The 122069-nt window shown below is 42.1% G+C and overlaps 3 protein-coding genes and 1 long non-coding RNA gene across 5 annotated transcripts; 1 reads left to right on the forward strand and 3 right to left on the reverse strand.

Annotated features, from left to right (window-relative positions):
- Nucleotides 1-4136: 4136 nt before the first annotated feature.
- LOC120936663 (P2Y purinoceptor 13-like) lies at nucleotides 4137-21395 on the reverse strand. The gene is made up of 3 exons (XM_040349177.1): nucleotides 21033-21395; nucleotides 16515-16750; nucleotides 4137-5169 (listed from the first exon to the last, which is right to left on the reverse strand). The coding sequence occupies exon 3, from the start codon at nucleotides 5165-5167 to the stop codon at nucleotides 4175-4177; it is 993 nt and encodes a 330-aa protein (XP_040205111.1). The 5' UTR covers nucleotides 5168-5169; nucleotides 16515-16750; nucleotides 21033-21395; the 3' UTR covers nucleotides 4137-4174.
- A 21020-nt stretch (nucleotides 21396-42415) lies between these two features.
- LOC120936666 lies at nucleotides 42416-43511 on the reverse strand. Its single transcript, XR_005748628.1, has 2 exons — nucleotides 43292-43511; nucleotides 42416-43240 (listed from the first exon to the last, which is right to left on the reverse strand). It is a non-coding gene; the product is annotated as an uncharacterized LOC120936666 (long non-coding RNA).
- Nucleotides 43512-47492: 3981 nt separating this feature from the next.
- P2RY12 (purinergic receptor P2Y12) lies at nucleotides 47493-85400 on the reverse strand. Of its 2 annotated transcripts, XM_040349172.1 has the most exons (3): nucleotides 85019-85400; nucleotides 50339-50611; nucleotides 47493-48657 (listed from the first exon to the last, which is right to left on the reverse strand). In XM_040349172.1, exons 2-3 carry the CDS (start codon nucleotides 50349-50351, stop codon nucleotides 47615-47617), a joined length of 1056 nt encoding a protein of 351 aa, XP_040205106.1. In that variant the 5' UTR covers nucleotides 50352-50611; nucleotides 85019-85400; the 3' UTR covers nucleotides 47493-47614. The 2 variants fall into 2 exon arrangements, with proteins under 2 accessions (XP_040205106.1, XP_040205107.1); XM_040349173.1 differs by lacking the exon at nucleotides 85019-85400 and having other exon boundaries at nucleotides 50339-50689.
- On the forward strand, nucleotides 66246-121200 carry LOC120936659 (mediator of RNA polymerase II transcription subunit 12-like protein). Its single transcript, XM_040349171.1, has 8 exons — nucleotides 66246-66405; nucleotides 78304-78422; nucleotides 85096-85239; nucleotides 97386-97549; nucleotides 109027-109158; nucleotides 114130-114357; nucleotides 117268-117409; nucleotides 121009-121200. Exons 1-8 carry the CDS (start codon nucleotides 66291-66293, stop codon nucleotides 121147-121149), a joined length of 1185 nt encoding a protein of 394 aa, XP_040205105.1. The 5' UTR covers nucleotides 66246-66290; the 3' UTR covers nucleotides 121150-121200.
- Nucleotides 121201-122069: the final 869 nt, after the last annotated feature.

Genomic DNA, 122069 nt, shown 5'->3' on the forward strand with positions numbered 1-122069 from the left:
TGGAAAAGTGACTGTACTGCTATAAAATGTATGTAAATTAAACTTTCTATATGCATGTGATCCAAACATTATCTGATGATAAAACTATTGTGAGATACAATACTGAACAGGTACAAATACACAGCATAGTGAATTGGCCCTTTATAGACAGTGGGCTAGATTCACATAGATTAGCGGATCTTTAGATCCGCGTAATCTATGTGATTTACGATCCGCCGGTGCAATTTAGCGAGGCTAGTGCAGTATTCACAAAGCACTTACCTCGAAAATTGCACCGTCGGATCGTAACTCCCCCGGCGGAATTCAAATTCCGCGGCTAGGGGGAGTGTACAATTTAAATCAGGCGCGTTCCCGCGCCGATTTAACTGCGCATGCGCCGCCGGCGAAATTTCCCAGTGCGCATGCTCCAAATGACGTCGCTAGGACGTCATTGTATTCGGCGGCAACGTCAATTGCGGCCATCCGTATTCCAGACCGACTTACGCAAACGACGTAAAAATTTGAAACTCGGCGCGGGAACGACGGCCATACTTAACATTAGCTACCCCTGATATAGCAGGGGTAACTATCCGCCGGAAAAAGCCGAACGCAAACGACATAAAAAAAAAGCGACGAGCGGGCATTCGTTTCTGAATCGGCTGTTCTCCTCATTTGCATATCCGACGCGTAAAAGACCGAGGCGACACCTAGCTGCCGGCGGGAGATTGCAGCCTAAGATCCGACGGTGTAAGTCACTTACACCAGTCGGATCTAAGGGAGATCTATGCGGAACTGATTCTTATGAATCAGTCGCAGAGATCCGCCGTCGTATCTCTTTGTGAATCTGGCCCAGTGATTCCTATTTTATCTTATCTAGTGGATGGTTCCACCTAAAAATGCCTCTTTTAAACTGATATGTAATAATGTAAAGCTGTGTTTAGCTGACACGTCCCCATTTATTAGATGTGGTATGCTTTTGATACTGATGTAAACTGTAGCAATAGGGCCAGATTCATATAGATTTACGACGGCGTATCAGTAGATACGCCGTCGTAAGTCCGAATCCGCGCCGTCGCAACTTTAAGCGTATGCTCAAACTGAGATACGCTTAAATGTTGCTAAGATACGGCCGGCGTAAGTCTCCTACGCCGTCGTATCTTAACTGCCTATTTACACTGGCCGCTAGGGGCGTGTACGCTGATTTACTCCTAGAATATGTAAATCAGCAAGATACGCCTATTCACGAACGTACGCTTGCCCGTCGCAGTAAAGATACTCCGTTTACGTAAGGCGTTTTCAGGCGTAAAGATAAACCACCAAAACCATGGTGCAGCCAATGTTAAGTATGGACGTCGAAACCGCATTAAATTTTTCACGTTTTACGTCGTTTGCGTAAGTCGTCCGTGAATGGGGCTGGGCGTAGGTTACGTTCACGTCGAAAGCATGGACTATTTGGAGCATGCGCACTGGGATACGTTTACGGACGGCGCATGCGCCGTTCGTTAGAAACGTCATTTACATGGGGTCACACTTAATTTACATAAAACACGCCCACAGCTTCAACATTTGAATTAGGCGGGCTAACGCCGGCCCTAATACGCTACGCCGCCGTAACTTCGGCCGCAAAATCTTTCTGAATACCATACTCGCCTCTCAAAGTTACGGTGGCGTAGCGTATAGGACATACGATACGCCCGCATAAAGGTATCTGAATCTAGCCCATAGTGCTGTATAAATTAAATACATTAGTTTCTATACTTAGTTATTTTCTGTAAAGGAAAGGGTCATATAAGCAGTCTCTATTTAGTACAGTAATGTTTCTGTTAACATGATATGTATGTACAGGAATGGCTTTGTTAAAAAAAGTTCATAGTCTTTTGTGCTCCCCATTTTGTATATTGTGTAATTGTTCCTTTATGTTGTAGTGCACTGTACACACAATCAGGGGGGGACTGACCATTCAGGCACTTGGGCACTGCCCGAGGGCCCCATGCCACTAGGGGGCCCCATCAGAGTTGCCAGCCTCAGTAAGACCAGAAACAGTATGTAAAAATCTGTTTTTTTTTAAATCCCAAGATTATAGCTTCCCCACCTCTCCAGTACCTTTTCAATGTGTGTATGTGTATTCTGTGTGTATGTATACTGTGTGTGTATATTGTGTGTGTATACTGTGTATGTATACTGTATATGTGTGTTTGTATATACTGTGTGGCCCCATAATCTATTGCCTGGGGGCCCCATAATCTCCTATTGCCCGGGGGCCCCATAATGTTCAATTGCCTGGGGGCCCCATAATCTCCCATTGCCGGGGGCCCCATAATCTCCTATTGCCCGGGGGACACATGAGTTGTCAGTCCGCCCCTGCACACAATCTAGACACTGATACATAAAAGAATGCCTGAAATACAATTGTAAGGCTGATATCACACACTATTGGGTTAGGGCAGAATCACTGGGGTACAGCAAGCACTTCCCTAATCGATATCGCTCACAATACTGACATCTGCTGTTCCTATCTGACAGATCAGAGTTCTGAGTTGCTGAACAGCAGTCTCTGTGTTGTCTCAGTAAGCCCATCCCCTACACAGTTAGAACACACCCAGGGAACACAGTTAACCCCTGCCAGTGACATTTATACATTGATCAGTGAATTATTTTAATGTCACTGGTCCTCAATAAAGTGTCACTTGGGGTCAGATGTGTCTGCCGCAGTTTCGCAGTCCTGCTAAAAATCGCAGATCGCCTTCATTACCAGTAAAAACAATAAAAAACAATAAAAGGCCATAAACCTATCCCAAAGTTTGTAGACGCTATACCTTTCGCGCAAACCAATCTATATACGCTTATTGCAATTTTGTTTACCAATAATAAGTAGAAGAATAATTATTGACCTAAACTGATGAATACATTTGTTTTTTATACATATATTTTTGGGATATGTATTCTAGCGGAAAGTAAAAAATAATAGTTTTTTTCTAAATTGTCAGTCTTTTTTTGTTTATGTCGAAAAAAATAATTTATTGCAGAGGCGATTAAATACCACCAAAAGAAAGCTCTATTTGTGGGAATAAAAGGTCATACATTTTGTTTGGGTACAGTGTGGAATGATCGCGCAGTTGTCAGTTAAAGCGACACGTGCGGTATTGCAAAAAATGGCCTGGTCATTAAGGGGGTAAATCCTTCTGGGGCTGAAGTGGTTAAACAGGAGAACCTACAGTAAAAAATAATTATTTTAGAACATCCTTGTGTGTGGAAGTCTCATGATTTTGGCGTTTCATTATCTGAGTACATTAGCTTTGCTTCTCAAATCTTGCTAGCAGATGTTCTGGAATGAAGTAAATCTTTTTTTTCTATTTATTGGGAAGTTGAGTAGATTTGATTATGAGTAAGATAAGTACAAAATTATGTATTTATGATTGTAAAACAAGAAAACAGATTTAACTATTACACTTAGAAACCACAACTATTTTATATACCTAAACTTCCAGGATGTGCGGAAAGCATCCTCTATTCATGGTCAGTAATGTAGTCTTGGGCAGCTTTTCATCTTCCATGGTGCTGGCAGGCCACAGAAAACTGCCTTTTTCTTCAGAGACAGAAGAAGCCCAATTAGTAGGGGGTTCCATATTGTGAAGAAAAGCCCACCGATGCACAGTACATCACAGTCTTCTGCCTGTGAGGATGGAAGAGCCACTCACCTTAAGCCTCGTACACAGGACCGAGGAACTCGGCGAAACACATTGTTTTCCTCATCAAGTTCCTTGTTAGGCTGTCGAGGAACTCGACAAGGCAAGTTTCTCCATTCCCGTCGAGGAAAAAGAAGACATGCTCTCTTTTTGGCTCGACGGGATCCTCGACAGTTTCCTCGTCGAAAAATGTACACACGACCGGTTTCCTCGGCAAAAAAAAAAATCTCAGCAAGTTTCTTGCTGGTTTTTGCCGAGAAACTCGGTCGTGTGTACGAGGCCTGAGCCATGGATCTTGAGCAAGATTGCCTACTGTTCTGAGGTCTATGGTGGGTGTATAGGGTTCAGAAGGATGTGGGAAGACGGTTGGACTAAAATGTAATAGAAATAAGAAGAAAACAACCTGAAATATTCATTACACTAGTCTTGTTCCAGCTGTTTCATAACTGGCGATGCTGTAATATACAACCACATTCTTATCTCTAAGCCAAATGTAATCTTGTTTTGGCCTACATCGTTGACTCGTTGAAGGGCGTTTCCTGGCTTGAGTTTCCTGGACTGCTAAATCCAGGTATGAGTTTTCTAAATGGCTTACAGAGAACTACATAGATGAAAGGGTCCATGAATACATTGGTGGCAGCAAGCCACAAAGTACTTTCTTTAGATAGGAATAAATTTCTGTCGATGTTACAATCTGTTATGATTCCACCCTGGCTAAATGTATAGGGTACCCTCGTAAAATGGTAGGGCGCAAAGCACAGGAAAAATACAATTACTACAACAAAAACTTTGGCTTTGGTGTTCTTTCTCGAAGCTTTGTCTTTACTGTGAGATTTTACATAAGATTCATAAACCTTTTTGCTTATTATTGTATAAAAAACTGTCATGGAAATTAAAACGGACCAAAAAATCAATTGGCTGATGTAAGTGACAGCTTTGTGCCATCCTATGCCCAGTGGAGTTTTGAGGTTAGAACAGCGGTTAACATTTTCAGGTGTTGCTTTTGTGCTGTTTAACAACATGTTAGGCATTGATAGTCCAAATATGCCGATCCACACAGACAAAGATATCCATTTAGCTATACGAAGCCGATCCATGCATCCTCTTTTGTATGGTTGTACAATCTTAAGAAAGCGATCCAATCCTATGAGTCCAAGAAGTATTATATTGACGTACATAGCCGAGTAAAATACCACTGCAGAACAACGGCAGACAAAGACTTTCACCTGCCATGGTGCAAGTTCTGAATCTGTAACTATCTTAAAAGGCAGTGCCAGGGTCATAATTATATCAGCTGCCACAGTATTTTTAAGATATACAATAAAAACACTGTTGGTAGGGACTTTGCAAAAAATACAAACGGATAGGCTGTTCATGATAACTCCAAGACAGAATGTAACTGTGTATAGAATGGGGAAGACAACTCGTTCCATTCTAATGCCCCCTGTACAGTTTTTGGACGATGATGAACTATCAGAAAAGTTGAAAATGTCAGAGTCCATGGCTGTAAGAGAATAAATTATCATATATTAGAATCACACAATATACATTAGTTTTCAGTGCATTGACTCGCAAGAAAAGTACATTAAGTCATTAAAAAAAAAAAATACATAAACCACTTTAGCCCCGGGCCTGTTTTTCAGAGTCGGTGTTTACGAGACTAAAACATATTTTTTTGCTAGAAAATTACTTAAAACCCCCAAACATTATATATTTTTTTTCTAACACCCTAGACAATAAAATGGCAGTCATTGCAATACTTTTTGTCACACCGTATTTGCGCAGTGGTCTTACAAGCGCACTTTTTTTGGAAAAAATTCACTTTTTTAAATTAAAAAATAAGACAACAATAAACTTGGCCCAATTTTTTTATATATTGTGAAAGATAATGTTACGCCGAGTAAAATGATACCCAACATGTCACGCTTAAAAATTGCGCCCGCTCGTGGCATGGCGTCAAACTTTTACCCTTAAAAATCTTGATAGGCGACATTTAAAAAATTTGTTTTGACGTCACTTCCGCCCAGCAGAGCTATGGGGACGGGCGAAGGAGATTTTTCCTTCAGTCTGGTCCCCGCTCAGCTGCCGAATGGTCCCGATCCCCTCCGCCGCTACCGACGGCTACGGTAAGCGGCGGGAGGGGGGGGGGCCTCTCCCGCCACCGATAACGGCGATCTCGCGTCGAATCCGCCGCGGAGACCGCCGTTATCGTGTACCGGACCGCCCACTGAAGAGATGAATATCTCGATTGTGGCAGCAGCTGCTGCCGTTACCGAGATATTCATCTTTAAAGTGATGACGTATAACGGCGGTGGGCGGTCGGCAAGTAGTTAAGAACAGCTGGGCAAAAGGCCATGTGCCAAAAAATACTATGGGCCAGATCCACAACCAGCGGGCTCAACGTAACTTTTGTGATTTAAGTTACACCGCCGCAAATTGCCCAAGTTAGTGCCCGATCCACAAAGCACTTACCTGGAAATTTTGCGGCGGTGCATCCTAAATCAGTCCGGCGCAAGGCGGGCCAATTCAAATGGGGCGAGTCCCATTTAAATTAGGCGCGCTCCCGCGCCGGACGTACTGCGCATGCTTCCGACGCTATTTTCCCGACGTGCTTTGCATTACGTTACGTTGCCCCGAGTTTTGTGAATCGCGACGGGTAAAAAAGAGATGCGGCGGGAAAAAAAAAAATTTGACAGCGACGCGGGAAAGACGGGTATACTTTTACATGGTGTACTAACTTTACACTTTGTAAAAGTAGCCCTATCTTTGCGACGGCAAACTAACACTAACGGCAACTTAACGAAGGGAAAAAGCTTTGTGGATCTCCGTAAGTGCTAATTTGCATACCCGACACTGGATTACGACGAGAAATGCCCCCAGCGGCGGCCACGGTACTGCATCCTACTGTAAGATCCGACAGTGTAAGTCCATTACACCTGTCGGATCTTAGGACTAGCTATGCGTAACTGATTCTATGAATCAGCCGCATAGTTAGAAACAGGGAATACGACGGCGTATCAGCAGATACGCCGTCGTATCCCTTTTGTGGATCTGGCCCTTTGTTCTTTCTAGTGGGGCTTAAAATTATAATTACACAATCCAATGTACATACAAATGAGTTGCCACCCTCCAGGAACTAACAATGCAAAGGTTTACAAAAGTTGCAAAAGTTCCTCGATGAAAGATAGATACATACATACATTATATTACCAAAAGTATTGGGACACCTGCCTTTACACACACATGAACTTTAATAGCGTCTTAGTCCATAGGGTTCAATATTGAGTTGGCCCACCCTTTGCAGCTAAACAGCTTTGACTCTTCTGGGAAGGCTGTCCACAATGTTTAGGAGTGTGTCTATGGGAATGTTTGATTGTTCTTCCAGAAGCGCATTTGTGAGGTCAGGTACTGATGTTGATAAGAAGGCCTGGCTCTCGGCTATGAGGTTAGGACTTTGTGCAGGCCAGTCAAGTTCCTCCAACCCAAACTTGCTCATCCATGTCTTTATGGACCTTGCTTTGGGCACTGGTTCGCAGTCATGGTAGAACAGGAAGGGGCCATCCCAAACTGTTCCCACAAAGTTGGGAGCAGGTAATTGTCCAAGATGTCTTGTTACGCTGATGCTTTCAGAGTTCCATTCGCTGGCCAAGCCCAACCCCTGAAAAACAACCCAACATCATAATCCGCCCTCCACCAAAAGATTTGGACCAGTGTACAAAGCAAGGTCCATAAAGACACTGATGAGCAAATTTGAGGTGGAGGAACTTGACTGGCCTGCACAGAGTCATGCCCTCAACCCAATAGAACACATTTGGGCATTTGATGAATCAGAGCAGAGACAGTGAGCCAGACCTTCTGGTCCACATCAGTACCTGACTTCACAAATGTGCTTCTGGAAGAATGGTCAAAAATTCCCATAGACACATTCCTAAACCTTGTGGACAGCCTTCCCAGAAGAGTTGGAGCTGTTATAGCTGCAAAGGGGGGCCAACTCAATATTGAACCCTACAGACTAAGACTGGGATACCATTAAAGTTCATGTGCGTGTAAAGGCAGGTGTCCCAATACTTTTGGTAATATAGTAAAGATAGATAGACACAGATGGGGGTAACTGTTTTGATATCCTAAACTTGTAGCTCACATTGAATAACTGCAGTCTGACAAAAATAAAATAAACGTCTTCACTTATAATCCAAAGGGGTGTAAAAGGGGAAATAGAGAAGCACTCTGCATGCTGCAGTGTTGTTTAGGCAGGGAATGAGGATGGTACATTCTGCCCAACATCACCTGGATATTAAAAACCTGGAACATACCTTTAACTCATTACTTCCAAAAGCACAAGACTCAACGTGGCAAATAAACAACTCTCTCTTATCACACCCTTCACTCTCTCAAGACCTAGAAAATGCCCTAAAAGAATACTTAAAAAATAATAAATCCTCAGATATATCCCCACTAACACAATGGGAAGCGCATAAGCCTGTCCTTAGAGGGTATTGCTTACGTCAAGCATCACATCAAAAGAAAGAAAAGAAAAAACTGCAACAAAAACTTGAAACTGAATTTAACAATTGTCATAATAAATTCCAATCTAGCCCTACACCGCAGAATAAAACACAACTCGAGAAAGCTAGCTTAAATCTAGACCTATTTTTATCCGAATCTGTAGATAAAACTCTTCGTAAATCCAAACAAAAATACTACTTCCAAGCCAATAAACCTGGCACTCTCCTTGCACATGCACTTAAAAAACTAAACAACCCATCCAAACCAATCCGACTGAAAATCTCCCATGATAAATATACAAGTAATCCAGTCAATATCCTTCATACCTTCCACAAACATCTCACCTCCTTGTATAAAAAAGAAGGCTCTTTCGACCAATCCTCAGCAGAAACTTTTTTTTCTCAAATAAAACTCCCTACTCTATCCCAAAGTCATTATGAAAGCCTTGAAAGCCCCATCACTCCCATTGAAATTGAACAAGCAATCAAATGCCTCAAACCTAATAAGCGTCCGGGACCAGATGGGTTTTCAGCCCTTTACTATAAAAAATTCTCACATATATTAACTCCCATGATGTTAGAAGCATTCAACTCCATCATTAATAACCAATCATTCAGATCTGAAACTCTAACAGCAATTATATCTATGATTCCTAAGCCACAATCTGATGACTCTTCCTGTGCTAATTTTAGACCTATATCGCTCTTAAATATAGATATAAAATTATTAGCAAAAGTGATTGCAACCCGATTCAATAGCATAATAGGTACCTTAATAAGTAACGACCAGGTTGGTTTTATCCCAATGCGCCAAGCAACTGATAATGTTCGTAGGGCCTTGTTGCTGATCCAAGCAGCCACTGTCACTAGACATCAAAAAAGCCTTTGACACGGTAACGTGGCCCTACGTACATTTCACTTTACAAAGATGGGGCTTTGGCCCACATTTCCTTAGTTGGGTCACATCTTTATATAATAACCCAAAGGCATACATCAAGTATGCAGGGTATAAATCAGCTATGTTCAATATTAACAGAGGCACTCGCCAGGGGTGCCCCCTCTCCCCACTGTTATTTGCCTTACTCATCGAACCCCTAGCTCAAGCTATTAGAAAAAATCCATTAATTAAAGGTATAGAACTGGCTGGCCACCATCATAAACTCTGCTTATTTGCTGATGATATTTTAATTTTCATGTCCTCCCCCCATATTACAGCTCCCAACGTTATAAACAAACTTGACCATTTTGCCCATATATCTGGATTAAAAATAAACATGCAAAAATCTATAGCTTTAAACGTTTCTTTGCCCCCAGATATACTTCAACAAGCGAAGATATCCCTCCCTTTTACATGGTCCGCGACACATCTCTCATATCTAGGTATTGTACTTACCCCTGATCTAAAAGATATTTTCTCCGCCAACTACCCCCCACTGTTACGGAAAATTTCAAATTATTTAAAGCAATGGTCCACTCTCCCCTTATCTTGGTTAGGTAAAATAAATGTTATAAAAATGACTATATTACCCAAAATGTTATATCTCTTTAGAGTTTTACCCATTCCTATTCCAGCCTACTTCCTCAGAAACCTACAACGAAAAACACAATCATTTATATGGAGCACTTTAAAATCTCGAATCTCTCCACACACCCTATACCTCCCTAAACTTAAAGGAGGTTTAGGTTTTCCAAACTTTGCCACTTATTTTCATGCTGCGCAAATAGCAAACATTCCCAAATACCATGTAAGCCACGAAATTCCACTATGGGTAGTAATTGAAACCATTGATAGCGACCCAATCTCTATACCAAATCTCATATGGTCCACCTCCTCTAACCACAAAATAATCGACAATAAGATTACAAAACATACAATCACTATTTGGGAAAGATTTAAAATGACCCAGGGTTTACAATCCCCACATGTACCCCTCATATCTTTTATGAGAAACTCAAAGTTTTACCCAGCCCTCACATTTCCTAGAACCTTCACAAGATGGATTTCAGCGGGTCTAACACAATGTTGTGACTTTTTAAAACCTGCCTCATTTAAAACATTTCCAGAAATACGTGAAAGTCATAAACTTCCGGCATCAGAAATTTTTCGCTATTTACAAATTAAAAATTTCTTTGCACCATATTTACAAGGTATAAATAAATTGAGTGACATGACGCAGTTTGAACGAATATGTAAACGAAATCCTCATTCAAGAGGACTCATTTCAATACTATATAGCCAACTAAGTACTAAGCTTACCGCAAAATTACCTTCATATGCTGAAAAATGGATGAACGACCTTGGTTTCAATATAGATATATCTACCTGGAATAAAGTATGGTCAAATACTAAAACGTCCTCCCAATATATACTTGCTATGGAAACAAATTATAAAGTTCTCATGTACTGGTATTTGGTTCCTGTTAGAATAGCAAAATTTGCTCCCCATTATTCCCCGCTTTGTTTTCGCGGCTGTGGTGATCCGGGAACACATTTACATATTTTCTGGGAGTGCCCTGTTACAAAAAATTACTGGAAAGAAATATTCCTCATGATTTCAGCAGTTTTCAAGAAATCCATTACTCCTGATCCGACTACCGCACTCCTAAATTTAAAACCGGATTGTATGTCCTATGCTCAATTTAAACTGTTCCTACAAATCACTACAGCCGCAAAGCAAACCATCTCCAAAGCTTGGAAAACAGCTACGCTTCTAGTTTCTGAAACCAGAAATAGAGTACATCAAGCCATGCTCCACTCAAAATCAGAAGCCATAACCAATGATTCCATAGACATATATGAAACAATATGGAACCCATGGGTGACCTATACTATCTCATCTAACCCAGATGATTCTCTATTGAGACCTTGGTAGGATATTGTAAGCCAATAACATTCTGGATACAGTCCCTCTATATTATTACTATCTCTATTATGTAACGATCCCGGAGCCTTTCCTCTATCCTGTACTGCCTTTCCTATCCTATTGTTTTCATCACTTTCCACTTTTTATACTCCACATTCTGTCCTTTTTCTTTCTTTTATCTCTCACTTCTTCAAATATATAGCTCAAGCTATCTCATTATATAAAATGGTAAATGTGAATATGTAAATACGATATCTAATTTTGCTCCTATTGTTTTAATATTTAACATGAATAAGATCCTTCTCCCCCCTATTTCGGTCAGTTTTTGAACCGATTCATTGCTAAAATTACAATTGCTCCATAGCTATAGTTCATATCATAATTATATCCGGTTCCATTTATATCACAATATTCTATAATATTTTATATGAGTTCAAATGCAATAGACTAACATGATTGGTTTGACTATAACCTGCTTTAATGATTCCTTTAATATTCCTCATAGGATCTACAAATATTTATTGGATTTGTCTATGTTTCAAATACTCTCTTATTACATGATACCATTTTTATTTTTCTGTAATCTTTTATTGTCAATTGTATCTACTGTTTTCTCTTTACTTTAAACCCAATAAACTAATTTGACAAAAAAAAAAAAAAAAAACCTGGAACATGGTTAAGGCATCATGAAGGAAGGCCTCCGACTTTTCACTTGCCCTAGAACAGAGCAGTTTCCAGGTCTAATGCCTTGTAAATACGATCAAAATTTCCATCGAGATAAGCTCTGACAGATTTTTCAGATGGAATTTTGTTTAAGCTGTCTTGCATGCACACTGTCACACCAAATTCCGACCATCAAGAATGCGGTGACGTACAACACTACGACGAGCTAAGAAAATTGAAGTTCAATGCTTCCGAGCATGCGTCAACTTGATTCTGAGCATGCATGTTTTTTTCTCCGTCGGAGTTCGATACAGATGAACGGAATTTCCGATAGAATGTTCTCTTTCTAAGTCCGTCGGAATTTCCGAAGGAAAAACTGTGATGGGGCACACACGGTCGGAATATCCCATGAAAAAATTCCGTCTGACTTTTTTCATCAGAAATTCTGATCGTGTGTACGAGGCATAAGTAACAGTGGAAGAAGTTTTCAGACTCTGCCTGATCCCTATAAACTGTAAATGGACCCTTAAGTCCCAGAGGACCCTTTGTGCAGCTGTACTCTCTGCACAATGCTATATCCTCCTCTGACGTGAGACAAAAATGGTGGGTGAGTTATTGCTTAGTCTAATGCCAATATATTTGCTAAAGAAGTTTTTTTACTGTGGGCTTTCATATACATAATAAATGACATAATGTACTATCACTTCTACTTCGGAATTCTGACATGCAGCAATTCAAAATGAGTTAATTGTATGTTTCACACTATAAACACATTCATGACTCAGAAGTCACTTTGTCTTGGATTGGGTGATCTTGATTCGAACAGGGTTCCTACTGTACTGCAGTGTTTGTGCTCTGTGGAAAAATATCCGTGTTTTAGTTAGAGTAGAACATCAGACAAAACCTTTTTAGCCGGATTCACAAAGACTTACTCCGACGTATCTAATGATACGCCGCATAAGTCCATGGATGCGCGTGTGATTCTGCAAAGAAGATACGCCTGAATTTCGGCTCCATCTGACCGACATAAGTCTCCTACGCCGTCGTATCTTGGGCGCATATTTACGATAGCCGCTAGGGGCGATTCCATTTATTTACGCGTCGAATATGTAAATGACCTAGATACGCAGATTCACGAACGTACTTGCGCCCGTCGCAGTAAGCTACGCCATTTGCATAAGGCGTACGTCCGGCGTAAAGTTATTCCACACAATAGCAGGTCTAAGTCATGTTAGGGTATGGACGTCGGAACAGCCGTCGTATTTTACGTAGTTTATGTAAGTCGTACGTGAATGGGGCTGGGCGTAGGTTACGTTCACGTCGTACACATTGAGCCGTCGTATCTTAGGGAGTATATGCGACGTGATTCTGAGAATGCGCACAGATGCGTCGTTCGTTCGGCCCTTCATTTACATGCGGTCACGGTTAATTTAAATGTATCACGCCCACTACCTTCCTACTTTGAATTAGGCGGGCTTACGCCGGCCAATTTACTGGGCTAGATTCAGATAGAAGTGCGGCGGCGTAACGTATCGTAGATACGTTACACCGCCGCAAGTTTTCATCGCAAGTGCCTGATTCACAAAGCACTTGCGATGAAAACTATGCCGGCGGCCTCCGGTGTAAGCCTGCGTAATTCAAAGGGGCGTGTGCCATTTAAATTAGGCGCGCTCCCGCGCCGGACCTACTGCGCATGCTCCCTTTTAAATTACCCGCCGTGCTTTGCGCGACGTGACATCATTTTTTCGAACGGCGATGTGCGTAGCGTATTTTCGTATTCCCGCACGTCTTACGCAAAAGACGTGAATTTTTAAATTTCGACGCGGGAACGACGGCCATACTTTATACAGCACATACGTGTGCTGTGTAAAGTTAAGGCACCCAAAACGACGACTAACTTTGCGACGGTAAACTAGACTAGCGGCGACGTAGCGAACGCGAAAATCCGTTGTGGATCGCCGTAACTTCTAATTTGCATACCCGACGCTGGTTTACGATGCGAACTCCCCCCAGCGGCGGCCTCGGTACTGCATCCTAAGATCCGACAGTGTAAAACAATTACACCTGTCGGATCTTAGGGATATCTATGCGTAACTGATTCTATGAATCAGTCGCATAGATACTCTGAGAGATACGACGGAGTATCTGAGATACGACGGAGTATCTGAGATACGACGGAGTATCTGAGATACGACGGAGTATCTGAGATACTCCGTCGTATCTCCACTGTGAATCTGGCCCACTGTTCTTGCCTCTCTATGTTACGTCGGCGTAGCACAAATGAGATGTGCTACGCCAATCTAATATACGCCGCTCTACCTGAATCTGGCTATTTGTTTTTATCTTTCAAATATAGGGGAGAGAACTAGTACCTCTGCATGTTTTTTAATGCTATCTGTAAGCCCAGTGGTACAATTTGCCAAACCTTCTGGTCTCTCTGCTATATATCACTGGGAAGGAATTATGGCAATTCTCTTTAGTTGGGCTCAAGATAGACAAAAATATTCTAACTTGTAGAATTGGCAAGAGTTAGGACCTATTTTTTTATCTTTGCCTTCCAATTAAGCTTGCCATACATGGATTTATTGTTTTCACATATTATTGATCGTTAATGACAGAAATGGTAAAAAATATTGTCGATCAATGATCAATGCAAATGCGCTGTCAGTTTTTTCAAACTACTTACAATCGATTTCCCTACTAATGTTTAGAAAATAATTTGATTACACAACAAAATTCCGACATGACGGATCTTTCTTTTAGCATAAAACTTTGCAATTCAAGAATCAAAATGCGACCACTAAGGCCTCGTACACACAATAGGTTAAACAGAGGACAACGGTCTGATGGACTGTTTTCATCGGTCAAAACCGATCGTGTGTGGGCCCCATAGGTTATTTAACCATCATTTAAAAAAAAGCCAACTTGCTTTAAATTTAACCGATGGATTCCTAACCGATAAGTCAAAACCGATCGTTAGTAGGCACGACCATCGGTTAAAATCGGATCGGATGGACTGATCGTGTGTACGAGGCTTAACAGTGACACCCGATTCTTGTATAGGATTCACCAAGCAGCAAGTGGGGAATAACTTTCTAACAGGGACACAGAAAGTGCTAAATATCTGGCAATCATTTCTAAACCTCCTCAGTTCTATCTAACTAAAAAAAATATTTGGGTTGATGTCCCATGATTAAGAATCTGAAAAGTAAACTTGTTTTAATGTGATTTGCCACTTTGAAGTCTTGTGTTTACCACTTTCCTTGCTTGTCCATCTTACCTGTGAAGTTGAAAACAACGGTAGTATGGTATGAGAAAAAAGTGCACTTTGTACAGTCAGGGGGTTAAAATATATCTGTATTTAATTAAAAACTTAAAGCTATTTTAGCAGCTTTACAGGACAAATAAAAAAGTAATAGAAGAGCTGAAATACATATTTTACTTTATTCGAGAAATACTATTTTATATATTGACGGACTGATCGGGTCAGCCTATAAGTTTTTTAGATGGACCCAATTGGACCATCCATTGCCCTCTATGGAGCAGCGGATGTCAACGGACATGTGTGAGTTGACACCCGCCAACATCCTATCTGCTAAAAACAGACAGATGGGGATCCATTCCCCATCTATCTCGCGGATCAGATCAGATGACAGTGGGATGTAAACGGACAGGCGATCCATTTCCATCCAACAGCCTATAGAGGACAGAGGGCTGTGTCTGCTCTACATCAGTGGACCCCACATCCAATCACTGGAAACATTTTGCCACCTTAACCTCCGCAACATTTCCAGAATTTGCCCCTTCTTGACTAACGACACCACAAAACAACTTATTCACTTCTTGGTTATTTACTGCCTTGACTACTGCAACTTCTATTATGAATGCTACTGTTAGCTTAATACACCTTACTAACCGATCCTTGACTGCTGCCCCTCTGTGCCAATCTCTTTACTTGCTTCCACTAGCCCAACGTGTAAAATTATAAATGCTATCCACAATGTACAAATCCGTCCACAACATCTCCCTGAGTTACATCACCAACCTCATCTGCAGATATCGCCCAAATCATCTGCTCTGCTCCTCCCAAGACCTCCAGCTCTCTAGCTCCCTTGTTACCTCCTCCCATACTTGCCTCCAGGACTTCTCCGAAGCCTCTGGAACTCCATACCAATGTATGCTGGTCAGCGCCTACCCTGTTCACCATAAGGCGATCCTCGAAAACTCACTTATACAGGGAAGCCTACCACACCTCCATCTAAGAACAGTACCCATCAGATCATCCCCCACAGCTATTACCTTTTGTACTACCCCCCCCCCCCCCTTCAGATTGTAAGCTCCATGAGCAGGGCCCTATTATTCCTTCTGTATTGAACTGTTTTGTAATTGAACTGTCCCCCTTTGTATTATAAAGTGTTGCGTAAACTGTTGGCGCTATATAAATCCTAAATAATAGTAATAATAATGTCCTAATGATTTATGTAAATCAGTCTATTTGCCTTTAGTAAATTAAACCCAATGTCTTTTTTTCTTCAGATTTACTTTACCAATTACTTTGAAATGCATATCACTATTTCTATAAAAAAATATTTTAATAGTTAGGGATCTGTCATTTTGTAACAACCAGAATTCCTCTTTTTACATATTAGAGCTCTGGGGCATATCCCTGACATGTTGCCCTATTGTTTCTTTTACTGCTTTGGGTATTGTCAGCTTTGCTTCAGGCTACAGGAAAACCAGAAAGAAAAGTACAACAGTAATAAAAAGACGAAGAGAAACAGAAGGGAGGACAATACATAGTCAAAGAATTTTCTTACCAGCCGTTTTTCCTTTATAGTGTTCCCAAATTCGCTTTCTCCTTTTTCCTGTTCTGTTTATGATTCCTGTCAGTAAAGTAGATCAGCTTCTTCCATTCTATTTGATGAACTGGGTATATTCCATCTCTTGGTATAGTTGAATATGATGCCGTCTTGGTGGTTTTATCTGCACACCAAACTGGCTATTACAGCAATGACTGTGTTGTTAGAATAATTTCCTGTATTGAATCCTCGTACTGTGCAACCAAAAAATGGTAAGAAGTGTGGTAAGACTCGACTACTGTACATTTACATTGCAGACCGGAATCTTAAAACCGGATTATTGTTCAGGGTCATGTGGGGTAATTAGCACAATGGGGAGTGATGGAATCTATCATTTTAGCACTTATTACACACTAAGCTACAAAGTAACATAATATAAGAAATGTTCTTATCTCCTGTGGTGAGCCATACCATTAATGATAGTCTGTCACTAATGGAAACATCAATTTTTTTAAAAAAAGCTTGGTGTTTGAAGCTTTCCTTTTCTGAGATCACTTAGGTACACTAATAGGACCACAATAGAAATGCTTTTTGGGATGTTTTATTTTTCATTTACTTGAATGCAAAAGTGTAGTGTTATTTGGAAAGCCTAGCTGCATGTTATGGAATCAGATATTCCATGCGCACATTATTGTGCTGAAACAATGTAAAACATGATTATGTTACTATATCTGCCCTTTTTATCTTTACCACCGAAAGCAAATGTACAAACTTCATGCCATTAAAGTGATTATAAAGCATCGTCCTTCAGACCGTTGTCTTCTGGCTACCCTATCGTGTGTACAAGGCCTTACAGTGAACCTGTACTGGGGAAAAGAAAGGGGCTGCAATTTTTTACCTCCTTCTAATATCCCATCATATTAAAAAGTGATTGGTCAAATGTATTTATTTTTGTGGATTGTCGTGTTCGTGTAATCCAAACACCAGACACCATTGGGGAAAAAAAATTTGGAGCGTGAATAGAAATTCACCTTTAGCTGCCAATTTCTAGTGAAGGGGTAGTTAGACAATTGATTCCAATTCGCAACTGGTTACAAAAATAAATACGAAATTCTGACTGTTTGTGTGACCACCACACCAACTGTTCTGTGCATTAGACCCTATAATTAGAAGAAAAGCAAACAGAACAAATATACGTTTGATAACGGGAACATTACCAAGTTTACACAAAACTAATATTCTATTCTATGGATGGACGCCAGTGGGATGGCCATTTACTGCTATCTAATTGGGGCTTCATCTGGGAGATTTTCTCATCACAGCAATGGAGTTTCTCTATGGATGGAGCCTTTTTCTTAAAGTTTAGTGTAAAATAAGACTCAGGTGATGAGGATAAAATAAGACTCAGGTGGTGAGGATAAAATAAGACTCAGGTGATGAGGATAAAATAAGACTCAGGTGATGAGGATATAATAAGACCCAGGTGATGAGGATAAAAGAAGACTCAGGTCATGAGAATAAAATAAGACTCAGGTGATGAAGATAAAATATGACTCAGGTGATGAGGATAAAATAAGACTCAGGCGATGAGGATAAAATAAGACTCAGGTGATGAGAATAAAATAAGACTCAGGTGATGAGGATAAAATAAGACTCAGGTGATGGGGATAAAATAAGACTCAAGTGATGAGGATAAAAGAAGACTCAAATGATGAGAATAAAAGAAGACTCAGGTGATGAGGATAAAATAAGACTCAGGTGATGAGGATAAAAGAAGACTCAGACGATGAGGATAAAATAAGACTCAAATCATGAGAATAAAATAAGACTCAGATGATGAGGATAAAAGAAGACCCAGGTGATGAGGATAAAAGAAGATTAAGGTGATGAGGATAAAATAAGACTCAAATGATGAGAATAAAATAAGACTCAGGCGATGAGGATACAATAAGACTCAGGTGATGAGGATAAAAGAAGACTCAGGTAATGAGAATAAAATTAAGACTCAAATGATGAGAATAAAATAAGACTCAAATGATGAGAATAAAATAAGACTCAGGTGATGAGAATAAAATAAGACTCAGGTGATGAGAATAAAATAAGACTCAGGTGATGGGGATAATAGAAGACTCAGGTGATGAGGATAAAAGAAGACTCAGGTGATGAGGATAAAATAAGACTCAGGTAATGAGGATAAAATAAGACTCAGGTGATGAGGATAAAAGAAGACTCAGGTGATGAGAATAAAATTAAAAGACTCAAATGATGAGAATAAAAGAAGACTCAGGTGATGAGGATAAAATAACACTCAAATGATGAGAATAAAATAAGACTCAGGCGATGAGGATAAAATAAGACTCAGGTGATGAGAATAAAATAAGACTCAGACAATGAGGATAAAATAAGACTCAGACAATGAGGATAAAATAAGACTCAGACAATGAGCATAATGCCGCGTACACACCATCACTTTTTGTGATAGAAAAAAACGACGTTTTATGTGATGTAAAAAAACTACGTATTTGAAACTTCATTTTAAAAAACGACGTAGCATACACACCATCGTTTTTTCAAATGCTCTAGCAAAGCGCCGTTACGTTCAGCACGTACAGCGGCACTCTGTTCCATTCAAGCTCGCTTCATAACTTGCTTCTGAGCATGCGCGGGTTTAAAAACGTTGTTTTAAACATCGTTTTGCCCACACACTATCATTTTAAATGACACAAAAAACGACGTTTTGAAAAACGACACAAAAAATTGAAGCATGTTTGAATTTTTTTTTTTGTTTTTCAGAAGACATAAAACAACATTTTCCCCACACAAGGTTATTTTAAATTACGTTTTTAAAAATTTTGTTTTTTTTTCATCACAAAAAGTGATGGTGTGTACGCGGCATAAGACTCAGATGATGAGAATAAAATAAGACTCGGGTGATGAGGATATAATGCCCCCGACCCCTTATCCTCTACTGGGGCAATTCGATGAATTGATCCCCCTGACCCTCATTTAACCACTTCCTGACTGCCGCATGTATATGTACGTCCACAGAATGGCACGTACAGGCAAATACATGTACGTCCTTGCCTTCTAGCGGGTGGGGGGTCCGCTACATGCGGCGGTCGGATTCCCGCATGGAGCGATCCGGGACGACGGCGCGGCTATTCGTTTATAGCCGCTCCGTCGCGATCGCTCCCCGTAGCTGAAGAACGGGGAGAGCCGTATGTAAACACGGCTTCCCCATGCTTCACTATGGTGCTGCATCAATCGAGTGATCCCTTATATAGGGAGACTCGATCAATGACGTCAGTCCTACAGCCACACCCCCCTACAGTTGTAAACACACACTAAGTGTACACTAACTCCTACAGCGCCCCCTGTGGTTAAAGCGGTGGTTCACCCTCCTTAACAACAGTGCAGCATTACATTCGGCATAGTAGCGCGAGCTACAGTATGCCGGTCTTACATTTTTTATCTCCGTACTCACTGTGCTATTGTACATTCAGGATTCCGACTCCCGCGGGGAATGGGCGTGCCTATGGAGAGGGAGGATGATTGACGGCCGGCTCTGGCACGTCATGCTCCCCGAAGACAGCCGGAGTAGGTCTCGGCTCTTCACGGCGCCTGCGCACAGGCTATGCGCAGGCGCCGTGAAGAGCCAAGCCTATTTCAGCTATTTCCGGAGAAGCGTGACGTGCCAGGGCCGGCCGTCAATCACCTTCTCTCTCCATAGGAACGCCCATTCCCCGGAATCTTCAATGTACAATAGCACAGTGAGTACGGGGATAAAAAATGTAAGACCGGCATACTGTAGCTCGCGCTACGATGCCGAATTTTATGCTAGAATAAAAAAAAAAAAAAAAAATTTTTAATAGGGTGAACCCCCGCTTTAACTCTCAAACTGCAACTGTCATTTTCACAATAAACAATGCAATTTAAATGCATTTTTTGCTGTGAAAATGACAATGGTCCCAAAAATGTGTCAAAATTGTCCGAAGTGTCCGCCATAATGTCGCAGTCACGAAAAAAATCTCTGATCGCCGCCATTAGTAGTAAAAAAAAAAAAAATTATAAAAATGCAATAAAACTTTCCCCTATTTTGTAAACGCTATAAATTTTGCGCAAACCAATCGATAAACGCCTGTTGCGATTTTTTTTACCAAAAATAGGTAGAAGAATACGTATCGGCCTAAACTGAGGAAAAAAAACATTTTATATATGTTTTTGGGGGATATTTATTATAGCAAAAAGTAAAAAATATTGTTTTGTTTTCAAAATTGTCGCTCTATTTTTGTTTATAGCGCAAAAAAAAAAAAAACGCAGAGGTGATCAAATACCACCAAAAGAAAGCTCTATTTGTGGGGAAAAAAGGACGCCAATTTTGTTTGGGAGCCACGTCGCACGACCGCGCAATTGTCTGTTAAAGCGACGCAGTGCCGAATCGCAAAACCTGGCCTGGGCATTTAGCTGCCTAAAGGTCCGGGGCTTAATCTGAACATATAGTACAATGCATATATTCGGCATAAAGAATCTACATACCTCTTCACCGTTATCCTCACATATGCTGGTGCCAGACAACACTGGTTTGTTCTCTTTGTTTTCATATTACTTCACTGGTAAACTTCTCCATTCTCAGCTTCCTTTTTCTCATGTACAGTATAACCCTCATCATAGTTAATGTGTTTGGTAAGTAATTTGTATAGTTACTATAATGACTTTTTTCATATCACACAATATTTCCAATGTGATAAAAGATCATTGTTGAAATTTTCCAGTGTATGTGTGTCGATATTAATAATGTTATAAAGTGTTTTTGCATAAAATCAGCAACCAATATACAGAACTGGTGTCATGGAGAGGGATTATAAGGCATTGGTGTTGATTTACTAAAGGCAAATAGACTGTACTGTACTCATTGCAAGTGCAGATGCCCTCATTTTCTCTTAGTGAATGTGGTGAAGCTCTGCTGATTTCCATCATCCAATCATGTGCAAGCAGTAATGCTGTTTTAGTTTCCTTGCACCTGATTGGGTATTCTTTACAAAGTGAAGCTTCACTTAGCTCTGGGGGAAATCAGCGCATCTATTTGCACAGTCTATTTGCCTTTAATAAATCAGCCAAATTATTTATGTCCTACCCCTGCTTCATTTATTTCAAAAAGCATTTTCTATCAAATTTTCTCAATTACGTTGGCATCATTCACATTGCAATATGATGTACACTCTCCTCTCTATATACCAACAATTATTTGGTACTAGGACTCCTTGTTGCCTTCCTCTAGGGAGAGGTGTCTGAGCTTGGATGCAGCTGACTGCGTTTAGGCTCAGAAATTCATCCATAAGGCCCCTTTCACACTGGAGCGGGGGCGGCGTCGGCAGAAAAGCGCCGCTATATATAGCAGCGCTTTACCGTCAATTTCGCAGCACTATTTGGCCGCTAGCGGAGGCGGTTTTACGGTGGTATAGCCGCGGTGCCCCATTTAGGCCAATATTGACATATTGGCCTAAATTGATGAGGAAATTAGATTTTAGATTTTTTTTTATTGGGTATGTTTTATAGCAGAAAATGAAAAATATATATATTTTTCAAAATGTACGTATTTTTTTTTATGGCGCAAAAAAATAAAAACCGCAGTAGGGCATGTACATTTTTTAACCACTTAAGACCCGGACCAATATGCAGGTAAAGGATGCAAACATACGAAGGAAACTTGGACAGCCGCACTCCAAAAATGTTCTTTTAATTAAAATCGATCACAAAATAAACATGCCACAGCAAAAAAATTTGAACAAAAGCTAAGGTTTCGCACTGTAGCTTCAGTGCTTAGTCATAGCTAGTACAGCTATGACTAAGCACTGAAGCTACAGTTAGCTTTTGTTCCAATTTTTTTGCTGTGGCATGTTTATTTTGTGATCGATTTTAATTAAAAGAACATTTTTGGAGTGCAGCTGTCCAAGTTTCCTTCGTATTTTTGCATCACTATTGCATTGCCGGCACCCATGGTTTGGTTCCAGTGAGGAGGTTCTTTGAAGACTACTGATAGGTTATTTTCTCATGCAGGTAAAGGACCTGACCCCTTTTTGCGATTCGGCACTGCGTCGCTTTAACTGACAATTGCGCGATCGTGCGACGTGGCTCCCAAACAAAATTGGTGTCCTTTTTTTCCCCACAAATAGAGCTTTCTTTTGGTGGTATTTGATCACCTCTGCGTTTTTTATTTTTATACACACCGCTCTTTCACCGCTCCAAAGATGCTGATAGCAAGAATTTTATTACCGCCCTCGGGGCTTTCACACTAGAGAGACAGCGGCGGCTGGTTCAGGTCAGTTTGCAGGCGCTATTTTGAGCGTTAGCGCCTGCAAACCGTCCCAGTGTGAAAGGGGGTCTAACCGCGGCTTTACTCTCTGTATCTCTGTATTTGGCTACATGCGAACAGCAGTGGCCGCTGTCAGCCCGCCATTAGTTTAACCACTTGCCGACCACCCACCGCAGTTATACTGTGGCAAGGTGTTTCGGCTGCGCGAATCTCCATACCCATATAGCGGTTTGTGCACTAGCTTCCGTGGGGGGCACGAACTGGTTGGACAGTGGCGGAGCCAGTTAGCGGGTCCGGCGTGGATCTGCCAAAGTAAACAAGGCAGATCTCCTTCCTAAGAGCCAGTTCACACTGGGGCGACTCGTTAGGCGGCTCAGCCGCCTGACGAGTCGCGTCCCATTCAATGCAATGGAACCATTCTAATAGAAGCGACGCAAGTCGCTCCGACTTAGAAAAAGGTTCCTGCACGACTTCGGGGGCGGCTCGGGGCAGCCTGCATTGACTTCTATACAGAAGTCGTTTTGCTGGTCGTCTCTGAAGTCGTCCTCAGGACGACTTGCAGAGTCGCCCCCGAAGTCGTGTCGCGGGAGTGTGAACCGGCTCTTACTGGGGATCACACAGATATCTGTCTTTCTGTTATGCAGAAAGACAGATCTCTGTGTTATCCCAGGCAGCCCATCCCCCATACAGTTAGTAAACACACCCAGGGAACACAGTTAACCCCTTGATCGCCCCTGATGTTAACTCCTTCCCTGCCAGTGTCATTAGTACAATGTCAGTGCCTATTTTTAGCATTGATTACTATAATGTCACTGGTTCCCAAAAAAGTGTAAAAAATGTCAGTTAGGTGTCTGATCTGTCCGCCGCAATGTCGCAATCCCGCTAAAAATCGCTGATCGCTACCATTACTAGCAAAAAATAAATAATAAAAAATACCATAAAAACTATCCCCTATTCACTATTGTGTAGGTGCTATACCTTTTGCACCAACCAATCAAAGCGTATTGAGGTTTTTCTAACCCAAAATTTGTAGCAGAATACATATTGGCTTAAATTGATGAGGAAATTTGATTTTAGATTTTTTTTTTTATTGGGTATGTTTTTTAGCAGAAAATTCAAAATATATATTTTTTTCAAAATGTACTTTTTTTTTTTTTTTATAGCGCAAAAAATAAAAAATGCAGAGGTGATTAAATATCACCAAAAGAAAGCTCTATTTGTGGGGAAAAAAAAGGTCATCAATTTTGTTTGGGTACAGTGCCACATGACCACGCAATTGTCAGCTAAAGTAACGCAGTATCACAAGAAATGGCCTGGTCTTTAAAGGGGTAAAACCTTCCGGGGCTGAACTGGTTAAATAGGTTGAGCGGCCGGTGCTAATCACGTGCCCCAGTCATTCCAGCTGCAAGTATATGCTGATTCTTGCCGCTGCAATCCGTTGGCTGCAAGTAACCGTCCATGTGAATGTGGCCCATTTTTCCTCAGAATACTCCTTTCCCTTGCCCAAAACTATACCACAATGGGGGATTTACTAAAACTGGAGCACACAGAATCGGGTGCAGCTCTTCATGGAAACCAATCAGCTTCCAGGTTTTAATGTTAAAGCTAAATTTAAAAAAAGGTTGAAGTTAGAAGCTAATTGGTTACTATGCAGAGCTGCACCAGATGATGTGTGTAAATCCCCCCAGTGTACCTTAAAGTAGTTGTAAAGCTTAAACATGTTTGAGGCTGCATTCGCACCTAGGCGTATATACGCCTGAAGCGCGACGCCGCAGCCGCCCCTCATACGCTGGAGGGATGATTTTACATGGTCGGCTATGGAGATGGTTCACATCTCCACGCCGATCGCCAGACGCCTGCCGCCTGCCGCCTGAAAAAAGGTCCCGGACCTTTTTTTCAGGCGTCTTTCGGCGTTCGGCATAGGAGATGTGAACCATCTCCATAGAGGGGGTGAGGCTGCATTCACATTCGCTGCGTTTTGTCACCACGAATCGCGGTACAAAATGCCGCTATTTGCCACCGCAATTTGCGGGACAAAACGCTGCGATTCAGTACGCCTAGGTGTGAATGCAGCCCCCTAATGCATTCCCTGCATAAAAGAGGCTGTAAAGGAAGAAGGTTTTTTGTATCCTAATGTATTCTGTGCATTAAGATACAAAGCTTTCTGTGTACAGCAGCCACCCCAGCACCCCTAATACTTACCTGAGGTTGTGGATCCGGTTATTTTCCAGGATTGTAGACTCCCCTCCTCATTGGCTGAGACAGCAGTGTAGCGCCATTGGCCAGTCAGTGAGCCAATGAGGAGAGAGAGGGGGCAGGGCTAAGCCTTGGCTCAGTGCAACTGCGCTTTGCAAAGTGCACAGTTCATTTGCCTTTAGTAAATCATCCCCATAGTGGAGCCTGTCTGCAACCAGACTAAAAATGCCATGCTTTCTCATGATGGTGTCTGTGATTTAGTGCAATGCCAGGACTAGCCAGATAGTTCAGAACAGTTGGTCTAGAAGGGGGGAAAGTTGTAAAATCACACAGAGCATTTTTATCTTTGAATGTATATGGAATAAATAAAGATTTCTTTGGTTTTCTACAGTTCTTTTTCATTTACTATTCCATGTTTTATATTAATGAAAAAAATTGATTTCTCATGGTTTTTTGTGGGAAAGGAAATTGACATTATAATTTGAAAAACATGAAATTGCTATGACACATCACATAAACTATCATTAGAAAGGAGAGTCCTTGTAAAGTTTGTTTTATTTTTCATCACAAAATAGTTTTCTTTTTACAATCATTATTACATCTGCTGTCAACGGAGCGCCCTCTGCTGGAAGCAAAGCATAAGGACTAAACTTTACAGTCAGTGATTTTGAGTCCTTGAAGCATCAGCTTACTGATGCAAGCTGCAAAGAGCAGGCAAACTTCACTTCTCTGAGACCCTGTTTAGCTTTACAATAGTTATTTTGTGTCATGTAAACATCTGCAGTTTATTACTTCATTAATAAGTGATAAATGGAAACCTTTCCAGAAAGAAAAATAAAAGACGAAGGAGAATCTTGTCTCCTAGTACTGTTGGATTTCAGTGCGGCTTTTGACACGGTAGACCACAAACTATTGCTGACTCGGCTAGCTGAAGTAGCCAATGTCGCGGAATGTGACTTACCCTGGTTCTCCTCCTTTTTGGAAAACCGATCACAAGTAGTGAAACTGGGACCGTTCACTTCTGAAAAACGCACGGTGTCATGCAGAGTCCCTCAAGGATCCCCTCTGTCCCGGTGCTGGTTAATATCTATCTTCGCCCTCTTTTTTAAATCATCAGCAGCCAAAAGCTGCTCTACCACTCCACCACACAATTGTACTTTCGCATCTGCAACAAAAAGGATCATTCTCTTGGACTAGAGAAATCCCTCTCTTTGATAGAGAACTGGATGACAAAGAGTTATCTTAAACTCAACGGGTCGAAAACAGAACTTCTCCTGTTTCACGCCAATCGAAAGAATCACCCGGCAACACCCTGGATACCTCCGCCCATTCTGGGCAAAATCATCACCCCTAGCACCAAAGTCAAAAGTCTTTTTTGTCACCAACATGACAATGGATGCACAAATAGGGTCAGTAGTCAGCGGATCCCACCATCTGCTGCGCCTACTACGCAGACTTATTCCATTTATTCCCAAAGAGGACATAGCAGTCGTGGTGGGAACAATTGTTAACTCCAGACTTGATTATGCAAATGCCCTCTACCTTGGACTCCCAAAGTACCAAATCACTTGCCTGCAGGTCGTTCAGAATACGGCCGCGCGACTGGTGACTGGGAAAAAACCATGGGAATCAATCTCACCTTCGCTGAGAAGCCTTCACTGGCTACCAGTGAAAGACAGAATCACTTTCAAAGCACTCTGTCTGACGCATAAATGTATCTTGGGTAAGGCACCCAAATATCTATGCGAAAAACTAAAGGCTTACAACCCCAATCGCGTTCTGCGATCCTCCAACCAAAAGCTACTCCAAATCCCCAAAACCAGATACAAGTCCAAAGGAGAAAGGAGATTTGCTGTCCAAGGCCCTCGACTGTGGAACACTTTACCAACCTCCATTCGGTTGGAGGAGAACCACTTGGCCTTTAGGAGAAAGATCAAAACCCATCTCTTTTGAGGTCAAAGGAGAAATGGTCAACAAGCGCCCAGAGGCGATTCAGTTCGCATGTGCAGGGCTATATAAGTTTTTCACTCACTCACTCACTCAAAAGTTTCCATTGTTGTATCTAATTCTGCAAATGCTAGTTGTCCTGTTGTCCCTCTGGTTTCAATACTTTGAGTCACCAACCCAGAACATGTATACAGATCAGAACTTTTGACTTTGCTGTGACTTTTCTGGTCTGCATACTTCAGGTAGGTGACTCAAAAGGTATTGAATGGAAGGCAACCAGAATTTATACGTTTTGACGTAAGACAAATATATTAGTTACAACCAGGGCTTTTTTAAGCGGAAACACAGGGCAACGCAGTTCAGGAAACTTCAGCACTGCATGTATGTAATGACAAGGGGTTCTGGGGTGTGCTGCAGGGTCTGTTGATGCTGGCTGCTGGTGGATCTATTGTAGTTGGATCTGTTGTTGCTGGGGAGGGCTGTTGTTGCTAGTAGGGGATCTATCATTGCTGGGGGTCTGTCTCATGTTGCTGGGGGGTCAGTCGTTGCTGGGAGGGATCTTTTGTTGAGAGAGGGGTATATTGTTTCTGGCTGCTGGAGGGTCTATTGATGCTGGCTGTGGGGAGACCTGTTGTTGCTGCAGAGGGTCTATTGTTGCTGGGGGGGGGTATTTTGTTCCTGGCTGCAGGGGAACTATTTTACTGCTTTTCTTGTTATCATTAACAAGTTCCATACAAGTTACTTAGTACCACAAATGGTACATGCTTATTTATTCTCTAAAAGTGGTGGTTAGGGAGTGGAACCAAGGAACGGTGGGTAGAGGTGGAGACAAGGCTGACTTGGAAAAGAGAAGTTCCTGCACCTATTTTCTGCGAAAAAATAGCCCTGGTTACAACTGCCGGTTTTCTTTTTTTAAATGCAAGCTGCTTGGACATTAGAGCGACCTAATGACTTTAGTACTTTGAGTCACCTACCTACCTATCAAGGGTTCTGATCGAACTTAATATAAAAAGATATATTGCGCTAAACTACAAACGGTGAAATAAATAAAACAAAAAAAAATGGAATAAACTACAAAATGTGGGGCAGCCAACACAACAATGGAAAATTGTGAAAAGAATATGAAGGAAAAGTGCACCGCCAAAGAAACCGGTCTGCCCTGCTGAGCAATACCTTGTAGTGTGTTCGTAGTGAATCTAGATATCACACTTATTCCACAATGTATACAACATATATAATATAAGTATAAGTGAATTAAAACAACAGTGAATCACATAGGATGAACCTGAATGTCACTTCAAGGTCCAACTTGATCGAACTTAAGCCTCATACGCACGATCAGACTTTCTGCAGACAAAGCATAGGACTTTTGTCCAACAAACACAAAACTATGTGGTTTTTCAGCTCTGTAGTGTCACCTTTTGGGCAACTTCTGCTAATGTTGTGTTAGGGTAATGCATTGCTTTTGAGCATGCGTGTTTGTATTTTGGTGTTGTGTCCGACGGACTTGTATATACATATATCGTATAATCGGACAACACATAATTGTTGGCGGACAATTATAAAGCATGCTATCCCACATTTGTATGTGGAAAAACTGACAACAATTGTCCGATGGAGCATACAAACGGTCAGATTTTCCGACAACAGCCTGTCATCACACGATTCCCGTTGGATAATCTGATCGTGTGTACGAGGCTTTTGAAGGAAATAATTTTGTACTTATGTACTGTGGCAGTTATGCACCCTGCCCCGGTGTGAAAGGAGTTAAAGGGGTTGTAAAGGAAATTTCTTTCCCCCTAAATAGCTTCCTTTACCTCAGTGCAGTCCTCCTTCACTTACCTCATCCTTCCATTTTGCTTTTAAATGTTCTTATTTCTTCTGAGAAATCCTCACTTCCTGTTCTTCTGTCTGTAACTACACACAGTAATGCAAGGCTTTCTCCCTGGTGTGGAGTGTCGTGCTCGCCCCCTCCCTTGGTCTACAGGAGAGTTAGGATGCTCTCTACGTTGCAGATAGAGAAAGAAGCTGTGTTAGTGGGCGTCCTGACTCCCCTCGCAGTGGCGGCCCGTCCATAGTGGGCGCAGGGGCGCCGCCCCCCCAAAGCTACTCATCAACAAAAAAAAAAAATGAAAAAAAAAAATTACATTTTTTTTTTTTATAACATGTCCCTTTAAGTGTGTGTGTGTGTGGGGGGGGGGGGGGCGGAGCGCCGGCCACCGAGGTGCTGTGGGAAGCATGATGTCATCGAAATCGTGAGATTGGGCAAGCAAATCTATCGGCTGGCTTTTATACTGCCCACGGAGCGCAAAGCTCCGCGCTCTCACAACCACTCTGTGCTGGATGTGTCCTGTTGGTGGTTAGTGATTGGCTGGTCCATAGGACTTAGGGCGGTGCTTTTATCGGACCAGCCAATCACTTCCGGTTTTCTCAGTGACTCATCCTCACTAGTGTGAACATGAGAGGATTTTTCGGCCGGTGATCGGGACATCTCACTGAGCTGCTAGCAGGTAATTAGGCAGAGAACTCTTGTGTTGTGCTCTCAGAACGTGCAGCAGCAGTGTCCTGTGTGTAGTGGATCTGGGATGTAGAAAGAGGGGGAGTGCAGTGAAGGGCTGAGAAGCTTTTAGCACATTTCCTGGGGACAGTAATCTGGATGGGGCTGTTAGTGTTATTACACATCTCCAGTATGTGTAACACGAGGGCCCCCAGCTCTGCAACCTCCTAGAGTCATGCAGCTCATGCTGTGTGTATAGGTCTGTATTCTCTCATCTCTCTTCTATATCTCTCTCTTTCTATTCTAAATCTATCTATCTATCTATCTATCTATCTATCTATCTATCTATCTATCTATCTATCTCTTTCTCTATTATATCTCTATCTATCTATCTATCTATCTATCTATCTATCTATCTATCTATCTATCTATCTATCTATCTATCTATCGATTCTATATCTATAGCTATCTATCTATCTATCTATCTATCTATCTATCTATCTATCTATCTATCTATCTATCTATCTATCTATCTCTCTATATATCTATCTATTATATCTCTATCTATCTATTATCTTAATCTTTCTATTCTATATCTATCTATCTATCTATCTATCTATCTATCTATATATCTATCTATCTATCTATCTATCTATCTATCTATCTATCTATCTATCTATCTATCTATTCTATCTATCTATCTATCTATCTATCTATCTATCTATCTATCTATCTATCTATCTATCTATCTATCTATCTATCTATCTATCTATCTATCTATCTATCTATCTATCTATCTCTCTATCTATCTATCTATCTATCTATCTATCTATCTATCTATCTATCTATCTATCTATCTATCTATCTATCTATCTATCTATCTATCTATCTCTCTATATATCTATCTATCTATCTATCTATCTATCTATCTATCTATCTATCTATCTATCTATCTATCTATCTATCTATCTATCTATCTATCTATCTATCTATCTATCTATCTTTCTATTTATATCTATCTATCTATAGCTATCTATCTATCTATCTATCTATCTATCTATCTATCTATCTATCTATCTATCTATCTATTCTATATCTATAGCTAGCTATCTATTCTATATCATCTATTCTATCTATTCTATATCTATCTATCTATCTATCTATCTATCTATCTATCTATCTATCTATCTATCTATCTATCTATCTATCTATCTATCTATCTATCGATTCTATATCTATAGCTATCTATCTATCTCTCTATCTATCTATCTATCTATCTATCTATCTATCTATCTATCTATCTATCTATCTATCTATCTATCTATCTATCTATCTATCTATCTATCTATTTCTATCTATCTATCTATCTATCTGTCTATATATCTATCTATTCTATATCTATCTATCTATCTATCTATCTATCTATCTATTCTATATCTATCTATCTATCTATCTATCTATCTATCTCAGGGGTCAAGTCCTGGGGGAAAAAGTGTGGGAACTCCCAACCAAGAACCACTCCCCCATCAAAAAAAAAAAATGATACGCTCATATGCATAATTACTAAACTGCATGTTTTTTTTTTCGATACACTGTACCTTAGTATTTCTTTGTTACTTACAGAAAGCAAGTTCTTTCTAAATCCCGCGATTACTCGCGGCAGACCTCCGCAATGTCTCCTGGGAACAATGACAAAAGCTCCCAGGAGACATTGCGGCATCGAGGAAGTGACGGAATACCCATATACAGGAAGCGGCCAGTAACATAAAGGATTACTAAGGTTCGCCTGCCCCTGACAGTGACTCGAGCTGGGCATCGCCGCTTAGTGAAGGATTGGCTCGGGCGGCTCGGCTGCTCTAGTACTGCAAAGGGAACTGCGTTCCTGCTGTGAAAAAAGTGCAGGAACTCCGTTCCCACGCGTTCCCACAGGACTTCAGCCCTGATCTATCTATCTATCTATCTATCTATCTATCTATCTATCTATATCTATAGCTAGCTATCTATTCTATATCATCTATTCTATCTATCTATCTATCTATCTATCTATCTATCTATCTATCTATCTATCTATCTATTGATTATATATCTATATCTATAGCTATCTATATATCTATCTATTATATCTCTATCTATCTATTATCTTAATCTATCTATTCTATATCTATCTATCTATCTATCTATCTATCTATCTATCTATCTATCTATCGATCTATCTATCTATCTATTATATCTCTATCTATCTATTATCTATCTATTCTATATCTATATCTATATATCTATCTATTCTATCTATTTATTATATATCTATCTATTTTATATCTATCTATTTCTATCCATCTATTTTTATCTATCTATTTTTATCTATCTATTCTATATCTATAGCTAGCTATCTATTCTATATCATCTATTCTATCTATCTATCTATCTATCTATCTATCTATCTATCTATCTATCTATCTATCTATCTATCTATCTATCTATCTATCTATCCATCTATCTATCTATCTATCTATTCTATATCTCTGTCCGTCTGTCTGTAAGCCCAATCACGGGTGAGTGACATTGGGGGGGGGGGGGTGGTTGTGATTTTGTTTGTGATTTTGTTTGCGCCCCCCTAAAAAAATGGAGCACCAGCCGCCACTGCTCCCCTGTAGTCCAAGGGAGGGGGCAAGCACAACACTCCACACCAGGGAGGAAGCCTTGCATTACTGTGTGGAGTTACAATTTAATGGCATCCCAGTCTTAGTCCGTAGGGTTCAATACAGAGTTGGCCCACCCTTTGCAGCTTTAACACCTTCAACTCTCTAGGAAGGCTGTCCACAAGGTTTAGGAGTGGGTCTTTGGGAATGTTTGACCAATCTTCCAGAAGCGCATTTGTGAGGTCAGGCACTGATGTGGACGATTAGGCCTGGCTCTCAGTCTCCTCTCTATTTCATCACAAAGACGTTCTATTGGGTTGAGGTCAGGACTTATCCATGTCTTTATGGACCTTGTTTGTGCTCTGGTGTGCAGTCATGTTGGAACAGGATGGGGTGATCCCCAAACTGTTCCCACAAAGTTGGGAGCATGAAATTGTCCAAAATGTCTTGGAATGCTGATGCCTTATGAGTTTCCTTCACTGGAACTAAGGGGCCAAGCTCAACCCCTGAAAAACAACCCAACACCATAATTCTCCTTCCACCAAATGATTTGGACCAGTGCACAAAGCAAGGTCCGTAAAGACATGGATGAGCGAGTTTGGGATGGAGGAACAGGCCCGACCTCAACCCGATAGAACACCTTTGGCCTTGTACACACGACCAAGAAACTTGATGGGCGAAACACATCGTTTTGCTCGTCGAGTTCCTTGTGAAGCCGTCGAGAAACTCGACAAACCAATTTTCTCCATTCCCGTCAAGGAAATAGAGAACATGCTTTCTTTTTGGCTCGTCGAGTTTCTCGACAGTTTCCTCGACAAAAATGTACACACGACCGGTTTCCTCAGCAAAAAAATATCTCCCAGCAAGTTTCTTGCTGGTTTTTGCCGAGAAACTCGGTCGTGTGTACGAGGCCTTTGAGTTGAATTAGAGAAGAGACTGCAAACCTTCTTCACTTCTCGAAGAATGGTCAAACATTCCCATAGTCATACTCCTAAACCTTCCCAGAAGTGTTGAAGCTGTTATAGCTGCAAAGACTAGGCCAACTCAATATTGAACCCTACTGACTAAGACTGGGGTGCCATTAAAGTTCCTTTTTCACATAAAGGCCAGTGCCAGAGGCGTAGCTTGAAACTTGTGGGGCCAGATGCAAAAGTTGACCTGGGACCCCCCCCCCCTTCAACTACCACCCACAACTTTTACCGTATGTGCAGATACACCCATCGCACGCCAAGATACTCAAAGTGGCTTAAGAGTTTTGAGTTCCCAGAGTTCCTTCCTACATCAGAGGACAGGGATCACGCTAAAGAATCAGAGGACAGGGATCACCGCTGGAGAATCAGAGGACAGGGATCACCGCTGGAGAATCAGAGGACAGGGATCACCGCTGGAGAATCAGAGGACAGGGATCACTGCTGGAGAATCAGAGGACAAGGAATGTGATTTCAGCCCTACGGAGGAGGAGCATTATAGAGTGCTGTAATGGGAAAGGAGCTCAGCATCTAGGGCAGAGGGGGTGTTCAGGGGGGGCACAACTTAAATCTTGCGGGGCAAAGCCATGTCATAAAATCTGGGGACGCTATCAAAGCAACCTGGGCTTCCATAACACCTCAGCAGTGCCACATCCTGATCGCCTCCATGCAAAAGGTCCCCCAACCAAGTATTGAGTGCATATTATACTGTACATTAACATACTTTTCAGTATTAAAAATCCTTTTTTTTTTATTGGTCTTATGTAATGTTCGAATTTTCAGATATACTGAATTTGGGGTTTTCACTAGCTGTAAGCCATTATCATCTAAATTAAAATAAATGCTTGAAGTATATCACTCTGTGTGTAATGAATCTACATAATATGAGTTTCACTTTTTGAATTGAATAACTGAAATAAATAAACTTTTTCGTGATATTCTAATTTTTTGAGATGCACCTGTGTATATATATATACATAGTGATAGCTCCTTTGGCAAATAGGCTGTTTACTTTACAAAGGAATTGTCCGTTTGCAAAGGATTTTTCCCCTTATGCCCTGTACACACGATCGGTTCATCTGATGAAAATGAACCAATGGATTTTTTCATCAGATATCCGATGAAGCTGACTTTCATCAGTCTTGCCTAAACACCATCGGTTAAAAATCCGATCGTGTCCAACGCGGTAATGTAAAACAAAACGGCGTGCAGAGAAAAATTAAGTTCAATGCTTCCGAGCATGCGTCGACTTGATTCTGAGCATCCGTGGATTTTTGACCGATGGATTTCCCCACAGACGATCGTTTTTTTCTATCGTTTTTTTAACCATCCGAAAATGTTAAAACAGGTTCGAACCGATCGTGTGTACAGGGCATTCAATGAAGCTCTGCAGAAACAAAAGAGATCAAGCTCTGCATAAATGTATCATCCAATCAGGTGCAAGCAAAAATCAATCTTTTTTTTTTCCTTGCACGTGATTATGAATTGTTTGTAAAATGAATTTTCACCATATTCCCTAAGCCAAGGGAACTTTTCCTTGCATAGCAAACATCCTGTTTGCCTATGAAGCTCAAAACACATGTAATACAAGATATTTGCATTTACTAATTAACGCACATAAAGGCCCAGATTCACATAGACAGGCGTAAATATAAGCGGGCGTAGCGTATCGTAGTTACGCTACGCTGCCGCAACTTAGAGAGGCAAGTGCTGTATTCACAAAGCACTTGCGTCTAAAGTTATGGCGGCGTAGCGTAAATGTGCCGGCGTAAGCGCACCTAAATCAAATGAGGAACAGGGGGGCGTGTTTTATGTAAACTAAGCATGACCCCACGTAAATGACGCTTTTTTCGAACAGCGCATGCGTGCGCATGCTCAGTATCACGTCGAATTTTCAAATTAAATTACGCCCGCTCAATGCCTAGACGACATTATTATTATTATTATTATTATTATTATACAGGATTTATATAGCGCCAACAGTTTGCGCAGCGCTTTACATCAGGGAAGACAGTACAGTCACAATGCAATTCAATACAGGAGGGATCAGAGGGCCCTGCTCGTTAGAGCTTACAATCATGAACGTAACTTACGCAAAGCCCCATTCGCGAAAATTTTACGCAAACGATGGAAAATTTGACGCTGTCCCGACATCCAGACTTAACATTGCGTACGCCTCACTATAGCAGGGGTAACTTTACACCGGTCCGACGCCTTACGCAAACGACGCATATAGATACGCCGGGCGCATGTAGGTTCATGAATCGGCGTATCTACCTAATTTGCATATTATGCACGTAAATCTACGGAAGTGCCACCTAGCGGCCAGCGTAAATATGCAACTAAGATACGACGGCGTAAGAGACTTACGTCAGTCGTATCTAAGCAAAGATCCGGTGTATCTTGCCTTCTGGATACAGAAAAAAGATAAGCCGGCGCATCCTAGAAGTTACGCGGCGTATCAATAGATACGCCAACGTAACTTCTTTGTGGATCTGGCCCAAAAAATATACACTGTCCCATATGTTCAAGGCCTAACTTTTGGACAGTTATTATTTCCGCCCACAGTAGGACAGTACAAAGAGCAATGATAAAGATTTACAGCTCATGTGAGAATTGCTCATTAAATGTGGTCAGGGTTTTCATTTGACAAATCCAAAGCAATTAGAACAAGGCACTTTACTGATGAAAAACGTCTGATGGTTCTATGTGTGGTGGTAAGACTGAGGTGAAAGGACATAATGGACTTGGCTTGTTCCTCTTCTGGCACCCAAGTCTTGGCTCTAAAATAAAAGCTGTTGCTGCAATCATTTTTCCAACAATAAAGGATAATTATAGAACAATGAAGTCATGTGTGCTGTCGAGAGGAAGTTGGCAAATTGTTTTTAAAAATCTGTTCATCATCACAGTAAACTAGATAAAGAAATACTGTTGTTTAATAAATAAAACAGATAGCAATTACTTATGAGAATGTGTATATTTGAACTTGCTTGAGCTAAGCACTGAGCACGGATATGTAGTACAAGTACCCGTGTTAGCAGGGCCAGATTTGTTTTTCCCTTCCCATAAGCCTACGTGTTGCCCTTTTCCCATGTCCCATTCAAGTAAACTGGCCAGCCTGAGAACACTTAGACCCCTTTCACACTGAGGGCGTATTGCAGGCGTTATAGCGTTAAAAATAGCACCCGCAATCCGCCCTCAAACAGCTGCTCCATTGTCTCCAGTGTGAAAGCCTGGAGCGTTGCGCTAGCAGGATGGTAAAAAAAGTCCTGCTAGCCATCTTTGGAGCGGTGAAGGATTGGTGTGTTTACCAGTCCTCCACCGCTGCTGCCCATTGAAATCAATTGGACAGCGTGGCTATAACAGCAGCGCATTGCGGACAGTTTTAACCCTTTCTCTGCCACTAGCGGGGGTTAAAAGCGCCCTGCTGGCGGCCAAAATACACCACAAATCCGCCCATAGCGGCAGCGTAAAAATATCGGCATTTTAACGCCAAAGCTATGGGCGGTTCAGTGTGAAAGGGGTCTTATAGCTGATAACTAAAAGTGGAGGAAAACTGATATCCTGGTTAGTTTGTTTCTAAGACCCTGAGTGGGTGAACTATCCTTAGTTTATACTGTAGTACACTGTTCCACCAATATCTGACAAGTAAGATGGCAGTCTGGATCCTTTTATTCAACCTGGGAATGTGTTACACCCCTGGTAGCTCTTGTGGCTTTAGGCTACAGCCTATGTTGGCTATATACTGTAGAAATCCAGCACTGGCTGTTGGTGGTGCTTGGACTAGTCCGGGAGTTTATTTAAGGCTAGTGTTCAGGGAATTGTGTATTAGACTATCCTTCTCTATTGGTCATATGGACTACTACTGAGTAGATCTAAATTTAAATATGACGTGCTATTACATGCTGAATAGAAAGTATACTGACATCTTTTAGGCTAGGTTCACATCTGTGCAGGTGGTTCCCGCTACAGGTCTGCACCTGTTGCCCCAGTCGCAACCACCCTCACAGGCAAAAGTGACTACGGCAGGTGTCCCGGGAGCCGTACATCCAGTGGCGTCTCCAGCTTTCATATTTAGGGGGGGCACATGGGGGGACAGGGACAAAAGTAGGGGGGCCAACTATAAAATGCAATTATATATATATATATATATATATATATATATATATATCCTGGGGCCCTTTACTACGATCCCACTATGGGCCCTTTCACATGTTCTGCAGTGAGCTCCCTTCCTACTATACTGGGGCCCCCCAGGGTGGCAGAAAACAAGAGATATGTCACCAGCACACCGAGAAAATATAAGGGTCCAAAGCAGTGGGAGAACTATCAGGGTTGAAAAGGTTGTCTTGCCACCGGGCCCTGGTTTTCTGCCACTCTAGGGTTCCCCAGCTGTCCTGTCCCTGCTATTTACAGAGCTGGTCTGGCGTCTGTCTCCTTGGCAGCGGCGGCAGTCTATTAGGACCTAGTGCTGGTGACATTATGGGTGCATGCAGGGGAAGGCTGGCACTATTGGTTATAGAGAGCCGAGCCCCCAGCTGGTCACCTAGCAGCAGTAATGCTGTATAACCTTCTCTGTTGACATGCTGATCGGCATGTGATCCAGGTGATGCTCCCAGTCAGATCTAATAAACACAGTATTTATTAGCATCAAGAGTACAACCACATAAATATAATCAACCGTATGTTCAGCAGCCATGTGGGCTCTATGCCTGTAAAGTGTGGGCTTTGATCAATAAAATCACTGATATTTATGACTAGGATTTGACTAAGAGCATCACCTGGATTGCATCATGATCAGCATGTCAGAGAAGGCTCCACTGCTGCTAAGCAACCTGCAGGGAGCTCAACTGTCTACAACCAATAGAGATGGGCTCGGGTGTGTTTGAAATCCCACATGCCCATACCGCCAGGAAGCCGACACTCCACAGTGCTAATCAATGTATGGGCTGCCTAAGAGCTAAGACCAGCCATAGACAGTTTAAATCTCAGCTGGTTCAGCAGAAACTGGCTGAGATTTGAACCATTAATGAGCAGATTCTCTTATAATTATCACTAGTGGTTGCTGTATAGCCACTGGTGATAATCACTGTTTGTCGGGAGAATATAATTGCTGGGCAGGAGGGATATTCCCCTGTCACCACTGTCTGTTGATGGGGGAATCATGCAAGTTTCTTTCCTGCAATCTGTGGATGCAGGAAAGAAATTTGCAACGTATATTATCTGCCTAACTGAAAGTGAAAGTAAATTGTGAATGTTTTGAAAGAACAGAAGAGGGGGAGGGAGACAGATCGGGGGGGGGCAGAAGGGATGGAGATAATGTAGTTCAGTGATTACAGTGTACTGCAGTCTGCAGTGCACACACTTAAACACGGTCCAGGCTAGAATATCTGGTTGTGTGAGCGCTCGCATTATGCAGTGTCGGCGAGCAGGCGAGCACAGGGAGGGGGAGGAATTCCCTGCAGAGCTTACTGGGGACGCTCTCCCTCTCGGGGAGCAAAATACAAAAATTGGAAAAAAAAAAAAAAAATTTGGGGGGGGGCACATGGTGGGGCACAGCATGATGTTGGGGGGTCAGGGCCCCCTCTGCCCCCCCCCGTCCTAGGGACGCCTCTGCGTACATCAAGTCAAGACCTGCTGTATGATAGTGAATAGCAGTCTCATCCTGGACCCCGCCAGGCCATGCTCCCAATGTGTTTTACTCTGGCCACAGGTGCTAACTCATGGGGATGGAGTCTCCAGGTGGAAGGAGGCTGTTAAATGCATCATTGGCCACCACTCAGTGAAAGAATAAATATCAGGTGTGTGAAGTGGTTGTGAAGGAGATTTCTCATCAATATGGTTTTTAAGAGTTAGTAGAGGGGGTGGGGTAGGATATTTGCATTTTAGCCTTATAATCACACTCCTGCAAGTGTTTCTTTACACACAGCCTGCAAGAGACTTGCCTTTTCAGACTTCTTTGTGACCAGATCTTCTATGGTTGCTTTGTGTATGCACTTCCTTAAACACACAGCCTCTATGACCAGCCCTTCACAACCACTTCACACACTTGATATGCATTCTTTCACTGAGTGGTGGATGATGATGCATTTACCTACCCATTTCCACCTGGAGACTCCATCCCCATAAGTAAGTCTCGGTGGGTGGAGAAAAATGAGCTGGAGGCAAATCCTGGTGGGGTTCCAGGCTGAGACGACCTTTCACTATCATAAAGCAGGTTTTGACTTGATGTGCGGCTCCCGGGACACCAAATTACTCTTTGCCATTGCCTGGAGCATAGATGAGCTCCCTAACTGGCCAGTACTTACAGCGGTGGGCACAGGACTTCATACATCCTGAGCAGCTCACACACACACGGTATCTCACAAAAGTGAGTACACCCCTCACATTTTTGTAAATATTTTATTATAACTTTTCATGTGACAACACTGAAGAAATTACAATTTGCTACAATGTAAAGTAGTGAGTGTACAGCTTGTATAACAGTACAAATCTGCTGTCCCCTCAAAATAACTCAACACACAGCCATTTATGTCTTAACCGCTGGAAACAAAAGTGAGTACACCCCTAAGTGAAAATGTCCAAATTGTGCCCAAAGTTTCAATATTTTGTGTGGCCACCATTATTTTCCAGCACTGCCTTAACCCTCTTGGGCATGGAGTTCACCAGAGCTTCACAGGTTGCCACTGGAGTCCTTTTACACTTCTCTATGTAGACATCACAGAGCTGGTGGAGGTTAGAGACCTTGCGTTCCTCCACTTTCCATTTGAGGATGTCCCACAGATGCTCAATAGGGTTTAGGTCTGGAGACATGCTTGGCCAGTCCATCACCGTTACCCTCAGCTTCTTTAGCAAGGCAGTGGTCGTCTTGGAGGTGTGTTTGGGGTCGTTTTCATGTTGGATTACTGCTCTGCGGCCCAGTCTCTGAAGGGAGGGGATCATGCTCTGCTTCAGTATGTCACAGTACATATTGGCATTCATGGTTCCCTCAATGAACTGTAGCTCCCCATTGCCGACAGCACTCAGCCACAGACCATGACACGCCCACCACCATGCTTGACTGTCGGCAAAACATACTTGTCTTTGTACTCCTCACCTGGTTACCACCACACATGCTTGACACCATCTGAACCAAATAAGTTTATCTTGGTCTCATCAAACCACAGGATATGGTTCCAGTAATCCATGTCCTTAGTCTGCTTGTCTTCATCAAACTGTTTCTGGGCTTTCTTGCGCATCATCTTTAGAACAGGCTTCCTTCTGGGACATGATTTGCGTATGGTCTGAGCACTGACAAGCTGATCCCCCACCCCTTCAATCTCTGCAGAAATGCTTGCAGCACTCATACATCTGTTTCCCAAAGACCACCTCTGTATATGACGCTGAGCGCATGCACTTAATTTCTTTGGTCGACCATGGCGAGACCTGTTCTGAGTGGAACATGTCCTGGTAAACCGCTGTATGGCCTTGGCCACCGTACTGCAGCTCAGTTTAAGGGTCTTGGCAATCTCCTTATAGCCTAGGCCATCTTTATGTAGAGCAACAATTATTTTTTTCAGAGCCTCAGAGAGTTCTTTGCCATGAGGTGCCATGTTGAACTTCCGGTGACCAGTATGAGAGAGTGAGAGCGAAAAAACCAAATTTAACACACCAGCTCCCCATTCACACCTGAGACCTTGTAACACTAACGAGAAACATGACACTAAGAAGGGAAAATGGCTAACTGGGCCCAATTTGGACATTTTCACTTAGGGGTGTACTCACTTTTGATGCCAGCGGTTTAGACATTAATGACTGTGTGTTGAGTTATTTTGAGGGGACAGCAAATTTACACTGTTATACTGTACTTTACACTCACTACTTTACATTATAGCAAAGTGTCATGTATTCAGTGTTGTCACACGAAAATATATAATAAAATATTTTAAAAAATGTGAGGGGTGTACTTGTGAGATACTGTATCCTTGGTTTGCACCCACATAGAAAACCGTGCTGGATGTGTGCAGGTGCCATTAAGCATAATGGTACACCACATGCATTGGAAATTGCACCCGCACTTGAATCTGCACTGTACTTGCAGTTCCCTTGCGGGCTGCGATTTCTAGAATGCTGCAGGGACCTATTCCTTGCATTTCCTGAGGCATGGCAGCCCATTCAAATGAATTTAAACAATTGAAATAATGTTTTCTTACAAAAAAAATTAGAGCGTTGGTCATGTATATGCCTGTTTCACAGCAGCCATATTTGGTACCTGTCTTATTCAGGGTAAATTCACACTAGCTGCTGCATTACAACTCAATGGCTGGTGTGTGGTGGGATCACACAGTGACATTTTATTAAGTTATATTGGCCACCACATAACGGAACGCGGTGCATTTCCTTACTGCTGTGTGTTGAAAAAAAATATGACCTTCCATACTGTGCTTCTATTTAGTGTACACCACTGTAACATGGTGGTGTGAACTGGCCAGATAGCAAGCAGACAAGACATTTTGCCTTGTCTTGCAGTGGGACTGTACTGAAATAGCCGCCTAATGCAGTCATACCTCACCTGGTTTAAATCTACCTTCAATGACAGTTACTGATTGTGATAGTTTTCTTCAGAGGTCAAGATAGAGATAGCTTCCTTTCATTGCTTGCATCATATTTTAATGCTCATTTTTTAGATTGTGAAAAATGCTCTGGAGCCCACACATGATTGTTTTTAATGACATAAAAAAAAAAACGTAATTTTTTAGAACCCGAAAAACGGTCGTTTGTACACGGCATAAGTGTTTTTTCAGTAATATTTATGGATTTAGTTCCTTTTTATGATTTACTGCTGTTCAGGGGCTCTGGGCTTCAGAAAAATGGCAGCCTCCAGGAAAAAGGAACAGGAGCAACGCTGGAGGCAATTTACAGCACACACTCATGTTGGTAGCATGATTATTATTGTGGAATTTGTGATTCTTGCTAAAGATTTTTTTTTTTTTTATCAGTTGTTATGGGTAAAGTTCTGCTTTAAGTCATACTTTTGTTTTATCTCTAGAGCATCCCTTACTGCCTTCGGGTAACTAAACTATGCATTACCCAATATTCCAACAACTGAACCATCCCATAATATCACGTTATGTTGACTGTCTTTGCTTTTTAAAGTCCCTGTACTGAAATTTGACCTTCCCAAGCTATCATGAAAACTTGTTTCTCATGTCACCAGATGTATGTATGTTGAGGAGCCCAGGCAGATGGTCCTGGATGCACACAGAAACCTGTATGTTGTAAGCAGGCTTTGGAATTACAGGGTAAATAGTGATGATGATCATCATGTAATTCTGGCAAGCAGATCTTCCAAAAACAAAACATAGACACAGATAAGCGGCTATTCTTGTGGCTTGTTTATTGCTGAACATTGTGTTTTTGAAGTTTTTCCAACATTTGTGAGTGTAAATATTTATACTGTTTTCAGTAACACATACTGCTATGTACACATAATATAACATTCCACTGTCAGCCATTGCACACAGTTTTTCTTCTGAGTTTATTTATATACATATAATAATAGGGGCAGCTGGCTTTTTATTTTTATAGGGGCAGTGGTGTATAAGACCAGGAGAGATTCAAGCTGCTGCTTTGGCATCAATGGTACATACGCCCAGTTTTAAGTAGCACAGATGTATAAATCCAAAGCATAGTGTCTATTTAGCAAATATAAAGCCCATCCCTTGGGTATTAGTGTTAGACAGGGGCACTGAAGAAGAATAAGAATACAGCTATAGAGCACTTTAGTGTCTTTGGGTCGAGGGGTACTGTATGTAGGTTCACTGTGAATATCTGATCATTACCATCATCACTAACTGGTAATAGTGACATATCATAGGGTATGCATTCATTGGCGATCATCCAGGGTTTTTTGCAAGTGGACTTCTGCAGTATATAGTTTTGGCAACTCTTTCTTTCTGGGAGGAATCAAAGCTCTAGATAGTTTGGCACCTCCCTCTTCCGAGAGGAATCAAAGCTCTAGATATTTTGGCACCTCTCTCTTCCAGGAGGAATCAAAGCCCTGGATAGTTTGGCACCTCCCTCTTCCGAGAGGAATCAAAGCTCTAGATATTTTGGCACCTCCCTCTTCCAAGAGGAATCAAAGCTCTAGATATTTTGGCACCTCCCTCTTCCGAGAGGAATCAAAGCTCTAGATATTTTGGCACCTCTCTCTTCCTCTCTTCCGGGAGGAATCAAAGCTCTAGATATTTTGGCACCTCTCTCTTCCTCTCTTCCGGGAGGAATCAAAGCTCTAGATATTTTGGCACCTCTCTCTTCCTCTCTTCCGGGAGGAATCAAAGCTCTAGATATTTTGGCACCTCTCTCTTCCTCTCTTCCGGGAGGAATCAAAGCTCTAGATAGACCACCAAAAAGATGGCGCAGCCAATGTTAAGTATGGACGTCGGGACAGCCGTCTAATTTCACGTCGTTTACATCGTTTGCGTAAGCCAATTCAGAATGGGGCTGGGCGTAGGTTACGTTCACGTCGAAAGCAAGGAGTATTTGCGACGTGATACTGAGCATGCGTGCGCATGCGCCGTACGATCGGCGCTTCATTTACATGTATGGTAATGAATTGTGAATTCATTACCATACAACACGCCCCCTACCTGCCTATTTTGAATTAGGCGGGGTTACGTCGGGCCATTTGCGCTACGCCGACATAACTTAGGAGGCAAGTGCTTTGTGATAACAGTACTTGCCTCACTATCTTACGTCGGCGTAGTGCAAATGGGATGCGCTACGCCGACCTAAAGAAGCGCCGCCGTACGTGAATCTTGCTAAATATTTTTTACATTTGTATTTAATAAATATCAATTTTTTTTTTAATTTTTTTTTTTTCCTCAGTTTAGACCGATACGTATTCTTCTACATATTCTAGATCACCGGGAACAAAGGACTTCATATGACGTCCACCCGGATGGAGGGAGGGTTCCTGCCGGCATCATTTTCTCAATGGCCCGGTAGGGAAGAGGTTAAACCCAAAATGTAATATATTGCAGCTTACCAATCATAAGATGCAGTGGTTGTATTATTTTTCTTTTCTTTTGGTTTTTTCCCCTCTGTTTTCACCTAGTGATCTGGCCAGTAACAGCCCACTGTATTTTTGAGACACAACTCTGGAGGAATGATCAGAGGAGGAATAGCAGGCAGCAGCATTGTCAGTATTTGGGAGAGGGGGGTGATAAATATATTAGCATACTTAGAACCACTAACAAAGTGAAGCCAAACTTCAGCTCACACTTTAAAGGCAGTTACAGCAAATAGTTTTTTTTTTTTCCTGGCTGGACCAATATTTGCAGAAATAAATAAAAGCTGGTGATTTTAATCACCCCTGCCAGTGTTAAGTCATTTGACTCAGCCATGTAAACTGATACATTCTGCTGGGGAGCTTGTGCTTTGAAAAACTACAGACTTGCTGGCTGCATTACCAGATGAAAATAGAAGTAAAAATGGATTAAAAACGAATACAGCCATCATAACTAATAATTTGTAAGCTGAAATATAATAAATGTTTGCTTTTGGGTTTAATACTACTTTATTTAAATCCTCATTACCAAAACAATTTGGAAGCCTTTATTGCTATTATTGCTCGTAGTCGGTTCTGGATATGTAAAAATATATCACAAAACATATGCATGCATTTCCAAAGCAGCTGCAAAGCATGTAGCAACTTATTGAAGCTCGACATTGTCCCCATATCAATAAAGCGGAACCTTGATTTACGAGTAATGCGGTTAACAAGCGTTTTGAAAGACAAGCAACTTTATTTTTTTAATCCTGACTCGGTTTGCGAGTGTTGTCCCACAAAACGAACAGGAATCAAGCCTCTGCAGTGTGCAGTACCGCATTTGGCCAGAGGTGCGGCGGCTCCGGTGACCCTCTGAATGGTTCGGAGCCGTTTGGAGCTGTTCGGAAATACTTAGAATCACTCGGAAACACTCAGAAATACTCTGTTCCCAAGTGTTTCCGAACCTTTCCTAGTTCAGCCGAGCTGTCTCCGAGTATTTCTGAGTCTCTCCGGCACACCCCACCTCTGGCCACATGCGGTATTGCATGCAATAGAAGTCAATGCGGAACGAATTTATTTTTGTTTCCATTGACTTCTATAGGGAAACTCGCTTTGATATGCAAGTGCTTTGGATTACAAGAATTCTCCTGGAACGGATTATGCTTGTAATCCAAGGTTTCGCTGTATTTCCAACCAGCATATTCTGTTGTTAACCGCTTAAGGACCTCCCACGACATATATACGTCGGCAGAATGGCACGGACAGGCATTATCACGTACCTGTACGTGACCCTTTAAATGCCTGCTGCCTTCCCTGTGAGTCAGACCGCGGGTCCTGTGGACTTAATCGCTGCGGGGATCCCCGTGATAGTCTCACAGAGGTATAGAGCAGGGAGATGCTTGTGAGAATGACACTGATCTTGGCTCTGTGTACTCGGAGCGGAGATCAGTGTCATGTGACACAGAGCCCATCCCCCCTACAGTTAGAAACACGATGCAGGGAACACTTAACCCCCTACAGCGCCACCTAGTGGTTAACCCCTTCACTGCCAGTGTAATTTTTACAGTAACCAGTGCATTTTTATAGCACTGGTCGCTGTGAAAATGGCAATGGTCCCAAAAATGTGTCAAAAGTGTCCAATGTGTCCGCCATAATGTCGCAGTCACGAAAAACTCACTGATCGCCGCCATTGCTAGTAAAAAAAATGTTTTTTTGTTTTTTTTTATAAAAATGCCATAAAACTATCCCCTATTTTGTAAACGCTATAACTTTAGCGCAAACCAATCAATAAACGCTTATTGCGATTTTTTTACCAAAAATAGGTAGAAGAATATGTATCGGCCTAAACTGAGGAAAAAAAATTCTTTATATCTTTTTTGGGGATATTTTTTATAGCAAAAAGTAAAAAATATTGATTTTTTTTCAAAATTGTCGCTCTATTTTTGTTTATAGCGCAAAAAAATAAAAACGCAGAGGTGATCACATACCACCAAAAGAAAGCTCTATTTGTGGGGAAAAAATTTTGTTTGGGAGCCACGTCGCACGACCGCGCAATTGTCAGTTAAAGCAGCGACGCAGTGCCGAATCGCAAAAAGTGGCCAGGTCTTTGACCACCCAAATGGTCCGGGGCTGAAGTGGTTAAGGGGTTCTTGAAGTTAGCATGAAACTATTTCCAGAGTGGTGCTTTTAGTGGGTTATGCCGGTGTAGTGACTGTTTTTTACTGATAGGCTCACTTTAAAGCAAACCTGTTGAACCATGTGAGGCACAAGCATACACATCTGTCTAACACATTTAAAGGAGTTGTAAAGGATTTTTTTTTTTGCTGAAATGACTGTTTACAGGGTATAGAGACATAATAGTTAACTGATTCCTTTTAAAAATGATTAAAAATAGATAAAAATCAATCATATAATGTACCTACAGTTTCTAGTTTCGTTTTTGCATGTTGTTTCCTGCTTCTGTGATGTACAGAGCCAATACAGGGCAGTGATGGTTTGGAAAACGAAACTGATTGGTGCTGTGGAGTATTAGACACACATAGGTAGATTCACAAAGAGTTAGGCCGGCTTATCAGTAGATAAGCCGACCTAACTCTGAATCTACGCCGGCGTTTGTTTAAGTGTATTCTCAAACAGAGATACACTCAAACAAAGCTAAGATAGGCCGGCTTGCGCCGTTCTATCTTAGCTTGCAATGTTTCTGTTGTCCGCTAGATGGCGCTTCCATTGCGGCCGGCGTAGATTATGTAAATGAGGGGATACGCCGATTCACGAACGTACGCCAGGCCTACACCGTCGCATTACGTCGTTTCCGTAAGGGATAGGCCGCCTAAAGTTATTACACCTATGAGGTGGAATAACAATGTTAAGTGTGGCCGCCGTTCCCACCGCGAGGTTCGAATTTTTTACGTCGTTTGCACAAGTCGTCCGCGAATCGGGATTTATGTCGTTTACGTACACGTCGAAATCAATAGGCCCGTACGGCCTACTTAGCCGCAATGCGCACTGGGAAATGTAGTCGCCCGGCGCATGCGCAGTGTCAAAAAACGTAAAAAAACGTGAGGTCAAGCCTCATTTCCATACAACACGCCCCCCTCCAAGTCATTTGAATTAGGGGCCCTTACGCCCACTAGTTTTAGGCTACACCGCCGTAGATTAGCAGGTAAGTGGTTTGTGAATCACTACTAGCCTAACTAATTTACGGCGGTGTAGCCTAAAATGGCTAGGCCGTCCTAAATTTAGGCCAAAGTACGTGAATCTACCTAACAGTTATCACACCTCCCTGAAGTTAATGACCACAGAGAGAAAGCTCCCAGTACTGTGGTTATCAGGAAACAGACAACCAGGAAGTGTGGAGATCACAGCAGAATTACAGCAACTTGAGAGCAAAAATGAACAATGAGGACATGAAAACAGCACTGCATTAAGGTAAATGAAGCTATTAAGATAAAATAAAAAAATCCTTTACAAACCCTTTAATTCAAATAAAGCTCTAGGTCCTATATTCAGCAGCAAACCTCAAATTCTGCTAAATTCTAGTTTCTGCTTTGTTTATATCATATCGCTGTGATGCTTTAACACTTGTACCTAAAGAAAGACAGGCCTGCCTTTTCTTGAAAATAGTATTAAGTGAATTTCGGAATGACCTGCAGAGAAAGAAGTAGATGAAAGGGTCCAGACATGCATTTAGAGATGAAAGGAATAATGTGCTCTCTTTAACGTAGAAGAGAGTATTCTGTGCCGAACACATGAACACATCCCGTGTCTGACTTATCGTGTATGGGATCCGAGCAAAGTGGTACGGGACAAAACATACGAAGAATACACCAATAATAATAAAAACTTTTACATTCACCCTTTTTCTGGATTTCAATGGTGCCCTTCGTGTTTTTTTAAAGGACTGGACAAGTTTTCTGGTTATAAGAAGGTAACACACCACTATGACAGCAAAAGTAACCCAGAAAATAATCTGACATATGAAGCTCACAGTTTCATGCCAAATGCGGCCAAAATCAGACTTGAGGTTTATACAGTTCCTCACGTTCTTTTGTGTCTTTACCTTGTTGGTTAAAATCATATTCGGTAATGAAAGGGAAAACATTATTATCCATATTGCAGCCGACAAGATCTTGGCAGAGCGTGGGTTTGTCGTACAAGAGTTATCGAAGGGTCTTGACGTTTTTTTGTATCGATCTATAGTTATTAGACCAAGGAAAATGATGCTGATGTACATTGTAAAGTAGAACACCACTGAGGTATAGCGACAAGCAAACCCCTTTAAAGGCCAGAGCCCAAATCCAGCATCACCGAGAATCTTGAATGGGAATGTCATAATCATCAGAGAGTCAGAAATCACAGAGTTCTTTAGAAAAATGATGAAGTTTGATTTGCTTGGTAACTGAAAAAACACAACAATTGCCAAACCATTCATTATTGTCCCAGCAACGAATAGAAATGAATAAAGAACAGGAAAAAGGACTTGGTTGATACGGTTGTCTCTGGAACAATTCAAATTCTTAGCTAAATTTGTAACGTTGTGTCGTGTAAAGTCTATTATGAGTTCTCCGAATCCTACAATAGAAAGAAAACCGTTATTTAGTTAAACAGCCCATACGTGACAAACATAGTGTAATCCCGTAATATTCAGTCCTGTTGGAGCACAAAACTATTCCTTATTATAGAATGGTAGAAAAGGATCAACTCATGTAGGGCGGCATGTGGTTGCCATCATCTTTTAATTAATGAACAATTGAAAAAAAACTCAAAAGGATTGGGATTGTGGAGGCAACAAAATAGAAAATCCAAAAAATTACAAAAAATATACAAATTTATTACAAAATATTATATTTTGTAATAAATTTATATAATAAATTTGTATATTTTTTGTAATTTTTTGGATTTTCTATTATAGAATGATTGCTATATTTGCTTTTTATGTTTTATTTTTCATGTTTAATTGAGATTTGTAAAAAAGCTTGTCAGATATGAAAGAATTGGACAGAATTTGCAGCAAAAGAAGAACTTTATAGCAAAGGTTGCCAGTATTGGAACATATGGGTATTATCATGGACCAGTCTTCAAAGTCTAGGTTAGGGTGCGGCATACATACTGTACATACTCTAAATTGGTTCCTTTAAGCTAGTGCATTGTTGGTTCACTTACCTTTTCCTTCCATTTCCCTTCTAAATGTTTTTTTTTCTTTGTTTGAATTTCTCACTTCCTGTTTCTCCTCAGTAAGCTTTCCACCATCATCCGAGCGGTGGAAAGTCATTTAGAACAATAGCAGCACTGGGCTCATACACATTAGTATTTGTGTTGCATCTAATTTGAAGTATTCACATTACAAAATAAAATTAGGTTACTTTCTGTGGTGCTGGACCATTTATTATTTTATCGTATACATGTTATTGTGTGTATTTTTGTAATATGTAACTACACATGAATATTCCATTCCCAGGTAAATAAATTAATTTGTTCGATAAGTCATCTATATGGGACCTAAATTTTGTTTTTGGAAACTGGGGACTTATATGATTAAAAAGCAATGTAAAAAACCTGCAACAGATAATCAGCACTTATCTTTCTTTGCACAGATTACTCACCACTTAGCGCTACATTTTTATTTGTTTGGCACGGATTTGTACATTGTTGGACTTGTGGTTATTAAATAGACTCCTTTGTAATTTACAGTCACTGAAATGCTGTTGGTGTGATTCATGCAGCATATATTTGGTTCATATATAATGCTCTGAATACCAGTAATAATAGTTTTAATGGGTCTGTTTACATTTTGTTTTAAAACTTTGTCGTTCTGTAAAAACCTGCAACTTTAGCTATACAAAATTAAATTCCTATTTACATCATTGGTAAATTATATATATATATATATATATATATATATATATATATATATATATATATATATATATATATATATATATATATATATATATATATATATATATATATATATATATATATAAAATATATAAAATATAATATAAAATATAAAATATATATAAAATATATAATTATGGACAGAACCCTTCTGCTATAATATGAAAAAAAAAAAAAAAGAGATAACAGAATTTTATTATAAACTGACTAAATACAGTAATTCTAAGTATAGCATATATTGTTAGTATGATAAAGAAGGTTGATGTGTTGTAACAAATAGGTACCTAACTTACAAGTAGTAAGTACTGTTTCAGCAGCATCCAAAGCTAAAGTTTGTAAGTAAGTAATATATTACCTGAATATTCCATGATTCAGTTACTTGCCACTTATGTTTGTAGAGTAGCAGATATATTGGTCAGAAAGCTGGCATCATCCCATGCATTTGCATTGCGAGATCAACAAGATAAAGTTTTTTTTAATTTTCCCGTGAAGAGATCCACATCTTGGAGCTACGGCAATGGAACTATTAACTTGTACTATTCAGAATATTAGAACGATTAATTATACCGGATGCATTTTTCAGTTTCTCTTCTTTAACAGAACATTAATACTTCTGCTTTTTCTTAGCCTGAAAAAAGAGAACACGGGTTCCGTTAATATTCTAACTATGCACAAACATATGTGTAGCACTAACCTGTGGTAACAACCTGTGGTACTTATACTGCACTGCAGGTCTGATGACACCAACAGTACTTTTATGTTGGCATGCTGTTCTAAATGAATGGCACTAAAGCACACCACAGCACAAAACACATGGTTTAATGTGCATTACCTGAACATATACAGTAGGGTTGTAAGTGATTTAAGAGAAAAAAACAGCACTTAAGGAATAAAGGCTTTACCTTGTATTTAAAAAAAATATTTGTGACCTTATGTTATATTGTGCATTTACGGTATATATGAAAAGAAAAAAGGTATTTGCGGGATTGTGGTCACCGCTTGTTGAAATGAAAATAAGTAAGTAAATAATAATGTGGTGTAACCAGACTGAGCCTTACATATTCTGAGAAGCAAAACTTATTTTTTTTAGAACTTTCCATGACGGGTTCTGTTAATATGCTAACTATGCACAAACATATGTGTAGCACTAACCCCCGTACGAGTTGCAAATGTCAGGGTTCACCACTGCTGCACAGCCAGTCACACAGCATTTTGTTCTTGCACCCAGACACAGAAAACAATCTTTTGCTTGGTTTTGTTGTTTTATTAGGAGATAATTACAGGCATACCCCACTTTTAAGTGCACAATGGGGTTTGTTTACTAAAGCCGGAAAGTGAAAAATCAGGCTCACTTCTGCATAGAAACCAATGAGCTTCTAACCCCAGCTTGTTCAATTAAGCCTGGTAATAAACCTGGAAGTTCATTGGTTTCTGTGCAGAAGTAAGCCGGATTTTGCACTTTCCAGCTTTAGTAAATAAACCCCATTGTGCACTTAAAATAGGGGTATGCCTGTACTTGGATGGGGTAGAGATTATGGGATGCCCAGCTTGACAATAATAACAGAACCAGGGAAAACACCCTCCCTATTTACAGCTTCCACTCCTTCGTCCTGCACAAATCTTGATCCTTTGCACATCTCTGCTGGGCTCACTCCTTTAGGAGCTAACAGTCTTTTTTGTTAGCTTAGCAATAGCCCCTTACATGCTAAGAACTCTCAGTCCCTTGGAAAAGTAGTACATGTGGAGTGAACTGTTTCTTGAAACACTTTCAGTGCCCTTGTAGACACTGATCCGGATCCCAGCTCGACTTGCAGAAATGTTCGCCCCTCTGCCTGCCACTTCACCAGCCCACCTGGTTGCTTCTTTTTCCCAGTCCTTCTGAGTGACACACTGGAGATTCTCCCAGGGCAAAGCTGATAATTTAAGCACACCGCTGTCTTTAAGAGAGAACCTGCTGTATGTGGCAGTACTCACTGTGTCTCTCCTTGCTCCTGCTGCCTCTCTGTACAGCCTCCTCCAACTTGTCCTGTGGTAGGATCCTTACAGGCCAGCCACCTGCGCCCCAGCCCAAGGTAGAGCCCCCCCCACTAGGTTTCCCCTTAAGGGCCACCGACCTACTCCCTAAGCACTGCTTCTTTATCTTCCACCCAACTCCCTGCTGGCATGGTTCATGTCTATTTAAGGGTTCCTTAGTTCCATGCAAGGCCCACTTCCTGGGGATTGGCTAAGGCTCCCTAAATATGTAAGACAACCCTCTTAGCCTCCCACTAATTTCTAGGATATTCGCCAACATTCTAGAACCAGGGGGAGGCACCAGCGAGTTACCTGGATAAGTCACTCAGCCCTAACCTCTAATAACCCTGACTCAGATTCCATGGCTCAGGCTTAGCCCTGGGCCAGACTATAGTTTACCTGCACTAGCGCTAGTAGCACAGGGGGCTGTGCTTTGTGTATTCAGACTACATAAAGACATAAGTTTACGTCAAAATATCAAGAAAATGGTGTGTTCGTCTTTGTAAAGTATATCTGTCTTTATCAATAATATTAAAAAACAAGGCTTCAAGTTTTATATAAGTATAGCAACCTACCTACTGCGCATGCTCCGTTTCGTAACTCCCGTCGTGCTTTGCGCGAAGTGATGTCATTTTTTCGAACGGCGACGCGCGTAGCGTAATTCCGTATTCCCGGACGGCTTACGCAAACGACGTTAATTTTTAAATTTCGACGCGGGAACGACGGCCATACTTTATACAGCAATACGATTGCTGTGTAAAGTTAGGGCAGGTCAAATAACGACTAAAATTGCGACGGGAAACTTGACTACGGACGACGTAGCGAACGCGAAAATCCGTTGTGGATCCGCCGTAACTGCTAATTTGCATACCCGACGCTGGAATACGACGCAAACTCCACCCAGCGGCGGCCGCGGTACTGCATCCTAAGATCCGACAGTGTAAAACAATTACACCTGTCCGGTCTTAGGGCTATCTATGCGTAACTGATTCTATGAATCAGTCGCATAGTTAGAAACAGAGATACGACGGCGTATCAGGAGATACGCCGTCGTATCTCTTTTGTGAATCTGGCCCCTAGTTCTCCCAGAAACAGAAGGTGAGGAAAAATCTTGCAGCGGTAGAACTTTTCAATATGTCTCTTGTGACAGGAAGAAAAATGCACTTGCTGGGGACAAAAACAAGAAGTCCTCATGCATGCTCGGCATAAAAATTCTGCGTATACAGTTTATTCCTCAGCCTGTATAAGCAACTCTGTTAGCCTATTTGTCCATGCACATTTGGGCTTTTTTTTTTAGGTATATTTGCAGAGGAGCATTTTCAGGCTGAAAAAAAAAATCAAAAACATCACAAGTGCGTTTTTGAGAGGAGTTTTCGGGCAGTTAAGATGCTTGATGCGCCTAAACACAGCATTTAGGAGAGTCCTGCATTTTCAAGTGTACATTGACTATAGTGAAAAATTAGCTGAGGGGAATGTTTTGGAAAAAAAATGCTTATAAAAAACAAATGTCCATAAACGTGCATAAACCCTTCTACAATACGAGCCACTGAGCATTTTTTAAAGCTGCTTTTCCTGCTAGAGGTTCTGGCATTTTTTTCAGCCACTTAGTGTGCACGGAGCCTTAAAGGTTTGTTTTAAAAAAATAAAAAAATAACAAACATGTTATACTTACTTCCTCTGTGCAAGGGTTTTGCACAGAGTGGCCCCAACCCTCCTCTTCTGGGGTCCCCCAGCGGCGGTTCTGGCTCCTCCTCTTTTGAGTGCTCTGACGGAGAGCTGCATTCCATGGGGGCACTCGTGCCCCCATAGAATGGCAAAGCCCAAGTGGTGAAAAAAGGCCTCTTAATTAACATTTACATAATTGAGTCACACTTATTTCCTAACCAAAGCGCATCAAGACCAAGACGCAATGGCTTAGTCTCAACATACAGCAACATACCACATTGGCGCTCTGCTGATCAATTTCTGTGTGCCTTATGGAATCTACATTGTCCCCAATACCAACTTGGGAGGAGGCCAGTTTAAGTTTATATAAAGCCATTTTTTTTAGAGAGAGTAGGGAAGGGTTAGAACATCTGCAATGTTTTTATTGCTGTCGATGTCCCTGTGAGGGAAATGTATTTTCTATTTATCCCAGAGACCACGGTCACTGATACTGAAATCCAACATTTTGGGAGGGGAAGTATTCTAATGGAACTTGCTCTAGTGACAACTGTATTTCTATAACTTTGAGATACATCCTCTTATTTTCTGTTTTGCTTTAAGAAAGAAAGTAAAGAAAAGCTCAGTAATGGGGAACAGACCTTAAAGAAAAAAAATACAGGGGTTTTAATTATTGCGTGCTCTATCCAAGATTATGAAAGAAGTTGTGGCTTTAGATATACAGTACTTTAACTTACTGCTTTGTTTTTTTGTGGATTGTTGAGAGAAACCAGCACAGCCAGAGGAAACAAATCTAGACACTTGTAGGACTATTTATTAAAAAAAGAAAATGAAACTTCCCCACCAAAGTGGTGAACATGACCATAGTGACAACCACAGTTTTTGTTTCTTTTTCCAAAAAATAAAAGATGAAACCTGATTAATACATATGTGCAAGAACAAAAGAACATGGGGACTTAGTGCAAAAATGGGCCCTGGGGGGATTCAAACGTATTATTCAGAGCTGCAAGGCAAGATTACTAACCACTTGGTCACTTTGCTGCTGATTCACTTTCTAGATAACCAGCCAGATTTTGCCATTTCTAGCCTGCGCTCTGGTTATAAATATTTAGAATAGAGGCAGGATTAAAATTCTTAGAACCAAAGTTTAAAACTCAGATTAATGAGATTATTAGTGTGAATCTAGCCTAAAAAATAACTTTTCTCTTCCTCCGTTGCAGGGTGAGGAGCCACCTAAGCCAGTGATGGCGAACCTTGGCACCCCAGATGTTTTATAACTACATTTCCCATGATGCTCTAGTACACCACAGAATGCATGAGCATCATGGGAAATGTAGTTCCAAAACATCTGGGGTGCCAAGGGTTGCCATCACTGACCTAAGCCCAGTGGTGTATTTAGGTTTTGTGCTGCCCTAGGCCTGACTAAATTCATGCACCCCCTAATTTAAATACGACCCACCCTTCCTGTCAAAACCACACCCCTTCTTATTTAAGACCCGCCCTATCATCTGTAAACCACACCCCTTCCAGACCCCCGCCCCCTCCATTTCAGCCTAGCAGCAAAAATACTCCCTTTCAGCACAAATCATCACCCTTATATAACCCTTTCCAGTGAAAATCCCCATTCTCAGCACAAACCCTTGCCTTAACCTTCCCTTTCCCAGCACAGATCCTTCCCCATCTCCCCCTCACAGCATAAATCCCCCCTCCCATCACAAATCCTCCCCCATCTCCCCCTCCCAGCATAAATTACATCTCTCGGCACAAATCCTCCCCATCTCCATTTCCCAGCACAAATCCTCCCCCATCTCCCCATTCCAGCATAAATCCTCACGTTCAGAAAAAAATCCCCCCTCATCTCAAACCTGTGCCTCCTTCTCTCCCCTCCCAGTACACCCCCCCAGCTCTTTCAGCCGTTCTGTAAGAGCAGCCTGCTCTTCTGGGACTTGTAGTGCCCTCTGGGTGGCTGAGATATGGCAGCCTCCTATGCTGGGACTTGTAGTGCACTCTGGGGGGGGGCTGAGATATGGCAGCCTCCTATACTGGGACTTGTAGCGCCCTAGACTATAGGGGATAGAAGAAATGCAGCCCAATCTGCTGGGACTTGTAGTGCTCTCAGTGGCGGAATGAGGATTCCTCAGTCCCCCCCCAGTTTAAGACACTACAAGTCCCAGCATAGGAGGCTGCCTATGTTTATATGTCAGTCCCCCCCAGAGTGCACTGCAGGTCCCAGCATAGAAGGCTGCCATATCTCAGCCCCCACAGTGCACTACAAGTCCCAGCAAAACAGGGCTGTCATATTTCAGCCCCGACAGTGCACAACAAGTCCCAGCAAAAACAGGGCACTACAAGTCCCAGCAACAAAAAAAAAAGATAGAAAGGTATATTCCAATATTTCCTATTTTTTTTTTACATTTCTTCAGTTGCTTCCTGGTTTCTTGTCTGGGCAAATTGATGTCATACATTCCAGGAACCTTTGTGGGCATTTTTTTCTTTAATCTAGAGGAAAGGAGGATAGACGTTCTAAGCTAAGTACACCCTCCTATCTGCATGCCTAAACTAATTTTGATGCGCTCTGTACTTCTCCCTCCCGCCCCTTCTCCCGCCCTCTTGTTAGGGTGGACCTTGGGGCACTGGGTGGCGTCCACAGCGCATCGGCGCCTCGCCCACGTGATCCGTGTCTGACGTCAGTGATGACATCATGACGCCGATCACGGTGATTTCGATCTAGCCGTTCACAGCCAATGGGGGATTACCTGTTTCGGGGGCGGACCTTACCCGCCCCGTCACAAGGCCCTCCGAGCCTGTGTCTGGCTAGCGTGACGTCGGTGTGCGCCATCGAGCGGCCGCCCGCTGGGATCAGGGGGTATCTATAGACTGCGTTCTCACAGCCTTTCCACTATCCATGGGATGATGCCACACCACCGAGGGACTCCCAGCAATGGGTTACTCTATACCCAGGTAAAAACTTTTTTGCTATTTTTGGCTGTTCACCAGCAGACCACAGTCTGGTTTATGTATCTCACCCTATCTTTATATATATTTATATACAGATACCCTGGCATTGTTCTCTCGCTGACTACCTGCTCGGCTATATACCCCATTTGGTGGCCACATGTCCACTTGAGATTCTCCAGCCCTGCGTTCCGGCTGCTTTTGGCGCAGTCACCCCAGCTTCCGGGACTGACACCCCCTCCGTGGCTACGGCTCAGTATAATGCTCTCTCCATTGATCTACACCATTTTTTAGATATGTAAGCTTAGGACCATTACTTATGCTCCTTAGTTTATGCTTTAAGTTATTGTAGACTAAAACACTGTTTAACCCCCCAGACTTGGAAGCATCAGCCCCTGATGAGTGCACTTAGCACGAAACGCGTCGGACTATTCAAGGATGCCATTTTACTCCCTATCTGAGTCACCAGCCACTATTATCTACAACTTCTACCTCATGTCTTTTAATCGCATTTTGTCATTGAAGGAAATCTGTGTATCTATTCCTCACACATTTTATACTGTATTGAATTTCATTATTGATGGCATTGCATGTCCCTGTGTCCATGGTTCATATGTAAACCCATATGTCATGAAGTGTCCTGGTTGACATCATTATGTATCTTTATTGTCCTTTACTGTTATATCTACTGTACATGCTCAGCTCCTGTTACTCTGAGAGTATATCACACATTGTTATACATGTCAATAAACATGTTTTCCTTTTTGTACTCCAACCCTGTCTGGAACCTCATTTAAAGTCCCAACCTCCTTGTTCTATACATGCCTAAACTAAGGGCACATGAATTCAAAGGAATAAATGATACAGGAATCATCTGCCCTTATTCAAGATGGCATGACTCGAAATGCTAGGGGGTGGTTTTTTAACATGATTTTTCAACAAAATAAAGCATTGGCACATGGATGGATGGGTGATTTTGCTTTGCATGTTAAAAATGTATTAAATAGCATCTTTGGTTTATGGTGCTCATATAATGTTAAAGTATAACTAAAAGTAAAACGTTTTTGTTTGGATGTGGATTAGAACACCTATAATGTTTTTATTGCTGTCTATGCTGCCTCCCCTTGTTAGGGAGATTCACCTTCTCTATTTATCCTGTTTACCCTTATCATTAAAAGTAAAAGTAAATCCCAAATTCCCAAATTGTGGGTTGTCCCCAGAGAAGTAATAGAGGGAAAATCATCCAATGGGGGTAAAACGTCTGGTTGCCGTGGGGTGCCACAGGGGATCCACTTAATTTGAAGGGATTTCTTCTCACTTCCTGTTTTGGCTATGGGACATGAAGTGAAGGTACCCCCCCAATGGGACACAGGTGACAAAAGTTAAATAGGGATTATAACCCTCCCAGGGCCGATCCTAGGGTCACAAACGCCTGGGTTTAAAAATATTGCTGGCGCCCCCACATGGGCGTGGTCATCTTAACTCCTCCCCTTTACACATGTTTCTATGGCTATGACTCAAACACAGAGATAGATGCTCCCCTAAGAACTCTTCATCAGTGTCCCCCATCAGAGTCCCCCCCAGCAGGTGTCCCCCATCAGATCCCCCACAGCAGGTGTCCCAGGTGTCCCCATCAGACACCCATCAGGTGTCCCCATCAGACCCCCCCCCACAGCAGGTGTCCCCCATCAGAGCCCCCCCCCCCACAGCAGATGTCCCCATCAGAGCCCCCCACATCAGGTTTCCCCATAGATCAGTATCTGTCCAATAGATCCCTGTAGCTCAGGCATGCTGGGAGCAGACGCACATTACAGGGGGCGGGGCATACATGGCATCTTTTGTTACTAGGAGGGTGGCACAAAGAGAGCATTTCTGGGAGTGCACGGGATGATTGGTAGCAGCTCCAACCAACCCAGAAGCCTCTCATCACACCGAAGAGCTGACACATTCAGAGGGGGTGGGGCAGACAAGAGACTGCTCCACACGCACCGGACAGAATTTAAAAGTGCTGTGGTACCCACCCCGGATTCTGGGGACAGCTGGAAGTATGCGCTCTTGTCCGTTGCCAGCGGAGAGAGCAAGGGGGTTGGGGAACCACAGCACCCAGTACATGCGCTCCGCCTCTGGACACAGACAAGGAGGAGGGAGGGGAGCACTTTGGAGCTTTGGCGCCCCCACCTCTGCGGCGCCTGAGAGTTTGCCATAATACATAATTTTCACCGATTTCACAGACTACATTGTCTTACTATGTACTGAGCTGCTCGAGTAAATAGCATCTGTTATGAGCTGATGTTTACTCTGCATGTTTACACTAAAACAGTTATTAATCTAAGCAAATATCCTTTTATATAATAATCAGTTATTATATAAATATTGCTGCATTTGGAAGTCCTGGACTATTAATAGGCAAGTCCATTAGCTAATTGTTTTCTCTTTTAATGTACTGTATCAGTAAAAACACCTAAGAGAATTATTGTAATAGGAAAGGTGTTTAGAAGTTAAATCTGTGTTGTGTGCTTAACATAATATATGCAATGTAGAAAGATAGGGTAGATGGTTATGACTGTAATACAATTGCAACCGTTTAAATTACATTCTAAAGATATAACAACAACAAAACAAATGTGAACATCTAGGTCAAAGAAATGTTAGATTGGCTGGTTGATATTACTTTGGTCGGTTTCCTGCCAAGCTACATACAATATGTAGGGTTTACACAGTGCTGTGTCATCATTGAGTTTCAAATTGTTGCTGGATGACATGATTTAAAGCCTGGAAATCGTAAACATTTACGCATTTTTTTTTTTTTTTTGTAAATACAATTTTCTTGTTTTCTTTTATTATTATTTTTTATTTCAATTGTGGAGATCTACCCCTGCCTTGATTGTATAATATTTTAAAGATCACATAAGATTACATCTGCATTCAATTTCTAGATGAGGAAATAGTATAATTTTTATTGATTTTCTATATATATTGCAATATGCATCTATTGGTGCTGGCTGTCATTAGCACAAAGATGAACAAGCCAGTCATACAGATCATGGGCTGCTAGAACTAAAGGCTGTGGGAAGTAAGCTATTTATTTACTTTAAAACAGCAGCTTGACGAAAGCAATAATACCTCCATCAATTAAAATTTTTATTTAACCACTTGCCCTCCTGAAGATTTACCCCCCTTCATTACCAGGCCATTTTTGCAATAAGGCCCCTTTCACACGGGGCGGATCAGTAACGATCCGCCCTGTGGAACCTCCACTTGCTCAGTGGGGATCGCTCCGTTGATCCCCGCTGAGCCGGCGGATGACAGGGCGGTCCCCGCACACTGTGCAGGGACCGCCCTGTCTTTTCTTCCTTGCTCTCCCCTATGGAGGGATCGGGTGAACACGGACCGTCTGTCCGTGTTCCCCCGATCCGATCCGCCAGACGGATGGAAAAGTAGGTTTTTCCTCCATCACACTTTGGCAGGTCGGAGCGGGTCGGATGTCAGCGGGCATGTCACCGCTGACATCCGCGGCTCCATAAAGGAGCACAGAGCGCCCGTTCAGGTCTGCCAAAAAAACTGGCAGGCGGAACCTGAACGGGCTGCCCGTCTGAAAGAGCCCTAAGACATTGCGTTACTTTAACGGACAATTGCGCGGTGGTGCGATGCTGTACCCAAACAATATGTATGTCCCTTTCTCCCAAAATAGAGCTTTCCTTTGGTGCTATTTGATCACCGCTGTGTTTTTTTTATTTTTTTGCGCTATAAACCAAAAAATAAAAAACGTCAATTATGAAAAAAAATAGATATTTTTTTAATTTGTGCTATAAAACATATATATAAAATCTAATTTCTTCATCAATTTAGGCCAATATGTATTCTGCTACGTTTTTGGTAAAAAAAATGACAATAAGCGCATATTGATTGGTTTGCGCAAAATAGTTATGGCGTCTACAAACTATGGGATATTATTTTTTTTTTTACTAGTAATGGCAGCGATAAGCGACTAATGGGCGTACACACGATTTGAATATCGTTCGACAGATCGTATGACTTTTTTCACTTAATAGCCGCAAGTAGAAAATGACAAGGTTACTAAACTCACGAAAATATTCGTACGACAGAAAAAAAAGTGATGTCATGTGTTGTAATGTATTTGTATTGTATTTTTGGACGACAACTATACTGACTAAACAAAAATCGTACGATCTGGTATTGTACAAGGAAAATTTTCATGCTTGACCGATAATAATAATAATATCGGATGAACTGTCGTGATCGGCTCTCGAAAGTAGTGTACACACGATCCTAAAAATTGTACGATTCTTCCTCGGACGACAGTTTTCGTCCGATATTTGGATCGTGTGTACAGGCCATTATAGGGCGACTGTGATGTTGCGGCGGACAGTCGGGATACTAACTGACACTTTGTGGGAACCAGAGAAGCCTCGTACACACGGCCGAGGAACTCGACGTGCCAAACACATCGAGTTCCTCGGCCAGTTCAGCCCTGAAGCCGCCGAGGAGCTCGGCGGGGCGAGAGCTCCCATTGAACAACGAGGAAATAGAGAACATGTTCTCTATTTCCTCGCCGAGCTCCTCGTCGGCTTCCTCGGCCGAAAGTGTACACACGACCAGTTTCCTCGGCAGAATTCAGCCAGAAACTCGGTCGGAAGCTGAATTCTGCCGAGGAAACTGGTCGTGTGTACGAGGCCTGACACTAATACAGTGCTAAAAATATGCACTGTCAGTGTACTAATGACACTGGCTGAAAAGGGGTTAAACATCGGGGGCAATCAAAGGGTTAAATGTGTGCCTAGCCAATGTTTGTGCACTGTGTGGGAGGTGCTTTTACTAAGGGAAGGCACTGATCCATTATCCTGCTTTGCAGGAACACAAGATCAGTGCCTTCCCTACTGACAGAACAGTTATCTGCCTTGTGTACATAGGCAGATCACCACTCTGGCTCTCTGCCTAATGATCGCCGAGTGACTGGCGGACATTGAGTCTGCGGTACCTGCGGATCAGCTTCTGCTGTGGGCAAGCACAGGGGGTCTCCCGCGGCATGCAGGTGCGCCCCAGACCCGGAAGTGTCAGATCATGTACCAGGTACGTGATCCACCGCAGAGCAGCCACCCTGCAGTATGTCTATGGAGGGCGGCCCGCAAGTGGTTAATCAAATTAATGTCAATTAATGTCAGAAATTGAATATATCTATAGTATTACTAATTCTAGTTAGCAAAGCACATGTTCGCTCATCTTGTGGAATAAGGCAAAGCTGTGTTCACTTTGAATATAAATGAGTGTTTATTGTGAACATAGCTTCTCCAGATTCCCTAAGCCAAATGTAAATTCACTTTATAATGATAAAACATTTTTTATCGTTTTAATAAATGAATCCTAAAGAGTTACAAACATTACTGCTCTACACACTAGTGACAATCTGTTGTACATTATCCTCTAAGAGTAAATATTCAGTCTTGATTAATGTGTTATTACATTAAAGAAATAACACAAGTAGGCTAATTGTCTAAACCAGTATTTCAGGACTTAATGACTGTCTCCATTTGGCAAGCTTTTTCATGACGTCATTTCATTTCAATTCAGTGTAACTCATTGTAGAGAGTAATGATACAGTGTAATATCATAGAAGTCATTTATAAACATTATATTGGCTATTTCCATTGTATATCCTGTGCTGATTATCTTGAAATTGGTGAATTCTTGTAAACTACTACTATTGCGGTACCCGCACTGGAGGCAATTATTATGGTATCTCCAAGCGCCACAAAAATGTAATATAATGCAGTTTGCCAATCCTTCAATGTGATGGCTGCGTAAGTTTTTCTTTTAAGTCTTATTTTAATTTATTTTCACCTGGTGATCTGCCCAGTTATACACTTGCTGTCTTAAGCTGACCATATATGGGTCGAAGTTAGGCAGGTGCAGCAGGGACCAACTGAATTTTAACCCATGTGTTGACAGTGTGGTTGTACAGAAGTCGATCAACTACTGTGCAATCACCTTGTCAGATTTTCTCCACCCAATCGGTGCTGCAAGCTATAGCCTACAACCTTGATCAGTATATTTTGATGTCAGGAAAGTCTCATCGCTGTCAGGATACAATAGCTCAGCAGGGAGGACTCCCCCATTCACACTGAGTGTGTAGGGGAATCAAGTTAGTTTTGTTTGTTCAACCTGCTGATTGAACAAACAGACTAAGCCTAATACAAATGGGTAAGGGTACTATGTAAAAGATATCCATTCACATGGGGGGAGGCCTTGTTAAACGGGGCTTCCAGATTCTGATAATGCCCCCGCCCACAGACCCCAACAACCATAGCCCAGGTTTGTCGGGAAGAGGCCCTTGTCCCCATCAAATTATTTTTGCTGTGCGCTAATGAGGCACTGTATAAACAGGGAAGAAGGGGAAAGGAAAATTTGCGCTCAGTGAAAAAAATGGATGAGAAATTAGTTGAAACAATAAAATAGTAAATAAAAATGATCCCTTAGGGTCTTCCTGCTGCTAAACACTACAACCTTGATAACAAGTGCAAAATAGAATATGTAAAAACAGTGTAGCGCTGGATAATGGATTAAACCTTAAATACAATCAATACAAATCAATATAAAATGTTCTAAAGACGATTGCACGTGAACAATTAGTCCATGAATCAATTCATCTGATAGATCCACAGGTGAAAATCCAAAGTAAGAGAGCTTCAGTGAGTTCAAAGTAAAGTTGTGAACATTCAATGTGCAAAAAATGATTCCACTAAGTGCAGCCAGCCCGTCACCTGGAGATAAATTAAAGGCTTACCAGAAAGCCAGTGACCGCCCTTCGCAGGGGGGTCAAACCAGGCTAAGAGATGGATGAATCCTGCGGAATCGTTCCTCGGTCTTTCACACACCGATCAGCTCCGATCCACAGCTAGCAGGTCCTTCCAAGGGTGTCCTTCCAGGGTTGTCACAGGTGTGTGGTTGAATGTGAGAAGCACACACTCAGAGGTGGGATGGAAATTAAGCCGCAATGGAAATAAAAAAGAAAAAGAAAAAAAATCCCAGTGCAGGCGTTTTGAAAAGAGGAGAGGTTTATTTATCAAATAAAGTTAAAATACAAACACTCTCTGTCAGTGAGAGGTAAAATGATCCTTGCAAGGAAAAAAAGCAACAGCTCTGTTTGGCGTCAGTCAGCCTGGGGATTTTGCGCATGTGTGGTGCGTGTCGCCCGACAATCGTTTCGTCACACTGACGTCATCAGGACCTAATATACAATCCAAGACACCAATGGAGCGAGTCCATTGGTCATGGGTGCCCAACCTTTTGAAGAGCGAGGGCCACTTAAGTGACTTGGTAACCAGTCACGGGCCACAATGAGCAGAGTGGGTGGATGGCATGTCCGTGTCCGCTCTGCATATGCAGAGGGGACACGGAAGCAGCCCACGATACTTTTTAGCGGATCGTATTGGAGGTAGAACACAAGTTGGTTTATGTCTGCCACAACTTGGAGGTGAATGGAGGATCCAATTGGTCGGACTGTCGGACTGACCATGTGAAAGCGGCCCAAAGCTGTTTTTACACTGATGTACTGTGGTTTACCCGCACCACGGGTGTAATGCAGTGTACCTCCGGCTTTCCTGCACTGTGCAATAGACTTCTTTTATATTCTGCAGGTTTGGTGCACTTTCAGAAAGCTCACCAAACTCGCAGGTAACAACAGAAGTCTATGGCTCAGTGCAGGTAACCCGCAGGGAAACTGCTCTGCACATGCGGATCAGTCTGAAAGCAGCTCAGTAACCGATGCAGAACAGATATGCCCATATATACACTGTGATTTTAGTAATAAACTGACCTTTAATAACAGTATTCTATTCCATTCCATCCCAGAGCAGGAGGTCGCGGGCCACATCAGAGGGCTCTGCAGGCCACATGTGGCCACTGGTTGGGCACCCCTGCCATTGGTTCTACAGCGGACCAACCACAGAGCTAGAGAAAAGTGTGCACATATCGCATGTGACATCTTGTGGATAAATGGCAGAATGATGCCACAATAAAAACAGAGAGAGAGGAGTATTCATTAATGAAAAGAACACTTCCCTCTCTCATTAACAACATTAAAACTAAGAGAGTGCCATCTAGTGGATGAAAAGAATAATGCTCAACATATCAAATATTCAACATAATATTGGCACAAACCATTTTAAATTATATATTATATAAAATCAGATACAGTTTAACCTAAAAGAATATACAGATCATTACATGGTCTGAAAGGTGATACTGTAAGTAACTAGAAATTGTTAATATTAGTCAAAAATGACTAATCCTAAGGACAAAAATAGGACAGAAAATTACTTATCCCAATTTAAAAGATCTTTTTATTCTCTGAAAATACATTTTTGTTATATTTTAAAGAAAAGATCTTTTTTGTTTTATTTTAAAAAAAGGAAAAAAACATTAATGAAGAGGGACATCACCCATTATTGATAAAGCAGTTGATGTCCCATTCGACATTAAGGCCTCCTGGGACGTGGCAGCCAAGTCTATGAATCCAACTGGTTTCAGACCTGGATATAGTCCTTTTGCCATTACTCCCATGCCAATGGGGCACATATTTTTCCAGGGCCATAAAGACCGTGCCCTTTGGATCTCTGTTGTGTTTCAAGTCATAGTGCTTAGACACGTTGTGTTTGTCGAAGCCAGCTATAATGTTAGCGATGTGCTACCCCATCTCACTTGAAGTTTACAGACGGTGCGCCCAACATATTCAAGCCCACAGGGGCACCTTAAAAGGTATACCGCACATTTGGTACTACATGTGATGAATGATTTTATCGGGTACGTCACACCTGTCTTAGTAGAAGTAAAATCTGTGAACCTTCTACCCCGAGGAGCGTTAATTTTACAAGCTCTACACTTCCTACACGGGTAAAATCCTTTGAGATCGCCAAAGAGAACTGGGCGTGAAGGTGGATCCAAGACATTCGGTGCAATTGAATGTCTGAGGTTTGGGGCACCTCTAAATAGGATTCTAGGGTTAGCTGATAAGAGTGGACCCAAAATTTTAGCATTTTTTTATCACCGGCCAGTGTCTCTTAATGATATGTTTAATGGCCCAGTGTTGGCTTGAAAAGGTGGTTAAAAAAGCCAAAGGGGGAGGGGTGACACCATGTTTTACCACACCAGGTGACACCAACCCTAGTGACGCCACTGATTGGAGTTCCAAAGGATGGGAGTAGCTCTGGAGAAATCCTAGAGGTAAGCATTGGAGGAGGTGACAAGGGAGGCAGAGAGCAGGAGGTAAGTATCACTTTAAGCTCTCATTAAATATAGAGCAGCCGGATGGGGAAGTTCTTTTTGTGCACTTAACTAAACTAAAAATCTGCCAAAATTTGTGTTTTGGTGTTTTGTGTTTTTTTGGGAACCAGATTTTGTGGGAAGATCAGAGTCACTGTCTCTAGTAGTTTCAGTGATCAATATATCAGTGGTTGGAAAGAATACAGTATATGATTACAACACTGGCATCTGATTATTAACCAGTTTCAGTGCTACAATAAACTGATTGTACATACATTGTAGATTTAATGTGACTTTGTTCATTTGCTTATTCATTCAATAACATTCCATTTAATATTTTAATGTAGTTATATTTGAACTTGCAGGAAGCATCAACAAGTCATGAATGTAATCAGAGAATGATTCTCTTGTATGGAGTCGGAAAAGAGAGAGATGAAGCTAGACATCAGCTGAGGAAAATAACCAAAGACCTCCTGAAGATTCTCAATACAAATGGCACAAGTGACTCTGCTGGTAAGTGAAATGCTGTACTTTATGTGATACAATTATCTGTCATGTGTGACAAAAGGGAAAAGGTTTTTGTAGAAGCAGTAACCTAAATGCAAATACCGTATTTATCGGCGTATAACACACACTTTTTCCCCCTTAAAATCAGGGGAAAATCGTGGGTGCGCGATATACGCCGGTCCTGCTGTCTCTGGGCGCCGCCGAAATAGACCGTGCCGAGCTGAGTGTACTGCGCACTCGGCTAGGCTCGGCCATGCTCGGCTCCGCCCGCAGGACCGCGAGAGAAGCCGAGAGGAGCCGAACAGATAGGAAATACGGCTCTGTACAGCTCGGCTGAGGCGACAAACTCAAAAATACACGCCGGGCAAGACAGCAGACAGACACCTTCAAGCAAGTCCGCAGACGGACGCCGGACAAGGCCGCCGATGGACGCCCACAAGGCTGGATGGACTCTACGCAAGTCCGCAGACGGACACTGGACAAGGCCGCCGATGGACGCCGGGCAAGACAGCAGACGGACACCGACAAGGCCGCACCGACAAGCATTCAAAATGTAAGTTTTCTTTTCCTTAAAACTTCCCTTAAGCTTGGGGTGCGCGTTATACGCCGGCGCACGGTATACGCAGATAAATACGGTAGATAAAGCCAAATTCCAAATATGTACCCCACTAGACTGTGTACTTACACTCACTGGCCACTTTTTTAGGTACACCTTGATAATACCGGGTGGGACCCCTTTTGCCTTCATAGCTGCCTTAATTCTTGGTGGCATAAATTCAATAAAGGTGTTGGACTCATTCTTCTTATTCTGAGCATGCGCGGGTTTCTAAGCATACACACGAACGTGTTTCTCGTCGTAAACCAGCCCGACGAAAAACACGACGAGGAAATTGAGACTCCCGACGAGAAAAAAAAGAGAACTTGTTTTTTTTTTCTCGTCGAGATCCACGACAGTTTTCTCGGTGAAAAACATACACACGACCGTTTTCCTCGACAAAATCCATCAAGAAAAATGCTGGCAGAGCTATTTTGCAGAGGAAAACGTTCGTGTGTATGTTTTTCGTCGAGTTCTCTTTTTTCTCGTCGTGAGTCTCAATTTCCTCGTCGTGTTCCTCGTCGGGCTGGTTTACGACGAGAAACACGTTCGTGTGTATGCTTAGAAACCCGCGCATGCTCAGAATAAAGTATGAGACGGGAGCGCACCTTCGGTAAAAGTAGCGTTCGTAATGGAGATAGCACATTCGTCACGATGTAACAGACTGAAAAGTGCAAATCCTCTCTCACCAAACTTTTACTTAACACGCAGTAACATGAGTAAAAGCAGCCCCAAGGGTGGCGCCAGTGGAATCAAACTTCCCCTTTATAGTGCCGTTGTACGTTTTGTACGTCACCGCGTTTGAGAACAATGAGATTTTGTCTTGACAGTGTGTATGCAAGGAAAGCTTGTCAAGATTCTCGACAAGCCTAACAAGGAACTCGTCGAGGAAAACGATGTTTCTTTTACAAAAGTAAAAGAGTGATAAGCGCTCCAGGTATGTGCAAAATGCAACCAAAGTGTATACGTAAATGAATAAACCACTATCAAAAAGATAAAGTGACCAAGCTCAAAAAGTGCAATACGTGCCGAAAAATGATTATAAAAAAGTATATAATCTGATGTGATACATAGAGAGGATGTCCAGTCCTCTAGAAGTCCATAAGCTCTGTAAAGCTAACACATAGATATATAAATAGTAATATACCGATAAACAAAGTGTATATAGGATGGTTTAAAGGTGAGTGAACAAGTATATAAAAGTGCAACAGTGGTGTTGATGGGACAGTCTATAGGTAGAGATGATGAGATGTATCCAAAGAAGATAGCTATGTAGAAGGTAGCAGTGTAACAATCCTCATTAGTCTTGTAGTGCCCTTACCATGAAGGTGCTATATGTGCGCATATAGGGATATCCCTCCGGGTCTGCGATCGTTCCTGTTCTGGGGACAGTCAGTGTATGTTGTTCCAGCAGTTGTGTTCAATTAAGCTCTCCTGGGCGTGTGTCTCCCGATGTCCTCCGGATCTCCGGTCACCTTTCTCCTAGGGTCACTTGTTTCCAATGTCTAGTAACTGCTGCATACCTCCATAATGTTCTCAATTGTATTGTTCAGTGGGTAAAACAGTGGGGTGGGGAGAGAAGAAAATAGCCTCCAATGGTGTAGTAGGATTAAGCATCCAAAGGTGTTTATTAAGGGTTAAAAAAGCAAGTGGCACACACAATGCTTAAATAGCAAAATAGCGTATAAAAAACAAAGCACAGACGTGGCGTTTTGAAATTGCCGCCTTGCGTCTGATAGCCTCCGGCTTGTGTGAGTATAGTCCTCGGTCTCGACTCGGTTCCCTACGGCGTTACGTCACGCACCTTCCCCTGATGAAGTCACGAGGTGCGTGACGTAACGCCGTAGGGAACCGAGTCGAGACCGAGGACTATACTCACACAAGCCGGAGGCTATCAGACGCAAGGCGGCAATTTCAAAACGCCACGTCTGTGCTTTGTTTTTTATACGCTATTTTGCTATTTAAGCATTGTGTGTGCCACTTGCTTTTTTAACCCTTAATAAACACCTTTGGATGCTTAATCCTACTACACCATTGGAGGCTATTTTCTTCTCTCCCCACCCCACTGTTTTACCCACTGAACAATACAATTGAGAACATTATGGAGGTATGCAGCAGTTACTAGACATTGGAAACAAGTGACCCTAGGAGAAAGGTGACCGGAGATCCGGAGGACATCGGGAGACACACGCCCAGGAGAGCTTAATTGAACACAACTGCTGGAACAACATACACTGACTGTCCCCAGAACAGGAACGATCGCAGACCCGGAGGGATATCCCTATATGCGCACATATAGCACCTTCATGGTAAGGGCACTACAAGACTAATGAGGATTGTTACACTGCTACCTTCTACATAGCTATCTTCTTTGGATACATCTCATCATCTCTACCTATAGACTGTCCCATCAACACCACTGTTGCACTTTTATATACTTGTTCACTCACCTTTAAACCATCCTATATACACTTTGTTTATCGGTATATTACTATTTATATATCTATGTGTTAGCTTTACAGAGCTTATGGACTTCTAGAGGACTGGACATCCTCTCTATGTATCACATCAGATTATATACTTTTTTATAATCATTTTTCGGCACGTATTGCACTTTTTGAGCTTGGTCACTTTATCTTTTTGATAGTGGTTTATTCATTTACGTATACACTTTGGTTGCATTTTGCACATACCTGGAGCGCTTATCACTCTTTTACTTTTTTATTACTTTTTGTGTTATGTGAACACTTTTAGATATAGCTGCCCCGGGTATTCTATATATATATTTATTCATTTAATATATTATTTACACTATTTTCACACTTTGGTCTACTCACAGTAGCGCATTGGAATTATATATATATTTTTCAGATGTTTCTTTTACGACGAGTTTCTCGGTCATGTGTACGAGGCCTGAGAGATTTTGGTCCATATTGAGATGACCGTATCACACAGTTGCTGCAGATTTGTCGGCTGCACATCCATTGTTTAAATGTGAAGGTTAAAGCGGAGTTCCAACCACAATTAGCATTTTTTAAATGTGTGTCCTTTCATCCTGCGTTTTTATATTATAAATCCGGTCACTTACTATTTTACAATCCGCCGCCGATCCGCATAGATATTCAAAAAAGATAGTTTATAAAACTATATCTACACCGTTGTCATTTTGCTTGTGAGCATTGTGAAGCCTACAAGCACTTACTTCCTGGAAGTCTTGGATGGGGAGTGATAATTGGACAGCACACTGCATCCTGGGAAATGATGACACACATTTCCCAGGAGCATTAGAGGGAGATGATGTCAGAATCCTAGGTGCTTTCAAAGGCAGATTTCCTGGGACCGCATAGCAACAGGCATTTCCAGATGAGTAAAAAAAAAAAATGTTTTTTTTCTTTTTTAGTCGTAAGCTACAGTTTAAAGCAACATTGTTTTTTTGATGGAACCTCCACTTTAAAGGCCGTGGCTTTAAAACAATGCTAAGTTGGTAATAAGGGGCCGAAAATGTGCCAAGAAAATATCCCCCACACCATTACACCACCAGCCTGAAACGTTGACACAAGGCAGGATGGATCCATGCTTTCATGTTGTTTACACCAAATTCTGACCCTACAATCTGAATGTCGCCACTGAAATCGAGACGCTCTAGACCAGGCAACGTTTTTCCAATCTTCCATTGTCCGATTTAGGTGAGCCTGTGTGAATTGTAGCCTCAGTTTTCGTTTCTTAGCTGACAGGAGTGGCACCCTGTGTTGTCTTCTGCTGCTGTAGCCCATCTGCTTTATGGTTCGATGTGTTGTGCGCTCAGAGATGGTATTCTGCATACCTTGGTTGTTGTAATGAGTGATTATTTGAGTTACTGTTGCCTTTCTATCATCTTGAACTAGTCTGCTCATTCTCCTCTGACATCAACAAGGCATTTTCATCCACACAACCGACACTCACTGGATAGTTTTTCTTTTTCAGACCATTCTCTGTAAACCCTAGAAATGGTTGTGTGTGAAAATCCCAGTAGATCAGCAATTTTGAAAATACTCAAACCAGCCCGTTTGGCACCAACAACCATGCAATGTTCAAAGTCACTTAAATCCCCTTTCTTCCCCATTCTGATTCTCGGTTGGAACTTCAGCAAGTGAGCTTCACCACATCTAGATGCCTAAATGCATCGAGTTGCTGCCATGTGATTGGCTGATTAGCAATTTGTGTTACCAAGCAGTTGAACAGGTGTACATAATAAAGTGTCCAGGAGTGTATATTACCTGCTATTTAACGTAAAGGCCTTAGAAATAGCAACCGCTTGGCCTTTCAGTAAAAAAAATAACTATTTATATGAGGGAAAGATTTTTAGTATAACAAAAATTTCTATCAATGCAGCCAAAAAGTTTTTGTTCTTTTTGGTTACAGAAAAGTTTGGCTTCACACATAACTTATATTACAACTTAAAAGTGCATTGAACTTTTTACATCTGAAAATGCCCCCCCCCCCCCCCCCCCCCAGTCCCTTCTGTATTGAATTGTATTGTCAGACGTGTCCAACGCGGTGATGTAAAACACAACGACGTGCAGAGAAAAATGAAGTTCAATGCTTCCGAGCATGCGTCGACTTGATTCTGAGCATGCGTGGGTTTTTGACAGATGGATTTCCCCACAGACAAACGTTTTTTTCTATCGGTTTTTTAACATTTAGAAAATTTTAAAACAGGTTCTATTTTTTTTTCACCGATGGGAAAAAAAAACGATGGGGCCCACACACGATCGGTTCGTCTGATGAAAACGGTCCATTGGACCGTTTTCATCAGACGAACCGATCGTGTGTACAGGGCATTAGACACAGGGACCCCACTCATGCCTATGAATGGCTGCAGAAAGTTTCACGAATCTAGCACACAGTGATTGAGCAGAGGCAAATTAGGCGGCCGCGAGGCCCTTGTGAGTGCGAGGCCTTAGTCGACCGCCTAATTTGCCTAATTAAAGAGCCTCCTCTATGTATTGTAATTGTGCTGCCCCCTCTACATTGTAAAGTGCCGTGCAAAATGTTGGCGCTATAAAAATCCTGTATAGTAATAATAAAAAAATGAAATGTCCTGATGTGTTAAATGACTAGACAGACATGCTTAACCGCTTGGGATCCGCGCTATAGTCAAATGACGGCTACAGCGCAGATCCGAAAATCCAAGTGGACGTCAATTGACGTCCGCCCCTTTGCACGTTCCCTGCGCACGCTCCAGAGCGCGCATCGGGGAAACTCTGTGTTGGCCGTGTCCCTTGGACACAGCCAATTACAGATCGCCGCGAACAGCCAATCAGAGTGGCCGTTTGCGATGCGATCTGTGCGGCCAATGAGAGATGATCTCATATGTAAACATATGAGATCATCTGTCATTGCCGGCTCACACAGAGACAGCGTCCTGTCTCTGGAGAGGAGACCGATCTGTGTCCCTTGTACATAGGGACATAGATCGGTCACCCCCCCCAGTCACCCCCCCTCCACCTACAGTTAGAACACAATGCAGGGAATACATTTAACCCCCCCCCCTCCTTAGTGTTAACCCCTTTAATGCAAGTCACATTTATACTGTAATTAGTGCATATTTATAGCACTGATCGCAGTATAAATGTGAATGGTGCCAAAAATGTGTCAAAAGTGTCCGATATGTCCGCCATAACGTCGCAGTCCCAATAAAAATCGCAGATCGCCGCCATTTCTAGTAAAAAAATAAAATAATAAAAAATAATAATTCTGTCCCCTATTTTGTAGGCGCTATAACTTTTGCGCAAACCACTCGCTTATTGCGATTTTTTTTTTTTTTACCAAAAATATGTAGAAGAATACGTATCGGCCTAAACTGAGAAAAAAAAAATGTTTTTTTAAATTGGGATATTTATTATAGCAACAAGTAAAAAATATTGTATTTTTTTCAAAATTGTCGCACTTTTTTGTTTATAGCGCAAAAAATAAAAACCGCACAGGCGTTAAAATACCATCAAAAGAAAGCTCTACTTGTGGGGAAAAAAGGACGTCAATTTTGTTTGGGAGCCACGTCGCACGACCGCGCAATTGTTAGTTAAAGCGACGCAGTGCCGAAAGCTGAAATTTCACCTGGGCAGGAGGGGGGTATATGTGCCCAGTAAGCAAGTGGTTAATCATGCAAGTAATATTTATAGGCGTGCAATCCATGTGTGTGTAGATATTTATACTAACATGTACGTTTTGGATGAACTGGGGATTAAACATGGTGGGAGTTGATAAATCTTAATAAAAGGTATACTTCTTCATGAAGTTCAATGATTTTGCTTTGTATAAACATCCATTATAATAATAAATCCAATGTTTTCACATAACAACGGCTGCGCAATTACACAGGATCACTCTGTGACCGTACTATAGAATCTTCTGGAGTTATAAAAATTATTATACAGATCAAAACTAAATATAGGAAAACTGAATACAATAATAAAAAAAAGAGCATTGATTTCCTTGTTGAAAATGACTCCATTGTTAGTATAATGAAGGCGACATTGGTGAAACTTGAATTGATAGCAAATATTACATTACAGAGTCTAATCTCCACCACTGCATGTTTACTATAGAAGGATAAAAGTATCCACAAAGAACAATTTTATTTATGTGTTTATAACAAAAAGGCAAACTGCCAAATGTGATTACCAAGTGCCAAATTTCCATTACTGGAAGAGTAAAAAGCCTTTCAGTGATAAGAGTGGTTTGCATATTTTTTTTACAAGCCACATGGTCTGGGCATCAATTAAAAAATAACTGAGTAGCATGAAGCGTAGATTTGGAAATAAGATATATTTAGTATTTGGATGCACCTTATACCTTTTGCTGGTTGTAGAGATTTGGCAGCAGGATGACAAAATCAACTTATTTCTGTAACCCCTATCCTTGAAAAACAGTGTTTATCAACAATCCAGCTTACATGACCCCTAAAGAAGAGGGTGTGGTCAAATGAAAAATCGCCAGAGGGAAACCTGTTCCTATATTTAAAAAAAATCCAAATTTTCTGTCATTAATAAAAAAATCAGCATTTTTTATTTTTTTTTGCTTGAAAAGTACTTTACAATTTTAATGTAAAAACATATTTTTTTCTCACACGATATTTGAGCAAATTTTTGGAAAAAATACACTATTATTAATTTAAGTACACACAAACACAATATAATACCCAATTGTTTCACTAAAATATAAAAGATTATGTTACACCGATTTAATAGATAATAGAACCAAATATGTCTCACTTTAAAATTGGGCACGCCTGTGGAATGCCAGCAAGCTACAGTACTTTAAATTATCCATAGAGGACACTTTAAGACTGGGTTCACACTATAGCGAATTGGATGTGTGTTTCACTGCATCCAATTCACATGTCAGGAGATTGTGACTGTCTCTCAATGGAGCCGGTTCACACATCTCTGGGGTGGCTCCAGAGCGGCTTGCACAGGAATCCTGTGCATCTTTGGGTCCGTTTCAGGTCCGAATTCAGCCAAAAATTTGGACTGAAGTTGGACCTAAAATGGTGAACAGGGACGCATCAGACCCCCTGCTGTCAGCCGCTCCATACGGCAGTGTGAACCCAGCCAAAAAGCATATAAAGGTTACCAGGTTAGAGTTACACAGGAGAACTGGCCTTAGATTTACTGCTCTCACTCTGATGTTCGTGGAGATACCGCACATGTGTGGTGAGATCGCTGTTTATATATGTGATCGGGACAAATGTGTGCCTTCGTCTTTGCATGTGAGCACAAGGGGGTGCTTTTACATTTTTTTTTATTATTTCTTTTATTTACATTTATTGATTTTTACATTGTGCCTTGAATTTTTTTGAATCAACTTTATTGCTACCACAAGGGATGAACAACATCCCTTGTGATAGCATGGGCCATGATAGGTTCTTTATGTCTTTAAAGGGGTTGTAAAGGTACATATTTTTTTCCCCTAAATAGCTCCCTTTACCTTAGTGCAGTCCTCCTTCACTTACCTACCTTCGATTTTGCTTTTAAATGTCCTTATTTCTACTGAGAAATCCTCACTTCCTGTTCTTCTGTCTGTAACTACACACCGTAATGCAATGCTTTCTCCCTGGTGTGGAGAAAGCCTCTTGAGGGGGGAGGGGGGAAAGCAGGAGTGTCAGGACACTCTCTACTTTGCAGATAGAGAAAGGAGCTGTGTGTTAGTGGGCGTCCTGACACTCCTGCTCGCCCCCTCCCCCCTCAAGAGGCTTTCTCCACACCAGGGAGAAAGCCTCGCATTACGGTGTGTAGTTACAGACAGAAGAACAGGAAGTGAGCATTTCTCAGAAGAAATAAGGACATTTGAAAGCCAAATGGAAGGATGAGGTAAGTGAAGGAGGACTGCACTAAGGTAAAGGAAGATATTTAGGGAAACATTTTTTACCTTTACAACCCCTTTAAAGGGGTGGTTCACCCTAAAAACTACTTTTTTTATTACACTGGCCCCCCACATTACAATACGATTAAGGCTATTATTATTTTTTTGATGCTGTACATACCTTTGTACAGCATATTCACCCGTGGCATCCGGCTTGCGAGTCCCGCGGGAGTGGGCGTTCCTAACATGTCTGTGATTGACGTTTTGACCAAAAACGAGCTCCCCCCCGTTGCGTAAGCCGCGTCACGGTTGGCGAAAGGAGCCGAACGGCGAGTCGGGGCTATACTGCGCATGCGCATCGCCGTTCGGCTCCTTTCACCAATCGTGCTTACGCGACGGGGGGAGCTCGTTTTTGGTCAAAACGTCAATCACAGACATGTTAGGAACGCCCACTCCCGCGGGACTTGCAAGCCGGATGCCACGGGTGAATATGCTGTACAAAGGTATGTACAGCATCAAAAAAAAAATAATAGCCTTAATCATATTGTAATGTGGGGGGCCAGTGTAATAAAAAAAAGTAGTTTTTAGGGTGAACCACCCCTTTAAGACCCCCGATCTCTCCTCTGGCCTGTAAAGCAGCAGATCAAACAAAGATAGGTTTTATATGCTGCTTCACAAGCCAGCAATGTCTTGTCAACAAACAAACCAAAACTGGAAGTGACAAAATCCTTGTTGCTTCCAGTTTCTGATCTCACCGAGAGGGAGGAACAACGTCAGTTCATCTTCCTCTAGGCAGGGCACTGGATGCTGGCGATCAGAGCTGTGCCGGGCTCCCCAATGAGACAGAAGAACCTGGAAAAGGCAGTGGCCCTCTTCAGCCACCAGTTAAAGTGATCCAGCGGCTGTATAGATGTTCAGATTACTTTTACTAAAATGAGACTTTCCTGATACTGGGATCATGGTTGTAGCCACAGCCATGATCCCAATATAACCACCTCAATATGAGGCCATATATATATACATACAGCGGTACTGCGGTAATCCCTTGGAGCCCCACAGGTCATCAGAACTAGTGTCCACAGTGGAAGATTTCCCCTCTATTACTCTTCTGGGGACAACCCAAAGTTTGGGATTTTTTTCATTTAAATTTTCAATGATAATGCTAAACAGGACAAATGGAAGGGGCGAATCTCCCTAAAGGGGGCACAGACAGCAATACAAACCAAATAGATGTCCTAATCCATCTCCACTCTATCCAAAACAAAAAAAGCTTTGCCTTTAGTTATACTTTAATACTTTAACCACTTCAGCCCTGGAAGAACTTTTCCCCTTCCTGACCAGGCCATTTTTTACGATACTTGCATGGTCGGGCGACGCTGTGCCCAAACAAAATTTACGTTCTTTTTTTCCCCCCACAAATAGAGCTTTCTTTTGGTGGTATTTGATCGCCTATGTGGTTTTTATTTATTGCGCTATAATTTTTAAAAAAAACAACAATATTTGTTACTTTTTGCTATAATAAATATCCAAATGTAAAAAATAAAAATAAAAAAAATGTCCTCAGTTTAGACCGATATGTATTCTTCTACATATTTTTGGTAAAGAAAAAACGCAATAAGCGTATATTGAGTGGTTTGCGCAAAAATTATAGCGTCTACAAAATAGGGTATAGATTGGCAGCAATCAGTGATTTTTATCGGGACTGCGATATTGCGCCGCGGACAAAATAAGACACTTTCGACACTTTTTTGAGGCCATTGACATTTATACAGCGATCAAAGCTAAAAATAGCCACTGATTACTGTATAAATGTCACTGGCAGGGAAGGAGTTAACACTAGGGGGGCGATCAAGGGGTTAACTGTGTGTTCCTTAGGTGTGTTTAAACTGTGAGGGGATAGGACTGACTGGGAGAGAAGACAGATCGTTGTTCCTACTTTGTAGGAACACACATTCTGTTTCTCCTCCCCTGAGAGGACAGGGATTTGTGTGTTTACACACACAAAATCCCTCTTCCTGCTCTCGTGGCCGCAATCCTGGGTGGCCAGTGGGGATCGCGCCCACCGGCCATGTGCATAGGGTCCCCTGCCATGCAGTGGATCTTAAAGCAGCTGCAGTATATATACAGCGATTCGTGCAGCAGAGCCATTCTGCCGCCGTATATACAGTATACAGGAGCTGGTCGGAAAGCAGTTAAAATATGTATTCTCTGCAGGGCTCAAGTCCTGCGGGAACGCGTGGGAACGGAGTCCCTGCACTTTTTTCACAGCAGGAACTCAGTTCCCTTTGCAGGACTAGAGCAGCCTCAAGCAGCCGAGCCACCCGAGCCAATCCTTCACTAAGCAGCGATGCCCAGCTCGAGTCACTGTCAGGGGCAGGCAAACCCTAGTAATCCTTTATGTTACTGGCCGCTTCCTGTATATGGATTCATCAGGTAGTGTGCGGGTATTCTGTCACTTCCTCGATGCCGCAATGTCTCCTGGGAGCTTTTGTCATTGTTCCCAGGAGACATTGTGGAGGTCTCCCGCGAGTTATCGCGGGATTTAGAAAGAACTTGCGGTTTAGTAATTATGCATATGAGCGTGTCATTTTTTTTTTTTTTTGGTGGGGGAGTGGATCTTGGGTGGGAGTTCCCACACTTTTTTCCCCAGGACTTGACCCCTGATTCTTTGATATTATAGTCTTTTCCTTGAAATTATTATATGTAAGGCTATAGATTCTTGGGTAAATACTGGGGACCCCAAACCACACACACATGTATACAGTATTTATAGGGTTCAGAGTCTAGGATTGTATTGTATGTAATTTGACATTTACCATTTTGACCCCTTACATTTTTTAATGTTTTAGATTTATCAGTCCAGGTGTTTATACATCCTATTAGATAGGAATGTGAGATGTAGATGTGAAATGAATACCAAGTATCAGTTCTGAGAAAGAATACAAATATTTTTATGTTGCACATAGTTGGAGATGACGGACATCGAACAAGGAGGAACAAACAAGAATCTTTCCCATCTCTGGAAAGTACCTTTTCTCGGCTGCAGCATCTATCATATTTTGATCAACATCAAGTAACGTCACAGGTATTTTACTTCCTTATAACTCCATATACAGCTGTGTTGTAACTCAGAGCTGCTTATAGACTAAGTAACAAGTCCAGTGTAGTCAAGTTCTATTATATATGTTATATATATTATTGTTGCAGTCTGCCTGCACTAAGTATAAAGAAAGTGCCATTCCAAATGTATTTATTATTATTATTGGTCATAAACACTGAGTAATATGTGGCATAGACTGTCTTAAAGTGGTTCTAAAACCTTAAGGTTTTTTACCTTAATGCATTAAGGTGAAAAACCTTCTGTGCTGCAGGAGTCCTCCAGCCCACCTTATTCTTACCTGAGCTTAGTGCGATCCAGCTTTCGCTGCTATCTCCCTCCTCATTGGGCAGAGTGATAGCAGGAGCAGCCAGTGGCTCCTGTCAATCAAATTCTGTGATGAGGGAGCAGGGGGCAGGGCTAATTTGCCTGGTCTGTGTCAATAGACGCAGACTGGGCAGCTTGGTAGCAAGCCTGCATGAGTGCCGGCTTTCCATGGGGGCACTCGCTGAAGAGGAGGGGCCTGGAGCACCATAGGGGGATCCCATAAAAGAAGGTTTAGTGTTTCTCTGTGCAAAACAGTTAAAAAAAATAAAAACAGATTTACCGTTCTTGAACACCATCTAACCCGCAGATTCTGCCCACTCTTCCTGCTTAGTTCTACACCCCTTCTCTTCCTTTCTAGTCTAGAATGTTTCCCCTCTTCTCCCCTTGCTTAGTTCTGCACTTCTCTCCTTCCTTCTTTATCCTGGTTGCAGTGGCAGCTGGTGCTCGCAAACAAACTGAAAAATGAAACCCCAATTTACAGAAGATGTCCCCATCAGAGCCCCCCTTTACAATTAGATGTCACCATCAGAGTCCCCCTTTGCATTAGATGTCCCTATCAGAGACTTCCTTTACATTAGATGTCCCCATCAGAGTCCCCCTTTACATAAGATGTCCCCATCAGAGTCCTCCTTTACATTAGTTGTCACCATCAGAGCCCCCCCTTTACATTAGATGTCCCCATCAGAGTCCACCTTTAAATTAGATGCCCCCATCAGAGTCCTTCTTTACATTAGATGTCACCATCAGAGTTCTCCTTTACATTAGATGTCCCCATCAGAGTTCCCCTTTACATTAGATGTCCCCATCATAGTCCTCCTTTACATCAGATGTCACCATCAGGGCCCCCTTTACCTTAGATGTCACTATCAGAGTTCCCTTTATATCAGATGTCCCCATCAGATCCCTACTTTACAGCAGATATCCCCATCAGAGCCCCCTTTACATTAGATGTCCCCCTCTCCCCCCCTCGTATTCACAACTCTCACACAAGAGTCATCCACCTTCGGACCTGCAGGAATTAGTCAGAGAAACCAGAAGTGACAGCGCAGAACCCCCCAATCACACACCACAGCAGAGAACAATGCTATAGAGGGAGTGTTCAGGGTGCAGAGCTCAGCGCATGAGGTCTTTCTAAAGGAAGCCAATAGAGCTTCCTGTTTTCAATCACGTAATTGCAAACAAGTCATGCTTCCCATAGCAGCTGTGTGTCTGGCGCCCTGCACACACTTAAAGGGCCATTATTTTTTTTTCTTTATTTTTTTTCAGTGATTGCAGCACGTCATGCTTCCCATACACCTGTGTTCCACATCCAGCACACACTTAAAGGGCCAGTATTTTTTTTTATTTTTATGATGAGTAGCTGGGCCCCTTATGGCGGGCTGCCACTGCCTGCCTGTCTCCCTCCTTTTTTCTCCTCACCTTCTCCTCCTACCTCCCCATCCCTCTCTACACCCCCTTCTTCTTTTTTCTTCCTTCCCCTCCACCATGGGACGATGATCCCACCCCTTTGCCTCACTATGTCCTGGGCCCAGTGCCCAGTTACTCATTGCCACTTCTGACACTAGATGCTGGATGCTTCTACTTTTCGCTTTAGAAACCTTCAAAATGTGTTTCTTTTGTATTTATATGTGCTTTACTGTTTTGCTCCCCTGCATGTGATCCTTTTCCTTTTTCTCCCTCAAGCCTGTATCTTGGTATTGTTTTTCTCAATAAAAACTATTGTACCAGAAAAAAAAAAAAGGTTTAATGTCACTTTAAAGATCTGCAGATGGCAGATAACCCCTGTGTATATGGTATAGAGTCCACTAAAACAATACTATTTTAAATTACCTATAAACGTAAATGGGGAAAAAGGGCACATATGGAGCACTTAAAATTGTAAACTGTAAGGGAAACAGAGGTTCATAAAGTGCATTGCCTGTCATTCTGACTGCAGCAGCACCTGTGTCCATGTAAGCAATATAGTCTTGTATGTACTATATAATATACTGTGAAGAACTTGATGCCAATTCAGGTGTACAGATGAGTTAAAAAAAAACAAGCGATCTCAAATTATATTATTAAGATATATCCATAAAATTTGCACTTTTGTGCTGTCCTGTACTGGAAACAAAAAGGACTGATTTTGCAGAATTTTATTAGTATTAGTTTAAACATTACAGTTGCAGCAAAAATGACATTTTTAAAGAAAAAAAAAAAACAAGTCAAATGACTCTCGGTTGCAATTGAATGGTGTGGGTGTCCCCCACCCCCGGTCCATACCAGGCCCTTTGGGTCTGGTATGGATTATTAGGGGAACCCCATGCCAAAATAAAAAAAAAGGCATGGGGGTCCCCCCAAAATTCCATATCCAGGCATGCAACCCGGCAGATCAGGAAAAGGTGACAGACAAGCAAGCGGCTATGCCACCCCAAAGCACCTTGTCCCCATGTTGACAAGGGTTTCATCTTTATCCCCACAAACATGGCCGGTGGTTGTGGGGGTCTGTGGCCAGTTTTTCAGTTTTTCCTTTTGATTTTAACTGGCCTCCTCGGGTGAATTAACATAAAATGGTTTACTTGCCCAGGTTTCTGTACCTGTTTTGGCACGCACCGATTTATATCCCTAAGAAATGGTTTGCAAGCATTAATAAAATGCTTTTGATATTTCTTTGGGGCCCTAAGCCCGGTAGAGTGTCTTTGGACACACTTTATTTACCGGACAGATGGGGGGCTTGGCCCTGCCGAATCTGCAGTGTTACTATCTGGCAGCCCAATTGACACATGTGCATTGGTGGGGTTTCCCAAACCTGAACATTGCATCGGTGGCAACCCAGGTGGCCCAGGTTCGCTCGTATGAGGGATGGATCAATGTCCTTTATAGGAACGGACCTTACCCGGAACAAGGGGCGGGTCTATTGAAGCTGTCCTACAAAATATTTTATATTTGTAATGCCAGGGTGGGTGGAACTAGTCTGAAAGCTTCCCCTAATGCTCCTTTGTGGCACAACCCCCAGCTGCGTGAGATTGTCAAGGTCCTGGAGGGATCATGCTGGGTGGCTTATGGGGTTAAATATGCCCATCAGCTGTTCAGGGATGGGGTTTTTAGGACCTTCTTGGACTTACAGATCGAATATGGAATTCCCAACACGTTATTTTTTCGCTATCTTCAGCTGCGTCATGCGGTGACGGCCCAGTACGGTGGGGGGGTGGTGTAGCTCTCCCCTTCCAGTATGGAGATGGTACTCACTGATGGGTATCATTCGAAGCTGATTTCTAGATATTATTTCATGATACTAACATCTTCCTCCCCTAGAATGGAGAGGGTGGCGACACAATGGCGGATGACATACCGTCCCTATCGGAGGAGACTTGGTCAGAGGCCTTGGACACGTTGGTGCCCTCAATGATTTCGGCCAGGGATTAAGTTGACTCAGTTTAATCTTCTTCATAGAATATACTACACCCCCCTGAGACTACATAGAATGGGTAGGGGGGCCTCCCCGGAATGCCCTCGCTGTCATGCAGCTGAAGGAAACTTCTTCCATATGATATGGCGGTGCCCCCGGGTGGAGAGCTTTTGGAGGGAAATTCTATCATTTTTAGAGGATGCCCTGAAACTCCCAAACATTTACTCCCCTGCCAGATGCCTCTTGGGAGATCTGGCGGAAGAAGAAATATCCACCCTGCAGAAAACCCTGCTTAGAATACTGTTTTGTTATGCTAAGAAGTTGCTGGCTCTCAAATGGCGGAACCCGTCACCTCTAACTCTGCAAGGATGGATGAAATTAGTGAACATTGCCCTACCGATGTACAAGTTAACCTATATAGCTAGAGGATGGCATAAAAAATTTGAGAAAGTGTGGGCGGGATGGATTGAGAAAGATTTTCGGGAGAAGTGGCAGTATAATAGATACGATAGTTGCAATATGAATGGGGATGGATGTGGAAGTCTGCTGATACGTCAGACGGTAGGATAGTAAGAGATGTTACTCAATGGAGGACACGTGTAAGATCTGTGGAAGTTATGCCACTGTTTTTGTTTATTGTTGCTTGAATCTGTACATTTCTACCTGATATATGGTACATGCTGTAACTATATGGCTCTAAGTTTGTTTACCAATGTGACCTAGTTATAATGTACGAGAATATGTACTGTAATATGTCATTGTAAGATGCTTTTGTTATGTACAATACAATTTACCCTTTTAAAAAAAAGATATCTAATTTGTTACCACTAGTAGTCTATTTGGTATCTCACTGCCCTGAAAATTTGATCTTGGGGCTATTATCCCTAAGGCCCCTTTCACATTGAGGAGTTTTTCAGGCGGTAAAGCGCTAAAAATAGCGCTGCTATCCCGCCTGAAAAACTCCTGCACTGCAGACTCAATGTGAAAGCCCGAGGGCTTTCACACTGAGGCGATGCGCTGGTGGGAGACAAAAAAATCTCCTGTCAGCAGCATCTTTGGAGCGGTGAGAGGAGCGGCATGTATACCGCTCCTTCACCGCTCCTTCCCATTGAAAAGAATGGGAACCGCGGCAATACCGCCCGCAATGCGCCTCTATAGAGGCGCATTGCGGGCGGTATTAACTCTTTATCGGCCGCTAGCGGGGGTTAATACCGCACCGCTAGCGGCTGATACCCGCGGCAATTCCGGCGGTATAGCGCCGCTATTTTTAGCGGCGTTATACCGCCACCGCAGCTCCCGCCCCAGTCTGAAAGGGGCCTTAAAGGGGTTGTAAAGGAAAAAAAACATTTTCCCTAAATAGCTTCCTTTACCTTAGTGCAGTCCTCCTTCACTTACCTCATCCTTGGATTTTGCTTTTAAATGTCCTTATTTCTTCTGAGAAATCCTCACTTCCCGTTCTTCTATCTGTAACTCAACACCGTAATGCGAGGCTTTCTCCCTGGTGTGGAGAAAGCCTCTTGAGGGGGGGAGGGGGTGAGCAGGCAAGTCAGGACACTCTCTACTTTGCAGATAGAGAAAGGAGCTGTGTGTTAGTGGACATCCTGACACTCCTACTCGCCCCCACCCCCCTCAAGAGGCTTTCTCCACACCAGGAAGAAAGCCTTGCATTACGGTGGTGAGTTACAGACAGAAGAACAGGAAGTGAGGATTTCTCAGAAGAAATAAGGACATTTAAAAGCAAAATCGAAGGATGAGGTAAGTGAAGGAGGACTGCACTAAGGTAAAGGAAGCTATTTAGGGGGAAAAATTCCTTTACCTCCCCTTTAACAATGAAAATATGCAGTGCATGTGCTGGTAGACATTCCTTACAGGCAATTGGGAACTGACGTAATAGTGGATATGCTGGAAAATCTCCTATTAACCCTTGTATTTACTTTAATGATGACCATTTTTGAATCTCTTTCATTGTTTGGAACACTTAAGCTGGCCATACAAAGACAGATTATTCATTAAATATCAGAAATCTACCAGGTTTTCACGTGATTTCTAAAGTAGCTGTGTCACCTCCTCACAATTTCCTCCACTTTGTGTACTTTGAAAGGACCATCCTTTGTTCTAGTGGCATCAGAATGACTCTTAATCACTCTCAGGGTTTCTCTGGCATGCTGGACAATCTGTGACCAACTCAGTGACTATCCCAGTTATCTCTACAAAAAAAAAAACGTAGCTTCTGTCTGGTTTCACAGATGGAAGTTTGTTACACATTACTGCTAATAAAGTAGAACTGAAACCAAAACATTTTTTCATTTTAAATCGAGTAAAGGGAAGGTTATAACCCCTGTCTGTATTCCATTGAAGAGATTTGCCCTTCACTTCCTGTCTCATAGCCATAACAGGAAGTCAGACAAAATTCCTCTAAAATAAGGGAAATCGTGGTTGTCACCAGAACTAGTGTACTCATTGGAAGATTTCCCCTTAATGCCTATTCTGGTGACATCTTAAAATGTCTGATTTTCTTTCCCTCTTGGTGATACCAGTCAACAGAACAAACGAGGTGTGTGAATCTCCCTAACAGAGACACAAACAGTAATAAAAACCTAACAGGGGTTCTAATCTCACTCCATTCTATAAAAAAAAAAAAAAAAAAAAACGAAAAAAAATTCTTAAGTCATACTTTATGAATTATTACAGTTAATACATTTGTGACTCTAATGCAATATATATGAATACATCTTACATAGCCTGTGATAGGAACATCTAGGGGCAGACATATAAATTTCTAGAGGACCTAAACAAATGCTTGAATTATTGCCTTATGTCTAAGTGATGATAAGCAAAACATTAATTACAGAGAATGAAATGTACTTACGTGTGCGCAGTGTGAGCTTCTATTGTGTATGATAATTACTTGTTGAGAAATGACGCTTCTCCTGGTTGTGTCCCCAGATATCTTGCAATGTGCTGGAACAAATTACAAGCTTCGCTTCAGGAACGTCTTACCACCTTCCTCTGGCTCACCATGTCCAACTTATACTTGATTTAATGGAGCCGGCTCTGAATATCAATGGTCTCATTGATTTTGCTGTACAGGTACCTAAGTATTCTCTGAAGTTAATGTTGTTCTTGGATGAATGGAGGTACTAAAAAAAAGGATTGTTCTAAGGCAGTAAATAATACTAGGCTAGCACTGGAGTTTCTCTTACTTAAACAGACTGTGCCTGGAGCCAGACATTAATCTCATTGTGCTCCCATGCAAATAGGACAGTGTGGTAGCAACCTCGTGTTCTTTTAGACATCATGCACAGGCGTGGAAACTTTAGGCTATCTGGCTGCTGGTAATGGACCTGCTAATTTTATTGGATTCTGCTAAAACAATTATACATGCTCATCAAAGCATACAATATGCCTTTTACTAATTTGTTATGGCCTTAGGAGTTTTTGCTTTGTTAGAATAATGATTAGCAGATAGCAGATGCATCCTTTGGTTAATTTAATAAAGTAGTCCTACGACCTATATTGTTGTGAAAATTGCTGTAACCCACAGCACCTAGATGTGACCTTCTGTTGAGCCTAGGTTCACACTGCTGCGAATTCAAAATCGCGGTAAAATGCACGATTTTACCGCGATTTCGCGGCTGCGATTTTTCCGCGATTTTGCCACGATTTTGGCCGCAATTTAATGTAAATCGCGGTCCGAAATCGCAAAAAGTAGTACAGGAACTACTTTTTGAAATCGCAGATGCGGCGTCGCACTGATTAGGACAGTGCCATTGCCGACAATTGCCGCCGATTTGAGATGCGATTTGACATGTCAAATCGCATCTCAAATCGTTCCAAATCGTACCCAGTGTGAACCAGGGCTCAGACATGCAGTTTATGTGCAGTGGATGGCTCATTTTAGGCCTTCTTTGGCAACAATCAGTGTGTATATGGGCAACTGTCAACTTTTTCACCTGATACAGTAGCTACTTATTTATTGCTTGGGTGAGAAAGAAGCCATTCCTAGGCTCAGCTCAGGCTTTTGACTGACTTTTCTTGTGCCCCATATATGCAAACAGACTGTAAGTTATCTCTAGACCATTTGTTTATTACATAACTGCACAGCAGGAGCTCACCAAAACAACCATCCACACTATGCATTGTGTTAATGTATAGGCGTTAAATCAGATGTTAACACACATCACAAGCCCAAAACTTCATGATATGTCTTGTATTTATGCTATAACAGCAATACATGTGATTAATCCCTATCCCTAAGTCTGTTTAGGCGTATGACAATCCTAACAATGAATTTGTTTTATACACTTCCCTTTTAACTCTAATAAAAAAAAGGGGGGAAAACTCTGCGCTAAACCCACTTACAAGTGAGGAAAAATTGATATATAACCTCTAAATAGAGGAAGGAATGAAAAAAATTAGTGAAAAATGAATTTAAATAGAGGAGTGCTGCTGCCTATTCAAAGCTCAAATACTTAAACTTCAAAGACATACAAAAAATAAATAAGCGCGCAACTCTAAACATTTAAATGTGCAATCACAAGGGAGTGAAATAATGTTATATCAAGACCATAAAGTGATGAAAAAATGATGTGTTGATGTGTTGATACACCCTGTACCAGGTGAACAAAAAAGACCTGACCACCAGATACTTCCAAGCAATAGTTCATTAATCGCTGCAGACTTTAACCCAACATCTTGAAGAAACTTGAATCTTTATATTCAGCTGAAGAAATATAAATACTGACTCTTACCCAATCGTTGGACCCCGGTTTTAAGGAGGTCAGATGAGCTTGTGCATCAGCCTGCCGGCCCCAGGGTATAATCAACTATCTTAGGGAGGAGTGCTTCTATCTTGCAAGAAGGAAGAGGAAAGGCTTCAGCTGTCTTTCCAGGCCGTATGACACAAGAATGGTAGTCAGATTTCAGTTTTCAGCTTGGAAGATGCAGGATAATAAATTCTGAACACGTAGACTCAGTAGAAATGGAGGGAGAAAAAATAGATCCTCATAGTGTAGTATATCCAAAGAATTTATTAAAAAAAAACACTTTAAAAACTTCACAGCAGGCACCAATCCACTTTTAAAATTCTCACAGCAAGTCACTTCATCATAAAAAAATATGTAAAAACTCAGGATAAAAAAGAAAAAAACAGCATAAAAAAATATATTGTAAATAAAATATACAGCCAAGGAACAAACCAAAGAGCTGGAGTATATGATGGCGTTTTAAGAATAGCTCCACCCAACATGTTTCTCCATAACTGGCTTCAACTGGGACCAAACACACATTATGTCCTAGGATAGCAATGTTTCATAGATACACTCCAGAGAGTAAGCATTGTCAGTCTAAGAAAGGCCATGATATTACTGGCAAGGAAAAAAAACTGAAAAAGAGAAAACAAATTCAGCCCCCATATCTAAGGATTGGTAAACTAGTAATTATTATGGGTGACTTCAATGAAGCTTTAGATAGAACACGAGATAGGTTCCCGCCAGGAAATAGACCTAAAACAAAAGGAGAGGACCGGTTAACTCTATTCTTGGATGAAGTGGGGTTATGTGACATTTGGCGCACTCGCTATCTGTTGGAACGCCAATATTCCTGCTTTTCGAAGACCCACCATACTCTATCTAGGATAAACATGGCACTGGGCAACGAGGATGCATTGACATTAGTAGAGAGTATAGAATATGGCCTAAGAGGAGTCTGAGATCACTTGCCGCTTGAGCTGACAATAAAGGTTGGTGGTAAATGGCACTCAAGAGAATAGAAAATTAGTCCTCATTGGCTTGAACTAATGAGTGACTCCAGTTTAGTGATGACAGCCCTCAAAGATTTTTTACAGGTTAATGTGGGCACGGAATCTGCTAGAGTGGTCTGGGACTCCCTAAAAGCATACCTTAGAGGCCTCCTGATTTAACAAATAGCAAAAATAAAGAGGAAGTCTAGAGAGGGGGAGAGAGAGATCAGGAATGAGACGATACAGGTAGAGAAGTTATACATTGAAGCCCCAACCCCATATAGACTAAAGGAGTGGTTAGATAAACAACAAATCTATAAAATTACTATACTAAAAAGGACGGAGGGAACACAAATATTTCAGAAACAGAGCCAGTTTGGAGAAGGTGAGAAAGTGTAGCGTATACTATCTTTGCTCATTAGAACCAACTCCCCCCCCCCCCCTCCACTGTTGCAGCGGTTAGGCTACCAAGTGGGGAAATTTCTACTGACAAAACAGAAATTATACACAAGTTTAGGGAATTTTTTGTTTCCCTTTATAGTTCTAAGAGGAGGGTTGGGACTGAAGGGCTGAAGGATTTCTTCCAGGGAATGTCAGTCCCGACCCTCTCAGGGGCGGATAAAATGGATATGGAAGCACAAGTCACTCTAGATGAGTTAAAACAAGCAGTGGCGGGGATGTCTACTCAAAAGTCACCTGGCCCAGACGGGTTGCCCATTGAGATCTATAAGTGATATGGGGACATATTGTTACCAGAACTTCTCAAAACATTAAATTGGGAATTTACTAATGGAAGACTCCCTACTTCCATGACTGAAGCCACTATTATTGTCCTCCATAAGGAGGGGAAAGACCAAACGGAGGCTTCCTCGTACCGTCCCATCTCACTCCTATGCACCGATGCCAAGATCTTGGCCAAAGTGCTGGCATCTAGGCTTAACCGACATATTCAAGATCTCATACACCCCGATCAATCGGGTTTTATTCCCAATCGATCAACCAGTATTAATATTAGGAGAGTGTTCTTGAATATGCTCTATACTAGCCTTGGATGCTGCCAAGGCTTTTGATAGTCTGGAATGGGACTATCTATGGAGGGTACTAGAAAAATTTGGCTTTGGCCCTTTGTTTATTAGCTGGGTAAAGCTGTTATATAATGCGCCAAGAGCAAAGATCAAAATCAATAACAGATTTTCAGAACTGTTCAAACTAAGAGGGGAACGTGCCAGGGCTGCCCCCTCTCCCTCTTGTTGTTTGCCCTAGCGATGGAACTATTAGACCCAAGATAAACCACTGATCTCTCACTGCCTCCTTGCCGCTCCATCCTGGACCTTCACTGCCTAGTTTGACTTTGTGACATCACACGTTCCTTCAGACGGTTGCCGCACACCCATACTCTGACATGTTTTATGACTTAATCATGGGATCCGCCGCGACCAATACACTCGGTTTTGGTACAGTTATCTTACGAGTTTGCTGTGATTTAATGCTCAAGTTTTCTGAGATTCATGTGAGTGCAATAATTGAAGTGTGTTATTAAAACTGATTTTTACGATATCATGCCATTGGAGCTTTTTTTTACATATTTGCATGTGGAGCAATCTGACAGTCATTTGGTTGGAATATGGAAAACCGGCTATACCTATCTGTGAGACTTTGTTTACGTTTACACGCCAAACACGAGAGTGTGAGGAAACTTGCTGTGGTGAGTTTTGCATCTGACGGGAGAGGAATCACCGAACACTGGGTGTGGTGGAAGATTAGAAGAGATCTTATGCACTGGATTTTAATGATACATTGTTTGGACTTGATACAATATTTTTAACTTGTGCACATAATCACTTATGTCACAGGGTGTAATTTTTGAAAGATATTATCACTATATAGTCTGGTAAACACAAGCACTGTTTAGTAGTATCTTCAGCGCTACTGATTATTTTTTTTTAGACTTATTACTTTTTTTCACATGTTTATTGATTTATAGTGGCTGATTTTTTTAGGGTTTTTATATATATATTTTTCACAAGTGCAGTGGTGGGAACATAGGAAGGGTGGATTCATTTAGTTACCATTTACCTCAGCAACGTACATGTATGTTTCCGGCTTGCTTCCAGGTTTGGGGTGCCTATACATACCTATCAGCTGATGTCGCCCAACATTTCGGCCCACGTGTACTAGGCTTCTGACGGGAGAGGGATCACTGGGTGTGGTGGAAGATTAGAAGAGATCTTATGCACTGGATTTTAATGATACATTGTTTGGACTTGATACAATATTTTTAACTTGTGCATATATTCATATATGTACGTTGCTGAGCTTGCACCTGTCGCCCACTTGCAGTATGTTTGCTGTGAACAGTCAGCAGGAGGTTAAAAAGCAGTGACAGCTTGACTAGAGAAGTCTGTCTCCTGCCAGCACGTTGCAGAGAAGGCTCCTTCCCATAGGTGTGCGCAGCCTATTGCATTAGGGTGTGCACACCAAAGCTAAAACACACATGCGTGTGTAATATACCATATATGGCAGTGGGCAAGTCAGTAGGGCTTTGTCAGCAGGGCAGAGATCAGTGTCAGTAGTTTACCTTTATTTTTATTATTATTATTTTTTTTTACAATTTTATTTTTATTATTATTATTTTTTTAATATTATTATTATTATTTTTTTTATGGGCCCTGTTTGGGGGCTTTGGTGAAATATCAGTGGTCTAAACAGACCCCTGATTTCTAACATTTGAGACAGAGTAAGGGACTGAGGACAGAGATTCCCCAGTCCCTTTCTCTGCAGCCAGGCAGAAGGGGGAATCTGCATAGTACAGGGTGATTAGGGTGTGCCCAGGCACACCTTACACCCTACAGTATGTGCGCAAGCCTATGCTCCTTCCTTAAGTGTGGAAGCAGAGGTCTGACACATCCCCTTTCTGAGTCAGAGCCAGAGCTCTCCAATAAACAAGGAGCATGATCTTGTTGACTGAAGAGGTCTGAGCACTTTTTATATAGGAGCTGTGGTGGACCACGGCCCCAAAAAAAAGAGCAATTGTCCGTCTCAGGCTTTTCTACTCAGACTTTGGCTACTTTATACTAAAAGCACAGTGTAGGACACTTATTTTTTTTTTAATCAGCTGTAATGTATTTAGCTGATATAAATGGAAAGTTCAGATCGGCTTTAACAATTCAAATTCACAATAACTTTCAGTATAAGCTTGAGTTATCAAAACATGCCAATCACACTCAATTACAGTAAGGCCTCATTCACATGGGTGCTGTAGCCCATACATTGTGAACTGGCTGTTTGTTAAAGTGGTTGTAAACCCATACAGACCACTTTAACCTACAGGTAAGTATGGATTAAGGCTTACCTATAGGTGCAACAAATATCTCCTAAACCTACACAGTTTAGGAGATATTTGCAGAAAAGACTGCACCGATGTCTGTGGCGCATGTGCGCCATAGACAATGGCGCAGGCGCACTGAGCATGCCATTAGTGAGGGCGATCGTGCCATCACTGATGGCTCCCACACGCATGCGCGGGAGTGATGTCATTGTGGCTCTGGCCAATCACAGAGCCGGAGCCGCGATACCCAAAAGTAACTCGGGTAAGTAATTCATAATGAAGCTAGTATGCTATGCATACTAACTCATTATGCCTTTCTCTTGCAGTTTTTTTTTTTAAGATATGCTTCAGAGGGTTTACTTCCTCTTTAATGTGGCTGGAGCTGTGTGACCCTATGAAACTCTATGGGGATGCAGCACTGTATGCACACAGCCACTCGTCCTAATTTGACAGATGTGCAGGGGTGGGTGAGTTTCCCAGAATGCCTACTATCCTACTTTCATGACCACTTACCTGCCCCTGCATGCCTGTCAAATCCAGTTCTGCACAGCCACTTTACTTTAGCTTTCTTGCTAAAAGCCTTACAAAGTATATGATCGGTGGTGTGTCACTCTGGCACACTGCATCTCCGATCATGGTAATGAGCCTCTGATGGAGGCTCTTTACCATGTGATCAGCTGTGACCAATCACAGCTGATCACAGCGTGAACCAGGAAGTGCCGGTAATCGTCATTCCTTCGTTTGCGCTGACAGGGAGAGCCGATCGGCGGCTCTCCTGTCAGAGGGGGTGTGTGTACTGATAATCAGCACATTGATTATTAGCACAGCCCCCATCAGAGTTGCCCACCACAATGCCAATCAGTGCCCACCCAAACTCCAATGAGTACCCACCCAAATGAGTACCCACCCAAATCGCCAATCAGTGCCCATCAAAGTGTCAATCATTGCCCATCAGTAACGCCTATCAGTGCCCTTCACAGATACCAATCAGTGCTCATCATTAATGCACTTCAGTACCTCCTTATCAGTGCCAACTATTAGTGCCCATCAGTGCCACTTATCAGTGCCCATCAGTGCTGTATATTAGTGCCACCTATCAGTACCCATTAATTCTACATATTAGTGCCTCCTCATCGCCACCATATCAGTGCCACCTCATTAGTGCCCACCAGTGCCGCCTCGTCAGTAATCATTAGTGCAGCCTTATCAGTGCCCATCAGTGAAGGAGAAAACAACATTTTATAACAGAAAAAAAGAAAAAAATTTTCCCCCAAAATGTTGGTCTTTTTTAGTTTGTTTAGTAAAAAAAAAAAAAAAACAGTGGTGATAAAATACCCCCAAAAGAAAGCTCTTTTTGTGGGAAGAAAACTATGAAAATTTACTTTGGGTACAGTGCTTCATGACCGCACAATTGTCATTCAAATTGTGACAGTGCTGAAAGCTGAAAATTGTCCTGGGCAGGAGGGGAGGAAAGTGCCTGGTGACTTGTCCTTAATGTTCCCCTAATGGGGAAGTTCCTTCAATGACTGCGCAGGCGAAAACTTGCTGACGGAAATCTCCGAACCTCGCCCGGCATCCAGGCTCATTCTTTAACATCCCCGTGGATTGGAGGATGTTAAAAAAAGAGCCAGGAGGCCGAGCGAGCCACTTACCTCGAAATCCACGTTGCCCTGGATGCCGGGCCGCGGTTCGGAGATTTCCGTCGGCAAGTTTGCGTCTGCGCAGTCCTTGAAGGAACTTTCCCGATAGCTGGAACCATCTCAGCACATCAGCTTTCTCATGCGCTGGAACTTCTACGATAGCTGGAACAAGCACGGCAGATCACCCGGTATTGAAGTAGTGCACATCAAGTTCCTTGCCATCTTGTGTTTGCAAATTCTAACAGCTAAGGGATGTTTGACACCTTTTCCCTACACTGAGTTCCCCCTAAGCACACAATCAGATACAAATCAGTCCACATAAGAACGTCAGTGAAGTGTTGGCTTCACATGAATGTGACACATAACAAGCTGAGCACACCTGAAGCTGCATACAAATATACCTTTCCCCTAGTGCAGCCTTTTTCAACCAGGGTGCCTTGAGTTTTTTTCAGGGGTGCCTTGACAAAATGCCTAAAAATTGCCCACAAAATTGTTGACAAGCCAGTGTATGGATGAAACTGCCTTTTCGTTACACAAAGCCACAGCTTTTCATTGTGCACCATTACAGCCTTCTATCTGCCAGCGTCCTAATGACCAATGGCCAGGGCCGGATTAACAATGGGGCTGATGGAGCTGCAGCTCCAGGCCCCTTTCTCAAGATAGGCCCATTTGCCCAAAAAAAAAAAAAAATTTTTTTTTTTTTTTAAGAATTTTTTTTTTTAAGATTTTTTTTTTTTAAGATCGAATTTGGGGGATTGTAGCTCGATGACCAGAGGTCACAGAAAGCCCACATTTGGGGGTAGGCATGGGAAGAGCTACCCCACAACTGGTTAAAATATGGGACGGCTATCATTTATGGTTCCGGAGATACAGGCCTGCTTGCACAGCCTGTCAGAAGCTACATTCAGAGCGGCCAATATAAATACAAGCTGACACACTACAGCAGACTGATAGGATCACAGTGCTTATAATAATTATTTGTATATTACTCATGGTAATTAACCCCTTGCCACCCAGGCCAATTCTGACACTTCTCTACTACATGAAAAAATCATCATTTGTTTTTTGCTAGAAAATTACTCTATGGTGGTCTTTGCACTTTTTATGTTGCAGGGTACAGAGCTGCACGATTCTGGCTAAAATGAGAATTGCAATTTTTTTGCTTAGAAGATAGATCACGATTCTCTCACGATTGTTGCGGCGTAACATCATCTTTCACATTAAAACAAAAAAATGGGCTAACTTCACTGTTTTGTTTTTATGGTTTTTATTATTCATTGAAGTGGGAAAATGCAGTGTGACATAACATATTGCAGCAATAGCCATTGTATTCCCTAGAGTCTCTGCTAAAATATATATAATGTTTGGCAGTTCCAAGTAATTTTCTAGCAAATAATATTGCTTTCTAACTTAAGAAACAAGTGTTGGACTTTAAGTGGTTAAATTTAGTTACAATGTTAGTTAGTTACAATGTTTCATTTTGTTTACAAACTTCGCAGACTGCCCAGATTTGTTCTTTACACACAGAAGTGTATCCCTTTGATCTAAGAAGGAAGTGTCAGTTACAATGTTTCCTGTTAAAAACTTGGCAGACTGCCCAGATATTTTCTTTTGACAGCTGAAAGTCTCTCCACTTGTTATATGAAAGAATCAGCAAACTCTGCATTGAAGATCGTCAGGGGGGTTGAATCGAGATCACGATTTTTTTAACGATAAATTGTGCAGCTCTAGCACGGTATTTGCGCAGCAATTTTTCAAACATGTTTTTTTGGAAAAAAATGTTTCATTCATTAAAAAAACAGTTAGTTAGTTAAGTTAGCACAATTTTTTTGGGTATCCTAAGCAATGCTTTACATTTTTTTAGGTTACATGTTTAGAGTTACAGAGGAGGTCTAGTACTAGAATTATTGTTCTCGCTCTAACGATCGTGGCATATGTAACCTGTGTGTATCTGGCTCTGATACTACCAGTGCCTACCCAGCCACTGACTAGTATCTCTCCCCAGCCTGTCCTCACACACCCTCTCACCTGCTGACCTGTGGATGGGGAATCACTCCTGCAGTGTTATTGTGTTCTGCCAGTGCGTACAATGATCAGTGTTGCTAACTTTAGCTGGCAGCACTGATTGTTTTAAGAAAAAAAAACAGGCTGGTTGTACTCAAGTTGATTAATAGATTGACTTGTGTAAAACCAGCTAGCCCATACATAGATTGACTATGGCTGGTCTCTGCATAATTGGCGTAATTTCAATCCATGTATGACCCGCTTAACCACTACTCAGTCCCTAAATATCCTTCCACTCCTGTACATAGTGCTCACTGTCATACTCTCCACACTCCTCTCCTGTACATAGTGCCCACTGTCATACTCTCCACACTTCTCTCCTATACATAGTACCCACTGTCATACCCTACACACTCCTCTCCTGTACATAGTGCCCACTGTCATACCCTCCACACTCCTCTCCTATACATAGCGCCCACTGTCATACCCTTCACACTCCTCTCCTGTACATAGTGCCTGCTGTCATACACTTCTCTCCTGTACTTAGTGCCCACTGTCGCACCCTCCACACTCCTCTCCTGTACATACTGCTCACTGTCATACCCTCCACACTCCTCTCCTATACATAGTGCCCACTGTCATACCCTCCACACTCCTCTCCTATACATAGTGTTCACTGTCATACCCTCCACACTCCTCTCCTATACATAGAGCCCACTATCATACCGTCTACATTCCTCTCCTGTACATACTGCCCACTGTCATACCCTCCACACTCCTCTCCTGTACATACTGCCCCATCATACCCTCCACACTTCTCTCTGGTACGTACTACCCTCTGTCATACCCCCTCACTCTTCCTGTACATACTGCCCATTGTCATACCCTTCACACTCCTCTCCTGTACATAGTGCTTTTTTCCGTACCCTTTGTACTCCTCTCCTGTACATAGTGCCCACTGTTAGACCCTCCACATTCCTCTCCCTCACCTGCACATACTTCCCACTTATATACCGTCCATACTCCTCCCCTATGTCGCTTACCCACAAAAACAGTTCTTTAAAATTATACTGAATATCCTCAATGTTACCAGCTCTAGAATGGACACACTTTTGTTAGTTCAACTAAAGGAAATATCAGTTCTCATATTTGTTCTGCCCCATTATTAGTACTCATTTAATTTTGTGATTACTACTATGATGTATAGAGGAACATCGGGGATCTCAGCTACTCTAAATATAGCACTTATATAAAAAAGTGGCCCTGAAAATATTTTTTAAATGTTGGCAACTGTGCACTTAGGCACTGCCCAAGGGCCACCGTCCACCGGGTCAGTAGGGGGCCCCATGAGAGGCTCCTGGGATCCTGTGATAATAAAGCGGTAGTAAACTTTCCTGACATTACTACTTTTTAGAGGCCCTGTGGTAGGTTATGCCACAGTGTACAAGTATGCACAGCATATTAGCACATTAGTGTACACTTCAATTTTCAGACTGAGCCCTCCAGTGCTGCGCTGTGATGAATCAGGCGGGTCCTGGACACTTCCATCTTCACCCGGTCTTCCTTCTGGGTTCTGTGCCTTTGGTCACTTGCCATGGCTGCGTTCATGTCATTCCCACGCATTTATTTATTATTTATTACACCCCATTCACACCTCCGCGACAAAACGCCCGACGCCGGCCGCTCGTGCCGCTGGAGGGGAGAATTCCCATTGCTGTCTATGAGATGGTTTACATCTCATAGACGCCGTACACCTGCGGCATGAAAAAAAGTCCCAGACCCTTTTTTTCAGGCGGCATTGGCGTTCGGCCATACAAAGCAATAGGAAGGATTTGTAAAAAAAAAGTTACACTATTCGCGGCAAAATACGCCGCGTACGCGGCGTTACTTGTCACGGAGGTGTGAATGCAGCCTAAGAGGCCCCACCAAAATCTTCAGCACCAGGCCCATGATGTTCTTAATCTGGCCCTGCCAATGGCATCATCATTTGATAAGGAGGATGTCAGTTGCCTGCAAAGCATCCTTGCATCCCCAGCATTGGGCTCACATTAGCTTGATGGAGAAAAACTGAGGGAGAAGAGAAACATTGGAACACTAGTCAGTACCAGTTTGCAAAAGTGTATTTGCTTTGGAAGAATAAATCATCTCTAACGTTGGATTTTTTACTTGTGGATGTTGCTACATTATGTAAAACTACTAGAATACTTTTTACATTTTAGAATGCAGTGCCTCAAGACTGTCCATCATTTTTAAAGGGTGCCTCAAGACTGTCCATCATTTTTAAAGGGTGCCTTAAGATTGTCCATCATTTTTATGACTGAAAAAAGTTTGAGAAACACTGATCTAGTGTGCCACACTGTTGTGATGCTTGCTGGCACTTGGTGAAAAGTCACACTTCTACACTTCCACATACAAGTCCATAAAAATAGTCTGCACACAGCATATTTGCAGTTACACAATGCTGTTCATGTAACGTTCACGTTCTCAAACGTAATCTAAAACCAATTTGTCTCATGTTTTTCAGCTGCTAAATGAACTGAGTGTAGTGGAAGCAGAATTGCTGTTGAAATCCTCAAACCTTGCAGGAAGTTACACAACGCGCTTGTGTCTGTACATTGTAGCGGTGCTAAGACGATACCACGCCTGCCTAATTTTAAATTATGAACAGACAGCACAAGTTTTTGAAGGGTTTGTATGCAATCATTTTGTTTATTTGCGTGTTTGTTTATATTGTTTTCAAATGCCTCCAACCACTAAAAATGTAGAGAAGTATATTTTGCGGTTGATTTACCAAAACTAGAGAGTGCAAAATCTGGTGCAGCTCGGCATAAAAACCAATCAGCTTTCTGTTTTTTTTTTTTTGTCAAAACTTAAGGGATACATTCACCTTTTAAAAAACAAAATAATAAATGCACATCTTTTTGCTTGGACATTGTAAAGCATTGCACTTGAGATCAGCAGATGCCATGCAGTACTCATACAGACTTGTCAGTGTATGGGCAGACAGATACAGATTGACACGAAGAGAGAATAAACTACCAACAGTGCCATAGTATTTCAATGAGAACTGCAAGGCAACAGCCGCAAAGGCTGTGGGTACTTGTAGTTTTCCATTCACAGAACTCTGTAAAATAAATTATGTGGCTGGGTGGACTTTTTTATTCAAATAGTGACAGCGAACAGGGGGATAAAATCCTTGGCTTGCTGTCACTAAAGGCAGCGGAGTGGGCAGCGGCTGCCGGAGTGGGAACATGTTATGTGTTCCACCCTAAAAATGTGTGGAACATGTAACATGTTCCCACAGGTGAACTTATCTTTAATTGAACAAGCTGAATAGAGAAGTACAGACAAAGCTTGTTCTGTTGTACTTCTCCTGTGGATCCCTGGAGTCTAGTTCTTTCTGCTAAAGCCTGCTGACGGCTGATGTCACAGAGCCAGTCCAGGCTGGGGAAAGATCACAGCCATATGATCAGGATCCACCCAGATGCCTAGACTGGCAGCTGGCTCAGTCTCTCAGCGAACCGCCCCCTCCACTGCCCAGTCGCCAGCTCTTTGTTCACAGAGCACTGAGAAGTTAATGATCAGCAGTCTTTCACCCCTCAGTTCTCAGTCTTAGGCCCCTTTGACACGGGGCGGATCAGTAATGATCCGCCTCCGTATGCTCCGCTCCATTGATCCCCGCTGAGCCGACGGATGACAGGGCGGTCTCCACACACTGTGCAGGGACCACCCTGTCTTTTCTCCGCTCTCCCCTATGGGGGGATCGGATGAACACGGACCGTATGTCTGCAGAATCGGATCATTTCGGAGGTGGACGAGATCGGGTGTCAGCGGATGTTCATCCGCTGACACCCGCAATCTCTTAGGGACCAATGTATGTCCCTTTTTCATCCGCAAACGGATGGATGAAAAAGCGGACATACGGGCCGGATTCAGAAAGAGATACGCCGTCGTATCTCTGAGTTCCGACGGTCGTATCTATGCGCCTGATTCATAGAATCAGGTTACGCATTGATATCCCTAAGATCCGACAGGTGTAAGTGTCTTAGACTGTCGGATCTTAGGCTGCAATTCCAGGCCGGCCACTAGGTGGCGCTTCCGTATAATTATGCGACGAATATGCAAATGAGGAGTTACGCCGATTCAGAAACAAACGGCCGCCCGGCGCTTTTTTTTTACGTCATTTGCGTTCGGCTTTTTTCGGTGTATAGTTACCCCTGCTATATGAGGGGTAGCTAATGTTAAGTATGGCCGTCGTTCCCGCGCCGAGTTTTGAAATTTTACGTTGTTTGCGTAAGTTGTTCGCGAATACGGATGGACGTAATTTACGTTCACGACGAAAGCAATGACGTCCTTGCGACGTCATTTAGAGCAATGCACACTGAGAGATTTTATGGACGGCGCATGCGCCGTTCTAGAAAAACGTAAAAAACGCGGGGTCAAGGGAAATTTAAATAAACCACGCCCCCGACATCCCCATTTGAATTACGCGGCCTTACGCCGCAACACATACGCTACGCCGCTCTAACTAAGGGCGCAAGTTCTTTGTGAATAAAGAACTCGCGCCCAAAGTTAGAGCGGCGTAACGCATCGGAGATACGTTATGCGGGCCGGACAGATACGCCAATGTATCTGAATCTGGCCCAGCGTCCGCACATGTGAAAGGGGCCTTAAGCCCTGTACACATGACCGGTTTTCCTGGCAGGAAAGTTGCCATGTGAGCGTTTGGCCGGGAAAACCGGTTGTGTGTATGTTCCATCGCAGTTTTCCCGACAGGAAAACTGACGAAAAAAAATAGAGAACCTGCTCTCTATTTTCCCGTTGCGACTTTTTCCCGTTGTGAAAAACGGTCATGTGTATGCTTTTCCGAGGGCAAAAAAAACACGCATGCTCTGAATCAAGTATGAGACGGGAGTGCTCTTTCTGGTAAAACTAGCGTTCGTAATGGAGATATCACATTCGTCACGCTGTAACGGACTAAAAAGCACGAGGCTGAAAAGCGAATCGTCTCTCACCAAACTTTTACTAACACGAGATCAGCAAAAGCAGCCCAAAGGGTTGGTACCATTGGGATGGAAATTCCCCTTTATAGTGCCGCTATACGCGTTGTATGTCACCGCACTTTTGACCAGTGGGATTTTGGATGACAGTCTGTACGCAAGACAAACTTGGCAGGAAACCCATCAAGCTTGGCAGGAAACCCATCAAGCTTGGCAGGAAACCCATCAAGCTTGGCAGGAATCCCCTTGGGAAAACCAACGTTTTTTTCCTGCCAGGAAAACCGGTCATGTGTACAGGGCTTTAGAGTTGGTGGTGGACAGATGCAGCATCAGACTAATGCTGCAACCACCTAGGTAAGTATTATTTCTAAATGCCCAAACTTCTCATTTAAGTTGAAAGCTGATTGGCTACCATGCACGGCTGCACCAGATTTAGCATTTTCCAGGTTTAGTAAATCACCTTCATAGTGTACCAATGCACTTATTTTTAGATGTGGTTATTCTATTTAGACAACCATCTTTTTGCACTATTTTTTACAGAACCCTTTCTAATGCTGCGTACAGACGGTGTTTTTTGTGATGAAAAAAAACATTGTTTTTAAAAACGTCATTTAAAATGACCGTGTGTGGGGAAAACGTTGTTTATGTTTTCTGAAAAACGGCAAAAAAAAAAATCGAACATGCTTGAATTTTTTGTGTCGTTTTTTAAAACGTCGTTTTTTGTGTCAATTAAAATGATAGTGTGTGGGCAAAACAACGTTTAAAACAACGTTTTTAAACCCACGCATGCTCAGAAGCAAGTTATGAAGCTAGCTTCAATGTAAAAGAGTGCTGAACGTAACCGCGCTTTGCTAGAGCATTTTGAAAAAACGATGGTGTGTAGGTAACATCGTTTTTGAAAATGAAGTTTCAAAAACTTAGTTTTATTTCATGATTTAAAACGTCGCTTTATTTCATCACAAAAAACGACCGTCTGTACGCGGCATAAGAAGTGCACAAAAACACACATGAAGCAACTTTACATCTGCCTATCTGTCTGTTGTGCTCACTAAGCAGGATGCATCAAAGCATACATGCATGAACAGCTTCACCTGAAAAAAAAGTGTTTTCCTGCATTCAAATTATATCACAATTGCTGGTAGAATGCACAGGTATACTGTCAATAGGTGGTAAAGCTGGCCATAGAAGGATATAATTTCAAAAGAAAATTCATAGGAAAATTCATATAAAAATTCTCAAAACATTCTCAGACAATTCATTGGTTGTCCGAAAGATTTTGTTTGCTTTTAACATTTGATTTTAGAATGAATGGACATTACTAAATGAAAGCCATATACATAAATACATTTGTTCATTCAAAAAAACAAAGCTATACTGCTCCTTCAAATTTTTCCAAATTTTTTAATTTTCACTGTGGTCGAAAACAAACGTTTGTTTGACCCACTAATAATTAGAAAAATGACTTAATGTTCTTAGAATGTTCTTTTCCTAAGAATTTTCGTTTACAATTTTACCCATCTATGGTCAGCTTAAAGTGGAAGTAAACCCTTATGGGTTTTACTTCCTCTTTGTTCCCTGCAAAGTAAAAGCATAATGGGCTACTATGCATTGCATAGTATAGTAGCCCATTATGTGCCACTTACCTGCAGAAGAAGCCCACAATGTCCCCGCTGTGTAATCGCGTCCATCTTCAACCCCACTTCCTTCTGGGGACGTGGACTCTGGCTCTGTTACTGGCCAGAGTCTCGTGACGCATTCGCGTGGGAGCCTGCAACCACGGCACAGGCACTATAGAAACAGTGCTCATGCGCCAATGATGTTAGTGCAGCCGTATATGGTTAATATCTCCTAAACCATACTAGTTTAGGAGATATTTCCAGTACCACAGGTAAGACTTATTATAGGCTCACCTGCAGGGAAGAGTGGTTGTACAGGGTTTACAACCACTTTAAGCCTTATAGAGAGCAAACACAAAATGCAATTAATGAATGTATTTCCTTATTTTATTCTCATGGTACTGAACACAAACTTCCTATTCATGACCTTATTTTATAAGTAATATGGCAAACCTAATGGGGCTGAGCTTACTTTCATCCCTTGTCAGTAAAAATAAGTACACATAAGGTGTGTCTTGCTATGGAAAAACAGCCTGGAAAAAATGATGAAGCACATTGAGATTGACGTACTAAAACCGGAGAGTGCAAAATCTGGTGCAGTTGTACATGGTAGCCAATCAGCTTCTAACTTCAGCTTGTTCAATTAAGCTTTGACAAAAAACCTGGAAGCTGATTGGCTACCATGCACATCTGCACCATATTTTACATTCTCTAGTTTTAGTAAATCCACATAGGAAAGAGTAGGCGCTAGCACCAGCAGCAATGTGAATACAACTAAAAACAAATGGAAACAAATGAGCTCCTGGGATCCAGGAGCTGGTTAAAACTTGAGACTGTTAAAAAAAAGTCCTTTTAGTTCATATTAAGGCACTTGAAGGCAGCCCAGTAAAGATGTGAAGCGTATCTGGAATCAACTGGGGAGAAAGCACAATGGCGCCACTCTAGGTGCAGTACTGCACTTATAGTGGCGCCATTGTGCTTTCTCCCTAGTTTTAGTAAATCAACCTCATTAACTTTTGTGCAGTGTGCAGTGCATTGATAGTTTTGTACTTAAAGCTGAAACAGAATCTGCTGATTTTATGCATTTCTTGGTTCCTACCCCCCTGTTAAAAAGCTAATTAAAGCTAATTAAAACTGAATGTTTTTTTACATAACTTGTTTTGGACCTCTGTTTATTTTTGCCTCTGTGCTTCTCTATGCACCGCAGGCAGATTGTGATGGATGAGAGGGGCCAGCAGAGTACATAGCTTCCTGAAAACATTACAGCACCCTGCCTCACTACTCTGTTCACAAGCCCTCAATCCTTGTGCAAGCAGTGGGATAGAAAGCTCTTAGAAAGAGTTATGCAAATATCAAAATGCCTTGATGGGTGATGCCATTCTGGAGGAGTGGGTATTCCAAGGTTGCAGATTGCCGGTTTTTCCCTTCTCGCCCTATCCTTGCAGTGGTGGTTGAAGGGATCTTGGCGCACACGGAAGAATGCTAACCTTCTTCATCAGCATTTGTGCATCAAAGAATTTCTCTCCTGCAGCGACCTTGCTCTGCTATGTGTGAACACACAGCAAATATCCAGGGGAGGGGACTGCATCTTCTACTAGGTTTCCTCCGGGTACCAGGATACGGCTATCTTTATTGGCCGGCATGTGATGATGTCACATATGTATGCGCAGCTCAGGGTGCATTCTAAAGCAGGCCGGCAGTATTTCTGTTGCAGAAGAGCTTATACGCTCACAGTTTTTTCATTTAAAACTTTAGTCCCACTTTAAGTCTTTAATAAATTCAGCAACATTGGAGTACAGCAGGATGATAACTAATATATAATTGTTCCAAGACACAATATTGTGGTGAGATGTTGGTCATTTAAAGTAGAATTCCATGCTGCTTTCGCTTGACATCCAGAAGGCGTTCGACTCTCTCTCGTGGGAATACCTTTTTGATGTATTGCACCATTTCGGTTTTGGCGAGCGCTTTCTGGTACTCTTGCGAACGCTGTGTCATTCTCCCTCAGCATTATTGAAATTGAGGGGCTATTCATCCCCACCGCTCGATATCAAAAGAGGAACACGTCAAGGCTGTCCGTTATCGCCGCTGCTATTTGTTTTAGCAATTGAGCCTTTGGCGATAAAAATCAGTTCGAGTCCCAATGTCAAGGGTATCGTTTGTGGGGAAGACGAGCACAAGTGCTTGTTCTTTGCAGATGACCTGCTATTGACATTGTCGTCGCCCATTACTTCCCTCCCTAACCTATACGCGATTTTGCAACCATTTTCAGAAGTTTCAGGACTCCGAATTAATCATGAGAAATCAAGAGCACTTAATATATCTTTACCGAAATCAACTCAGGAGACTCTTGAGCGATCACACAGGTTCAAGTGGGACAGGGAAGCTCTTCCCTACCTCGGTATAAATTTGACCTCATCTGTTCAGACGTTGTATAGCCAGAATTACCCAGCCCTATTTAAACGCCTATCAGACGATTTGGCCAGATGACAGATTCAACCCCCTTCGTGGTTTGGCAGATTGCACTCCATAAAAATGAATGTACTACCCAAGGTTTTATATTTGTTTCGTACCTTGCCTGTGTCACTAGTTCGATCTGACCTCCACATATTCCAAAAGAAGATATTGCAATTCATCTGGGGAGATAAGAGGCCTAGGGTGAATAGGGGTACTATGTACACACCAAAGCAAAGGGGTGGCTTGAGACTGCCTGACATTATGAAGTACTTTTATGCGGCCCAGTTGGCCCACCTTCCGAGGTACCATTCTCAAAAGCCTGATGCAATATGGATGACTATGGAATCCTATGCCTGTCGACCTGATTTGATATCTCATATTATGTGGCTTCCTATGAAGGACAGGCCGGTCATACTGTGTCCAACACTGTCCTTCTCATTGGAAATTTGGGACAGGCTCTCCAGGAATAGGACGTTTAAATCCCCTCACAATCCGTTAGCACCCTTGTTAAAGAACAGGGATTTCACCCCGGGCCTCTCTCCAGTAGGGTTTCACTGGTGGACAAATAAGGGTCTTCTACGAATTGCCGATCTTTGTGATCACAAAGGGATATTGTCAGAGAGAACGTTAGTTGAAAAATACCAAATGCCAGTGACTGAACGCTTTAGATATACGCAACTGTACCACTTTTTACAAACTGTCGCCCGCAAAGGCGATCTAACTACTATGACTTCTATTGAGTATTTATGTAGGCAATATGATAAAGTCAGGGGCCATATTTCTGCTATTTATTCTATCCTGTCATACTCCTCGAAAAAGTTGGGCTATATGCTCCAATGGGAGCAGGATTTCCTGGAAACGTTCGAGATTGATGAATGGCACAGGCTGTCGGAATCGGCGTCTCGATCGATCATGAATACTTCCATTATAGAAGCTAACTACAAGGTCCTGCTGAGGTGGTATATGGTCCCGGCTAGACTGGCCGCTTTCGTGCCAGGTGCCTCTCGGGCACCTGGCATCAGAGGATGCGGACAGACGGGGTCCACATACCATATGTGGTGGACCTGTCCTAGGGTCCGGAGATTCTGGATCAGGGTGTACAATTTCATCTACTTCCTGACCCAGATCAATTTAGTTAAAGCTGCTAAACATGCGCTCCTGGGGGGTAAGATACCTGACGCTTCAGGACCCCAGAGGAGACTGGTGGCATTCATATTCACCTCAGCGAAAATAACCATAGCGAGAAACTGGAAGTCCGCGGCCTTGCCATTTGATCAACTTAAATACAAATTGTCCTGGCTTATGTTGAATGAGCGGCTAACGGCACTCACGCAGGACAAGATGAAGCAGTTCCATAAAGTCTGGGATCCATGGATCTGCTACTTAACTGGTGATCCTGGGTCGAGTGGTTCTTAGGTATATCTTGTGGATTATTTAACTTTGCGCGGAGCCTCAACTCTCCCCATTCCCCCCTCTTCTTTCTCATCCCACTGTCTCCTTTCCTATTGTTCTCCGACGGGATTGAATCCCCCTTTTTCTGCTTTACTACCTCCTTTTCACATATCTGGAGTGTTGTTTACTATCGTCTAAATTGCCAATTGTATGATGTGGAGTTACATATGTTTTGGGAGGTCATAACCCTCATAGGCAATGGCACGATGTGATGGTGAACAGATTGTCAAATCATTATCTAGAGAAGGAAGTGACGTTGATATGTACTACTTTTTGTCTGTGAAGAAAACTAATAAACACTATTGAAACATAAAGTAGAATTCCAGGAATAATCTAAGCACTCTCCCTCCTAGCACCTATTCTGACTTGTGTAAGAAATATGTATATACTGTTTTCAGCCCACTCTTGTCTGGTCATGTGATCTCCTCTGTGTCAGTCAGCACCAACTGCAGGGGAAAAGAAAAAGGGGTTGGACAATAGATGTTAATGCATGGGAGTGTTGACACCACCTATAGACTCCTTTGGCCCATCCATTGTCGGTGCTCCCTCTTCTGCCATGCAGCCGCTGCTGGCTAACAGAGGAGAACCAGATCATGTGACCGGACCAGAGCGGCCTGAAATACAGGTCTGTCTTACACAGGTTGGTCAGAATCAGTGTTAGGAGGGGAAAGGAGCAGTTTTAAGAGTAGTTAGTTTTTTTCTTGAATTCTACGTTATCTATAACACAACAGGATTGATTTTCTAAAGGAAAATAGACTGTGCACTTTGTTAGTGTAGTTGCTCCAGAGCTCAGTAAATGAGTTGATTCTTCACATTGCAAAGAATATTTAATTACTGTATTTATCGGCGTATAACACACACTTTTTCCTCCTTAAAATCGGGGAAAAATTGTGGGTGTGTGTCATACCCCGAACAGCTGCCTTGGAGGGGAAGGATTGAACGAGCGCTGCAGAAATAGACAGAGCCAAGTTTACTGTGTATTCGGCACCGCTCGCAGTCATGCCCAGTCCCGCCTCTTAGCATTTATGTCCCACCATTGGACCGGTGTTATGTCCATCATAGGAGCCGGGCCAAGGGGTGGGACTGGGCGAGACTGCAAAACGAGCCGAGAGGAGCCGAGTACACAGGACATCTGGCTCTGTCTATCTCGGTGGTGCTCGTTCCCTCCTTGGCAGGCAGATGGACACTGATAATGCTGTAATTTTGAGCAAGGCTGCAGATGGACACACTTTTTTGCAAGGCTGCAGATGGACACACTTTTGGGCAAGGCTGCAGATGGACACACTTTTGGGCAAGGCTGCAGATGGACACAATTTTGGGCAAGGCTGCAGATGGACACACTTTTGGGCAAGGCTGCAGATGCACACACTTTTGGGCAAGGCTGCAGATGGACACACTTTTGGGCAAGGCTGCAGATGGACACATTTTTGGGCAAGGCTGCAGATGAATACACTTTTGAGCAAGGCTGCAGATGGACACACCTTTGGGCAAGGCTGCAGATAGATACACTTTTGGGCAAGGCTGCAGATGGACACACTTTTGGGCAAGGCTGCAGATGGACACATTTTTGGGCAAGGCTGCAGATGAATACACTTTTGGGCAAGGCTGCAGATGGACACACTTTTGGGCAAGGCTGCAGATGGACACACTTTTGGGCAAGGCTGCAGATGGACACATTTTTGGAAAGCGCCGGTTGTTAGCGGAAAAACGGAGCGCTGCTAAAATGAGCGGTACTTCAGCTCTGTTAAAGCTGCACTTCTACACCGTCGTTATCCCAAAGAAAGGGTTAAAAACAGTTTTGCAGCGCTTTCAAAACACTTTTTTTGTTTTGTTACAATTGCGTTATTCATACATGGCCTAATATTATATTAGTTAAACATTCTATACACATTTTTGATTGATAAGCCACACTTTTGTAGGGTTTTTTAACAAAATATCATAGACCGCTCATATGTCACAACAAATTAAAATAAATTAGAGACTGCTGACATGTAACAATCCTATTTACTAGTAAGTGGCCTGCATGACAGAGTATGAGGTGCAGACAGGGGAGGACGTGCAACAGTAGTTAGATGCACCACTGAGTCACCAATGAGCAGGACCCTGGAAGAATATATCTTGTTATATTATTTGTAAATAATAATAAAAAAAAAACTAAAGGCATTATATACTCACAACATACACCTAATATCAGCATTGCAATAACAATTCAAACAATAGTTATAATTAACAATCCATTACTGTATAAGCTTGCTTGAAAATACAAAACATATCCTATTTACGTTACGCCTCCGCAACTTTGACAGGCAAGTGCAGTATTCTCAAACCAAAGTTGAGGCAGCGTAGCGTAAATAGGCCGGCGTAAGCCCCACGTAAATGACGCTTTTTAGGAGCGGCGAATGCGCCGTCCGTGAAAGTTTTCCAGTGCGCATGCTCCAAATTAACCCGCAAGAAGCCAATGCTTTCGACGTGAACGTAAATTACGCACAGCCCTATTCGCGAACGACTTACGTGAAAAATTCAACGCTGTTCCGACGTCCATACTTAACATTGGTACGCCTCATCTACGCCTCATATAGCAGGGGTAACTTTTCGCCGGGAAAAGCCTAACGTAAACGGCGTATCTGTAATGCGACGGTCAGGCGTACGTTCTTGAATTGCCGTATCTAGCTGATTTACATATTTCTAGGCGTAAATCAGCGTACACGCCCCTAGCGGCCAGCGTAAATATGCAGTTAAGATACGACGGCTCAGACTCAGAGATACGACGGCGTATCTGGAGATACGCCGTCTTATCTCCTACAAGAATCTGGGCCTCTGTTTTTATGCTGTGAGTTCATCTTGTCTGCTGGCCATCTCTTTCTACAACTTCCTGGAATTCCCTACATGCTTTGCAGCTTCTCAATTTCTTTTTTTTTTAATCCAACAAAATTTTACAGAGGTACAAGGTATGCAAGGTCCCCTTGACATTGCGGGGAAAGATAAAGAGCTGCAATGAGATAACCACTACTCACAATACATCTATGTACAGGAGGTAACCCCCCCCCCCCCAGCAAGTCAGACATTTCCCGCCCGACAATTAGCTCAGTGCCCACCTCACCCAATATTGATGCCCAGAAGCCTGTCCATTACCAGGTCCACAGGGGCCAGACCCGGCACATCCAGCCACTTTGCCCATAACTTCTCAAATTTTTTACCCCTGTGTTGATATGCAGCTTCTCAATTTCAAATGACTACATATCCCATGGTACCTTGCATTCAAGCTGTGATTGCTGTACTGACTCTGCCTCTTGAAACTCCTCCACTCAGCACCTCTGTAGTTCAGAAGGCAGTCTGTGAATTTTGTTACACAGCAGTGCCTACTCACAGGGCATCGTGAATATGTGTTACAGAATTCAAGGAGTCAAATGTGTGAGGATCTTCAAAGTAAGTTTACAAACTTCAAGATTGTTCAGACTTATGGAAGTGGATGAGAAATAATTGGAAATAACTAAAAATAATTTGTACAATGTGGAAATGCATGTGGAAATGAATATATGAGGTTATTTTGACCTTAGCTAGACTTTAAAATCTTGAATAATATCAATAAGTGTACTTTTGAAAGTTATTCCTAAAATGATCTAATATGTTCTAATTTCAGATTGTGTGGTGTAGTAAAGCATGTAGTCAATCCCTCAGAATGCTCCTCTCCAGAAAGATGTATTTTGGCCTATCTGTATGATCTGTACACGTCATGTAGTCATATAAGAAGTAAATTTGGAGACCTTTTCAGGTGAGTAATATTTGATCCATTGTATACATATTATCTCTGTACGGTGTTCTGAGGGCTTATATAGAACAAGAAAAGTGTAGATGCTGATGTCAGCAGTTTGGCAGTTCGTGCCTTATCCGCTTGCTTGGTTATATCTCTATTTTCTATAAGATTGTGGTTTACAGATACGTGTGCTTCTTCAAACTCCATCCATTTCAAAAGCTAATATATAATGCTGATCTAATGCAGACACAGACATGCTAAATTTGTAGATGATTTAATAATAAGTAGGGCACAGGTCCTTAATTGCTGTGTTCTGTAAATCCTGTTTATCCCTGTGCTCTGTTCATGTCTGTGTAGAATGTGTGTATCTCTTATCAGTCATTAGTGGAACCATTGACTTCTCTTCTGGTTCTCAGCCAGGGCTTCCGTTCATGGTTTCAGTCAGAAACGCTGCACCACTTTCTATTGTCTGTAGACATGTTTTAGATATTAAGTTACTTAATGAACACTAAGGCCCAGATTCTCGTAGTATCTCATTTACGTTACGCCACCGCAAGTTTTACGGGCAAGTGCTTGATTCACAAAGCACTTGCCTGTAAAGTTGCTGCGGCGTAGCGTAAATCCCCCGGCGCAAGCCCGCCTAATTCAAATGATCCGGGTAGGGGGCGTGGATCATTTAAATTAGGCGCGTTACCGCGCCGAACGTACTGCGCATGCGCTGTCCCTAAAATTTCCCGACGTGCATTGCGCGAAATGACGTCGCAAGGACGTCATTGGTTTCGACGTGAATGGGGTGTCCAGCCCCATTCACGGACGACTTACGCCAATAACGTACATTTTTAAATTTCGACGCGGGAACGATGGTTATACTTAACATTGGTTGCCCCTCATATAGCAGGGGCAACTTTACGCGTCGCAAATCTAATGTAAACGTTGTATCTTCACTGTGTCGACCGCGCGTACGTTCGGGAATTTGCGTATTTTGCTAATTTGCATACTCGATTGGGAAAACGACGGAGGCGACACCTAGCGGCGAAAAAAAAAATTGCATTTAAGATCCGACAGCGTAATAGCCTTACGCCTGTCGGATCTAATGGTTATCTATGCGTAACTGATTCTAAGAATCAGTCGCATAGATACGACGGCCCAGATTAGGACTTACGACGGCGCACATGGCGTTGCGCCGTCGTAAGCCCTTTCAGAATCTGGACCCAAATGTGTCTGGTTCTGTTTTTTGGATACCTTGGACTTTATTAAATGTCCAATTTAAATAGTTTGTAGCAGTTAACTGCTTGTCTGTAGTCAACCTGATTAATGTAGTTAACAGTATTTTCCAGAGGCTTTGTTTAAATATCTAATGATGGTGGCCAAACAACAGCTGGACCTAAGCATTCATTTATTCATGGGACTGTATGCAGAATGCTATTTATAAATAATGACCCAAGAGGCAGATAAAGTGGGTTAAACTTGGCCGCAGGCCTTTATTACTGGTATTTTATTTTCTTTTAATCATATTTTATTAAACAAATAACCATTGCAATATATCGAATAAACACATCACTTATTTACTTAAACCACCATACATTCATCAACCCAGCCACTACGACTCAGGTTGGATTTAACGTCTTATTAACGAACCCCTCTTGTTTATTAATAAAACCAAAAGGGAGTGACACGTAATAAATAAGGCCGTTACAAGGGGGGGGGGGGGGAGTTCACAGGTAAGGGTTACCTGATAGTCTGGTCACAGCAGCTCGCTGCACCTGTCTTAAATAACCTTCCTACCTTCCAGAACATTCCTTGGTGCCATGTGACCTAACTCCTGCCTTTCTATTGGCCCCTATCTTACCTCACCTATACCCATTACCTTACAGGTGTGTGGGAAAGAACTACTCCCGCCCCCCTGGGGCCTAACTACTATCTATTTCTCTCCAGGTGTGTGAGAGAGGGGAACTAGAAACTTCCCATCTGCCACATTCCCATGGGCTCGGGGGGCTTAAAACAGCTCCCCTCACTCACATTCTAAAATAAAATGTTGCATACAATACACCAATCTGTCATTCTGTTGCAAAATAGGAAACTATGCACCTTGACTAAACACTGATTATACATGTTAGTGGTCTGTGTCTCATTATTGTATAACCAATCAAATGTTGGTTTCCTATATGCAGCCCACCATGTACCATGTTGTTTAATTAGGTCTGCTCTGTGTGCACTGCTGCTGCCAGTCTGCATTATAGCTCCCTCTGTATCAAGGTAACTTGAGAGGTTTCTGGATGATAGGTGTGGAGTTATGCAGATGATAGCATGAATATTGATGCATCCCCAGCCCATCCCAGAGATAGATTGCTATGGACCATTTTATTCTGGGCAGTTACTTTATTTATTTTTTTACAGTCAACACCTAATGTAAAACTCGGCCACATAATTGCCATGTGCATTTTTTTTTCACATACATTTTACCATTATTTGTATAATATTTTATTTTATAAAAAAACTTAATACAGGGTGTTTTTCACAGAATATTATGCTAATAATAATGCTTACTGACTTTTTACTTGTTAACCACTTAAGGACCACCTCCTGCACATATACTGTACGTCGGCAGAATGGCACGGCTGGGCACAAGCACGTACCTGTACGTCCTCTTTAAGTGCCCAGCCGTGGGTCCGAAGCTCCGTGACCTCGGCCTCGGGAACCGCGGACCCGATCGCTGCTGGAGTCCCGCGATCGGTCCCCAGAGCTAAAGAACGAGGAGAGCTGTGTGTGAACACAGCTTCCCCGTTCTTCACTGTGGCGCTGTCAATGATGTCACATGTCGATCAATGATGTCACATGTCCAGCCCCGCACCCCTACAGTTAGAAAAACATATGAGGTCACACTTAACCACTTCAGCGCCCCCTAGTGGTTAACTCCCAAACTGCAATTGACATTTTTCACAGTAAACAATGCATTTTTATAGCATTTTTTGCTGTGAAAATGACAATTGTCCCAAAAATGTGTCAAAATTGTCAGATGTGTCCGCCATAATGTCGCGGTCACAAAAAAAATTGCTGATCGCCGCCATTAGTAGTAAAAAAAAATTATTAATAAATTATTAACTGGTTAACTGTCTGTGCAACTTATTTTTCATTTGGGTTCATTTTGCAAAGGTCATGGTCGGGTGTACTGTATGTCTCAACTCCTCCTAATGATTCGCCTTTGTGTTTTGTGAATCAAGCTGAAAATAGATAATAGATTCGCAGTAAAATGATGCAAGTGGTAAATATAAAATTGAGCCTAATTCATAATAATCAGTTCTAATAAAGTATGGTATTTAAAAAAAAAAAAAATGTTAATTATAGGACAGTATAAATAAATAAGATGCATATAAGACACTATACATTTTTCTAACTCAAGCAAAGAGGGGTGAATCACAAATCCATAGCTCTGCTCAAGACTTGCTCTTCTTATACACCAGCAATCCGGGTGCTGGCTACTGTATTCAGTCCCTTCTCTCCATCAAAGATATAAATATTGTATCAGTCAAGCCCCAAACTTAGCTCATCTTGCCATGTTTATTAGTGACAAAATGAGTGCATATAACACTGGCCCAGATTCAGAGAGCAATTGCGCCAGCGTAACCATAGTTATGCAGCGCAATTGCTGACTTGCTCCGGCGTTACGAATGCTCCTGATTCAGGAACATCGTAACGCCGACTGCAGCCTAAAATCTGCGTGGCATAAGGCTCTTATGCCACGCAGATTTTAGGCTGCATTCTTGCGATGACCGCTAGGGGGCGCTCCCATTGTGCTCAGTGTATAGTATGCAAATTGCATACTAACACCGATTCACAATGTTGCGCGGGCCCTGCGTACGCAAGTTACGGAGTTTCCGTATGGCGTCTTTAGCGTAAGGCTGCTCCTTCTAATAGTAGGGGCAGCCAATGCTAAAGTATACCCGCCATTCCCGCGTCGTGAAATTTGAATTTCACGTCGTTTGCGTAAGTGATTCGTGAATGGCGCTGGGCCCAATTCACGTTTACTTGGAAGCAAATGACGTCCTTGCGACGTAATTTGCCGCAATGCACGTCGGGAAAGTTTCCCGACGGAGCATGCGCTCTACGCTCGGCGCGGGAGCGCGCCTAATTTAAATGATTCCCGCCCCCCTACGGGATCATTTACATTAGGCGCCCTTACACAGGGCAATTTTAAAGAGCGCACACGCAATTTACGGAGCTACTGCTCCGTGAATCGCGCGCAGCGCAGTAAATTTGCGGGGGCGCAGGGCAAAAACGCTGCCCTGTTCCTCCGTAAAAAAGGGGCAAATTCTACCTGAATCTGGGCCACTGTCTCCATCTGAACACCAACCTTAATTGACGCATTTCACCACTTCTCCTATCCTTGTGAGCAAACCAGGAGTTTGTTTTTGGGGTAAAGACACTGTTGTATGTAGTCATCTGACAACTGGTAAACACGGCAAGAGATGATACATTTTTTAAATATCTTTTAAAGAGAGGTGAAAACTATTGAAAACAAAAAAGTAACAGAAACACAAACCAAATTCTGTAAAGTAATATATTTTGATCTTCCTATTTGTAGATAACAAAGAAAATAAACTTCAGTAATTGTGGTGCTTTGTGTATTATCAGTAAGGTAACATAGTAACAAAAAAATCAACTCTAATGTGATTACTGTTATGAAATATAGAATGATCAATTGTATGACTGTTGGTTTATTTATTAAATCCATGAATCCACAGCAGTTATCTAAACTGTACATATATTTGTATTTCCACTGAAAAGATTACATAGACTGCAATGGCCAAATATCATGCTTTTTAATGTTGGGCTCAATCATTGCACTGCGATTATATTCTGCTGTATGTCAACAACAGTTTCTCTTCTGTATGGTACTAATCAATATCACATTAAATACACACCATTGATTTATATATTGTCATATAAATAGGCACCATTTGTTTATATATTGTCCATTTATCTTTTCAGTAGCGCTTGTTCCAAGGTAAAGCAGACAATATACAGCAATGTACAGCCATCCAACTCTAATGCACTGTGGGATCCAGATTTCATGGTGGACTTTATAGAAAACCCATCAGTGCACAATATTAATCACTTAGTGCTGGGGAAGATTCTCAGTGAGAATGCTGCTAACCGCTACAGTTTTGTGTGCAATGTCCTCATGAATGTATGTATGGGCCACCAAGATTCTGAGAGGTAAATATCATGTTTTATATAAAAAGCAGACCTTTCAGTGATTTTGCCTGTCTCTATTAATACATTTCTGACATTTCACAATATATAACATAATAATCCAAAAATGTGGTCCATGAGCTCCAGCCAAGTGATTTTGTCTAGGCTGAGTTGCTGTCATCAGTCTGCTGCAAACAGGAGGAACATTTCTCCAGTCTCCTCTTCTCCTGAAAGAATTTGGCTCATGTATGGAGGCATGAGGTTGCCAACATCTCTGTATCAATTGAAAAAGATGAATACCTCTAAGTGAGGTGAGATTTTTCGGGCAACCAAAAAAATAATATTGTGACAACTAGGTCATAAAAATATATAAATTTTAATACATTAATTTACAGCATAAACATTTCATAGTGACAACATTATTTAAAAAAATGAAAGATTCCAGGATAGAGAAAATTGTTACTGCTAGAGGATCACCACACACCCCAGGACTAGGCTAAGGGTATAGGTGATCATTTATCCGACGCGTTTCAGATGTCTCAATAATACATCTTTCTTCAGGGAATAGAAAGCAGCAAGAGTTTTTCCTAAAACAAAAGAAGGGTATATAATAACATACATATAAAGTATATACCTGTGACCAAAGATTTGTTTTTTGACATTTGCAGCATGTAGAGAAGAGGGGGGAGAGATGGAAAGCTCAATATGTAAAAGGAAAGTGGAACTCACCCCTTTCCAGACACAGAGCGCCTAGATCATCCCCATGGAGCTTGTGTGTGAGCCGCAATCAGGGCAAGTACACTTTAGGGAGATTGTTTCTATTTTTGGTCTCACTTTTTAGTGAAGAATCTAATACCCTCCCTGTACATATTTACCTAAATCTCTCCCCAGCCATTACACCTTCTATTGTTCTATGACTGCTGACTCCTTTGTGGAGACTTATGTTACTCCACCCCCCCATGGTTATGGAGTCCTCTGGATTGGGGGATCGTTATGGACATTAAGTACACCATCTGGTTTGGTTGCATGGTTACATGCTGCAAATGTCAAAAAACAAATCTTTGGTCACAGGTATATACTTTATATGTATGTTATTATATACCCTTCTTTTGTTTTAGGAAAAACTCTTGCTGCTTTCTATTCCCTGAAGAAAGATGTATTATTGAGACATCTGAAACGCGTCGGATAAATGATCACCTATACCCTTAGCCTAGTCCTGGGGTGTGTGGTGATCCTCTAGCAGTAACAATTTTCTCTATCCTGGAATCTTTCATTTTTTTAAATAATGTTGTCACTATGAAATGTTTATGCTGTAAATTAATGTATTAAAATTTATATATTTTTATGACCTAGTTGTCACAATATTATTTTTTTGGTTGCCCGAAAAATCTCACCTCACTTAGAGGTATTCATCTTTTTCAAGTCTCCTCTTCTCCTTTTATCAAATGCAACTTTGTAACAAGGAGGGGAGAGGCTTAAAGTATAACTGAAGTGTAGCACTCACCTCCAAGGGAACTGCATGATTTTTTAGGTCCCTCTGCCCTACACCAGTGCCCTGCCCTTAGGTGGATCCATGAACATTGACATACCTAAACAGTTTCAAATGGGCTTTATTTAAGGTAAGGAAAGGTAGGTCAGACAAGGAGAATAACACTAAAGCATATACAGTTTGATCAGGGTGCAGTGCTCTTTCCCTAACAGGGTAATTTGTGATCCACTGCACGAAAAAGCACAGCCCCCTTTTGGCCCCCAGCTTCTGAAAAAATCAACAGAGCAGTATTGATACAGGGTGGCTAAAGCTATCTAACGGCTGAGGAAAATCCAGGTGGATCCCGTGGAGCAACTGGACACCAGAACAAATGGACATTGGAACAACTGGAACACTCTGGAACAGCAGATTAATACATGCAGCATGTGTTAATCTTTTCTCTGGCCCCTGCAGCCAGCAGATCTGCCCAGCTGCACTTTCCAGCCAGTCGCCCAATGACCTCTGAGCCCTGTGCACAGGCTCCCAGCAGTTGTCTGAGCCTTTGACTCCTGGGCTCCAGGCAATTGACTCCAATGCACATTCAGTCCTTACTTACCCAGACAGCCACCTTTTAGCTGTTGGTCTTGGCCACAGCATGTAGTTGGGGCAGTTCCTGGCAAACTTGGTCCCCATACACAATAATGGCAGTCGTCAGCCTTGGGGGTCCTGGTACTCTCCCCAGATACCTGTTCCCTATGCAAGTCCTGGAATTCTGTGCCATATAGATGGTGGATGGAGCTTAAGCTGTGTCAGTTTAAAATCCTCCTAGACTTCCCAGATGATCAGAAGTGTGTGACCCTGTGACCCAGTTTCTAGGGGCAGATCCTCTTCAGCTAGTGCAATAGCCAAAGACAGCTGTCCTCTCCCCTTGAACTATCCAAGCAGGGAGAGGAGAAATAAATGCATTTGTGTAGTTCCTTTAAATGATACTGAACAGCTCTTAAAAGAGCCCAGCCAGTGCTACAGAAGGCCAGACCTTATTTAATTTTAGAGGGAGTGAAGAGGGATTAGAACACCTGTCAGGCTTTTTTGGGGCTGTCTTTGTCCCCACTAGGGGGATATACCCTATCTACTTGTTGACCACAAGGGATTTCCCTAACTTTGGAGATATTTCCTTTCACTTCCTGTTGTTGAACAGGAAGTGAAGGGAAATCTCCCTAGGAAAAAAAAGACCTCATAACCCTCCCTTACGCTATCCAAAATGAAAAAAACTTATTGCTCTCAGTTCTACTTTAAGAAGGGGTCTAACAGTTGTGAACATTACAAAGAACTGGGGGGAATGCTCCTTTCTGACTATGTAACTATATCATGCTTTAAAACCTAGCCTAAACCAATGGGTCTATTGCTCAGAAGTTGTTTTGACATCTGTTCTTTGGTGATCCATATTATCAGTATTGTTTCTGCAGGATCTATGATATATCGAACCTGTGTGCTGAACTTACAGCTTGCTGCACTGTTCTGAGCTCGGAATGGCTGGGTGTACTTAAGGCTCTTTGCTGTTCCTCCAATCATGTGTGGGGATTTAATGACTTACTCTGCAGTGTGGATGTAAGTATTGGTCATATGCATAACCATTTTGGTAACACTGTTATTCAATGTTTGTAACCACCCTAACAATATACACTGCTCCAAAAAATTAAAGAACACTTTGAAAACATATCAGATCTCAACGGGCAAAAATCTCATACTGGATATCTATACTGATATGGACTGGGTAATGTGTTAGGAATGAAAGGATGGCACAACATTTGATGAAAATTAAAATTATCCACCTACAGTGGGCTGAATTCAAAGACACCCCGAAAATCAAAGTAAAAAAATTATGCAGCAAGCTAGTCCATTTTGCTGAAATTTCATTGCAACAACTCAAAATGGTCCTCAGTAGTTTGTATGGCCCCCAAGTGCTTGTATGCATGCCTGACAACATCAGGGAATGCTCCTAATGTGACGACAGGTGATGTCCTGGGGTATTTCCTCCCAGATCTGGACCAGAGCATCACTGAGCTCCTGAACAGACTGAGGTGCAACCTGGCGGCACCGGATGGACCGAAACATAATGTCCAAGAGGTGTTCTTTTGGATTTAGGTCAGGCGAGCGTGGGGGCCATTCAATGGTATCAATTTCTTCATCCTCCAGGAACTGGCTGCATGCTCTCGCCACATGAGCCCGGCCATTGTCGTGCACCAGGAGGAACCCAGGACCCACTGCACCAGCGTAGGGTCTGACAATGGGTCCAAGGATTTCATCCTAATAGCAGTCAGGGTGCCATTGCATAGCCTGTAGAGGTCTGTGCGTTCCTTCATGGATATGCCTCCCCAGACCATCACTGACCCACCACCAAACCGGTCATGCTGAACAATGTTACAGACAGTGTGATGGAAGTACTAAAATTCCTATTTTGTGTTATGATTAGAACCACTGAAATGTTGTTTTTCCTTTTATATTCTTATATATTGTTTTTATTTATTTTTATTTTCTTTATCTATATATAATATATACATATGCATGTGTGAACATATATACTCCACGTGTTTGTTTTCCTAAAAGAATTTATGTCAGATATAATGTTTTAAAGTTACAACTTGAAATGGAAGACAAAAGACTAAATATCAAAACCAGATGTCATCCCCTCCTCCTTCTCTCCCTCCCTATGAGCTTAATGGACTTGCAAGGAGAAAACCTCCTAAACAGCTGTTATCCCTCCCTTGTATGCACTCCTAAACTCCCTCCTTCCGACTCATCCCATCGAGTGAAAAAGATGGCCCCCAAAGACTTTGAAACATGTGCCACGATGCCAAGAACAGACGTCACAGGGGCGTGTAATAAGGGACTGAACTATATGAACTGACCATCCTGTATGCTTATGTTTGTGATGTCATGTTGTTAATAAAAGGAGCCGCACAGGCTCCACCCAGCCTCTCTCTGGCTGGAACACCAAAAGAAACAGTTCTCCCTCTGGATTCTGCAGGCTTTCATATTTGGGTCAAACGTCAGAAATGGATTTCGCTCTGAGGCCTCGTACACACGGCCGAGGAACTCGACGTGCCAAACACATCGAGTTCCTCGGCCAGTTCAGCACTGAAGCCGCCGAGGAGCTCGGCGGGACGAGAGCTCCCATAGAACAACGAGGAAATAGAGAACATGTTCTCTATTTCCTCGTCGAGCTCCTCGTCGGCTTCCTCAGCCGAAAGTGTACACACGACCAGTTTCCTCGGCAGAATTCAGCCAGAAACTCGGTCGGAAGCTGAATTCTGCCGAGGAAACTGGTCGTGTGTACGGGGCCTGAGAATTGTGTCAGGGGTTAATCAATCCTCATCAACAGCATAAAGTTCTCCGCGGCTACTCCAGACCCTTTCACTTCTGTCACATATGCTCAGGGTGAACCTGCTCTCATCTGTGAAAAGCATGGGGCACCAGTGGAGGACCTTCCAATTCTGGTGTTCAATGGAAAATGCCAATCAAGCTCCACAGTGTCTGGCAGTGAGCACAGAGCACACTAGAGGATGTCGGGCCCTCAGGTCACCCACATGAAGTCTGTTTGGTCAGAAAGATTCACACGCGTGGCCTGTTGGAGGTCATTTTGTAGGGCTCTGGCAGTGATCATCCTGTTCCTCCTTGCACAAAGGAGCAGATACTGGTCATGCTGATGGGTTTAGGACCTTCTATGGCTCTGCCTGTCTCCTGGAATCTCCTCCATGCTCTTGAGACTGTGCTGGGAGACACAGCAAACCTTCTGGCAATGACGTATTGATGTACCATCCTGGAGGAGTTGGACTGCCTGTGCAACCTTTATAGGGTCCAAGTATCACCTCCACCTGAAAAACCATTCCTGTTTTGGAGGTTGTTTCATTGTTGCCCAGCTAGTGCACCTGTTGTTAATTTCAATTAACAGCAAAGCAGCTGAAACTGATTAACAAACCCCTCTGTATACACCCCTCCCCCTCTGCTACTTAACTTACCAGATCAATATCCCAGGAGTTCTGATTCAAAAGTGTTCCTTTAAGTTTTTTGAGCAGTGTATTTTACATATTGTCTACAAAAAAAAAGTTATCTGTAAAACACTAAGCAAGCCTTATTTTTTATCATAGTTTTTCAACAAATTTATTTATTACAGCTTTAAAATGAAAAATCTTTAACCCTCCTGGCGGTATCCCCGAGCGTGACTCGGGGTTGATTTTTTCTACCAAAATCGGTAACCCCGAGTCACGCTCTGGGTAGATATGCAGAGCCTGCAGCGCGCGCTGGCTTACCTTCTCCTGGATCCAGCGATGTCACCACGCTGTGTGAGCGAGCGGGACCTTGCTCGATTCACACAGCGTCCTCCTGTGCCGCCGATCTCCGTTCCCTGCGACGTTACGACGCACGGGAGCGGAGATCGGCGCCAAATTCAAAAAAGTAAACAAACCCTATACATACAGTATACTGTAATCTTATAGATTACAGTACTGTATGTAAAAAAAACACACACCCCTTGTCCCTAGTGGTCTGCCCAGTGTCCTACATGTCATTTTATATAATAAAAACCTTTCTTTCTGCCTGAAAACTGTAGATTGTCCATAGCAACCAAAAGTGTATTTTTATGTCAAAAATGGTTTTAGATCAGCTAGAAAACAGCGATAATAAATTATAATCACTTGCAGAATTGTGCAATAGCGATTTGTGGGGAAATTCGTCATAAAAAAAAAAAATAATGACAGCAACAATTCTGCAACTGAGCAAATTTCAGTGATTTTGAGTTGATTACATTATTGAATAATTTTTATTTTAATTATATTATTACTTGCTATAATTATTTATAATTATTTATTATATTATAATTTAAAATTTTGTTTTTAAAAAAATGTTATACCCGGGATGCCTATTAGATTCTTGTTTGGTCAGATTTAAGTGAGTTATTCCTAAAAATTACAGACCTACAGTATAAAACACCAAATTTCCTTGCAAATAATTGTACCGCTTTCAGCATGTTTTTCAGAAAGAATCATACCGCCAGGGAGGTTAAAGAAGTGACACCACAATTAATTGTATTTTAGTAATCTCCCCAAACTACAGAAACTGCAGGGAAACTTGGGTTGGATAGAAAATAACTCTGATAAACACGTTTCGGTTTGCCACGTATTAAGTCTACATTTCTTCTTATCTTGTAGGTTAGTGATCTTTCATTCCATGACTCTCTGGCCACTTTTATAGCTGTCCTCATAGCAAGGCACTGCTTTCCACTTGAGGATGTGGTGCAACATGTCGCTCTCCCCTCCCTCCTTGCAGCAGGTACCATGTCTGAATACTAGAACTGTAAAGCTTTTTAATTATGCAAATGTTGTTTTTATATTTAACACTAAAGCGGAACTTTAGGCACATAAACACACTATTTCATCCACTTATGAATAAAATTATTAAATCTCTTTTTTACATACATCTTGTATTTTACAATCTTTTATAATTCTCTGAACAGCAACATTAGGCTTTGAAGGATGGGCAGCACATTGAGCTAATCAGGCTCTGCTAAATTGCACTGAACTGCCCATCTAAGAATGAGGGGCATTGTTTTCTTTTGTATGACGTGCATTTGAATGCATGTCAAATTCCTGCTGAACCAGCCAAGATTTGATGGCTGACTTAAAACTAATAGGGGGAGACAGCAGAGTAATAAACCACATCAGTCTTTGTCTGCTTCTTGACTATCTAATCACAGACACAGACTGAGCTGCTGGCTGTGGAGCAACACTTTGTTCCTTCAGCCAGTGAGGGAGTGACGCATTCAAGCAGGTGAGTGTTTACTTCTCCTGCTGTGTCTTCCAAAATGATGTTGCCATTGGTGAGTTTTCACCAGTTTCATGGTCACCAGTGTGATATGCCCCTTACATTAGAACAGCTTTTGGAAGAGGGAACTTAGTACTGTGGGGACATTTTTCAAATTTTTAACATTGATGCAAGTGGGAATGAGTCACCATTCACACCTGATTGTAGCAGGAATGCGCATACCGCTTACGTTTTTTTGTTGCACTTTTCACGTGTTAACGCATGTTGCACCTAGGGCAGCCAATTGACTTGAGTGGCCTGCCTTATACGTCAAAAATGCCCCAAAATAGCTCTAGAATTTTTTTCAGCCGCGGAGCATCTTGGGCTTCTTCGGTGCACATTTTGGCGTGCTTATAGTGCCTTTTTGTCACACGAGAAACACGCACAAAATGAGTGTCTGCTACCCAGG

Source organism: Rana temporaria, chromosome 4, assembly GCF_905171775.1.
Source record: "Rana temporaria chromosome 4, aRanTem1.1, whole genome shotgun sequence".
Lineage (NCBI taxonomy): Eukaryota > Metazoa > Chordata > Amphibia > Anura > Ranidae > Rana > Rana temporaria.

Excerpts from the sequence above, each read along its gene's own strand:
- LOC120936663 (XM_040349177.1), bottom strand. The coding sequence starts at position 5,167 with ATGGACTCTGACATTTTCAACTTTTCTGATAGTTCATCATCGTCCAAA.
- LOC120936659 (XM_040349171.1), top strand. The coding sequence starts at position 66,291 with ATGATTCTCTTGTATGGAGTCGGAAAAGAGAGAGATGAAGCTAGACAT. Across the intron at positions 85,240-97,385 it reads TCATTGATTTTGCTGTACAG|CTGCTAAATGAACTGAGTGT; the intron begins GTACCTAAGTAT and ends CATGTTTTTCAG. Across the intron at positions 114,358-117,267 it reads GGCCACCAAGATTCTGAGAG|GATCTATGATATATCGAACC; the intron begins GTAAATATCATG and ends TTGTTTCTGCAG.